Source organism: Diabrotica virgifera, chromosome 1, assembly GCF_917563875.1.
Source record: "Diabrotica virgifera virgifera chromosome 1, PGI_DIABVI_V3a".
Classification (NCBI taxonomy): domain Eukaryota; kingdom Metazoa; phylum Arthropoda; class Insecta; order Coleoptera; family Chrysomelidae; genus Diabrotica; species Diabrotica virgifera.
The window spans coordinates 293,307,943-293,452,121 of record NC_065443.1 but is presented as its reverse complement, the minus strand read 5'-3'; the positions used below and the strand labels follow the sequence as shown (position 1 = coordinate 293,452,121).

General features: G+C 32.5%; 7 protein-coding genes and 1 long non-coding RNA gene across 15 annotated transcripts; 4 read left to right on the top strand and 4 right to left on the bottom strand.

The window, feature by feature from the left end:
* The first annotated feature begins 7,009 nt into the window (after positions 1 to 7,009).
* On the top strand, positions 7,010 to 13,494 carry LOC126885309 (uncharacterized). The gene is made up of 2 exons (XM_050651828.1): positions 7,010 to 8,328; positions 13,150 to 13,494. Exons 1-2 carry the CDS (start codon positions 7,164 to 7,166, stop codon positions 13,209 to 13,211), a joined length of 1,227 nt encoding a protein of 408 aa, XP_050507785.1. The 5' UTR covers positions 7,010 to 7,163; the 3' UTR covers positions 13,212 to 13,494.
* Positions 10,166 to 35,586, bottom strand: LOC126885304 (zinc finger protein 726-like). Its single transcript, XM_050651823.1, has 3 exons — positions 35,291 to 35,586; positions 34,486 to 35,237; positions 10,166 to 12,089 (listed from the first exon to the last, which is right to left on the bottom strand). The coding sequence occupies exons 2-3, from the start codon at positions 35,018 to 35,020 to the stop codon at positions 10,783 to 10,785; spliced, it is 1,842 nt and encodes a 613-aa protein (XP_050507780.1). The 5' UTR covers positions 35,021 to 35,237; positions 35,291 to 35,586; the 3' UTR covers positions 10,166 to 10,782.
* Positions 35,587 to 65,155: 29,569 nt separating this feature from the next.
* On the top strand, positions 65,156 to 66,613 carry LOC126878489 (uncharacterized). Its single transcript, XM_050641242.1, has one exon. The coding sequence runs from the start codon at positions 65,156 to 65,158 to the stop codon at positions 66,611 to 66,613; it is 1,458 nt and encodes a 485-aa protein (XP_050497199.1).
* Positions 66,614 to 72,340: 5,727 nt separating this feature from the next.
* On the top strand, positions 72,341 to 77,109 carry LOC126885297 (uncharacterized). Its single transcript, XR_007698375.1, has 2 exons — positions 72,341 to 73,470; positions 76,511 to 77,109. It is a non-coding gene; the product is annotated as an uncharacterized LOC126885297 (long non-coding RNA).
* An 810-nt stretch (positions 77,110 to 77,919) lies between these two features.
* On the bottom strand, positions 77,920 to 122,863 carry LOC126885282 (zinc finger protein 345-like). 4 transcript variants are annotated; one of them, XM_050651790.1, is made up of 3 exons: positions 121,812 to 122,863; positions 85,410 to 86,823; positions 77,920 to 79,330 (listed from the first exon to the last, which is right to left on the bottom strand). In XM_050651790.1, exons 1-3 carry the CDS (start codon positions 122,578 to 122,580, stop codon positions 79,228 to 79,230), a joined length of 2,286 nt encoding a protein of 761 aa, XP_050507747.1. In that variant the 5' UTR covers positions 122,581 to 122,863; the 3' UTR covers positions 77,920 to 79,227. The 4 variants fall into 4 exon arrangements, with proteins under 4 accessions (XP_050507747.1, XP_050507751.1, XP_050507762.1 ...); XM_050651794.1 differs by having other exon boundaries at positions 77,921 to 79,186; XM_050651805.1 differs by having other exon boundaries at positions 79,193 to 79,384; positions 85,465 to 86,823.
* A 2,976-nt stretch (positions 122,864 to 125,839) lies between these two features.
* LOC126885259 (uncharacterized) lies at positions 125,840 to 142,653 on the top strand. Of its 5 annotated transcripts, none has more exons than XM_050651758.1 (6): positions 125,840 to 126,316; positions 126,416 to 126,586; positions 126,653 to 126,827; positions 127,280 to 127,486; positions 127,892 to 128,121; positions 140,377 to 142,653. In XM_050651758.1, exon 6 carries the CDS (start codon positions 140,858 to 140,860, stop codon positions 142,337 to 142,339), a length of 1,482 nt encoding a protein of 493 aa, XP_050507715.1. In that variant the 5' UTR covers positions 125,840 to 126,316; positions 126,416 to 126,586; positions 126,653 to 126,827; positions 127,280 to 127,486; positions 127,892 to 128,121; positions 140,377 to 140,857; the 3' UTR covers positions 142,340 to 142,653. The 5 variants fall into 5 exon arrangements, with proteins under 5 accessions (XP_050507715.1, XP_050507700.1, XP_050507703.1 ...); XM_050651743.1 differs by having other exon boundaries at positions 126,637 to 126,827; XM_050651746.1 differs by lacking the exon at positions 127,280 to 127,486 and having other exon boundaries at positions 126,637 to 126,827.
* LOC126878480 (uncharacterized) lies at positions 136,214 to 136,792 on the bottom strand. The gene has a single exon (XM_050641233.1). The coding sequence runs from the start codon at positions 136,790 to 136,792 to the stop codon at positions 136,214 to 136,216; it is 579 nt and encodes a 192-aa protein (XP_050497190.1).
* On the bottom strand, positions 137,260 to 138,520 carry LOC126885278 (uncharacterized). The gene is made up of 2 exons (XM_050651776.1): positions 138,259 to 138,520; positions 137,260 to 138,195 (listed from the first exon to the last, which is right to left on the bottom strand). Exons 1-2 carry the CDS (start codon positions 138,440 to 138,442, stop codon positions 137,921 to 137,923), a joined length of 459 nt encoding a protein of 152 aa, XP_050507733.1. The 5' UTR covers positions 138,443 to 138,520; the 3' UTR covers positions 137,260 to 137,920.
* Positions 142,654 to 144,179: the final 1,526 nt, after the last annotated feature.

The following is a 144,179-nucleotide window of genomic DNA, read 5'->3' as shown; positions in this document are numbered from 1 at the left end:
AAATAATTTAATCTGGCTGGTAAACGTCTATTTCGTTGTGGTCCTAAGTTGGGTATATTGTCAACATCTTGTAAAACTTCTATTTCATTATTAACGTTTATTTGTTCTTCTTGTCTCTCTTCAAGTTCATTTTCATGTATTTCAAAAATTGTAACATCATCTTCTGCTGCTATTTTGATCACATTGTCTTTCTTTGCACTGTACATTTTCTCATTGAAAAACACATTTCTAGATATCACTATTTTCTGTGTTGTTGGGTTGAATAATCTATAATTTGTGGAGTTTTTGTCATATCCAACAAATATAACCTTCTCACTCTTTGCATCTAGTTTCCTTCTTTTCTGGTCAGGAATATGTACATATGCATCACACCCAAACACTTTCATGTGGTCAAATACAGGTTTCTGCCCTGTCCACAAGCTGTAGAACCTGGTGTCTGTTTGCTTGTAATTCTGTTGCAAATGTAGATGGCAGTATTAACTGCCTCTGCCCATAGCCTCTTATCTACTCCAGATTGGTATAACATACATCGAACCATTTCTACAATCAATCTGTTATCTCGCTCAGATCTGCCATTTTGCTCTGGAGTGTATGGTGCTGTGGTTTCTGACTCTATACCTTCTTGTTCTAAATACTCTTTGAAAGCATTATTTGTATACTCAGTACCATTATCTGTATGCAGTTTTTCAACAGAATAGCCATACTTTGCCTTAATTTTTCTATTACAGTGGAACCCCGATAAGTCGGCCCCCGATAACCCGGAAGTCCGGCTAACCCGGACCGATTTTCATCAGATAAACATTTTGATTTTCAATATTTTGTATTTTTCAATTTAATTGTGGCTTATTTCCAATCAAAATAGTTAATTATCAGACAATCCTTTCAACAATAAAAGTGTATGTAATATAATATTTGAGAGATAATGTGTCTAGACTCTCTGTGTCGTGTACTTATGTGTGTAATTTGAACACGAGATTAAAAATTACTCATAGTACACGCCGCAGAAACAACAGCCAGCTGTCTGTAGTATCTATTCCTTTTTATTTCAAACTGTCAGCGTTGTTTAGGAAAGACTATTTAAAAAATTCTTTTATAAACAATGGTCTTTAGTATTGTGTGTCTTGTATTGTTTGGGTTTGGTGTTTTTTTTAGAATTGTAATGAGTAGGTAATATGTACTGTGCATATTTATAAAAATATTTCATGTTATTTCAATTCTAACGGAGTTTATCTGTAAGTATACCGTATTTTATTAATTTTTACCATATTCTCCGGCTATCTCGGATTTTCGATAACCCGGATCGGTCGTGGTCCCGATTAATCCGAGTTATCGAGGTTCCACTGTATATACTTTGAAACAATCTAGTACATCTGCTTTATGTCGAATAAAATATGCTACTCTATACCCGGTGTACTCATCTTTGAATGTTACAAAGTAACGTGCTCCTCGTACAGATTCAGTTTGCATAGGTCCACAGACATCACTGAATATTCTTTTTCCAGGAGGTAACTTAGTGTGTGGTCTCTCTTTAAAAGTCTTCTTATGTTGCTTTCCCATCAAACAACCTTCACACACAAAATCTTGTTTCTTTTCTGTAACACCTTTGATTAAGTTCATTTTTACCATTTCTTCTAAATATTTCTTATTAACATGTCCTAATCTTTCATGCCATATCTTTAAATCATCTACTGTAGTCACACATGCATTATATATTATTGTACGAAACATCATTTTATATGTGTTGTTTCTATCCTTTATAGCAACTGCTGCTAGGTTCTCATTTTCATATACTTTGGCTTCATTGTTAATCTTAATGACACTCATACCTTTGTTTGTCAAAACACCTTCTGAAAATAAATTCTTTCTCAACTGTGGGATATATAGCACATCATTTATAGTGGATTTAAACCATTGTCCATTGATCAACTTCTCTATTTTAATAGTTCCCTTACCTTGTACTGGTAGTGTTTGATTATTGCCAAGTGATACCTGTGATGTAAAAGTTCTGTCAATATTAAAAAAATATTCTTCCCTGTAACACATATGTGCTGATGCACCACTCTCCATAATCCAATCATCACTTGTATCCACTTTTTCTAGCTGTTTTTCTTCTATGTTGAATGCACTCTCATTATTAACATTATAATATGCGCTACTCGAAGAACCACCATGCTGATTTTCTGTAGAGTTGCCAGCTTGTGCACTGTCATTATTTTTGTAACCTTTTCTGTAGTTACTAAAGCCACCTCTGCCTCGATTATGACTTCTATATGACCTGCTACTAGGTACTGTTTTCTTGTTCGTTCTTTTTCTCTCTGCAAAATTTGACAATGTGCCCCCGCTTTCTACATCCAAAACATATTACACCCCTTTCTTGACCTTTCTGATCATATTTTCCTTTGAATGACATTGTTGCCAGTGCTTGTTCTGTCTCTTCATATGCAGTTAAGTTCATTTCTTCATCTAACAGTCTTGCGGTAAGGTTACCTATAGTTTGTTTAGTACTGTCTACGGACAACCATGCCTGTCTAACATTTCTGTACTTTTGGGGCAATGTACTCAGTATTTTTGTCATAATAGCAATATCACTCACATCATCACCTGCTTCTTTAATTTGCTTAGCAAGATTCTTCACTTTTGCTATGTGTTGAGCGATAGTATCTAGGCTACACATCTTATATTGATGAAACCGTTCATGCAACATCATTTTATTTGATTCTGATTTCTGCTCATAAATAGACTCAAGGGTCTCCATAATCTCTTTAGCAGTATTACAACTTTCAATCAAAGTAATCTGATTTAAACTCACTGCAGATGTTAAAGTGAACATAGCCTGGGCATCCTTTTTAAACCATGCCTGTAATTCGTCTCCTGCTACTTCTGGTTTGATTAACGAGCCATCAATAACTCCATATATACCGTTGGCCCTTAAGGCACATTTCAGTTGGAACTTCCACTGTTGAAAGTTAACGCCATCAAATTTACAAACTGTGGATATATCTATTTTGTCACCCATTATTTTTTTTGCCTCAAATTTCCAGCGACACACGCCACTCTAGTTCTTTCTTTCACTGGGTCTAGTTCTTTCTTTCAAACCCTTATACTTCGGACACACCGGCAAAGTCTTTAAATATACTTTCTTGCTTTTTCGGACACACCGATACTTTAAACTAAATATACGCAGTAGTTAAGTATGATCTGGGGCCACATAACCTATTAGATTTTATATATTTAATTTAAGAAAGAACTAGAGATTTGACTTTTCATGAAAACTGCTTTTTATTTATTCAACTACCTCTTTCTTTTTTATCAACAACGACCTACTTCATTTTTTATATACATTTTAAATAACAACCTAAAGGGTAGTTATATGAACATTACAAAAACATATTCCAATAAAAATGTGTAAAAAGTGTAAAAGAAATCTAGTGAATGGTATAAAGTGTAGTAATTGTGACAATACTTTCATGTAGGATGTGCGAAAAGTTCCAACTTTGTTACTTTTCTAAATGACGATGAAATTACATGTTGTGTATCCACGCAGCCAAGCACTGAATCCGACCAGGCATTTTTTGATGCGATGGAGACCACAGATAAAAAGGTAATTGACTGGCATTTATTTAGTTATATATTAAAGCAGAAAGATATTTTAATTCTTGAATTAAGAGATAAGATAAATATTTTAAATGAACACATAGCCCTATTAAAACAAGGTAATAGAAATTACAATACAAAAACAGAGGACCTCCAATCTATGCAAAAAGCTGTTGAATTTAACAGACAATCCAGTAAACAACCGGTCCAAAACGATAACAATAAACTACCTAATTTAGTTCATAATGAGCGTGTTGCCAGCTCTTCTAATGTTCCAAATATTTCAAAGAATATGATTTCGACAACAATTCTGGAGATGGAAACCAAACGAAAATGTGATGAGATTATAAATCTAAATGAAGATGCTACAAACCAAACTATAAGAATGAAGAAAAATGGAAGGAAGGAAGAAGAAAACCAAAACGACAATTACTTGTAGGGAAGAATGATGCAATTAAAGTCAATGGTAAAGATCTACTAAAGGGTATACCGAAAATAGCTGACCTGCATGTATACAGGGTGGACCCACGTATGACTGCCGATGACATGACAGAATCATTGAAAAGTTTTTTCCCGGAGGTTACATCTTTGTCTTCCAAACATCCTAATCTTTATGCTTCATTTAAGGTAAGTATATACGAGTACCACTTTAAAGATGCTATGGATTCCAATAAATGGCCGCATGGTGCTTATGTTCAACGGTTTTTTCACCTGAGAACCAACTCAGACATTCAACAGCCGAAGATGCAAACTTAACGGAAGAAGAAACGACCGTTAAACAGGATAATGGAAGGGATCAGTGGCGGCTTTTCTTTATGTGCTGCTGAGCTGCAGAACTACCAAACAACCATAGCAAATCTTAATTATTAAAGAATAATTAATATAGTTTTATTTCAAATCTGCCATATTATCATATTAAACATCAACTGTTAATAATAATTCACCAACAACGATGATTAATATTATTTTTTTTACGTATTTACTCCTCTAGTGAAACCGTATAATTTGTTTACGTATTTGGTGCTCCAGTGAAGCAATCTTTTTACGTATTTGCTGCTCCAGTGAAGCCGCGTCGATAACAACCGAAACACTGGCAGCGGTAAAATGCATTTATTAGGCAAACGGCGATCTTAGCCGATGTGCTTCGGCAATCGGCTGATTAACGGCCTCGGAAATGTGTTTGCGAGCTGCAATTCACGACAGTTATTCGTGACCGTTGCATCTGTGCCGTGTTTAGAAATTCTTAGGTTACAATTTTGTTTAATTTGTTTTGTTCGAGCGTGTTTAAAACAATGGAGTTTCAATTTAAATTAGGTGTAAATAAATTTCAAAAACTTCACTATCAACAACAGTTGATTATAAAAGAACGTGGCCGTGCTATGCCTGATCTTAATATTGAAGTGTCCGGTAAAAGCCGTGGAAAAACATATACGCGTAAATTTAATAAAGACATGTATCTACGAAATCAGTGGATTTGTGGATGTTCCGAAAAAAATGCTTTTTTCTGTTTTCCGTGTGCATTATTCGGCGCAGATAAAGAGGAAAAATTGTGGCGCGAGACAGGAGTGCGGGATCTAGTGCATTTAAGTGAAAAAATAAAGAAGCATGAAAACACGCAAACTCATATGAACAATGAAATGCGATTTGCATTATTTGGGAAACTTAATATACAGGCCCAACTTGACTCTGCTTATTGGATAAATATACAAAAACACAATGAAGAGGTGACGAAAAACAGGTATGTTTTGTCAAAAATAATTGACTGTATAAAATTCTGTGGGGCTTTTGAGCTCGCCTTACGAGGACACGATGAATCTGAAACATCAGATAACCCTGGAATTTTTCGTGGTTTAGTGAATTTTTCTGCTGAACTTGATAAAACACTTAGTGAACACCTTACAAATGCGACAATTTTCAAAGGTACCTCAAAAACAATACAAAATGATATTTTGGATTGCATGCTAGAAGTATACGCTGAGGAGATTTTAAACGAAATCAATGAAGCCCCATTTTTAGCAGTGATAGCTGATGAGACAACGGATGTTTCTATGAAATTTCAAATGGTCATTGTTTTTCGTTATGTAAAAAACGGTGCTCCAGTTGAAAGGTTTTGGACTTTTTTGCTTCCAGAAAAACATGATGCTGAAACCTTAGCTAACACAATTTTGAATGTTTTAGACCCAATATTAAAGAATAACAAAAATAAGCTCATTGCACAAAGTTATGACGGAGCAGCTGTTATGAGTGGGATACATGGCGGAGTGCAAACAATAATTAAGAGAAAATATGAAACTGCTCATTTTGTGCACTGTTACGCCCATCAATTGAATCTAATAATGTCAAGAGCATGTTCTATTAATTCCCAAGTACGCGTATTTTTTGGAGATTTACATGATATACCTGGATTTTTTAGTCATTCACCTCAAAGAATAGCTGTCTTAAATCAAATAGTTGGAAAAAATATTCCTCGTTCAATCCCTACACGCTGGAATTTCAATATTTGTACAGTAAATGTCGTTTACGAATATAGAGACTTTATTATTGAGTGTATGGAGCAACTAGAAGAAGAGTCAAATGCTATTACTTCCAAGGAAGCAAGAGGACTTAGACGTATTCTGGAAGATCAAAATTTTACTTTCTGGCTGACCGTTTTTCATTATATTATGCCACATGTTGACGTTTTGTACAATAATCTTCAAAAAAAGAACATGGACCCAACCGAAGCACAGAAAGCTATACATATTTTTGAGCAAAGTATTAACAATGTCCGAAATAAAATAGACCCTATCATACATCAAGCTTCAAATTTAAATGCGGCGCCTAGTGTCCAAAAAAGGAAACGCCCAAATAACAGCCAACAGGATCACCGTATTGCCTGTCTAGAAGTTTGTGATGTTATTATAAACAATGCAAAAGAACGGTTTGCATATACAAATCATCTAGTTGCCGCAACACTTTTATCTTCAGAACATTTCGAAAAATATAATAATAAGTTTCCTGAAAATGAATTGGATTTAACTTGTACAGCTTATAACTTCTTTGATAAAAACCGTTTGCGAACAGAACTGTCAGTTTTGTATTCCAATATCGAGTGTAGAACATTAAAAGGTGCAGTGCCTTTACTAAAATTTATAATTTCTAATAATTTAGAGGACACATTAACAGAAACCAAAAAGTTGATACAAATTCTGGTGACTACGCCAATGACCACAGCAGAAGCTGAACGTAGTTTTTCAACTTTAAAACGGATCAAAACATTTTTAAGAAATTCAATGCGCGAAGACAGATTAACAGCCCTTTCCACACTCTCGATAGAAAAAAAGTTCATCGCTTCAATACCGAACTTTAACGATAAAGTAATCGAAAAGTTTGCGACAAAAAAGGACCGGCGTATTAATTTCCAATTTAGAAAAATGCAATAAATGTAAGTTAATCAGATTTTTATAGCATGTCGTTATTAGTTACTATTAATTAGTATTAAAGCTAATTTTATTGTTTTTGTTTTCGTATGTTATTCTATTTCTATTATTTTATATTGGCCGTGGTTCATGCAGCACACCCTATAGCAGATGTCACGAGCCGCCACTGGAAGGGATGTGTATTTTAAAATCATATGTGTTAACGCTCAATCAATAACTAATAAAAGTAACAGAATTGAGCTAATTTTAAGCTCGGAGGATCCTGATGTTTTATGTGTTTCGGAAACATGGTGTAGTGATCTAAATAAAGACATATTTTGTTTTCAAAATTATAACCAAGTTGCGTCTTACACAAGAAAAGATAAATGTCATGGAGGTGTTTCGATTTACATAAAATATTGTTTATTTTGTAAACCTCAAGTTTTTTTAAATACTATGGCGGAAGAATTACATTTTGAATGTTGTGTTACTTTTAGCTTAAAAGATGGTATGTGTTGTCTTATTAATATTTACAGAGCCCCTTCTGGCGATATCGAGATATTTGTAAACAAACTTTACTCTTGTCTAAATTATTGTTTTAAACATTTTAAAACTATTATTTTGTGCGGCGATTTTAATATAGATTATCTGAAAGACTCTAGGGAAAAAGTTTTATTTACTGATCTTATACAAAGTTTTAATTTAAAATGCAAAAATAAAGAACCTACACGAATTTTTACAGACAAAAATGGAAAAACTTCTAAAAGTAAATTAGATTATTTTCTTACAAATTGGCCACATCAATATAAAGAAACTACCAAAGACTTTGTTTTAGGTGATCATCTTGGTTTGGAAGTTTTATTAATAGATGCTAAAGCTGAAACAGGACAAGATAAAACAGGTCAAAACGTAACGTTTAGAAACCTTTCTCACTCGAATGTATTAAATTTACAAAGTAGTTTTTCCACTGAATATTTTAAAGAGGTTTACGAATTTCTCGATGACGTTAATTTGACATTTGAAACATTTTTGAGGGTACTGACGTACCATATTGACATATCTTGTCCAATGACTAGTAAAATAATTCGCAATGAGCCTAAAAATAGTTGGGTAACAAATGATACAGTACAGGAGGGAAATGATTTGAGAATTCTTTTTTGGCTATCAAATAACCTAGAAAATATAGACATGCATTTGAAATATAAAGAAAAAAAGAAGCAATATGTCAAATTAATCGACGAAGCAAAAAAGAGTTTCTTTCAAAATAGTTTAGAATGTAAGAATACTATACAACAGAAGCAGAAGTTTATATGGCGCACGGTAAATAACAAAACAGGTAAGACGGTAAAACGTAATAATTGTGACAAAATCCAACTTGCTGATAAAATTATCACAAATAAATATGAGATGGCAAACGCTTTTGTAGAGCATTTTACTACTTGCCCTAAAAATAAAATCATAGATATTTTTGAAGATTCCAATTTTGATCATTAAACTACACAACATGTAGATAAATCATTTTATTTTTTTCCTGTAGATGAATGTGAGGTCAGAGAGGTTATTGGCTCCTTGAAAAATGTTACCTCAGTAGGTATTAATTGTATATCTATCGACTAAATTGGTAAAGTGTATTAGTGAATATATAGCGAAACCACTTGCACACTTGATAAATTTATCAGTGGCCCAAGGTATCTTCCCACATAGTTTGAAGGTAGGAGTTGTAATTCCAATATTCAAGAGAGGAGATAATTCTGTTTTAGATAATTATAGGCCAGTTACGCCTACTGTTTTGGGTAAAGTTTTTGAGAAATGTGTATACAAAAGAATGTATAGCTTCCTTAATAAATACAATATATTATGTTCTAACCAACACGGATTTCTGCCTGGAAGATCAACAGAGGGTGCTACTGCTGAATTACTCAGTTTCATTCACAATGCACTGGATCTGGGTGATTTTGTGGGTGCACTTTTCTTTGATCTTTCAAAGGCATTTGATACTATAAACGAAGAGTTGCTATAGAGAAGTTAAAAAATATTGGTTTTCGGGGGTCAGTTCTCATTATGGCTGTCATCATATTTACATTCTAGGAAAATTCTCGTTAAACTTAATGACTGTCGATCATATTATGGTGATGTTGATATTGGAGTTCCTCAGGGTTCAATACTGGGGCCTTTAATATTCATAAGCTATGTTAATTATATGCCCAAATATGTCAGATCAAATAACATATTTATGTATGCAGATGACACAACTATTGCTACATCTGCTTCAAGTGTTGAGGAATTACCTGTCTTACTAAATGTTATATCAGAAGACTTTACAGGATGGTGTAAAAAGAATGCTTATGTACATATACATGTATCAAATATTAAAAAGTTTTGTTTGGCTTTCGTTTGGCCCCTAAAGATGGTTAAAAATTCAAATTAAAACAGATGGCCGAAAACGCGTGTGACGTCATTCGTTTAAATTATGTTTACATTCTTCTAAAAAAGTAAACAGATGTTAAAATTAGACATTATAAACGTCAGAAGAAAATACAGTTATGTAACCTCACAAGTGTTTTTGATCGTTTGAACTATTTTAAATGTCATTTAATAGTGTCAGTGTCAAAACGAATGCCAAACCTAATAGGGAACTTGCACATTTTTTTATTCCATAATAATATTCAGTTTCCTTTAAAAATAAGATGTCCAAAATTTCACGCCTTAAAACCTCATAATAACAGAAGTACAAATTTAAAATCTATATATTTTTTTTGTTTTCTGGCCTTGGTTTAGAGAACCTTTAGTCAATTTAAAATATTTCAAACGATCAAAAACACTTGTGAGGTTACATAACTGTATTTTCTACTGACGTTTATAATGTCTAATTTTAAATTCTGTTTACTTTTTTGGAAGAATGTAAACATAATTTAAACGAATGACGTCACGACGCGTTTTGGGCCACCTGTTTTAATTTGAATTTTTAATCATCTTAGTGGATGCGTGCTTTTGCACATAATAAAGAAATATCCCAACAAATTACTGCCTGTGCGTCACCTTGAAATTCCTGATCAGACAGGATTATAAGTCGACTTCCGCCAATGGTTCGTTATCGAACCATTATTTTCAAACACGAGATTTGATGACTCAGATTTTTTTTGTTTTTCCATAACAATTGATGTACAAATAGATTTAAAAAATAATGTTTTAATTTATTTGACCACAAAAGTGTTATGCCAATAAAATTACTACAGTAAAAATAAAGTTTTGTCGATTGATTGAAAATGGACATTTAGAAAATATTTTTGTGATGAAAACATGAGTTTGGAAATTAAACAAAATTAAATTTAGTTATAATACACTTATATCTGCTGGTTGCTTAAAAAATAGAAAGATTTAAAAAAATTACAAATTGTCAAAAAAAATCTACAAAAAAATGGTGCGTTTTCGCACCGTTGGCGCTAAATGGGTTAAAGCAGACTTCACACTGCAATCTTTTATCTCCGGTATGAGTTTGCAAATGTCTCTTCATATCACGCTTTCCTATGAATTCCTTAGAACAAAATTCACACTGAATGTCAACGTATTAAGCAAAACGTGTTTTTATACTGTCTCTAACAGTACAGAAGACGAAACGGCAAGCCATTTGATTATTCTCGGTGAGTTGAACTGAGAATAGTCAACAAGGTATAATAAGTGAGCATATCCCGACCATATTCCGAAACCTTCCGAACACCGTCGTCTTGGCGAGTTGAGCGATTTCGACGGTTCACAAACCCCATCCTATTTCCATCCCCATGATAATTGTTCAAAAATACAACTCCATGAAATTTGCTGCTTTTTTCTGAACGGAAGGAATCATAATTTTATCAGTGTGTATTTTCCTGTGCGTCATCATGCTACTGTGGTTAGTAAACGGTCTGAAACAAATATTGCATTCATAAGGTTTTTCTCCTGTATGTATTCTCATATGTCCTTTTAAACCCCTTTGAGATGTCATTTTCTTTTGGCACACATCACACTTAAACCGGTCTTCGTCTTCGTGTAAAATCATATGCGTTTTGAATGTTGAAATCACAGAGAACCTCTTAAAGCAGACCTCACACTGCAATCTTTTATCTCTGGTATGAGTTTGCAAATGTCTCTTCATTTCACTCTTTCCTACGAAATTCTTGGAGCAAAATTCACACTGTAAAAGCCTATGCTCTGAATATTTTAAGAAATGCTGTTTATAATTGCCTGAAGTAGCAAACTCTTTCAAGCAGACACTGCATTTAAAACGCTTTTCTGCATGAAGAAGCCTATGTTGCCATAAACTGCCCTTAGAAGAAAATTTTTTTGGGCAGACCTCACAAGCAAAAGGTTTTTCTTCAGCGTGGACAAACATGTGCCGCTTAAGTAGTTTCTTGAAGTTGAACTCCTTTGGACAAACCTCGCATTTGAAAGGCTTTTCTTTATTGTGGCCAAATATGTGATACTCAAGATATTTTTTGGTTGTGAACTCTTTTGAACAAATGTCACATTTGTAAGTCTCTCCTGTGTGGAGGAGCATATGTTCTTTCAGTGTAGAAGGATATGCAAATTGCTTTAGGCAAACCAAACACTTATATCGTCTGATACCAAGATGGGTTACTTTTTGGTGCATTGTCATTTGATCTTCTTTCTTGAACCTACTTCCACAAATTTCACATTGAAATGGTTTCTGTTCAGAATGCACTCGCTGATGACGTGTTAAATGACTGATTCGGAGGAATGATTTAAAGCAAACATGGCATTCAAATACCTTTTTTCCATTGCTAAAATAGGAGTTTAGTTGATTTGTGTTTATAAAATTTTTCAAATTCACTTCCTCACTATTTGGCTTTTCACTCGTATCAAATATATAATTGCCTTCATATGATGATCCATTTGTTAACATTTGATCATTTTCTTTTTTCACTAAACCATGTAACATGGAAGATGATTTGTTTTGAGTTTTCTTTTGTGTTTCCTTTTTTGTACAATGATATACTTTGTAATGGAACATAAGTATTGATGGTTTTATGCATGTTTGACCGCACAGGGAGCAACTATGAATTCTGTTTCTGTTCTTTCGTAAGTTTAGCCAAGAGCACCCTAAAATAAAGATTATATTTAATTAATATTCAACACAGAATGTGGCGACAAACAGTGACAAACAAGGCTACTAAATATTTGACACCTCTTCAGGAATATTTTGAATTGTTTATTAAATAATATTGATAGTGTATTTGATAAATAATTGATTTGACATGAAATTAATAAAAAGTTATTTATTGTTTATTATTTATGGAAGATCCAAGCAGAGAATACACCAAGATATATCTATAAGTATTTTGTTGTTAAAGATGTTCTCACAATTTATCTAAGCGTTCCATAGTAACAAAATATTATTAAAAAAAGTATATTTTTATTCTCTTTTCTAGAGTATTAGTTTTTATTGTATAGTACAATAGAGAGTCGATAATCCGAACTAATTGGTACAGGGGTAGTTCGGATTATCGAACATATGTTCAAAATACAAAGCTCATAAACATAGTACATATGTACATACGTTTTAGTTACAAGGAATAAAACACCTGTATAATAAACAAACATATTGTATGTCTTTCTGCATAAACAAAAACAAAAATCCGCGGTCATATTTTGCCCATATTGTCATATTAAATCCAAAAATTCGGTCCGCGATCATATTTTTTAATTTTATAATTTTTTTTGCGTTCGGATTAGCGAACGTTCGGATTACCAGTTACCAGGGTTCGTGTTATCGACGCTCTACTGTATATAAATGATTGTAATCACTGAATACATAGTTAGTGAAAAAATAATCATATTAATTAACTGAATTAATAATTTAAGAGACTATAAATAAGTAACGGTTATCCAAAAACATTCAAAAGCCATTTCTAAGTTAATGATGACAATGGCATTGTCAACTAATCTCCATACCAGTAAGAATTTTACTACACGTAATTTGCCGTGCGTAAAGAAAGAAACGTAGGAGTAGCCTGCAGAAAAACAACTAGGTATCTTGTTGATTTGTTGTTGAGTTGTTATTTTGAAAGGATTCTTTTTTATTTGTATGACCTTTTCGTTAAAATGTACCTACTGTTTTCGAATTATTTTTTAAAAACCACCCAAAAACATGAATTTTTAGATAGGAAAACAAAAATGTTAAGCCTGAATGACTCACCGAGAAAGCCTACATCGTCGGCCTAATATGAAAGATGCGTAAGTCCAAAGTACCTGATTTTACAGGAGAGACAAAAAACTAACTGTGCATTACTCTACTTCGTCTACTTGTAACAACAAACTGATGACTTAATAAAAAATTTAATCAAACATAAAATCCTTCCTCCCTATAACATTTGCTACCTTTTGTCATTAAATAATAAAACCGTATATGACTATTTAACAGAATTTATTTCAAAAAGTAACCTTAACTTGTGAACACCGTTAAACTAGTAACCTTTGTTGTACCCCATTTGTTTAAAACCTTCTTTCCGTGACCCAGTCTAGTTTGTGTATTAATTTAATTAGTCCAGGGTAATAAGGTTTTTTCCATGACACTCAAGCAGCCAGGGTACTGAAGCGTTTTTCGACAGGTAATACCTATAAGAGCAAATTATAACTATTTCCTGCGTAGGATCTGGCGGCCATTTTTATTTATAAACAATTAAGTGTCAAAAAATGGCATTTTCCCTTTTTTTTTCAAATCAATGGAAAACAGTGACACTTATGGTTTTTTAGTACAAATATCTTTGAGATTATGGAAAAAGCTTTAAAATGACGTATTACAAAGTTTGATATGCTCATTTATTGTTAATATAATTGCGAGAAAAGGTCGGAATTGCAAAAAAAATAATTTCGCAATATCTATTGTAAAAATTAGTGTACAGCTTTGAAATTTTTGTCATATAAGGGTTCTTTGGTGCTTAATATGTGATAAAAATTTCAAAGCGATTTATTTAATTGTTTAAATTTTATTCAAATTGTTTATCCTAGAGAGCATTTTTTTGCAATAACATAAGTCAGAAAAAAATGACGTTAGAACCATTCCACAGGTGTCAAATGAAAGAGCATGAGCTATATTTTCAACTTGGTTTAAAAAAAGCGAATAAAAAATGCATTTATTAGTAATAAATAATTATGCAAAAGTATCGTAAATCTTTCCTTATAAACTTTTTATTTTGTTATATAAGAAATTATATATATTTATTACAATTTTTTATCAATTATGATATAAATAACATTACTTGGTAGTTGTGCACTTAAAACAGGGTAATCAATTTTTTTTGTAAAAGTTATTCAAAAACTTTATAAGGAAAGATTTACGATACTTTTGCATAATTATGTATTACTAATAAATGCATTTTTTATTTGCTTTCTTTAAACGAAGTTGAAAATATAGCTCCTGCTCTTTCATTTGACACCTGTGGAATGGTTCTAACGTCATTTTTTTCTGACTTATGTTATTGCAAAAAAATGCTCTCTGGAATAAACAATTTGAATAAAATTTAAACAATTGAATGAATCGCTTTGAAATTTTTATCACCTATTAAGCACCAAAGAACCCTCATTTGACAAAAATTTCAAATCTGTACACTAATTTTTACAGCAGTTATTGCGAAAATAATTTTTTTTGCAATTCAGAACTTTTTTTTGCAATTATATTAACAATAAATGAGTATATCAATCTTTGTAATATGTCATTTTAAAGCTTTTTCCATAATCTCAAAGATATTTGTACTAAAAAAATCATAAGTTCCACTGTGTTTCATTGATTTGAAAAAAAAGGGAAAAACGCCATTTTTTGGCAGTTAATTGTTTATAAATAAAAATGGCCGCCAGATCCTACGCAGGAAATAGTTACAATTTGCTCTTATAGGTATTACCTGTCGAAAAAACGCTTCAGTACCCTGGCTGATCGAGTGTCACGAACAGGGTATATTTTTGTCTTATTACCCTGGCCTAAATGTCTTGATGGGTCCCTAGACGAGAAGCGAGTAACCATGTTATTCCTTACTGATAATCAAATAGGTATTGTGATAATTACTTTCTTTTCTTTGCTTTAGGAAGAACTTAAAAAAGTTGTGACTGGCTGAATGGCAAAAGCCTGTGCCAAAAAAAAACTCTACTTGTATACAACTAAATATTATGTGAAAATGACAAAAGTCCCTAAACAATTTAAATTCACGTTTTCAGTAATCAGTTTGTTTAATTATCAAAGAATATGTGGTGTCATTTTAAGCTGTAACCTGTAGGTAGGTACTCACCCGTTTACCCGTAGGTACTCAACCTATGAAAAGACTTTTATTGTATCTATAAACATTCGAAAAGTACCGATTTCGTGGGTATTTAAAGGTTAAATACTTTCATACCTGCGAAGGGGTGGTAATCAAGCAGGGGGAAAAATACACATCGCAACCAAATAACTTTTTTTATTTTATGCGTATTTTAAATTTCAGTTCAATGGAAGCGGTTCTTTAAAATGCTCAGCAAAAACCGTGAAAGAATGGACTCCAGCCGAAAATAGTGAAATACGCGAGTTCAAGATGCGCAGTGGTATGTAAAATTCGAAAAAGTAGGTTAAGTTTACTGTTTACTGTTGTGCAGTGTGATAGCATAGTGATTGGTGATATAGCAAAAGGGCAAAAACAGCAAGTTCTAAATCATCGAGCGCAAGAATACAAGAAGAATGAAATAAGATTACGAGGATAACATGGGAAACAGCTAAAAGAGTGATAGGAATTAAAAAATATGAAAGAAAAGAGCTATGGTTTGATGAAGAATGTAAACAAGTAATAGACAAAAGAAATAAACTATGACTGTGCAGTAGGGTGCATCGAAAAAGGCGAAAAAAAATTTTTTTTTTGCGATGGAAAAGTAATACCTTACAAAAGTTGCCCAATGAAGTATTCTGGTAAAATTTTTTCGAAATTGGAAAATATCTTCTGCCCCCCCCCCCAAGACAAGTAAAAATTTTGAAAAACAGACGACAAAAATTTTTATTTCGAAACGAAAATGTAATAGCTCATAAAAGTTGCTTAACACACTATTTAGTATTTTAGTAAAATTGCGTTAAAATAAAAAAATATTTTCTGCCCCCCACGGCAACTAATAATTAGAAAAAAATACATTAATAATATATTATGCGAATAATATATTATGCATTAATAACATATTATGCGAATTTCTTTTGTAAGGGAAATGTAATACCTTATAGAACTTGAATAAATAAATTCGGTTTAAATTGGAACATATTTTCTGGTTTCACAACGCTATTAAAAATTTGACTTAAGAAAAGTATACTAAAACATTCTTTTTATAACAAAATAGCCTAACTTATTCGTCTCCCAGACGTCACCCAAGTTTTTTAATACTAAAATAAATATAAAGCAAAGTACAAAATTAGGTATATAAATATTACAAAAAAATATGGTAAAAGCATTCTATTCGAAGATGTCTTCCGATTTAGCATTAAAGTGGGGCATAGTTTTTCTGGAATTATTTCGAGCTTTTATACATCCATCCCTCGAATACGCTCCACAAACTGCTAGAGAAGCTTGTGTCACAAGTTTGGCACATCGTTCTACACACTGTTTGTGGCATTGATTTTTCTCAATCTCAATGGTAAAATGGTCTAAGTTAGGATTCTTAATAAAATCTCGCTGATTGTCACTCGAAAATCTAAAGAATATAGATAATTCTGTAAGGTGATATTCTTGTTAGTTAATTAACTCAAAGTAGTCGTTTGAATCAAAATTTTTAAGGATAAAATTTGAAGACCCTCACGTTTTTTGATTTGGTCACTGGCAAACTTCTTTTGATGTCCAAAGGGTAGATCATTTGTATGTCGCAGACATACAAACCACTGAACCGGTTTTTTAAAATGTTCTTCTAACAGCCGTAGTACATCTCCCTTAACGCCAGTATTTACGACTGTTTCGTCACATGCAATAGCTGGATTTGATACTTTCTGATATACCATATCGGATACCCATATCCGAAATATTTGCACCCTGGCTCATGCACAAATGTTATGTGTTCTTCCACGATCGATTGACCATAAAACTTGGTACTGTTTTTTACTTGAGCTAAAGTTTTGTCTTTGCGTCAGTAACTTTCTTCTTTTACCGTTGTTCTCTCATTATATTTGTTTTTGTTTTCCCTATCAATCGAGCTTATCACCATTTTTCTGGTACCTCTTTGATTTAATAGAAATTCGCGATCATCCAGAGGCACTTTTTGAGATTTGCTACAAAGAAAATTAATCAGAGTGTCACATTTGCATGCTGCAAGATCGAAACGTGTAGTTTTACTTTTGTTCTTATAGTATTGAATTTTATTTTTGTAAAATTCACTGTTTTGCCTGTTCATGGTTTCATAAGTTTCATATATTTGTCATGGTAGGCTTTTAAAAGCTGAATATTTCTTGTATGTTAAATTATTGGAATTAAAGCCTTTTTCCATATTTCCTCCAATTTAATTGCAACCTGTTCGGCAATACCAGAAAATTCTGGATCTTTCTTGCTGAGTTTTTTATCCTCTTGCAACCCCAAAACTTCATCGCTTGTTTGTATTTCGGTAAAACATTTTCTGGTATATTTGGCGGATGCCCAAAAATAAGGCGGTCCACAGCACATCTTGATTTTATTCCCCATGGTCCTGGTTTATCTATTTTAAAAATCTTTAATTTACAAACAACAATAATAACAAAGTAAGGCATCGCACCAAACATAAGTGAAAATTACACGCATGGACTCATGAAGCGGGACATTTCAAAGGGGTTGGGAGACTGAAAAACACATAAAACTTTAAATATCGTTTAAATTTGTAATTGATGATATTTTATGTTTTCTTTAATTGATCTTAGATCGACTTAGCACATATTTAATAAAATTCGAGGTCGTTGGGGGGGGGGGGGGGGCAGAAAATTCGCTTAGAAAAAAAAATTAAAAATACTAATATGCTGAAAAATAACACTAGCAACTTTTTCACGCTATTAGATATAACATTTCCAACTTTTATTTTTTCGATGCACTCTACTGTGCAGCATACTCAAAGAACATGGGAAAGGCGGGAACAATTTGAAGAAGAACTAAGAAAGGTAGACAAAATATGCAGAAGAAAGGAGATACGAAAATGATTAAGTACTAAAAGTAAAGTAAGATTTCAATCAGGGGGACATTAGAGGAGCATATAAATTCCTAAAACAACTCACGAGATTTTTAGAAATAATGAAGGAGACATCATTATCAGTGACGATGCACCAATAAGAGCAGGCTGGAAAAATATTTTATTATGAGTGTCTGCTCAGATAACAGAGGATCTGAACCAGAGTAATGAATCAACATACCCACCCACAAGACAGGAAATAATGAATACCATGAAAGCACTGAAAAATAATAAAGTGTCAGGTGTCAACAATACATCAATGTTAATTCTCAAAATTGGAGGACACACACTGATAATACATCTCATAAACCAATATGAGACATGGGACATGTGGAATGCAGAAGAAATTCCAGGAGACTGGAAAAAGCAATTGCATATATGCCCAATTTACAAGACAGGAGATAAACTCGACTATAAAAACTACAAGGCATATTATTACTCTGTGTGAGGTATAAGGTGTTTACATGGATAATAAACAGGAGATTAAGTCACTTCACAGAGCAAGTCATAGGAGGCTACCAGACCGGATATTGACCAGCTCTTCAATGTAAAACAAATATTAACTAAAGCTTGGGACCACGTCTAGTCTGGGCTGATTATCGGAGAATAGGCCATTTTTGGGAAAAGTTATTTACCAGCAATTTTATTGCTGGAATCGAATTATAAGATCCTATATATTAATAATATAGGTATGCAAAGTCCTCAGATAGTGTGCTACTTTTTTTATAAACAAAATGGCGCACGAAAATCGTGTTTTTTTCAATTATTGCTCTATAACTCCGAAGATTTTAACTTTACAACAAAAACACCCAAATAAAAATTCACCGTGATTAAATTCTGCATAGAGACGCGTTTTTCCCGATCTGCTCCGACGATAATTTTTTCTCGGAAAATGCGGGTTTTCCCAACAAAATCTTTAATTTTCAAATAAAGTTTTAGATAAGTAATTATCTACCAATAATTAAATAATTTGGTGACTTAAAAGCCTTTTTGGTTTAGATTATAGTTCCAGAAGCTGATGAAAATTAAACGAATATTTTAGCAACAATTCAATTGTTAATTAATAATTTACGGTCGCAATAATAACCAAAATAATTATGATACACTGATCAAGCTTTGAAATCTTATAAAGATGAGATGCCTATTTAACATTTTGTCGACAAAATATGATTTTTTAATTTTTTTTGCATAATCTTTAAATGTTTAAAAAAAATAGTTATAAACAAATTAACGTTTCTCAGAAAGATTTTATTATATTATAATTTTAAAAAAATAGCTAAAATGCGCATTTCAAATATCTTGAAAATGAATGCTTTAAAACTTTTTTGCAACCATTTGTAAAAAAGTTATGAAACAGCAAAGTAAACGTACGATGACTACTGTGTTTATAATTTTTTTAATTCTTTCCAAGCGTAGAAGTGAGTTTAAAGTACAAGCTAATTATTTACAAAAAAATATCGATTATCAGTTTAATGGTTATATTTTAATTAAAGATTATAAATAAATTTTTTTGTAATTTACACGAGCGAAAGTAGAGTAACACAGTACTGTAGCTAAAATTTTCACTCGGAGCGACGACCGGCCGCGTGATGTACACTTTTAATAAATAATGTATGCTGCGTGTCAAAAATTACAAAAAAAGTATTTTTAATCTTTGATTAAAATATAACCATTGCACTAATTTTTGACATTCTTTGTGAGTAATTAGGTTGTACCATAGACTCACTTTTAAGCTTTGAAACAATTAAAACAAATTATAAACAACGGAGAATTCGTATATTTACTTTGCTGTTTCATAACTTGTTTGCAAATGGTTGGAAGTTTTTTAAAGCATTCATTTTCAAGAATTATGAAATACGCATTTTATGTATTTTTTAAAATTAGAATATAATAAACAATTTCTGAGAAATGTTAATTTGTTTATAACAATTTTTTTAAACATTTAAAGATTATGCAAAAAAAATGAAAAATTTATATTTTGTCGACAAAATATTAAATAGGCATCACACCTTTATAATCTTTCTAAGTTTGATCAATGTCTCATGATTATTTTGGTTGTTATTGCGACTGTAAATTGTTAATTAACAATTGAATTGTTGCTAAAATATTCGTTTCATTTTCACCGGCTTCTGAATTTATAATCTATAACAAGAAAGCTTTTATTTCACCAAGCTATATAATTATTGATAAATAATTACTGGCCCAAAAAATTTATTTGAAAATTCGAGATTTTGTTGGGAAAACCCAGATTTTCGAGGAAAATATTCGTCGGAGCATATTGGGAAAAACATGCCTCTATGCAGAATTAAATTGGGGTGAATTTTTATTTGAGTGTTTTTGGTGTAAAGTTAAAATCTTTGGAATTATAGAGCAATAATTGAAAAAAATACGATTTGTCGGCGCCATTTTGTTTATAAAAAAAAGTAGCACACTATATGCGGACTTTGCATACCTATATTAATAATATAGGATCTTATAATTCGATTCCAGCAATAAAATTGCTGGTAAATAACCTTTCTTTGTACTTTACTAATTAGACAAGCGTGTTATAACTATTTTTTTTTCAAAATTTAAAGATTATGCAAAAAAAAAAAGAAAAATTTATATTTTGTCGATAAAATATTAAATAAGCATCTCATCTTTATAATCTTTATAAGTTTGATCAATGTATCATGATTATTTTGGTTATTATTGCGATCGTAATTTGTTAATTAACAATTGAATTGTTGCTAAAATATTCGTTTAATTTTCACCGGCTTCTGGAATTACAATCTATACCAAGAAAGCTTTGATGTCACTAAGTTATTTAATTATAAATGAGTCAAATTAAATAAATTATTAGAAGAATTTTTTTACTAAGCAACAACATTTTTGTTTATGTTAAGTAGTATTTTGTATTTTGACAACGGCACCCGATTTGGGCGTCGAAACGTTAATAAAAATCATTTTTTAATAATATTGTGGCTTATTTCCCATTATAAATAGTTAAAGTTATTTAATTATTAATTAATAATTACTTACCTAAAACTTTATTTGAAAATTAGTTTTTGTTAGGAAAACCCGCATTTTCCGAGGAAATTTTCGTCGGAGCAAATCGTGAAAAACATATCTCTATGCAGAATTTAATTGCGGTGAATTTTTATTTGGGTGTTTTTGTTGTAAAGTTAAAATCTTCGGAGTTATAGAGCAATAATTGAAAAAAATACGATTTGTCGGCGCCATTTTGTTTATAAAAAAAGTAGCACACTATCTGCGGACTTTGCATACCTATATTATTAATATACTGTACGTTAGAATTGAAAGAGCGGAAGTCACATTCAGTTTGTTTTGCAGTAGATCAAAATTAGTGCTCTTAATTTGTACACCATAATTTAAATGCCTTTAAAATTATCAAATGATGTTGCAGCTTTATGATTTAAAGGAAACTGGTAAAGCATGCTTTGTATTTTATTTTACAGTAACATAATCAGCGTTAAGTTGTTTTGTATTGAAATAATAAATAATTTAGGACTACAGCCTTTTTTGTTCTGTGGTACTATATCAATAAAAAAAACAGGACAGCCGCCCTTTTGGTATGATTTTATTAGGAAAAGAACGTTATAATCAGAACTTAACATTACAGAAATAATATAAAACTTAAATTAAAAAGCATTTAATCATCTTCGGAACATGAAGAATTGTTTTCGTTAACGACAACTTTATTTTTTGTGGTTTTTAAAGATTTATAGTAGGAATGGTAAATAGAAGGTACCCATTCTAGCAATTCCATTAGGTGGTTATATTGTGAACTATCAATTGGAATTTAATTTTCATTATTTATTTGGTCCATTGTCTTTGGTAGGAGACCATCGAGAGAACTTCTCATTTTCCTTTTAAAATTGACAGGTTTAAAATTTTCCTGGGAAAATGTTGTTTTATAAAACATAATGCCAGGGTGGTCTCTTTCGACTTTCAAGTGCACAATTTTAGAGGATAGAAAGGGTTCATTGTCTGTGTTCCGTTTCCGATTCACAAACGGGCTTGTCGATTCTTTGCAAATTTTTTCAAAGTTAAAAAAGTCACTTGTTTTCATCTCATAAACAATAAGTGGTTTTAACGAACTGCAGGTCCTTATAAACTGGGCCCATTCGTGAGGTACAGAAATATTCATAGTAGGCTGTCTTTTCTTCTTCCTCTCAATTAGTGCATGTATTGTGTCTGCTTCGTTGTGTGTATGCCCCTTGAGTAAATATTTATGATGAATTCTGACTACTGAGGTGTTATGGATATGTTACATATACATACAAAATAAAAAAAAATTCGGTTTTGGCCAGAGCAGTTGTCTGACCAAAATGTTACCTCTTTTAACCACATTATTACAGTGGAAGTTATCTCGTTGCCACCCCTTTTTGCAATAGACTCATCCCACATGAAGCATGAACCTTCGGCAGTACAGTACAACCTTGTTAATCCGGACCTCGTTCATCCGGATGTCCGGATTATCCGGATCAATCCGGAATGAAAAAATAAAAAAAATAATTTTTATAATTGTATGTATGTATGTATGTATGTATGTACATAATCGTACATAATAATATGAAACATCACCCAAAATTAAAACAAAGGAAGATCAATGACTTTTTTGTAAATAAAAACTAATGCTCGCGTAAATCATATAGGGTGTAAATATAGTAAGTTATCATTTCACATGTAGTTTTATTAACCTTATTATATTTCCGGATTATCTGGATTTTCGATTTACCGGATCGCTTCCGGTCCCAGTTAGTCCGGTTAAACGAAGTTGTACTGTACTATCATTATAGACCGTAAAATTAAATGTCCATAACTGCTTTAAATAAAACGATTTTCCATTAGTTAACATAGGTGTAGGGATGCATTTTTGAAAATCCATCATTGCTACGACTTCTTTTAAATTCTGCTTACATCTTATCTTATCCTGCCTTTTTAACTTGTATCTGTTATCTGCGTCATTCAAATGATCTGCTTTTTTCTTTAAAATATCTTTAACATTAGGATCTGCCTCTCAAAACTGTCACATGTATCAATGTTAGTGGGCTTGAAATGAAGATTGAACTCAGTAGAACCATCTTCTTTGCTCTTGATTCAGACATTTTTGGTTGTTATTTATTATCACATTAATCTCGATAAAGAAAAAGTTAGTTTTATCTATAAACCATCCAAAAACATTAGCTTATAACGTCAATTTTTACACAGCTGACATGCGGTTGTCCATAGAGATTGGACTACCGTCTTCTTAACAATCAGTGTGCCATGCAAAAAAGACCGGTGTACCACGTAGGGCTTTTTGCAACAAATTTCACAGTGGACATCCGACTTGCAATTTTAGTAATATTGCCTGTACAACCACCTATTAACCACCATTCGAAAGATAACACCTTTAAGTGTATTATTGGCTGCATATCTCCATTTACTGTAAAAATGGACTACCGCCCTTTCAATTCTAACGTACAGATATAGGATCTTATAATTCGATTCCAGCAATGAAATTGCTGGTAAATAACTTTTCCATGAATTGTGGTAATTAGCCCAGAGTAGTCATAGATATACTCGATTCGCTAATCTGAGACACAAGTATCTACACTACAATCACAATAAAGATGCAATAGAAATAAACAAGCATGAGGAGTACTCCCAAATCATGATTTGGGAGTGCTCCTCGAACATTCAACGTGTCTTGGTTTGTTATTTCTATACAGCGTGTCCAGAAACTCTACTGACAAACGAAGACAGGAGATTCCTCAGGTAAATTTAAGACATTTTAACCCAATTCTTCTAGTCCGAAAATGCTTCCTAAGGAAGCTAGAGCTCTTTGAAGATGGCGTCTTGTAATTAGTTTTTCTTAAATAACTCCAGAACGCGTTTATTTAGAAAAATGAAAATTGGTGCGCATATTTATCCTCTAGAGATAAATCGATTACATTTATTGTGAATTTCTAGTACCGGTCATAGGCAGCCGTTTTGGGTAGGACAACGGTTATTTTATGGCATAAATTTGTCTTTAACTTTTAAGCATTTTTGACACTGGATTATTAAATTAGGAGGTATGCTAGTACTAAAAGGTATTCTTGCTTTAAGTCGGTAGGATAAACCGTTTTCTAGAAAAATCGATTTGAAAATGTTTCGTTTTTTGAATTTCCAAAAAAAAAATTCAAAAAAAACACCATTTAGGAAAACGAAAACTGGTACGTTTATTTATATTTCAGAGACGAATCGATTTCATTAATTGCGAATTTCTAGTACCGGTCATATGCGTCCCTTTTGGGTAGGTCAAGGGTTATTTTATCGCATAACTTTTTTGTCTTTATTTTTAAGAATTTTTGATTTTAGATTATTAAATTGTGAGGTATTCTAGTACTAAAAGTTACTCTTGCTATAAGTTGGTAAAATACACCGTTTTTTTTGAAAAAAATTTTAAATTTTTTTTCAAATTCAAAAAACGAAAAATTTTCAAATAGATTTTTCTAGAAAACGGTGTGTCCTACCAACTTAAATCAAGAGTACCTTTTAGTGCTAGAATATCTCACAATATAATAATCCAGTATCAAAAATGCTTAAAAGTTAAAGACAAAAAAGTTATGCGATAAAATAACCGTTACCCTACCCAAAACGGACGCCTATGACCGGTACTAGAAATTCACAATGGATGAAATCGATTTATCTCTGGAAGATAAATATGTGTACCAATTTTTGTTTTTCTAATTAGAAGCGTTCTGGAATTATTTAAGAAAAACTAATTACAAGACGAACAGAAGAGATTACAGAAATGGAGGAAGAGTGAGAAAATAATGGAACGAAGGAGCCAACACTCGAAGAAGTAATCGGAATAATTAAAAATAACAAAAACGGAAGAGCACCCGGGAAAGATAACATAAACAGCGAACTCAAAACTAGGAGGGAAACCGTTGCATAGGGAAATACACAAACTGATAGTAAACATCTGGAAAGAAGAAAAAATGCCAAAATAATGGCAAACAGGCCAAATAATAACGATACATAAAAAGGGAAACCAACAAGAATGTCAAAATTACAGGGGAATAACATTACTGAGTACAGTATATAAGGTATTGTCAACCATAATACAAAGAAGATTACAGGAAGCAGCGGACAATAAGATAGGTCAATATCAATGTGGATTCAGGAAAGGAAAATCCACAATAGATGCGATATACATACTAAAACAATTAATGGAGAAGGCGAACGAAGCTAAAATAAACTTAGAAATACTTTTCGTAGATTTTAGACAAGCTTTTGATTCCATCAAACGAAACCAACTATTGGTAATATTAAAAACGCTTCAGGTACCGCTTAAATTAAGAAAACTTATAAAAATGACAATGAGCCATACCAGAGCGAGTGTAAAAACGCAAATAGGGGAAACAGAAGAGTTCGAAACAAACATAGGAGTGAGGCAGGGTGATAGTTTATCCACAACATGGCAATGGAATACATTACCAGAAAAATGAACAAAGGTACACTCAGAAATAGAGTAGTGATGCTGATTATAGTTACTTTCGAGTATTCGTTACAAATTGTTACTTTTGTATAAAGTAATCATTTACAGTATTCGTTACTTTGATTACTATGATTACTTCTGTTACTTTTGTATTTGAGTACCGCCTACCGGTAATATCGAGAATCGTATTTCTCAGTAGGTAGGTATTTTGTATAAAGTAATCATTATATAAAGTAATCATTACTATGATTACTTTTGTTACTTTTGTATTTGAGTACCGGTAATCATATCGAGAATCGTATTTCTCAATAGGTAGGTATTTTGTATAGGTATTCCTATATAACAACGACCTTCACCGATGTGTTTAAGGGTCATTAAGGGATAAAAATGATTTGATTACTATGATTACTTTTTTTAATTTTTGTATTTTGTAACGAAGTAATCAGAGTAGATACAATAGTCGTTACTCACTCTGATACGATTGGTACGAAGTAATCAGATTAATCAAAGTAGATACAATAGTCGTTATTCGCTTTGATACGAATTAAAGTAGATACAATAGTCGTTACTCGTTCTAATACCAATTAAAGTAGATAAAATAGTCGTTACTAGTTCTGATACGATTGGTACGAAGTAACGAAGTAATCAGAGTAATCAAAGTAACGATTTTGCCTCTCTGTATAGTAATCGTTACTTTCGGTATTCATAAGTAACGAGTACTTTGTAACGAATAATTACTTTTTCAACATCACTAAAATAGAGGAGGTCAAATTGTAGCATATGCCGATGACGTTATGATAATGGCAAAGAGAGGAGATATATTAAGCAAATGGTAGAGGAACTCATTCAAGAAGGAAAAACAGTGGGTCTGAGTATTAACGAAAACAAAACAAAAATGTTAAGATTAGGAAAAAATCCTACTAATAGAGAAGTCAAAGTGGGAAGATACAAATTTGAAGAAGTAAGTAAATATAAGTACCTAGGAGTCATGCTGTCAAGTGATGGAACAAGAGAAAACGAAATAAAAGAGAAAACATTGGCAATAAATAGAGCATTCCAAGCCAACAAAAAAATGATAAAAAGCAAAATATTAACAAAAACTACTAAATTAAGGCTCTATGAAACGTTAATTAGACCGACATTCATGTATGGAGCTGAAGTGATGACAATGACCAAGACAGACGAAGAAAATTTGAGAAGAACTGAGAGAAAAATAATTCGGGCAATATTAGGACCAATAAAAACAGCAGAGGGTGAATACAGGAGTCGAAGAAATAACGAAATAAATGAAGAATTGAAGGGGCAAGATATAGTCAGGAGAATAAAGAGACAAAGATTGAGATGGCTTGGGCATGTATGGAGAGCAGGAGAAGAAGCGATAATAAACATAGTGACAAAGTGGTCTCCGGCGGGAAGGAGATGAAGAGGAAGACCGAGGTCCAAATGGCTAGAAGGGGTGAAGCGAGATCTAGAGGGCATGAGAATTAGAAATGCAGAAGAAAAAACAAGAGACAGAAGGAGCTGGAACCGGATATGCAATGCAGTTTAAGAAAGAGAAGAATGGAGGACTGATCCACCTCGAAAACATGGATCTAGAAAGGGTTAAAATTGGGTTAAAATGTGTTCAAATTATATGAGGAATCTCCTGTCTTCGTTTGTCGGTAGAGTTTCTGGACACCCTGTATAGTGCATTTTTATTGTAATTTTAGTGTAGACAGTTGTGTCTCAGATTAGCAAATCGACTATATCTACCAAATTTTTGTGATTTTCAACAAGCCCCTGATAAGTTAAACAGAGATAAAATATACTTAATTAAGCGCAAGTATGAGTTCAAAATCAATTGACAGATCTCTTCCAGATAACTAAAGGGCTAAAACAGGAAGATAAGTTGGCTCTGGCTCTGTTTAATATAGGTTTGTTTCAACATGACCAAGAACCGTCATGTAACGATCACGTTACTAGATAATTAACATTCCACGGGAACGAAATAATACATTCCATGGTACTGCGCAGGACGGTGATCATTACATGGACGGTTTCTGGTCGTGTTGGAACAAACCCTATATATGTACGGGAAATGTTACAAGAAAAATGTCTGTAAACTCAAAGAAATATTCAAGCAGTCTAAGCTGATTGTGATGTATGCAGACTATGTAATGGTCGGGGGACGAACCTCAAGAGACATCACATAACTTTTGTGGAGTTTGAAGAAAATGCAAAATAAATGTCAACATAAATACAGTAAAACCTTCGTTAACCGAAATGATTGAAACCTTATCAATATGTTTGAAAGAACGATATTGGGACCCATAATTATGCAAAGATACAAAGAGGACGGACAAAGAACGAAAAAATAACAGAACACTTAGTGGAACCATGGTGGGACATCAACTAGTAGAAAGACAAGGAATGGGTGGATAGAAAAGTGAAAACCAATATTAAAGAGATATTGAGGAAAGAGATACTTGGAGGCAGATGCTGTGGGATGCCAGGGCTCAACTTAGGCTGGCGTAATAGATGACAGAGAATGTAAAAATCTGATTATTACGCCAGTCAATGGGAGCAAGAATAGGATATTACCTCCGAATTCTATCATACTGCAAGATTTTAATGAAATTTTGGGAATAGCCTCTACTTATCTCCTAATTCAAAGTCTACCCTAAACCAATGTGTGCTTTTATCTTGGGGGTGGTTCCCACCCCTTCTCGGGGTGGAAAATTGCTTGGTTAAAATAACTACTAGTGGCTAGAGAACCTAATTCTAAGCAAAAACTGTTCTATAATTTTTTCTTGAAAATTCAGTATTTTTTGAGTTATTCGTGGTTGAAAATTGACTATTTTCATTGAAACAACACCTTTTCGAACAGTTTTTTGCGAATACCTTAAAAACTGCATCTAACTAAAAAAACTGTATAAAACATTTTTGTTGCTTATAAAAAAACAAAGATATTAGTTCCTTCATCAATCTTCTAGTTATAATACAAAAAGAGATATGGTAGGTGAAAAGAGTTTGTTTTTTGGTTCTTGTTTAAATCGTTGTATTCAACTTGAAATAACAGAGAAACAGTCGATTTTAGGTGTATAATGCTACCATTACCTTTTGTAATTCTTGAAAAGACCTTTAAAATGAGTAATATTAAGGGTCTATTACATTCAAACTAAGCGAGATATGCTGCAACAAAAATTGATGACTAATGTATTTTAAGAAAAAATGGGAATTATACTTAACCCCTCATCCACCAGAATTTTAATGCATCATTTTACTTCTACAATACCTTTTATTATAGTGTTATTTCCATGTTCAAAAAGTTGGCCGGGTTTAAAATAAATGGTTTTTGAAAAAAAAATAAGATGAGCGCATTTTTAAATTTCCTTAAAAATCTTTTTTTTTTCTACATGTAACTTGAAAATGATAAGAGATACAATAATGACAAACTAAATCAAAATTTTTATCTAACAAAACCCTACAGTTTTGTGTGGTATCTTTTTTTCGTATCTCTTTTCATTTTTGAGTTACATGGAGAAAAAGGAAGATTTTTAAGAAAATTTAAAAATGCGCTCTATAATTTGTTCTTATTTTTTTCAAAAACTATTTATTTTAGACTCGTCCAATTTTTTTAACATAGAAACAACACTATAATAAAAAGTATTGTAGAAAGAAAACGATGCATTTAAATTCTGATGGATGAGGGGTTAAATATACTTCTCATTTTTTCTTAAAATACATTAGTCATTAATTTGTTTTACAGCATATCTCGCTTAGTTTGAATGTAATAGACATTTAATATTGCTCATTTTAAAGGTCTTTTCAAGCACTACAAAAAGTATTGGTAGCATTATACACCTAAGCATGGGCGTCCACAGGGAGGGGCAGAGGGGGGCAGCTGCCCCCCCCCCTAGAGAGGACGAGGCGAGTGTAAAATTGGTGAATAAGCAATATAGAAAAATACAAAGGTGTAACTTAATCTTGATTTTCAATGCAACCACTCTGTATCTACATTCTAGCTGGGATGAAAAAACCACATAAACTTGACAAAACTTTAATGCAAATTTGAAATCTGCTATTATTTTATTTACCTAATATTTTTTAAATCTGCAAGCAACAGCAACCACCCCTGAATTCGTATTTTCTTTCTATTCGAATTTTTTTTTCCACTGTGCGTCACACAGATTAAATTTAGTTGTGAACGATTTGAATAGTTTAAATGAAGTGCGAAATACTATTGCAACTATTAAAGATACAACCAATTTCTTCCGTGAATCAGTATTAAGAAGGAATATGATAGCAAATATCTCTAGCCTCTGCGAAACACGGTGGTTCGAGAAATACAAGGTAATTAGGGTTTTTCGAAAAAAATTCATTGAAATTGTACAGGCCTTGCAAACCCTATCCGTTGAAGGAAATTTGGTCACTAGAAAAACATCTTATCAGTTGCATTATGTGGCATGCAAGTCAGGATTTATCGTCGCTGTCATTGTGATTGCAAAATATTCCGAATACCTAGAGCCTATAGTCAACCGCGTACAATCTGCTCAAACTAATGTTTTAAAGGTAGCGGAACATATTCGTCAAATCATGGATATTTTAAAAACACAGATAGAACGCAGAGAATGTGACAAACACTTTATTGAATGAAGCCAATAAGGTAGCCGAAGAATGCGGTTCTGAATTATCTACCCCTAGAACTGTAGACAAGCAACAGCATAGAAGCAATCATCCAGCTGATACGCCTAGTAAATACCGAAGACGATCCATGATTCTTTCGTATTGTCTCTAGAGACACGGTTTCCGAAGAAAATACGCCAGCCTTCGCTCTGAGTCTTCTGCATTCCAAGCATTTTTCAAAAATTGATTTAAATGGCCATAAATTAGAACAACTGAGACAATCCTTAAACCACTATGAAATAAATGGAATAGATGCAGAGCTAGAAGTATGGGTAGAACATTGGAATAAAAACGCCTTAATAATGAGTTAGACATCTTCAACACCCTTGAAATTTTTGAACTGGTTCGAGCGTCCACTACTTTTTATCCGTTAACAAAAAAATTGCTGGAAATTCTCGTAACATTGCCTTGCACTACGTGTACAGTTGAGAGGTCGTTCAGCAGTCTTCAAAGAATAAAAACATGGTTGCGGAGTACAATGGTCGAAGATCGCCTTAATGGGTTAGCTCTAATGAGAATTCATCGAAAACAAATATTACCAAAAAAGAAAGAGTTTGTAGAGAAAGTTTTACAAGAATTTACAATTGATCCGCGTAAATTGTTGTTTAAATAATAGTGTTTAGGAACAGACAATTTATCTTGCTTCACACATCGAAGGCTTATCCAGGAGGAAATAAACTTGTTAAATTTGCATCACGTTTTTGTAAAAATCATTAAATTTTTTTTAAATATTTAATATATATTTAGTTTGCTTCATTTTTGTATGAAATCATTTATAATTTTGGCTCCAAAAACGTTATTTTCAAAACTTTTCGTAGGAAACCCCTTCACCCTCACCCTCTCTGAAGACTCTCAATTTACGTCTATATTTATTATTGCTTATCTAACCAATTTTTTTATTTCTCAAATCTGCCCTCCCCTAGTTTTGATCCTGCGGACGCCCATGCACCTAAGATCGACAGTTTCTCTTTTATTTCAAGTTGAATACTCCGATTTGAGCATGCACCAAAAACACAAACTCTTCTCACCTACCATATCTCTTTTTGCATTATAACTAGAAGATTTTGTGAAGGGACGAATCTATTGTTTTTTTTTATAAGCTACAAAAATAATTTATATAGTTTTTTTTCGTCAGATGCATAGATTTTGAGGTATTCAGATTCAGATTCGTTTATTCATGTCAATAACACAAGTGTTTAACACATGTCAAATAAAATTACACAAAGATTTGGACGCAATACAAATTAAAAAGATGCACAATACGACTAAGAGTATTAATAAAAATACTAACATTAAAATCACATTAAACTTGATTACATTAACAATGGACATTGCTTAAAGTCATAAAATCCTAAAATTTAAATGTAAGAAATTCCTCATTACTATAAAAAACATTTTCTAACAAAATATCTTTAATTGTACTCTTAAATTGATTTAATGGAAGACACTTTAAACTATCTGGAAGTTTGTTGAAAAATTTAATAGCCCAGTATCCTGGCCCAGTTTGACACCTCCTCAATCTCCAGTAGGCTTACACGAGATGGTGTTTATATCGGGTGTCATGTTGGTGTATGTTCTCATGGGTTTCAAAGTGCGCCCCTCCCCTCTTGATAAACATTAGGTTCTCAAGTATATATAGAGATGGAACAGTGAGAATTCTTAGGGACCTATATGCTTGCCTACAATCATCCCTATACCAAAGACCAGCAAGAACTCTAACTGCCTTACGCTGCCAACCAAAGACTGTCAACATTTCTGCTGAATGACCTCAGACTAAAATGGCACAGGCTAGATGAGACTGAAAAATTGCATGGTACGCTGTTATTAAGACTTTATGTGAAACATTAGAGCCAGATTCCTGAGTACAAACAGATTTTTTGCTAGCTTTTTACTTAGACTGTTGATATGTTCACCCCATTGAAGCTTGGGATCTAATAATACACCCAGAAATCTGACACTGCTCATACCATCATTTACATTCTGTGTGTCTCTGAGAGAAAAAACAGCAGATAGCAGTCAAGGAAAGAGATACTTGGAGGCAGATGCTGTGAGATGCCAGGGCTCAACTTAGGCTGGCGTAATAGATGACAGAGAATGTAAAAATCTGATTATTACGCCAGTCAATGGGAGCAAGAATAGGATATTACCTCCGAATTCTATCCTACTGCAAGGATTTTAATGAAATTTTGGGAATAGCCTCTACTTATCTCCTAATTCAAAGTCTACCCTAAACCAATGTGTGCTTTTATCTTGGGGGTGGTTCCCACCCCTTCTCGGGGTAGAAAATTTCTTGGTTAAAATAACAACTAGTGGCTAGAGTGGCTAGAGAACCTAATTCTAAGCAAACACTGTTCTATAATTTTTTCTTGAAAATTCAATATTTCTTGAGTTGTTCATGGTTGAAAATTGGTTATTTTCATTGAAACATAACACCTTTCGAACAGTTTTTTGCGAATACCTTAAAAATTGTGAATCTAACTAAAAAAACTGTATAAAACATTTTTGTTGCTTATAAAAAAAACAAAGATATTAGTTCCTTCATCAATCTTCTAGTTATAATACAAAAAGAGATATGGTAGGTGAAAAGAGTTTGTTTTTTTGGTTCTTGTTTAAATCGTTGTATTCAACTTGAAATAACAGAGAAACAGTCGATTTTAGGTGTATAATGCTACCATTACCTTTTGTAATTCTTGAAAGGACCTTTAAAATGAGTAATATTAAGGGTCTATTACATTCAAACTAAGCGAGATATGCTGCAACAAAAATTGATGACTAATGTATTTTATGAAAAAATGAGAATTATACTTAACCCCTCATCCACCAGAATTTTAATGCATCATTTTACTTCTACAATACCTTTTATTATAGTGTTATTTCCATGTTCAAAAAGTTGGCCGGGTTTAAAATAAATGGTTTTTGAAAAAAAATAAGATGAGCGCATTTTTAAATTTCCTTAAAAATCTTTTTTTTTCTACATGTAACTTGAAAATGATAAGAGATACAATAATGAAAAACTAAATCAAAATTTTTATCTAACAAAACCCTACACTTTTGTGTGGTATCTTTTTTCGTATCTCTTTTCATTTTTGAGTTACATGGAGAAAAAGGAAGATTTTTAAGAAAATTTAAAAATGCGCTCTATAATTTGATCTTATTTTTTTCAAAAACTATTTATTTTAAACTCGTCCAATTTTTTTAACATAGAAACAACACTATAATAAAAAGTATTGTAGAAAGAAAACGATGCATTTAAATTCTGATGGATGAGGGGTTAAATATACTTCTCATTTTTTCTTAAAATACATTAGTCATTAATTTGTTTTACAGCATATCTCGCTTAGTTTGAATGTAATAGACATTTAATATTGCTCATTTTAAAGGTCTTTTCAAGCACTACAAAAGGTATTGGTAGCATTATACACCTAAGATCGACTGTTTCTCTTTTATTTCAAGTTGAATACTCCGATTTGAGCATGCACCAAAAACACAAACTCTTCTCACCTACCATATCTCTTTTTGCATTATAACTAGAAGATTTTGTGAAGGGACGAATCTATTGTTTTTTTTATAAGCTACAAAAATAATTTATATAGTTTTTTTCGTCAGATGCATAGATTTTGAGGTATTCGCAAAAAACTGTATGAAAAGGTGTCATTTTTCAATGAAAACTGACAATTTTCGACCAGGAATAATTCAAAAAGTTTTCGAAAAAAAAATAAGAACAGTTTTTGCTTAGAATTAGGGTTTGTAGCCAGTTCCGTAGTTATTTTAACCAAAAAATATTTTCCACCCCCGAGAAGGGGTGGGAACCACCCCAAGATAAAAGCACACATCGGCATAGGGTAGACTTTGTTTCTTGAGCTATTCTTGACTTATTGTGAGAATATCAAGTAAATCGATGTAGTAGGATGGAATTCAGAGCCAAATAACCTCATTGACTGGCCTATATTTGAATGAAAGACTTCCATTTTGCAACAAAAAGTACAAAGAAAGATAGATAAATAAGAAATAGAACAATGCCCAGATAGATCTACTTGTAGAAGATTGTGATATGTCCATTTGTGGAAAGGAAATGATTCAAATATATATTTCTTAAACATAAAAAGTGTTAACCAAATAGAATAGAATTTTAATAACTAGCCAAATGAAACTAACAAGCATGAGCTATATACTTACATTTTCTTGTGAAATAAGAATAATCCTTTAATTTTTTCCTTCTATTAGTCGGTTTGATTTTTCTTTTCGGTAACTTTTCCAGTTTAACAAAGTCTTCCAGTTTTACTTCTGAATTTAGATGAGCATTATGTATGTTTAATTCTTCTGGAAAGAGATCACACTGTTCATATTCCTGTTTAATTTCAACTTTAATAGATTCTTTGGTAATTCTAAAACCATCTGACTGATTGTTACTGGGATCAACATATTTAATTTTATCCAGAGCAAAACCAGCCTCTTTGTATTCTTGCTTAATTTCTGGAGATTCAGACTTAACTTGATCACTACTCTCTGTATGGCCTATTTTGAAATCTTCAGAGTTTACTGATGTGTTAAGTTGCATTGAATAGTTGTAGGGAATTTCCATATCTTCCTCAATTTTAATTTTCACATCTGTTATCCCATCAATAAGAGAAATGTTGTCTTTACCCATTTTATTTTTAGACTCACACTGTTCCTTTGAAAAAGGCTGATTCTGTTCCTGTGGAAGTGACATTTTTAACCTAGTGACAGAAAGATATTTACTTAATGTGTAATTGTTTCAAGACGATTATTTTTCTTTAAGTATTCCAGTCAGTAAATAAGATAGTCTTCAACAACAGTAAATCCTTTAAACATAATCCGTTTTATCTCAGTTTTAGTTGTAAAAGTATTAAAACCAGTTGCAGTTGTCTCACAATACCAAAAACGTATTTGTCTAGGTGAAAGGAGACCTTAAATTTAAGATGAAATTAGAAAAATTTATTATTTATGATTTTCTACTCACTTTATAATGCTCTAAAAACTACGGATTATGTATTTCAATGCATATTTTTCTATAATTCTCATTTAAAAATCTCTGGTTTTGTATTGTTTGTATACAGGGTTGCCAGATGAAGTGAAGCAAAAATCGTGAAACTCGACTCAGTGTTCCCAAACGAAAAAAAATAAAATCGGTAAAATGCTGTCAAAAATTCGTTAGATTGCGAAGCCAAATCGTCAGATTTGATATCAGCTTTGTTCGCACAGTCCATTGACCGGTTTTTGACTCATGCGCATGCGCAGTTTCGTTTTCAAGCGCTTGAAAACGGGACTGCTCATGCGCTTCAGTCAGAAACCAATCGTGGACTGTCTCCACGAACAAAGCTAATGATGAAAATGAGAAGTTGGCATTGCTGGCTGGTTGACAACTTGACAAGTAACAGTACAAGTAACAGGAAGTGGAAAAATATAAGATTACTCTGTTGCCAGATTTTTTTTAGTGAATATTAAGGTCAGGATTCGTTTTGTCATGTTCATTTCACGCTAGTAAAAATTGTTTGTGTCTTATTTCTTCTCACATTTAAGAATAAGTAAAAATTTCTATCTGAATACAAAATTAGGTAGAATTTCAGTAAATTTCGTTAGATCGGTAGAAATGCGTTGAAATCGTTAGATCTACCTAATTTTCGGTAGGTTTGGGAACACTGAAGGCCCCGTCTCACCATCAAATAATTGACAGTTATTTGATCAAACTTGACAGTTAGTGACACAAAGTGACAGTTAGTATGTATAGTTTGTGTCACTAGTCAAGTTTGACTGTCAAGTTTGATCAAATAACTGTCAATTATTTGATGGTGAGACGGGGCCTTCACTCGACTACTGAAAATCGTGTAAAATCGTGTAAGTCGGAAAATGCTTAATAAACCGTCCTTGAACATGCCGGTCGCGGGAGGAATGATTCCTACGGTAGCGCACCAAGCGGGAATATATCAAACTCGTTCTTGTCAAGTTCGGTTACGAGATGTTAGCACCTCATTGATCGAATTTCGTAAAAATAATTATACCATCCTTTTGCTCACGGTTTGTACAGCAATGATCACTAGGTTTCAGATTTTGATCACCTGTAGTTTATTTTTTATTAAGGGTTGAAAATTCAAGGACGAAAAAAAAGATGTTGGCACCTCATTGATCGAAATCTTTAAAACAAATGACTGTATTCGATAGGAAATAAAGCGCTGAGCAATGATCACCTATTTTGAACATTGATCAGGCTTTTTTTTGCACTGAAAATAATTATTAAAGTTGCAATAACATTACCACGCACGCGCAGTCCATTAAAAATTTTATATCTAACAGGAGCCCAGTTCTTTAGCGCGGTAAAAATTTTAAACCTACTGTGAAATCAGTGCCTTCCCGAGTTTTGCTAAATTACTATGTTACGGCTAGTATTTCTGAAATATATTTATACCATCTGAAAGTTAACAAAGTGCTCACGAAAGAACACACATTTCCAGGGTTTAGTCATTAGCAGATAATTTTGTATTAATTATTTGAAAAATTTTCAAGGACAGTCACTCTTCGATCTCATCAAAATTCTTGCAAGCTTTTTACTCTTCGAACGAATCTTTTTCTTACAGTGTTGCGCGATTTTGAATAAGTAATAAATTATAAGTTCTGACCTCGAAAACTCAGAATTGATTTTTACATTATAATCACACAAAGCGGTTATAGTTAAATTTGTTGCTATCTAGAGAATGTAAAGATTATTCGTGATAATTAGAATTGCAATATATTTCTTTGTTGTGGATATTAGGACTAATATAATCCAAGGAGACTAAGTCAGATCATACTATTGGCAACTGAGCATCTTAAAACATATGTCTTATTATATGCATTGTTGTCAGGTCTAAAAGTTACTTTGTCTCTTAGAGTTTTTTATACCTACCTAATAATATTATTATAATTATTATATTATATTATATTATATTATATTATATTATATTATATTATATTATATTATATTATATTATATTATACTATCATTTTTTAAAAAGGAATTTCTTTTTTTATGCAATGATACTATTATATAAAACTGGTGATTTTTTCCTTCGCCATGCGACGGGGGATACAATCAATTGCCCTGTACAGTCGCTGCACTCAATTTTTTTCTGGCATCCTCTAATTTTATTTGACAACCAACGTTTTCTGACTCGTACTTTTTTTTTTATTTTATAACTATGAGAAAGACTGGATTGATTTGGCTAATTTTGATTTTGAAATATTTTTAAAAGTCGTGTTCTCACCATTGATATAATAACTAAAGACTGGATTATATGCAAAATGCATATGCATATATATGCTGCATATTTCTCATGTTTTTCATAAATGCATATGCCTTGCATATTTGGAGATTTAAGAGCATATAAATGCATATTTTGATGGGAATTTACTCTACCCCATTTAAAAATAAGGTATATATTAGTAACATCAACATCCATTAAAATAAAATGTGAAAGTAAATATTTTGCTGTTAAGCTCCTTTGTTGTTGTACCCATAAACATAATGGGCGTTATTTATAGCTGCAGGTATCATTATCCGGATATTTAAGATTTATAGACTTCTCAGAATTTACAAATTACCTAAGTAAATACCGATTATATTTTGAATAACATTACAAATATTACCTGTACTTTCTGCTGGTGTCGGCCAACTATGAATTATTCTGGGAAAACCAACCAAAACGAAATTTTAAGCATTTTAAGGGTAGGATAGATTATTTTATTTTATGAATGGTTAGTCTTAAATCAATCGCCGATTATTCAACTTTTGTGATTGCAAGTTATTGACTATACTGTGTAAAAAAATCATTTTATTATTATTGTGAAAATGCCTAAAGTAGCAAGGGAAAAATCAAGTCTTCTCAGAAGTTGGATTGGAAGTAACAATCATCTAAAAGTTATCGACAGTGAAAGTATGTTTTGCACCATTTGTGATAAAAAGGTAAGTTCTCCACTTCAATAGATTTTTAAACTTATCAAACTTCTTTGCACATCTATGTGTCTGTCTATTCTAAAATGACAAACCGTCCCATTTCTTCAAAAACTGTTTTTTAAAGTTCGCAACGGTTTGGCTTATACAGAGCGAGGTGTTGAGAGTGGCCCACCCTGTATACTACGGTACACTGACTGTACTTTATTGTTTGACGATTTCAATTTCACTTTGAGAAATAAAAAAAAATTGGGGGAGGTTTAAAAAGTTTGATCATTTTAATGTAGGTATCTATTTACGAAAACATCTAAAACATCATTATCATTATATTCCAGATTCCATGTCAAAAGAAATTCCAAGTAGTTCAACACATAAAAACTTCACTTCACCAAACTAAGCTATCAAAAAATGATAATAAACCTCGCCAGCAGATTCTACAGAACAGTTTGCAGATTCAGAATACGTCAGTTGGGCAAGAAACCTTTGCAAAGGATTTATGCCATTTTTTTTTGAACTGCAATATCCCTCTGCACAAGTTAGAACATAAATCGTGTCAAAACTTTTTAAAAACTTATTGCAAGATTAAAGATAAACCAGCTCAAATACCAAGTTCTTCAACTCTTCGGAAAAAATATGTCAGTGCATGTTACAAAGATGTGATGACGAGTATTAAAAATCAGTTAAAAGCCGAATATCTTTGGATTTCCGTCGACGAAACAACGGATACAAAGGGTCGACAAATTGCGAATCTAATTGTTGGAGTTCTTAACGACTCTGGCGATTTTAAAAACTCATACTTAATTAGTGTAAAATGTTTGGAAAAAACAAACTATGCTACAATAGCTAGATTTGTTAACGAATCCCTAACAAATTTTTTTTTACCTGATCAAGTACCATTTGAAAAAATATTATTAATGCTTAGTGATGCCGCCTCATATATGATGAAAGCTGCATCCAATCTTAAAATCTTTTTCCCTAATTTAATTCACTGTACATGTTTGGCGCACGGCCTAAACAGAGTTGCAGAGAAAGTTAGAATTGAATTTCCCAATGTAAACACCTTAATAAATAATGTAAAAAAAGTATTTCTGAAAGCACCACTACGTGTACAGGTATATAGGGAGATGCTTCCCGATATTCCTTTACCACCAGAACCAGTATTAACCAGATGGGGAACTTGGCTTAAAAGTGCTATATTTTTATCTGAACACTACGACGACATCAAAAGCGTTATTTCAAGTTTTGATCCGACTTGTACCGCTATTGATAACTGTCAAAATATTTTTAAAGAAAAGTCTATTAAAAATCAATTGTTGTATATAAAATCGAATTTCGATATCATTGAAAGTTCAATTACAAAATTAGAGGCTCAAAATTTATGTCTTCACAATAGTATGTCTATTGTTGATTCGGTTAAACAGAAAATAACAAATCTGAATGGGGAAATTGGAGTAAAAATTAAAGATAAACTTGATGACGTTTTAAACAAAAATGAGGGTTTCACTTTATTGCGTTCAATAAATAATATAATAAATTTTGGAAACTTCGATGAAAATATTAATATGGATCCGTCTCTAATAGCAAAGTTTAAATATGCCCCAATTACATCTTGTGACGTTGAGAGATCTTTTTCTGCCTATAAACAAATATTAACAGATAGAAGACATAATATTAGTTTAGAAAATATGAATCAATATATGATTATTTATTGTAACAATAAAAATATGTAAATTTGTTTTATTGTACTCTTTTTATAATATTAGTTTAGAAAATATGAATCAATATTGTAACAATAAAAATATGTACATTTATTTTATTGTACTCTTATTTATCTTGTGGTCAAAATAAAATATTTTGCCGTTTTATTTGTCACAAAACCTGAAGTTAAAAAAATATATTAAGAAATAATAATACAATTTGGTTTAAATTCAAACCTATTTATTTATTTTTATTATTTTTTATTTATTTATGTATTTAACGTAAACCATAAAATTATTCATATAAAAATAAGTGCATATATAAATGCATATTTGCATGTTAATTGTGCATATTCAGCTTGTTTTAAAATGCATATTGCATGCATATTTTAGACATTTTTTAGTGCATATTTTCCAGTCTCTAATAATAACACAATAGATTAGGCCAGGTCCGAAAAATAGCCTAACGCGGAGAAGTTCGGGTCGGTGGTCTATTTATCTCTCTTTACCGGCGCTTAGCTTTCTCTCTCTAGCATATGATGGCTGCCGCCTCTGTGTCACTGTCGTTCCATTAAACCCACCTCTTGGTAGATACGCTCACACTCGCACGACAGACAAATATAGCTAGACTACTGTACTTAACCCGCGAGTAGTCGCGCCGTTAGATAGAATCTCACATTATATCCTTTTTCGCGATAACTTGATGAAAAATTTTGCAATTTTGAAAAAATTTCGTAAGTGCCTCGAGGAAGGGTGTAGTAATACGTAGGACTTTTTTTTATTTTTTTTCTTCTTCTTTTTGTGGAAATTATGGCTATGGGGACAGCCAATTAGCTTTAATAATTGTTATAAATAATATTTTTATTATCTGGACTAGAATAATATTTCATTGTTTATATAATATAATAGGTACAATAAAAAGTATTTTTCAACATTTACTCTGCGATAAAGTTTAAAATTCAAAACCCTCCAGTGATTGACAGACTCCTAAGCCTAAAAAGACTTTGGCCAGAAGACCAAGCTGCTAGGTCAATTCCAGAGAGTCGTCAATCGTCAATAGGGCTTCTCATCGATTGTCATTTGTTTCGAGCTTCTGTCATGTGTCACATAATATTAATATATCTACGCCATACATCTTTGGTTTGTATCATTCGTATATATCAATAACGTATGACGTAGATATATTAATATTATGTGACACATGACAGAAGCTCGAAACAAATGACTGTGAATGAAAAGCCCTATGGACGACACCTGCCACAAGCCAAGAACTTATACCATATAATTACGGGTGATTCCATTTCAAATCACTCAATTTTGGATCAAAAAAACTTTTGGATCTCCGATTTGTCTGAAAATTTGTATATATATAGCATCTGAGAGATGTAGAAATAAAACATTTAAGGTCGAATTGTCTTCTTCTTCTTTTCTTAAATTGTTATTTTAAGCGATTTTATAGTGATTTTGTATTTATTTAAACAAATTTGCATTTTCTATCGTAAAGTATCAATGGAAAACATACTATTTTAATACAAGGGACTCAAAAATGTCATTTATATGGCATTATAGGTATAGGTAACAAGTTATTTGGATTCAAAACAGGTTTTTGATCAAATTTTATAGTGTAGAAAACGTTAAAATACCGTCATTTTCCTTCATTTCCAAAATACATACATCATAATCGATTTGGCTGAAAATTTGCCCGCAGATAGCCAAAACATAGGACTTTAAGTGGTTAGAAGGATTTGAATTATATTACAATAATAAAAAAGTTACATGCAATATCATGGTCAAAAATATAGGCGGTTACTGTAAGTATAATTAACTCAGAAAATATCGACCTCACGACAAAAATTTTTAAAAAGAAATTGTAATAATTGTAAATACGATTTATTTTTAACAATTTCAGTTTCTACCATTTTTGTGGAAAAGTTAAAAATGGCGGAGATATTGTACAAAAACGGTTCTCCTTTAAAATCAAGATAGTGGCTAACGTAACGGAGGAATTCATTCGCGATTTTAAATTTAGACTACTTTTGACCCCCCTAAAGATAAGAAAAATAAAATTTTGAGCAGCTCGGCATGCAAGGTCAAATGCTATCCCGACTGGACTAATTATACTTTTGAGTATTTTGAGTTTGTATTGTAATGTAATTCAATGCTCCTCCTAGCGGCGCCGCTTGGTACACTTCGCGTCATATAAAACTGGTACACTTTTTTTCCCAATGTAAACCTGTGTTCAGACTGACAATTATTGTTCGTGAATCACTTCGTTGTTGCCATCACAGATAACGCAATTGCACTAAATCTAAATACAAAAAAATAACGTTTAAAATGTATATTTCGAATAATTGTAATACATATATTTAAATTACACACTTGTTCACTGTAAAAGTTATTCATTTTGTATTAATTTCAAATTAAATTTTTCATTTTTCCAGTGTGTTTTATGTATTCTACACAACTTAATGCAGTTTTGTCATACAATTTACGAGAAACCAATCACACCTCTCGATTTGACATTAAACATAATAATTTAAAGTCATGCCAAGATTTATTATCTATCATTATTTTTGAATTGAAATATTTTTATAAATTATAATAAAAACCGAATCAATGTATGGATACTTAATTTAGATGACGGAAAATTACAATTGTTTTAGTTTTTAGTGTATTAAAAAATGCGGTCTGTCGCACAGCCCCGTTTTTACCTAGTTTGATATAATATTTTCGTTGAACTGGCAACTTTGCCCTAGAAATTGGAATGACACTTGTGACAAGATCAACTTACACAACTTGAAAACACGATTTTCGTTTATAAGAGTTGTACACTTCGCGTCAAAAAAAACTGGTACAACTCTTATAACCGAAAATCGTGTTTTTCAAGTTGTGTAAGTTGATCTTGTCACAAGTGTCATTCCAATTTCTAGGGCAAAGTTGCCAGTTCAACGAAAATATTATATCAAACTAGGTAAAAACGGGGCTGTGCGACAGACCGCATTTTTTAATACACTAAAAACTAAAACAATTGTAATTTTCCGTCATCTAGATTAAGTATCCATACATTGATTCGGTTTTTATTATAATTTATAAAAATATTTCAATTCAAAAATAATGATAGATAATAAATCTTGGCATGACTTTAAATTATTATGTTTAATGTCAAATCGAGAGGTGTGATTGGTTTCTCGTAAATTGTAGGACAAAACTGCATTAAGTTGTGTAGAATACATAAAACACACTGGAAAAATTAAAAATTTAATTTGAAATTAATACAAAATGAATAACTTTTACAGTGAACAAGTGTGTAATTTAAATATATGTATTACAATTATTCGAAATATACATTTCAAACGATATTTTTATGTATTTAGATTTAGTGCAATTGCGTTATCTGTGATGGCAACAACGAAGTGATTCACGAACAATAATTGTCAGTCTGAACACAGGTTTACATTGGGAAAAAAAAGTGTACCAGTTTTATATGACGCGAAGTGTACCAGTTTTTTTTGACGCGAAGTGTACTATCGTATCTCGGTTAACAGAATCCTGACTCTTGGTCGAAATTTATTTTTATTCATTTTGTCATTCCCCGTTAGAGGATAGTCTAACCACACTCTGCTGCAGATATTTTAATATATGCAGTTCTTCTTCGTTTCGAGTTGATTCAATTCAGTCTACTTGCATAGCCTCTTTGATAAGGGGTAGAGACCCCGAAACACGGTGTCAGAGGATGGCAAGAGACTCGAATTGAATCAAAACGAAAACGATTATTTTCTTTTCTAATTCAAATCATTCTAACCACTTAAAGTCTATCTGTGGGCATATTTTCAGCCAAATCGATTATAATGTATTTTGGGAATGGAGGAAAATGTAAAAATAGTTATTTATGATATAAGTGTTAAAAGTACACGTTTAAGGCACGCATGTGAAAGTTTTCAGAATGAGCGAAGCGAGTTCTGCAATTCACATGAGTGCCTTAAAAATGTACTTTTTAACACGCATATCATACAATATTTTTTCTACAAACGTAATTACAGGGCAATATCCACAAAAACTTTTACTTGAACTTGACTGACATTCCATTTTTATATTTTTTTGACATTACATCAAAATTGCCTATACGGTCAATACGAACTGCAGTGCCATACAAATTTTAAAGCACTAGTGCCTTAAAGTGGCATAACGATCGTATGGAGTGCTAAAAATTGCATTTTTAACACGGTTGTAGAAAAACGATATTTAAACGTTTTATACACTATAAAATTTGATCAAAAACTGATTTTCCATCAAAATAACTTGTTATAATGCCATATAATGATATTTTTGAGTCCCTTCTACTAAAATATATTTTTTTTCATTGATACTGTACGATGTAAAATGCAAATTTGTTTAATAAATAAACACCAAATCATGTAAAATCGCATAAAATGACATTTTGAGAAAAAAAAAAGAAGACATTTGACCTTAAATACTTATTTTGTATTTGCTGTCTTTTTCTATAACAAAAGTTTGTTATTTATAGAAAAAGACAGCAAATACAAAATAAGTGATTGATGTGATCGTTCATGGGGATTTTCATTCAGTCATTTGTTTCGAGCTTCTGTCATGTGTCACATAATATTAATTGATATGTCCTTAAGTACCTTAACCATTGTTTAATTAATAAGACCACTGTCGATGGAATAATTCATATTTATTACTAATATGTTATTCAATACATTTTACATTCAGTTTTTCTATAACTACTTTCCTTGCCCCGTTGTTCTCCCCTCTACCTGTCAGTCCGCATGGAACATCACCGCAGAACAGTAAGTGCCAGATGGCCATCTCTCTCAAAGCTACCAACTCACTTTAAGCTGTGTTTACACTTAAAACATCCCAACTTATCACCCTCACCCTTAATTTATATCTACCCAAATATGATTAATATGATTATGTAAAACCTAACTGAACAATTTTTTTTTTTTTTTTTTTTTTTTTTTTTTTTTTACTTACTCTAGAATGAAATCATTGTATTTCTTTGGCATATTTGTAACGCGTCTGCTTCTACCTGTTTGAGACATATTATCAGATGGATAATTAACAATAATGTTTTGTTCATTATCTGACCTGTAAACTGTATCAGTTGATGATCTGTTGCCAGTGTCTGAAGAAGTAGCCATGTCCAGCAAAACTGGCTCACCTTGGGTTTCCATCGTTAACTTCTCCAAATTTGATTCAGATTGTGTTATACTCTCACCTACCGGATGTACTACGTTTGGTAGTTTTATATATTGAAAGTCATTGTTACTGTCAAGTTCATTTTCCCTGTTGTTTGCAAACTCAGTGCTACCCCTGCCTACCTGATTCGTATGACGCTTCCATACCTGACCACTATCTAATCTGCAATAATAAGTTTTCTTACCTACTTTATTTATTATTTTAGCTGCCACCCACAACTTTCGGTTTGTTTCCCTATAGTCTCTTACCATAACCCTTTCTCCTATTTCAAAACATCTTTTCTCCTTTATAGAAATATTTTGCTGTTCTTTACTGGGCTTTTCGGCCATCATTGATATTCTTGTTCGCAATGATCTATTATATACAAGTTCAGCTGGTGACTTTTCTGTTACTGGGTGTTTTGTGTTGCGATATGTTAGTAAATATCTTGATATTAATGTAGACAGTGGAATACCAGAGTTTCTTGGATCATCTAGGGCTGTTTTCAGCTTCATTTTAAATGTCCTGACATACCGTTCTGCAGCTCCGTTGCTGGATGGATGGTAAGGTGCCCCTGTTAAATGCTTAATCCCATTTTTCTTAAAGAATATTTCCATGGTTTTGTCAACTAGTTGAGGTCCATTGTCACTCACACATAACCTTGGTAGTCCCATTCTGGCAAAAACTTCCCTTAGTTTTTCTTGCGTTTCTGCTGCTGTCGCCCTACTCATAGGAAATACCTCTACCCATTTGCTGTAAGCATCCACCAATATTAAGCACAACTTGCTTTTTAATTGCAAAAAATCTATATGCACTCTGTCAAATACCTTGTCCACTTCAGGCCACGGTGAAAACTCTGATGGAGGGTTGTCTCTATTCTTTAAACATGGACCACAACTTTTTACCCTATGCTCTATGTCGGAATCTATTTTAGGCCAGTAAACATATGATCTCGCTAATGACTTGCACCTGACTATTCCAAAATGTCCTGCATGGAGCTCATCGAGGATTTGTGGTCTTAGACTTGATGGTACCACAATACGATGTCCCCACATTATTATGTGCTCATCTAAATACAACTCTTGTCGTTTATGGTAAAATGGCATTATTTCATCACTTAAATGTTTGGGCCATCTTTCCGTTTTAATATACATCTTTATTGCCCTTAAAATGCCATCTTTGTCTGTTTCTTCTCTAAGTACTTTGTTGTTAATTGGCCAGTATTCTATAGACTCCGTGAAATGAATATATGTCATTCCTTCCGCTGGTTCCTCTACTGTTCCCGTAACCTGCACTGGTGACCTTGATAAATAATCAGCTACAGGATTGTTTATTCCCTTGATATGTTCAATACTGTAGTCAAACGATGACAAAAATAAAGCCCACCTTTGTATCCTGTTTGCGGACATTTTAGGGATGCTCCTGTGTTCTCCAAATAATGCAACTAGCGCTTTTTGATCTGTCCTTAATTTAAACTTATTACAGCAGAGGTACTGGTAAAATTTATTTATGGTAAAATGAACTGCTAAAGCCTCTTTTTCAACTGTAGAATATTTTTTTTCTGCTGGCATGAGAGTTCTTGACACACATGCTACTGTTCTCTCCTCTCCCTCTTTAACTTGGCTTAACATGCCTGAAATACCCTTGTCACTTGCATCTGTTGTTACTATTATTGGAAGGTCAGGGTCAAAATAAACTAAACAATTATCTGATGCTATTATATCTTTTATAATATTGAATGCCCTTTCACATTCTTTTGACCAGAAAAACTTTACATTACCTTTTAAAAGCTTGTATATTGGTTCTAAGATCTGGGCAGCCCGAGGTATAAATTTATGGTAATAATTTACTAGCCCTGTAAAAGCTCTAACTTCTGTTATATTTTCTGGTTTAGGTGCATTTATTATTGCAGCAATTTTACTATCTGTTTTCTTAAGGCCTTCTTTTGATATTTTGTACCCCAAGTATTCAACTTCCTCTTTAAAAAATACACATTTTTCTTTACAAACTGTCAGCCCAGCCTTTTCAAGTTTGCTAAGAACTTCCCTCAAGTTAGTCATATGTTCTTCTGCTGTTTCCCCCGTTACTATTATATCATCTAAAAAGTTTGTTACATTTTTCATGCCCTTAAAGAGATTTTCAATTTCTCGTTGAAATATACTACTTGCTGATTTTATTCCGAATGGTAATCTTTTAACTGCGTACAAACCCCTGTGAGTGTTCCACGCTAACAACTTACTTGATTCAATATTTAAGGAGAACTGCATATAAGCTAGTTGTAAATCAATTTTTGAAAAACGTTGACCTTTTTTTAGTTTATTCCATAATTCATCAATTTTTGGAAGTGGATATTTCACATCTTCTAAATGTTTATTTATTGTTGTTTTGTAATCCCCACATATTCGTATTTTCCCATTTGATTTTTGAACAAAGACTAAAGGTGTTCCCCAATCTGAATTGTCTATTAATTCTATTACTCCCTCTTTCTCTAACCTATCTAACTCTAACTCTACCTCTTTCGCATAGGCTAAAGGAACAGCTCTGTGCTTGCAAAAAACTGGTTTAGCATTTTCCACAACTTTAATTGAAATTTCCTTATGATTAAAGTTTCCTAACTTACTAGTAAATACGTTTGAAAAACTGTTTATTAGATCTAGAATTTTACTATTACTTACAATTTGATTCATCATTTCAAGCCTAATATTGAAGGCCTTTATCCAGTCTCTCCCTAGAATATTTGCAGAACCTTTTTGAACAACGTATAGCTTTACTGGTATTTTCTTGCTTTTATAGCCCATATCTATTATAAAATATCCCTCTGGTGAAAAGACACTACCTTCATAACTTTTTAGCAACAGATCATCACTGGTTAGCCTAAAATGAGAAAAATTATTTATATATGTTTCTTTTGTGATTGCACTTATACCAGCGCCACTATCAATGATCATCTCATATATTTTGCCTTCAATCTTTACCTGGATTTTAAAGGGATTGTCTACCTTGACTTGTACATGGCACAGATCAACAATTCTTGATTCTATGCTGTCTAATGTATAAATGTCCTCTTCCGCCTCACTATCTATAAAATTAACACTATCTTTATGTGCCAAACAGACCCTAGCCAAGTGCCCAATTTTTTTACATATATTACAAATGTAATCTTTATATTTACAACTATTTTTGTGTTTATTTCCACATATCTTACATTTTGACATCTGATTGACACTTGAATTTACATTGACGTTTGAGCTGCCATGCATTGTCCGCCTTGTCCCATGTTGCCAACCTCCATCCTGTCCCTGCCGACGAACTCGAGAACTCGACGATGACGAAGCTTGCTGATGATCTATCACATGAACATTTACAGTTGACCTCGAGCTTGTTTTTGAAGCCATAATAGCATTTTCTGTCTTCATTGCCAAACTCACCATCTGCTCCATCGTCGCCTTTTCATCCTCTTCACATAATCTGTCGAGAATTTTACTAGGACACATACCACTCACGAACTTATTTAGCAGCACTTTGGTTAGATCTGCCCCAAACTTGCACGTAACTGCAGCACTTCTTATCCTAGCATACCAGTCCGCTATTTTTTCCTCAGTTTCTTGCCGCAGGTCAAAAAATGTACATCTCTCTCTCCATGTACTCACTTGACCTCCGTAATGGGTAGCTAATAACTGTGATAATTCTGCAAATGTTTTGGTTTTGGGAGCTTCTGGAAAACATAGATCTCTCAACAAGGTGTATGTGGGTGCACTTACCGAACTGATTAGGATCGCCACTTTAATAGCTTCCTCTTCAACCCCATTTGCCACAAAATGTTGTTCCAATCTTTCTTCGTAAATATTCCACGGTTGTAAATCTGGAATAAATTCTTCGAACTTTTTGTTCGCCATCTTGATTCACTAACAAAGGTACCGGACATCGGTTTACATAAAACAATTAGTATTTACTTCGTTACCACTTTTATCCTCGTCGCCATTGATATATCCTTAAGTACCTTAACCATTGTTTAATTAATAAGACCACTGTCGATGGAATAATTCATATTTATTACTAATATGTTATTCAATACATTTTACATTCAGTTTTTCTATAACTACTTTCCTTGCCCCGTTGTTCTCCCCTCTACCTGTCAGTCCGCATGGAACATCACCGCAGAACAGTAAGTGCCAGATGGCCATCTCTCTCAAAGCTACCAACTCACTTTAAGCTGTGTTTACACTTAAAACATCCCAACTTATCATTAATATATCTACGTCATACGTTATTGGTATTGCCAATGATACAAACCAAAGACGTATGACGTAGATATATTAATATTATGTGACACATGACAGAAGCTCGAAACAAATGACAATCGATGAAAAGCCTCTTTCTACTTTTTTTACATATTACACAGCAATTTTTTTGTATGTTTGTTAAAGACAAGTTACATTTTCCTACTATTCTTTGTATGTCCTGGTGGCCGGTGGGAGGGGTTTTAACACCCAAACCACCCCCTGGGTGCGCCACTGGTGCCATTAGTATGAGATGAGTAACAGCCATAACAGGATGTTTCTGTCGCAGCTTAAGGTCTGTTAAGAAGACTTATTCTGTCTGTCGATCTCACTCTATCTATATATTTAATATCGTTCTGTATTTTCTTGTTTGATAAGATCTACGTACCCAATCGTCATTATTATCATGCACATTACCTTTTTGGAATCCCTAGTTTGTCCATAAATATCTATATAAGTAGTACACGTTGTTTTTTAATGCAACCACATTTTAAAAATTACGTTTGTTTTCTGTTATCCACCTTGTTTCAAAATATAAAAGATTGAATATAAGAAATAAAACAAAGCAGCATTCGTCCTTTAAATCGCTGATACGGTAGCGAGGTTTGATAATTGCATTGCAATTTGCAACCCAGAAAATAAGCTAGCTTCCAAAATAAGCAACTTGTTACAGAATATGTTTGTCTTCAATCAGAATTGTATTGATAATTTTCAAATAACAAGTTCAATAGTTAATTTCAAAGTAAGCTGCTTATTATTACAATGTTAATAAATGCTGAAAGTTATACCTACTAAGTGAATAAAACGTTAATGGAAGCCATCGAGATGAATTATTACATATTATTTATAAATATTTACTTAAAAACGTAACTTATTTCAAACAATTTTATACTGTATTGTTCTGAAGCTATTTTCTTATGGCAACTTAGGATAAAACGCCAAATAAATTTAATTTCACACTTAAATTGTGGCTGATAGCCAAATAAAATAGTAAATGGACAGCCTAAGTCTGACGTAACAACTGTCACAAAATTGGGAGGAGCCTATATTGGCTCCAAACAACCCTGTTTGCAAGGTTAAATTGTCATAAGGAATTTTTCATTTATGTGCTTTGTGTGGCAAAATAAGACCTCATTTAGGCATTTCGTCAAAGAAACGTGTCAACTAAGAGATTTTTATTCATTTTTGCTCAGGTGGTTTCTATTCCTTAGTGGTTGAAAATAAACATAACCTCAAAACTGTTTACGTTCTTATCATTGCATTAAATTAACTCACCTGGGCAAAAACGAATAAAAATCTCTTAACTGACACGCTTCTTTAACTAAATACCCAAGTGAAAAGTCTTATTTTGTCACACAAACCACGTAAACAATAAATGAAAAATTCCTTATGAGTGTTTAACATTACAAACAAAATTGTTTGGAGCCAAATATACGCTCCTCCCAATTTTGTGACGTCAAGACTTAGGATGTCCATTATAATTGGTTTAACGATATATACTGAAACTTAGGCAACAAGGCAACACTGTATAATCAGCTGTCTATCAAGTTAGCCAACTTGTACATTCATAATACTCCAGTAGAAGGGATAGAACTATTAACAGAGAGAGAAAAAAATTACTTCTAATGCAAATTGTTGTTACCATCAGCAGTGTTGCCTGAGTTTCAATATTTATTTAAATCAACGAACTTGGTTGAAATATTACATATAAATGTAAATATTTACAAGTTTATCTCGATGGCTTCGATTAATGTTTTTTCCATATTAGATATAAGTTCACCATTTATTAACATTTTAACAATAAGCCCCTTACTTACAAATTAACTATCGAATATATAATATATGTATTTATTAAACCGATTAAAGGCAAATATGCACATATATATAGGTATATTTTTTTATTTTTAAAAATAAAATGCAAATATTGAGCATAGTTATTTATTAATATTATCTTGCCCAAGCATACTTTCGATCTAAGTATACCTTCCCAGAATGAAGACATTTACTTAAAATTAACGATACAAATAACATACACTGGACAAAGGACAAACAGATTAAAATAGTTGAACGAGATAACATTGTTCAGAGTTTGGTGGTAAAAATATACGGTGATGAGTACATTAATAACTGGCAAAATAACGGAAAACATATTACGTTGTGAAATAAATAGATATGAAACCAGTAGAGGTGGGAAATTATATATAAAAACCTAGAAATTTACCTTATATTGATAGTTAGGCTACGTATCGGAGTCAAATTATGACAGAATTTATAAAATTTTCCTGCCACAGTTTGACTCCTATACGTCGCCAAACTCATCCGATACGTCTTAAGGTGAGAAACTATGAATATAATGTAAATTTATAGATGTCTATTGATAATTTCCCACCTCTACTAGTTTCATCTCTTTTTACCTCTCAACGTATTATGTTTTCCGTCTTTTGCGTTATTTTGCCTGTTCTTAGTGCACTCATCATACTGTATACCTATTCAGCAAGAATGTTCTTATTATAGAAACTAGCTTCAACTCAATTCAATTATCAAACCTTGCTTACGCATGATAACGCAAAAGATTGAAAACATAACACGTTGTGTAATAAAAAGAGTTGAAACTAGCAGAGGTGTTAAACTATCGATAGGAACCTATAAATTTACATTACATTACATACTTCACCATCTTTAGACAATTTTAGTATGAAAGGAGTGTGACAAGTGCTACTGTTACACAATTTTATAAAATTCTCCTGTCACAGACGTCTAAAGGTGAGAAACTATGTAATATAAATTTAAGTATAGCTTCCTATTGATAATTTTACATCTCTACTAGTGTCATCTCTTTTTATTTCACAACGTGTTATCTTTTCTCTCTTTTACGTTATTTTGCCCGTTATTAGCGCGCTCATCACTGAATATTTTATAAATTCTTGGCTTGTGGCAGGTGTCGTCCATTGACGACTCTCTGGAATTGACCTAGCAGCTTGGTCTTCTGCTTCTGGCCAAAGTCTTTTTAGGCGTCTGTCAATCATTGGAGGGTTTTAAATTTTAAACTTTATCGCAGAGTAAATGTTGAAAAACACTTTTTATTATACCTAATAAATAAACAATATTTTAAACTTATTTTTATTTATAAACATATTTTCCGTATATTAATTTTCGATATTGTCAAAAATAGAGATATTCTTGAACAAGGAGCACATTATTTAGACACTTTCTATACAACTAATAACGCATTTGATATCTGATGAGATTCAATGTATAGAGTAGGTATAGAGATCTTCCTCCTTACGTGCGGTTTCATAATCAGTTAAAGTGGACTTTAAATTTTAAGTTGGTAACCTTATCATATGGGGCTTTTCATTCACAGTCATTTGTTTCGAGCTTCTGTCTTATGTTGTATAATCCGTGTATATTAATATTGTACACAGATTATACAACATCTGACAGAAGCTCGAAACAAATGCCAATCGATGAAAAGCCCTATGGGTAAATGTCAATTTTAAAGTGTTAAACATCAACTAAAGTTCACTTTAACGTTGACATTTACCCATATGAATTATTGCATTGATAAAGGTAATATGAATAGTCTCCCGTTTTATACCGCTCACGTGGCTTTGGGAGTATAGCAGGGTAGTCTGCTATTGGCTCCTTGCGTCTCCCCTCTACTTACAGTCACGTGACACACTGTCAGATTTTGTCAGGACGTTTTAACATTGAGTCTTATGGGATTATTTTGTTAAACTTGAATATTTTATTTTGTAGTGATAATAACCGAATACAATTGTTAGAATTCATTAGTTATTAATTTATACTGTAATTTATAGTGCAACAAAAATATTTTCTTTTTCGTTAATAAAGAGTTATTGACATAAACTGCGATAGTGAGGTTATGTATACAAAATCAAACTGATAATCAATATTGGAAATAGAAGAATTTATATCAGATTAAGTGCGTTTTTATTTTCTGTTTATATTAATACATAATATCACTAGCGTGACAAGGCATTTTTTTAAATGTCTCATTTAAACATACACAAAGCGTCCTGATAAAATTTCAAAAAACCGCCACCATGAGCAGGTCGGTCGATTTTGTTTTGACACTTTGTTAACGCTCAGAGCGAATATCTAGGGCCTACGGTATACAAGGAAGGTAACACCTTCAACCACCTTCAACAGCGTGCCACGCTTCAACCGCCTATTATTACCCCTGGTTTTACCCAAGGTACTCATTTTATTCAGGCTGAGTCGACCTGGGGCCTATAAAAATTTTAAAAATGTCTAGTTGTTCTTGCCGGCGGTAAGATTTGAACTCCGGACCACCGGCACGCGAGCCAAGCACACTACCGCTTAGCTACGCCGGCCCCGGCGTAGCCTTAGCCATTTATTTATTAGCCTTAGCCTTTATTTATAGTATCATGGCCTTAACTATTGATAAAGGTACCAACTTAAAATTTAAAGTTCACTTTATCTGATTATGAAACCGAGCGTTAAGTCGTGTTCTCACTATTAAATAATTTGATTAAACAGTTTGAGCAAACTCCGGAAGTACGTCAAAGTGGCGTCACAATTGCAGTTTGTTAAAATTTTAAAATCTGTGTTCTCACTATCAAATTTTTTTTATTGAGTTGTCTAACTATTTGTACTTTACTTAAAATTAAAATTTTTCATTATTATCCTTATTATCCACAATGAAAACTCAGAATGTGACGTCACTAACTTTCAGTTTGCTCAAACCAGTTTGATCAAGTGGACCGTAAAGACCGCGTCCCACCATCAAATAATTTGATCAAACTGGTTTGAGCAAACTGAAAGTGACAGTTAGTGACGTCACATCCTGAGTGTTCATTGTGGATAATAATGAAAAATTTTAATTTTAAATAAAGTACAAACAAGTTAGACAACTCAATACAAAAAATTTGATCAAACTAGACTGATAGTGAGAGCACAGATTTTTAGAATTTCAAAAAAACTGCAATTGTGACGTCACTTTGACGTACTTCCTCAAGTACGTCAAGTTTGCTCAAACTGTTTGATCAAATTATTTGATGGTGAGTCGCGGCCTTGATAGTCGTGACGTCAAATCAATGTTGGCTACTCTGAAAAGTTTCCAAACAAAGCAAAAATTCACACGTGGTGTTTGTTTTGGTTTTTATAATTGGAATATATTGCTTATTGTAAGATGTTTAATTTTTACAAAATGGTAATGTGTTGGGTGGTGGGTACCCGTGATTGTAATCAATGCTCATAGTATATTTCCCACCATATTTCCATATAGGACTGGTTAAGAACCTGAAGAGCAGTAAGTACTATGTAGTGTGTAAATCCTTGATTTTGTGTAAGGACATTTATAAAATTAAAAGCAATATGATTGATATGACTAACAAGGATTGTGTCTTAAGAAAAAATGTGCAGATTATTGTTAAAATAAAATAAAATTAAAATGGATTACACAAATCACGTGTATAAACAATTCACAGACGTCAAACCTTTGCTTTGTTTGGAAACTTTTTGGACCTTTTGACGTCGCACTATCAAGGCCCCGTCTCACCATCAAATAATTGACAGCTATTTGATCAAACTTGACAGTTAGTGACACAAAGTGACAGTTAGTATGTATAGTTTGTGTCACTAACTGTCAAGTTTGATCAAATAACTGTCAATTATTTGATGGTGAGACGGGGCCTTCACGGTTCATTATTTGATAGTGAGAACCAGAGATATGTCAACAATAGATCTGGCTAGGGATATGCTACTCAATGCATCGGCCTCCTATACTGTGGCATCGGGGGGTAATCAAAGATATTATACACATAGATTTGGTCAACTCCGAAAAATAGCGTAACGCGGAGCAGTTCGGGTCGGTGGTCTATCTATCTCTATCTACTGGCGCTTAGCTTTCTCTCTCTAGTATATGATGGCTGCCGCCTCTGTGTAAAGGCCGCGTCTCACCATCAAATAATTTGATCAAACAGTTTGAGCAAACTCCGGAAGTACGTCAAAGTGACGTCACAATTGCAGTTTTTTTGAAATTCTAAAAATCTGTGCTCTCACTATCAGTCTAGTTTGATCAAATTTTGTGTATTGAGTTGTCTAACTTGTTTGTACTTTATTTAAAATTAAAATTTTTCATTATTATCCACAATGAACACTCAGGATGTGACGTCACTAATTGTCACTTTCAGTTTGCTCAAACCAGTTTGATCAAATTATTTGATGGTGGGACGCGGCCTTAACTGTCGTTCCATTACTCCCACCTCTTGGTAGATACGCTCACACTCGCACGACAGACAAAGATAGCTAGACCACCGTACTTGATAATAGAGAGTTATCAAGTAACTCGAGGAGAATACGGTAACGTTATTTTAGCAATGGAGCATGCGCAGTATGAATATTGAATAACGGAAATGATTTTAACGTTAACGTACTCCGTTACGGTAGGTCGGATAGCGGGCTTAAAATACGGTAACGTTAGCAGCGAATCGCACCAATTCGGCAGGACTCGGAGTGACTCGACCATTTCAGTTCTGTCATGTTCATGTAATAAATAAATATGTTGGGTTATGAAATTTTATTTTGTATGTTAACAGGTGTTTTGTCTTTGTTTTCTTGGCTTGGTTTTGGTTTGGTTGAGTTTAAAGTTTTAGTTCCTCTCAGCATTACTTACCAGTACAGGTATGGCCAGTTTCTGTTACAATTATATCTGATATCCCTAACAATTGTACATGCCTTGGAATATCCTGTTTTTCAAACCGAAAATACTGTTTGGCTTGTTCAGGTTTAAATCGAAATTAAAGACAGAGGCAAAATTACAAAATATATATCTTGGGTGAAAGAAAACAAAAACAGAAAAAAATTTAAACAAATTTAATTATTTTGCTGTCAAATACGAAATTTGGCTGACAGCTGCCAACTATGTGAAGCAGAAATTCGACCACTTGATAACTCTAAAATTACATATACGTTAAAACTTATACCGTAAAAAAATAGCGTTTACGTGTCAAAATAACGGATGGATAGAATTTTACTCTATTGACGTTACACCCCGATGCATTATTTAGCATATCCCTAGCCAGATCTATTCTTGACATATCTCTGGGTGTAACGCCAATATTAACCCGGAAGTAGTCGCGCTCACTTCTGTAACGTGAATAGTCGCGTGTTAGATTCTATCTCAAAATTGGAATTTAAATACGGATTTACAACAAATTTTTATTTTATATTATTTCTAACAATTATTAAAGCTAATCTGTCCCCATAGCCATAAATTCCACAAAAAGAAGAAGAAATAAATAAATAAAAAAATCCTACGTATTACTACACCCTTCCTCGAGGCACTTACGAAATTTTTTCAAAATTTCAAAATTTTTCATCAAGTTATCGCGAAAAAGGATAAAATGTGAGATTATATCTAACGGCGTGACTACTCGCGGGTTAAGTACAGTGGTCTAGCTATCTTTGTCTGTCGTGCCAGTGTGAGCGTATCTACCAAGAGGTGGGAGTAATGGAACGATAGTGACACACAAGGTAGATTATTGCATACTATCTATGAACCTTGAGTGACACAGAGGCGGCAGCCATCATATGCTAGAGAGAGAAAGCTAAGCGCCGGTAAAGAGAGATAGATAGACCACCGACCCGAACTGCTCCGCGTTACGCTATTTTTCGGACCTGGCCTAATCTATTGTGTTATTATACCTATGGTGAGAACACGACTTCTAAAAATATTTCAAAATCAAAATTAGCGAAATCAATCCAGTCTTTCTTATAGTTATAAAATAAAAAAAAGTACGAGTCAGAAAACGTTGGAGGTTGTCAAATAAAATTAGAGGATGCCAGAAAAAATTGAGTACAGCGACTGTACATGGCAATTGATTGTATCCCCCGTCGCATGGCGAAGGAAAAAATCACCAGTTTTATATAATATTATCATTCCTTAAAAAAGAAATTCCTTTTTAAAAAATGATAGTATAATTATTATAATATAATATAATTATATAATATAATATAATATAATATAATCTAATATAATATAATATAATATAATATAATAATTATACTAATATTATTAGGTAGGTATAAAAAACTTTAAGAGAAAAAGTAACTTTTAGACCTGACAACAATGCATATAATAAGACATATGTTTTAAGATGCTCAGTTGCCAATAGTGTGATCTGACTTAATCTCCTTGGAATAAAATAGTCCTAATATCCACAACAAAGAAATCTATTACAATTCTTATTATCACGAATAATCTTTACATTCTCTAGATAGCAACAAATTTAACTATAACCGCTTCGTTTGATTATAATGTTAAAATCAATTCTGAGTTTTCTGGGTCAGAACTTATAATTTATTACTTATTCAAAATCGCGCAACACTGTAAGAAAACGGTTCGTTCGAATAGTAAAAAGCTTGCAACAATTAGGCAATCCAAACCACGTGATTTTTAATGACAGGACGTATGGCAGGCAATTCAGCGTTGCCAGATTTGTTAAAATTGTACCAATTTGATACAATTAACAACCAAACTTTTGATACTAAAGTCTCCTAAAGTAAAAACCTAAAATTTTGTGACATAAGAAATTTTATTAAATGACGTTTTTTTAAGTTTTTGTACAAAATGTGTTGGTTTAGTACTTTGTGTCACTATTCCAGTCATTCCGGTGCATTTACAAAAATTTCTCTGGCAACACTGCACACAAGCGATTTTATTGGATACTTTATTTAATTTAAAATTTCAAATTTAAGATACAATGTGGTATTACTAAGTACCTAAAATAATAAAATATATATTACCCCGATGATTTTACCTAAAATCTATTTTAGGGATGCTCAATATTATTTTTTATTAAACTTATAAAACATAAAATTTGTTAACCTAGCTTTCTTCAATCTTCCAAATTACTTAGTTAAAACTTTTTAACTACTTATTAAAGTTTATTGACGTAAGCAATATTTGTTACTATGTCACAGAAGTATTTAACAATACTTACATGGACATAAAATACGAAAATTACTTTAAAATACTAAAATAACACTATACTATCATATGCCTTCAATGTATTGCATGCCAATCGCCAGACATATTGGAATAGTTTGACAGATCGTTGGATTCCCTAATTTTGATACTCGATTCTAGATCCTGACCCGAATATTAGCGGCGTGTAATTTGTGTTGATAACTTTGAATCGCGAAATGGCCTGTTTATTATCGGTGGCAATTATGTAGTTCACTTTTTCAGCAATAAAACTACACTAGCATTTGTTTCAAGCTCTATTTTATTCTTCCAAGAAATAAAGTCATCATGGTTGGAAAACTCTATTGTATCGCATTGCATAGGAATGCTATGAGAAGTTTCATAATGTTTAATAAAGTCCTTTTTAAAAGTTGCATGATAATTACACAGAGAACATTTATGATGAAATGTTTTAGTTTCTGCAGAAACTGATACATTTGTGTGCAATTTTTTGACATGAAAGTTTAAACTTGACATATCTAAATTGTTTATCACAATGTGTGCACTTATAGACGTTGCCTTTAAGCACTTTTAAAGGGGCAATTGCATCCAATTTGTCGGGATGCGAACTTTTTACATGTCTTTTTAAATCATGTTTATGTTTATACACTTTTTCGCATTTCACGCACTTATTAATTCTTTCCACACCTAACATTTTCGATGTCAAGAAAATGAAATACATACTCAAAAGCAAACACAAACACAGAACTGTAAACAGTAGAAATGATTGAATCGGAAAATTGATCTAACAGCTTCACTGTTCAATTGGTAATTATACAAAGAGTCTACATTCTACCACATCCAATAATATTTTAATATTAAATATCATGTAACCGCAGTAAATATCGGTTTTTATTATCACTAACTAGTCTTTTCAGCGTTTTAAATAACTCAAATTTCGTCGATGTTTATATAGGTAACCCAAATTACACGCCGCTACCCCTCGGGTCAAGATTTAGACAGAATAATTTTACTCGGACCGAAGAGTGACTGTCCTTGAAAATTTTTCAAATAAAGAACAGAGCTCCTGTTAGATATAAAATTTTTAATGGACTGCGCGTGCGTGGTAATGTTATTGCAACTTTAATAATTATTTTCAGTGCAAAAAAAAGCCTGATCAATGTTCAAAATAGGTGATCATTGCTCAGCGCTTTATTTCCTATCGAATACAGTCATTTGTTTTAAAGATTTCGATCAATGAGGTGCCAACATCTTTTTTTTCGTCCTTGAATTTTCAACCCTTAATAAAAAATAAACTACAGGTGATCAAAATCTGAAACCTAGTGATCATTGCTGTACAAACCGTGAGCAAAAGGATGGTATAATTATTTTTACGAAATTCGATCAATGAGGTGCTAACATCTCATAACCTCGGTTTTGTCGTTTTATTTATATTTGAATATTTGAATCAACTTTAGAACGTTGCGCGTTGTATGTACTTTTATTTATTAATATTTTATTTACTTTTTTCTTTTATTTATTTTTTTGTTAAATTAATCTATTTATTCCTTTATTGTTTTAAACTTGTATTGTTTTATTATCCTTCCTATTGTGAATTTTATTTTGTTGTGAACTCGCCTACATCGAGGTTTTGTTTGTTGTGTGTTGTAATATATCTAATATACATTCTATTTATAATGGAATCAAAGGCAGTGGCAAGAAAGTCTTGTAAATATTGTGATAAAACATTTAGCACAGTTTCTAATCTGAATAAACACCTTAAACTCTTACATGGAGCAGAACCAGCTACAAACCGAAAAAAATCTTTAGTGTGTAGTTCTTGCTTTCGTATTCTCTCCACATACGAGGAATACAGAAGTCACTTAATTACAGATCACAAACTTGAGCTTTTTAAGGAAGAAAAGGAATTCAAAAACTATGCAGGTTAGTTCGTTATTTATTTAATATACCTAAATTGGGTATATGAACTAACAACTAACGAAATATTTTTTTAGATTTTAGAACATGGAAAGAGACTGTCGAGAAAAAAATGAAATGCTCTTATGTAAAAACCACTGGTAAAAAAATAACTACCAAAATAGAAAAAACATACTATGTTTGTCATAGGTCATTTAAAGCAAGCAGATATATGTCTACATCTCAAAACAATAGGCAGAAGTTTTTAAAATCTCAGGGCTTTTCTAAGTTGGATGTTACTTGTCCGTCAACTTTGGATTTGATATGTGATGGAAATCAGTTAAAGGCCACTTTGTATACGCCTCATTTTGGCCATAATTGTAATTTAACCCATATAAATTTGACTAAAACTGAAAGAGAACAAATAGCAGGTATCTCATTTTTTTCTAATGTAATTAATGTTGTATTAACTTTATTTTTTTATTTTAAGGAAAAATCTCCGAAGGCGTGTCATTCCAAAAAATCCTGGATGATATTCGCAATGGGATTTACTCTGAAGATGACATATAATCCAAGATGGCCGACGGTCGGAATGTTTTGGCAAGTGCGTCTGTAAAACAACGCGAAAAACATGACGAAAAGTTGAAAATTTACTGTTTTCATTGTAAGAAAAGTTCAACTTGCACAGTGCAATGCGGGAAATGTGAAAAATCGTTCCATTCATCCTGCTTAATTCAGGCAGCCACTCAGAAGACTGCAGCTTGTCGTCACATTCCGGCTTATGGGTGTGTCGACTTTTGGGAGACAGAGAAGGGTCTGTATGAAATTATCATCAAACTTCTGGAGGAAAAAAATAAGCTATTGGTGGAAAACAACGATTTGCTGAACAAAAATCAGGTAATTCTTCTAGAAAAACTGGACATCGCAAGAAGTGAGGTTAGAAAGCCACCAAAGCCATCCCCTAAAAAGCTAACAGGAAATTTTGTTGACATTGGCAACACTGTATTACCGACAGTTTCGCAAACTGCAGTGGAAGGAGTGAAAGATGACAACGTCAAAGTCGTCAAAAATGTCACTGTCAGTCAACATCAAAAACAACAAAAATCACAATTGCATCACAATACTCAGCAAGATCAAAGCCACATTGCCAATGATTCCAATCTAAACTCACAACTCTCTTCTGAGTTACAGATCCTTCCCGTCATCCAAGAGGAAGTGACTGAAAATGATGGTTTCAAACTGGTGTCATATAAAAAAAGAAAACAAAACAGAAGACCAAGTCCCAAGAAAGGCATTAACACTGATAACCTACTAAAGGTTGTAGCACCTACTCCAATTAAATCATGGGTATTTATATCAGGTTTTACTCCTGAAACTGAAGCAACTGATGTTTTCAACTTTCTCAAAAAATATGAGCTTGACCAGGACTGTGTGTGTGAGAAGATGGTTACCAAAAAGAACCACCTATATAGCTCTTTTAAGGTAGGAGTTCCTGAGATAAACAATGATGCCATAATGTCATCTGATTTATGGCCACTGGGAACTAACATAAACCATTTTCTCCATGTTCAACGCCCTCGATCCTCAGTGAATCCGCTGAAGAAAACCGTGGTGCAGTAAATGTTCCTGTACATAATAATAATAATAAAGGTATTTTAGGAAATTTTAAGAAAGCACAAAAAACTATTTTACACTGTAATATACAATGTTTGCGTACCTCCTTCTTAGATCTGGAGGTCCTCCTCAATGAAGTATCAGCAGATTGCTTATGTATAAATGAACACTGGCTAGTATCTGAGGAACTATTTTCAATTAAAATTAAGAACTACAGAATGATTTCTGGCTTTGCAAGGACTGTGGGCTCTCATGGGGGTGTAAGTATATATATTAAAGAAACCTTTGATTCTGTTTCATTAAATCTTGAAAGTTTGTCTCTTGAAAAACATTGTGAAATAACAGGTGTACATTTGGTAAAATTTGATATTCAACTTGTCACTGTGTATCGTACCCCAGATGGTGATTTAAATCAATTCTTCAATACAATGTCAAAAGTTTTCAAAAAGTTAAATACAAATAAACCTCTTATTATAACAGGGGATTTCAATGTGCACTTCAATGAAAGGGATATTGCAGCCCTGGATCTGTGCAATTTCTTTAGATCCTATAACCTCAAAAAATCAATAAAATTTAACACCCGTTATAATAGATGTCTTGATAACATATTTACAAATATTAATAGTACCATGTTGCAATCCGAAGCTGTTGATCTTTCACACACTTCAGACCACAAAGGCATATTGTTTAAATGTGAAGTGTCCCAAACTACTTCTAAATCTAGAATAAACTACAGGCCCATTACAGAGATGGGACTGGCCTCTTTAAATAACAATCTTTGCTTACAAAATTTTGAATTTATTGATAATGAATGTATTGATGTGGACTCAAGGTTTAAAATGTTTATCGATATTTTAACGCAGGCAATAAATCTGTCTTTTCCTGAAAAATCTAGGCTTGTTGAGCAAGGTAAACAATGTAAAAAAAATTCTTGTTTTAATGATGATTTGAAACATATGAGGGAGAAACTACAATTTTTGACATCTTTAAATAAAAGTGACTCCGTTTTAGTGACAAAGAAAACACTCTCAGAATATAGGAAAAAATACAGACATGCTATACATAAGGCAAAGATTAAATCTAATGATGATTTTATATTAAACTCTAACAACCGTCAACAGGCTATGTGGTCCCTAATAAACTCAAGATGTAAGAATTTACCAATAAAAAATTCATCACTCAATGCAAATAGTTTTAATGATTTCTTCTGTGGTATTGCTGAAAATGTAATAAATACACTTAATCATACTGACCAATCATTCAATACATACCTTAGTTTTATACCACATGCTCCTTCATTCGCCTCTAATCATTGCTCCTTCAGATTTGAGCCAACAAATTTGGAGGAAGTTGTAAAAGCAATTGAAGAATTAAAAAATAGCCAGAGCAAGGACCCGGATGGAATGAACACAAAAATAATCAAGGCAATTAAACACAACATTAGCTTACCTTTAACTAAACTAATAAACTACTCAATTTCATCCTGCATTTTTCCTTCAGTGTTTAAAACTGCGAAAGTCATACCTCTCTTTAAACGTAAAGGTTCGGCTGATGATCATAATAACTTTCGTCCAATTTCTCTTTTGCCAATTCTTTCCAAAGTGTTTGAGAGAATCCTAAAGAAGCAGATCAATGACTATTTTGAATCTAATCGGCTTTTTGCAGTGCAGCAATTTGGATTTAGAAAAAACAAAACAACAACACTTGCTATCGATCATTTTACAGGCAGTATTTTGGAAGGATTTGAAAACTTTCTTGATACCCTTGCCTCGTTCCTTGATCTTACTAAAGCTTTTGATTGTGTCACTCATAGTATTCTTCTTAAAAAATTACATGCCTATAATTTTCATCCTATGTCTATTCAATTGATTGAGTCTTATCTATCAGATAGATTTCAATATGTGTTTTTTAACCAGCTTAAATCTGATAAAAAACCTTTGATGTATGGAGTGCCTCAAGGGTCAGTTCTAGGTCCAATATTATTTCTCATTTATATAAATGACTTGGGATTTTCACAAGAGGGCCCGGTAAGCACAGTCCTATTTGCTGATGATACTACATGCTATCAAAGTTACCACCCTTCCCAAATCAGTGATATTGATCTTGAGACCACAGAGAGCAATTTGTTCCAATGGTTTTTGGCAAATCGTCTCTCTCTCAATAACTCAAAATCACAAACAGTGAACTTTACCCTAAGACATAACACCATTACACATCCCATTTTAACAGATTGTTCACAGGAAGCTAAATTTCTTGGTGTTTATCTTGATCAGGGACTCACTTGGGAACGGCACATACTGAAACTTTCCCAAAAGCTCTCAAGCCAACTCTTTTTATTTAGAAACCTATCTAAGGTTACCTCCCTTCAAACCCTTCTTACATCATATCACAGCAACTTTCACTCACGACTAACTTACGCAATCCTTTCCTGGGGACACTCTTGCCATATAGATAAGGTGTTTGGTCAGCAGAGAAAGTGTATTCGCATAATCACAGGTCAGGGTTATCGGGACGATTGTAGGCAGTCTTTCAGAAACCTGAGGATTCTCACACTACCTTCTGTGTACATTATGCAGTGCCTGTTGTATGTTCATCAAAATGTAGATCTGTATAAAACACAACAGCATACTTATCAGACTAGAAATCATGATGCCCTTGTACCAGACTTCAGTCGACTTGAGAGGACCAGAAATGGAACCAGATACCTAGCATTGAAATTTTATAACTGTATACCAATATCTATTAAAAGTCTTGATTTTAACCAATTTAAGAGACAAATTAAAAATTATCTTCTGATGGGTGCTTTCTACTCATTTGAGGAGTACTTCAGATCTAAATTTTGTTTTGTCCTGTAATTTAATTAGTGTTTAGTTTTTAAATTTTAGTAATAGGTTTTTTTTACTGAAGTACTGTCAACTTTTAATGTAATTTTAGACAATTTTAATTATTGCTGACCTGTAAAAGTACATTTGTACATTATTACCAATAAATACTCTACTCTACTGAAGAATCCGTTGGACGACTTAATTTTTTAGATCGCCAAGACTTGCGAAATATAACCAGGGACTTTTCTTTAAAAGAATATGTCCAGCTACATCAGAATGATGTCATAAGTATTCGTTTATGGGTTGAACGATTAAAATTTCTAAAAGGTGAATTTTCAATTATATTTTATAAAGAGCAAGGCTCAGACGATCTGCCTAATATATTCAACACAACTGATTTTGCTTTAATATTTATGACTAAATTTCAAGAAAAACAATTGAAACTATTTGGTTCAGATAAAATATGTGTGGACTCAACGCATGGAACAACAGGCTATGATTTTCTGTTAACAACACTTATGGTTGTTGATGAATTTGGAGAAGGGGTGCCTACTGCTTTCTTGCTTTCAAACAGGGCGGACACCAATGTCTTAACATATTTTTTTAATTCTATTAAAGAACAAACTGGTGACATAAAATGTAACGTGTTTATGTCTGATGATGCTCCAGAATTTTTTAATGCATGGACAAATATTATGAGCAAACCAGAGAACCACCTCCTTTGTGCTTGGCACATTGATAGAAATTGGCGTAAGAACTTAAATAAAATTAAAGGTGATCAAGCGATGAAGGCAAAAGTATATAAGTACTTGCGTTTGTTGTTACAGTCAACTGATCCTGCCGATTTTGAAGATATGCTAAATTTTGTATTATCGGAATTACTTGCTTGTGAGGAAACTGCGGCATTTGGACAATATTTCAAAACTTACTATGCAGGTCGTTGTAATTTATGGGCATATTGTTACAGAAAAGGACTAGGAATTAACACAAACATGTACTTAGAAGCATTGCATCGAACACTGAAACATGTCTATTTTCAAGGAAAAAAAAATAAAAGGGTAGACACTTGTTTGTATGCTCTTTTAAATTTAGTACGTGATATAGTAATAAAAAAATTGAAGAAAAAGGTTAAAGGTAATAATTCATACAGAATGAACTTGATAAAGAAAGCACATGTAAGAAGTCAAGATATTAAATTTAAAGACATCTGCAAAATAGATGAAAACAACTATAAAATAAAATCAATTCAAAATAATACTGAGTATCACGTTCAAAAGGTAGATGAGTGTTTAAAAATAAATAAAAGTTGTCATATTTTTTGCAGCGAATGTAAGACTTGTATCCATGAATTTACCTGTACTTGCGTGGATTTTTTTATCAAAAGTAATTTCTGCAAACACATACATGCCGTCATTAGAAATAATTTCCAGCCATTGAAACCCATTCAAAAAACTGAGACAGAAACTGATGGTATTATCCAAACTGTGGTAAATGAAAATATCATTAAAAAAGGAGATTGTGAAAACCAAGATCTTAAAGTTAAGCTGGATATAATGTATGAATTAATTTCTTCAAAAAAATTAACTTCTGATGTTAAATTGAAAGTTGGAAAAATGATGGACAATATACTAAGTTTGATTGGAAACGAAACTAAGACATTAAAAGATGTTTACAATGAGCCTGGCAATAAGAAGTATGAAAAACAAGTGAGGTTTGTGAGTACTAAGAAAAAGCAAACTCCAAAATCAGAAGATTTACTTCAAAAGCCAAGCACCTCCGGCATGAAGTCACTTCTAGAAGATTGTGAAAATAAAATCAGAGAAAATGATCACTTGTATACAAAAGAAATAGGGATTTTTATGAATAAATAAAACAAATTCACATATTGTATACCTAATATGTTAGATTTAACTTTAATTAAATATATATCTATCTATCTATCGTGTTGATCTGCTTTATTGTGTTCTTCCGTTATTTGTGGGCAAGTAGTTATTAATAAAATTGTTATAGTAATACCTATTTGAGCATAATCATTTAATTAGGTAATTGATATTTTAAAATTCAACCAAGTAAATTAATTTACAAAGAAAATGTACAGTCCCTGCTCAATTTATTAGACTCACCCTAGAAATATCAGTTATTTTAATTTGAAACACCTTGTCAGAGTATGTTCAAAGTCATACGGAACTGCTGAATGGGTTAAATAACAATTACGTAATAATCATGCTACATAATTAAGTTAAAAATGGTGAAACTTTTTGATTGAATTGCGAAAACTTGACAGATGCAATATAATGGACTAAAAGGCTGCAATGCCTTGAGTTTTTTCAACTTAGTTTTTTGTTAAATTTGTGATTGGTGTTCAATTTTCGTAAAATTTGCAGTGGTGAGTGTTATATTGTTTATATATTAATGTTAGTTTAATTTATTTAGATATTAATATAAATATGTTAATTTCTAAAAGACGGAATATCTTCGATTGGAATTTTTTCATATGGGTGATTGTAAAGATCTTTCTGTTGAGCAAATCTCTTCTGTTACTGCTCTATTAGAAAATATCACATGTTGTCAAAGAGGAATAGCAAAAAAATGTGGTGTATCTTAATCATTAGTTTGAAAGTTGAGTCAAAAACCTAAATAGAAACATTCTGGTTCTATTAATATCTTAAAATAAATTAAACAAATTAAAAACTTACATTAATATAGACATAGAACAATATCAACACTCGCCACTCCAAATTTTACAAAAATTGAACACCAATCACTAGTTAAAACTAAAAAGCTAAAATGGAAAAGTCGAGTCACTGCACACTGTGAGCACATTCTATTGCCATCTGTTAAGTTTTCACAATTCAATAAAAACATTTCACCATTTTTAACTTAATTATGTAAATAGCACCATTATTAAGTGTTATTTCACACATTTAGCAGTTCTGTATCACGTTAAAGGTGCTTGAAATTAAAAAAAACTGATATTTCTAGGGCGAGTCTATTAAATTGAGCAGGGACTGTAAATTCAACATTAATAATACTAACCACGCAAATAATAATAGTGAAAATATTAATTTGTATTTGTATCGTATCTCATTCAAACTTATTTTATATGTTTTGTTTTAAATCCATCAGTTTTTTCAAACGTCAAAGTCAAAGGATAAACAAATGGAATGCTAATTCAGAAATGTCCGCTAGGAGCGTTGTAGTAGGATTCATTCCTCCCGTGACCGGCAAGTGTCCTTGAATGGTTACGAGTCTGCGCAGTAACGAAAACTGTGTTACTGCGCATAATTATTCGCTATCGCGCATGCGCGTAACCATTTAAGAACGGTTGGTGACTGGCTAATATTTATACCTTCCTAATATTTTCAGGGGATTCCCCTATATTTTACTTTAGTGTAAATGAGTAAATTGAGTACTTGAGACTCTTCCAATGATGTTTATGTTATCATCATGGTATGTTATGATTAGGTATGAAAGTATAGATTACAAATATCTGAGGATTTCTTTTTCTTTGCAAAGTAATTTTTAAACAATACAGGGAAGTATTAAGTGAATTTTAATAAAAATGTATTAAAAACACTACTGAAAATTTTTAATGGTAAAAATCGTAAGATTTCGTACCTGATTCGTGTAATCGTGTAAAATAGGAACAAATCGTGTAATTACACGATAATTCGTGTAATATGGCAACCCTGTTTGTATATAAATACATCCATCTTGATTGCGCTGTGCGTGCTGTCTTTAACGTCATGTGTCATGTATGTCACTTTTCTAAAGATGTTCTACCAATGTTGCCACATTTTCAAAAAACAGATATTCAAGGTAAAAAATAGTGGCTATACCCCGTTTTTAAACCAGGAGGAGTTTTAAACCAAAAGACATATTCACACCTAATAATCTCACTAGAAAATTTATATTATACTAATACGTCGCTAAAGAGTGTCTAAAAATAAATCAGTAATTTCGTAATCAATATATTCACTCCATCGTATTATGGTTTATTTTTTAACCAGGAGGAGTAAACTAAAAAGACAGATTCACACCCAAGAAAGTCACTAGAAAAATAACCAAATACATCTTCTTTTTTGGTTGATCATGTCCAGAGCCGCCGCCAACAGTTTGGCCACCCGCGTGCAATTCCAATATGCCGCCCCCTCTTCAACTATATGATTATTTAGACTGGCCTTTCAGAAAGTCCCTTAGTTTTTAGCATTACATAAGGGTGTGAAAATTTGATAATGATAATTTGCAATATACTATTTTTTGTTTTTTATCGTTTTGCTTAAAAAGATAAATAAATAAAAAAGAAATACAGCTTTAAAATTTTTATTAAAGGTTTATAGTCTAGCAAATGAACGTGAAATACGGCGATATCGTATAATTTTTAGGGTCAATTCTAATTGCATGAAAATTTGGATTTAGGTTCTACGTATCCTCAAAGTCACCTTCTCGGGGGTGAAAAAAATATGCGTTTAAAATAAGTCCGGAAATGGATAAACTGACTAATTCTAAGTAACTTCTGTTCTATAGAGTTTTTTAACTTAGGTACTAGGTTAACTCAGTTGTACTAGAGTCATTTGCGACTAAAAATATTTATTTTTTAAAGTGTTTAAAAAAAGCTTTATTTTTATGTTTTATAAAAGTTTCTAGCATCAAAACTAAGCGAGATACCTTCAAAATAAAGTTGGCTCCTTTTTTTCGTAAAAAAATCGAGAGAATCTCGCCCTATTTAGCGCCCCAAATTAAATTAATCATTACCGCTTTACAAAGTTTACTTTTTACGCCGCCGGTTCAAAGTGCTTTTGTGAAAGGGTTGTAGTTAAAAGGGTTTGAACTAAAGAGCCATATCTTAACCAATTTTTGTTTTAAGGAAAAACAAAATAAAACTAAATATTTTTTAAATCAAAAACTACATCTTTTTACTCTAAGATTTTTGGAATCACTAATATTTCTTAAGTTATTTTGCAAAAACAATATTTTTCTAAAATTTTAAAAACTTTTTTTAATATAAAACCAATTTTTTTCAAAAATATGCACTTTGAAACGGTAAAACTTACAGATCTTAATAATATAAACAATACACAAAGCGATAAAGTAAATGGTAAAGTGGTAACGATTAATTTCATTTAGGGTGTTAAAGTAAGGAGTAGTCAAAAACTACATATATGTTTACTCTGAGATTTTTCGAATCACTAATACGTTTTAAGTTATTTTGAAAAAACATTTTTCCAAAATTTTAAAAACTTTTTTTACTATAAAACCAATTTATTCAAAAATATGCACTTTGAACCAATGAAACTTACAGATCATAATAATATAAACAATACACATACTAGCCTAACTTTATTTTGAGCGTAACTGGCTTAGTTTCGATGCTAGAAACTAAAAAATAGCAAAAATAAACCTTTTTTAAACGCTTTAAAAAAGTTTTAATGAATTTTCCACGAAAAGTGCTTCATTTTTTGGTTATTTCACGTTAAAATATTCGATTTGGAATTTGAGGAATAAGAACGTCTTCTTCATGAGCTACAAAATTTGCTTTTACGCTTTTACTGGTTCTATAAACTTTACGAATATATTATTTTTTTATACTACATTTTTTCAATAAAATACTTACTAAAAATTTGATGAGCTACAACTTTGCTTTTACTGGGTCTATAGACGTATTGTATTATTTTTAAAACACTCAGCATTCACAATTCACAATCACAAAATATTTTGACTTTTTTAGAAATTTATAATTCACACTCATGCATCTCTTAATCGCACTGATTAATAAGGCGATAAAAAAGTGATCAATAGTAAATGAAATTAAGGCAAATATAATGTTCTTGAAATTTATTAACGATAAGTTAAGTGCCATTTTGCTTATATCGCAGGTTCTGAATACATAGTTTTATTTATACTCAAACGTACGTATTCAGCTGTAGTGAAATCAGATACATTGACAGACTTTTATAAATAAGCTATTACATTTCCAGTTGGTGATTCCAATGACGCTATATTTTGTGTAAAAGAAAAATAGTAATTGCTCTCTGCCGTTCGTTTGGGTTTTGATTTGCCGCCCCCTGGACATGCCGCCCTTGTGCGATGCACCCCTTGCACGCCCGCTTACGGCGGGCCTGATCATGTCGGCCCTCAACGGTAATTCATAAATTTTATATTATATTAATACCTCGCTGAAGAGTTCTAAAAACAACTGCTTTTTATATCAAATCAGACTAAAAATCTAAAAATTAAAGAAATAACACAGAAAACACAAAAAATCGCCAATATAACTGAATTAACCTATGAAATGCCAAAAGTGTCAAAACTTGATAAATGTCATTAGTGTCAAAATTTTATAACAGTGGAGTAAACTTGCCTGCGGTTAGACCAATTACAAACAAGCATTATAGCGCGGTAAATTTGAATCACTCCTCTTGGTTTAAAAACAAACTAGTTTATTTTTTAAGTTCGTGATTATCTTTCCATCGCTGTCCTTAAGTACTCCCATGCGGCTTTTCGTTTGAATCGTAATTGGGCATAATTAGGTAAGTCAAAATATTAGTTTTTAATATTTTATTTATGCATTATTAATATAAAACACTAAAATGCCTTATCGATACATTTACAAAATGTCTTGATTAATTTAGTTTATTAAAGAATCATACCTATACTAAAATCGCAATAAAGATGCACTAGAAATAAACAAACCACGACACGTTTAATTTTCCGAGGAGCACTCCCGAATCATGATGATTTACATGAACTTTGTAAATCATGAGTTTACAATGTACAATTTTATTTGGGATTTAAAATATACAATTGTATATACATTGTAAATCATGTTTTGCATCTTTATTGTGATTTTAGTACAGTTAATATTTTCTTGGAGGATGTGTTTTATGAAGGCACGTTTTATTTTTCTGTTTACAATTCAACCTCCATCCAGAAATAAAATTAATGTGCAATTTAGCTTTTTAAAATATACAACTTTCGACATGACAAGGTAAAAGGAAGAGGAGAAAGAAAATGAGTGTGTTCACAAAGAGGGGATGGCATAAGAAAGAAAATGAAGAAATAAGATTTGCTATTAAAATTTAACTACACAAAGTAAAAAATTTTTGTAGGTTTTTTAGAATACCTATATATTTTTGTTCAAAAACAAGAAAATCCAAGAGAAATGATGAGGTATAAAGGTATAAGTCGAAATTATTATTTCAAAAGATGTCCGTAAAAGAGTCAGTTTAACTTTAAAACGCAAGGACATACCTACACTACAGAAAGCAGAGTATCCTTTTCCAAAAGTTTTTGTTTCCAAAAAACCGTTTATAACTTTAAAAGTCCATAGGCTGTCCTAGTTGAGCGATTTCAATTTTTCAAAATGCGTTTGAAAGCTAAAGCCTCTCTAATGTAAAAAAAATCGACTATTTATAGTATAAAGTTTTTCTGGGCAAATATGAAGCCTTGTAAGTTATGATTAAGGAGCCGAAAAATATAAAGGAAAAACTCAATTTATTTTTTGCACTTTATTTCCGATTACTATTTTTTAAAAAATAAACATTAAATTTTCAATTTCTATCTAGTCAAATACTCAAAGCATTAACAGTGGTGGACCCACAACAGGTTGATTAAAAATAAAAAATTAATCCGCATCCGCATTCATATTTTGGTTTTACAATAATTGGTTGTGTGACTTAGCATCTTCTACAATTTTTTTTGCTTATGGTTACCCATTCTCTGACTCCCATCTTCTTAAGGTCGTCTACTATCTGCTTCTCCCATTTAGTTTTTGGTCTTCCTCGTGGTCTGCCTGATACAGGTCTCCATTTGGAAATTTTCTTGATAATGGTTTCTGGATTTCTCCTTTCTATATGTCCGATTTTTAGATATATAAATGTAAAATGATATCGGCATGGCTCGCAGTAAAATAGATGTACATAAGAATGAAAAGGCACCGATTTCTGACTATTGATCTGAATCAATACTGTCCCAGGCAACCAAGTGACGTCAATAACGTCGAGGAAACGTCAGTGTTTGGTTGAATATATACACGTGTTTGAACATTACGTCGTGAAAACATCTTTTGTAGGTGATTTTAAATACGTAAGATTGATGACGTTAAAATACCTTTAAAAACACGTTTTCATTTCAGACAGCCTAAGTCTGACGTCACGAAATTGGGAGGAGCTTACTTGTCAAAAGTTACAAAACAAAGGTTATGTTTGAGTTTGTATTTGTATCATCGTTTCATTTCATTGTCGTCGTATTTTGCGTATTTTGGATTCATTTGGATTTTGTTTGCTGTTTTTTTGTCTATTTTTTAAATCTTTTGTTTGTCATTTGTGAACTTTATAAACTTACCACAATGCAAAGTGATTATTTAATGAAATTATTATTGGAACCTCCAGATCTTGGAGAAAGGTACGCGAAACAATTTTTATTTACTGTTCATTTTTCCCTGATATTTATCAATAATGATGAATTTTGCAAGCAATAACATTATTTCTTTTATTGTTTTAGATATTCATTGAAGCTGAAAATAATTGGACATTTAGATATTCCACCAATTACTATTATAATGCTATTATAGATATTTATACATATCTGGTGGAGTCTCACAGTTACTACTTTAGACAGCAGATGAAAGCATACAAAAGCCTTCAGGCACATAAGAGCCTTTACAACTGCATTCGTTTTGAAAGTTGGAGTAAAAATTGTTAATGATTTCTATATTATTGTTGGAAAGGTATGCCTTTATTTTATTTATTCACCATTAAGAAATATATAGATAACAGTATTAGTGTCTTTTGGATAAATTGGTTTTAAATATTAGATTAATTTACGTTTATATATCTGTATGAAACCAGACATACAGTCGAAAAAATGAAAGAATAGGGCTTTTCATTCACAGTCATTTGTTTCGAGCTTCTGTCGTATGTTGTATAATCTGTATATAATATTTGTATACACAGATTATGCAACATATGACAGAAGCTCGAAACAAATGACAATCGATGAAAAGCCCTATATATAGCGCTTTTCATCGATTGTCATTTGTTTCGAGCTTCTGTCATGTGTCACATAATATTAATATATCCACGTCATATGTCTTTGGTTTGTATCATTGGCAATACCAATAACGTATGACGTAGATATATTAATATTATGTGACACATGACAGAAGCTCGAAACAAATGACTGTGAATGAAAAGCCCTATACCCATGAAACGATCACATCAATCACATATTTTGTATTTGCTGTTTTTGTTTCCATAAATAACAAACGAGAGAGATAGATTATTAATAATCTGAATAATATGTGACTGATGTGATCGTTCATGGGTATTCTTTCATTTTTCCGACTGTATTGTCGTCCTAATTTGTAAACTCCATATTTCTCTGAAAATGAGTTATTACTGCCATTTATTTGAAAAAATCCCTACTCGTTTAAAAAAGAATGCACATGCATATTTTTACCAGAAGAGTAAATAGTGACATCTTCGTATACACCGTATCTCCCTTGCGGCAAATTTAGTACGAAAATATGTATATATATATATTCGTATGAACTTTACACATTGCTAAAACATACAATAGATTGTAAGAATATAAATGAAAACATCAAAGGCGGATATTGCTACTGTGGAGCCATTCCATTGCCTCAGGAGTTAGTTCGTGGATTTCGATTAAGCTTCCTTCGAATCGTGTGGCTGGACATTCTTGTGTAATGTGGTGGACTGTTTGTTCAGCAGCATTGCATTTGTCACATAGCGGGCTGTCTGCGATACCCCATTGGTTAAGTGATTTATTGCACACTCCATGACCTGCCCTGATTCGGTTCAGATTACATTATTCTCGACGCGGAAGAGAGAAACCGTTGAGTTTGACTGTGGGATTTCCTATTAGGTGTGCATTGTTCACTTCTTCGTTCCATTCGCTTATCCAATGCTCATCGATTGTGAAATTTTTTGGAAGATTTTTTGCTGTTCTTGTTGGCGGGTTTCGAGATCTCAGCCGCAATTGGCCCTGGTTTAACTGATCTATGTCGGTATTTATTGGCAATGAGGGATTCTTTTGACATTTCTGGTATAGTGATTTAAGGGCAGCTAACCGTCGTGTTTTGGTTGGTGCAATGTTGCTTAGAACTGGAAGCCACTGAGTTGGTGTGCTTTTTATGGTCCCCGTAATATACCTCATTGTCTGATTTAGTTGTGTGTCTAGGACGTTAGTATGGTGACTGTTTAGCCAGACTGGAGCACAATATTCGGCTGTTGAATAGACTAATGCAAGAGCGCTTGTCCTGATTGTGTCTGCATTGGCTCCCCAAGAGGTGTTTGCAAGCTTGTGAATGATATTATTGCGAGTTTTTACTTTAGCTGCAGTTTTATGTAAGTGTTCCTTGAAAGTTAGAGTACGATCCAATGTTACACCGAGATATTTTGGATTTGGGTTATGTTTTAGGGTAACCCCTTCGCTTTCTATGTTTAGTCTGTAGTTCACTTCCCGGTTATTTAGATGGAAGGCAGTAACTTCTGTTTTTGTGGGATTTGGCTGAAGGCCCCATTTTTTAAAATATGTGTTAATAGTATGTAAGTCGCTTTCTAGGATAGCTTGGGCGTTCTCGATGTTTCTTTCTTGTATGCCTAAAGCCATGTCATCTGCATAAATAAACTTGCGTGAGATTGTAGTGGGAGCGTCTGAGGTGTAAATGTTAAACAGGAGCGGCGATAGAACCGATCCTTGGGGTAACCCATTCTGTAAACTTCTGTATTTACTAGTTTTCCCATTAACGCTAACTTGGAATAATCTGTCACACTGCATTTGATTTATTAGCTTATTATTAAACGAAAAAAAAACGAAAATATGTAACTCCCCAGTTACACACAACTGACCTCATTGTTTAGAAAGTGATATTTTCAAGAAAAAGTTGGTGGTAAATAATATTAAATACTCATTAAACAACATTATACAAATGTTAGTGATATGTGTATCTATAAAATATTCCATTTTAGCATCCTATCTTTTAAAATGGGAGATACGTAGTATTCACAATAGTCATATTTAGAGAAATAGTTTTTTGTGATTTTTGTAGTTTCTTGAAAATTTGTATAAATGTAGTTACGCAGTTTACAGATTAGGTCGACGACATGTAATTGCTATGATAGAAAAGAGAATAATAAACAGTCGTGATTGTTTGTTCTAAAATTATATTATTGGGACCGTGCAAGTTCGGCAAAGCGACCTCTATTTCTACGCTCTGTACTTTTATTCGCACTTTTAATTATATTGGCCAATTATATTAGTCCTGGTTGCTGGATAATTGTCAATACCATAGTCCAAAAAAATAATAAGAAGAAAAAATAAGATGCAGGTTATGTTTAGCAAACGTAAACAATTGTATGTAGTAAATAAAATCAGTTATTAAAATGCAGTACTGCAAGCAAAATACAATTAATTAAATTTACTTTTATATAATAATTGTATATCATATCAATATTGTGGAGCAATATATAATTTTTCTGCGTCAATGACAGAAGGTATGAAATATACGTCAATTTGACAATTTCAATTGACAATATGAATTATTTAAGATAGTTGCAATATTTCTACGCGACTCGCGCACGGTCGTTTCTCGTTTCCCTTTCCAAGTACTTGCACACCGCGAATATGAATGTCTGATTTTAAAATATTCTCAATCATTGTAAAGGACGCAAATACTCTAATAAAAATAAATTTTTATAGTTGCATATAGTAAGCATTCCCACAAAGATAAAATATTTTTTTAGGTGAAGCATTCTCAAAAAGCTAACGCTAAACCACTAGATGCTTGGGTGATAGCCAGTTCCAATGGCATAGCAAATGCACATTGTATGTGTATGGCCGGTAATAGTGAAGTTTGCAGCCATATTGCAGCAATCTTATTTGCAGCTGAGTATGCCCACAGCAAGACAGAAGAAGAAGAACCCAAAGTACAGATGTACAGATGTTACAGCTATGTACATGGTTTGGAGATAGCAACATATGCATTCTCTGATGAAAAACTAATAAATTTTGAAACTGTTGGGTCAGAGTGCTTGTTGCACTCTCTAAACGAACTGAAATATAAGACGGCTTTGGCTTCATGTTGCAGCGATATGAAAATGGTTATTCATTCCTAACTATAATGTACTTCATCATGAGTATCTATGTATTAGTCTTTTAAGTGTGTATTATCAGATATCACATGTAAATTGTTTTATCATTTTAATTTGGTCATTGCAGTTCCTTAATCAAAAAATATATTTTTCAGGTGTCTGTAGATCTTTTTGTATGCAAAAATATGTAATAATTATTTGGAATCAAATTGAGGATTATAAGAGTATGGAAATATATGTGAGAACACAGACTATTATAGTTTTGTCCTACTTTTTATCATTCAATCGTTTTCCTTAAAATTTATAAATATAAAGCAGATAGTTTTCATTGAAATTCAATATATTGGGTCTTATTTGTATGTATTCATTTCTGACTAAAGGTACGATTCCGACGACTGCAGGCGGCAACTGCAAACATCAGTTGCAGTTGTCAGCATTACGGACGTTACTACTTTGCACTATTTATTTGTATGAGAGTGATTCCGACATCTGACTACAACTGCTGTCCGGCAGAACGTCAGTTTCTAATAATTATGCAAATTAATAGTGCAAAATAATGACAACTGTAACTGCCGTCTGCAGTCGTTGTCACCATGACAATAATAATTATAATAATTATATATATATATATATATATATATATATATATATATATATATATATATATATATATATATATATAACTTAAATGATTTAAACTTAAATTGTGACTTAATTGTTTAATTTGTTAATAAATGATTTATTAGTTTATACATATGTTGCTTCAGTTTTGACACAGTAAATATAATATAAAAAGTGAAAATTCTATGTTATATATGTTGCATTGAGGATATTGTAATTCTATGCATTTTAACGAACCTTCCATTTGGTTTTACTTAAATGGAAAAATTGAAATACTAACAATGCCCATACAAATAATTGAATGGGTCTACCGAATAACGTTGTAAGCGCCACATGGTTTGTTTTTGAGAAGTCAAAGAAACAGTTTTAATATTGTGATAATGGTGAGTTTATACATTTTAAGGGTTAGTAATACAGATTTTAAATACAAAATACATACTGTATTACTTACCTTTAAAATGTATAAACTCACCATTATCACAATATTAAAACTTTTTCTTTGACTTCTCAAAAACAAACCATGTGGCGCTTACAACGTTATTCGGCGGACCCATTCAATTATTGTGTATTTCTAAAACCATAAAATGAAAAATAAATCTAAAAAACGACGCAAAATAGACGTAAAAACTACGTTTTGTATTATGGGACATATTTACGTGATTTTCGACGTCGAAAAAACGTGATAAACTGACGTCGTTTGGTGATAATTATGACGTTTTTTCAACGTTTTGTAAACGTTATTTGGTTGCCTGGGGTGTAGCCAAGTTTGAGAAAGCAAAATAAACTTGGGACATGATCAATAAAAAGAAATACAACAGGAAGCAACGTAACCAATTTGTAGCAACAATGCTAGAAGGCACTGATTTCCAGAGCATCAACTAATAATATACGACGGAGGAAGTTAAAGCAACCTGGGATAGCATTTTTTTTATTGATCATTTTCCAAATTCATTTTACTTTTTCAAACTTGGCAGATTTTGTTAAATGACAAACTAAGTACAAGGTTTACATACATTCTGAACTGATTCCAGCAAAAAGATAGACTTCTATGGAAAATAAAAAAAAATATTGAAAAAATCCTTTGTAAAAGGTATAAGAACTTTTATTAAAATCCCTTTAAGGGCTACATCACAACATAACGTTTTCGAATTTCTTACAAAATCATCAGCAGTGTTAAAATAAACCTAAAAGTAAGTATAACCGTGTTAATGAATACAAAGTTGAAATTTTGACTAGGGTTAAAGCAAGTTGGCTAAACTTACAGGTTGAATGCTAGCTGAGCTACCAAATGTTATTTTACAAATGAATATTTGTTTGAAATTCCATAGGATTAATATAACTAATATGGAATTATCCTTTAGGTAAGGTACGAACCATCCCATCACGTGGGATGTAAATTGAGTTGTCATCTCTACATTACGACAGTTTAATGGCAACTGAATGAAAGGTAAGTGCTGTTTCTGAAAGGTGTCAAAAACAAACTGACAATGTGACATTGAGGTTTTTTTGTAATTTATCTAGTATTACTCTAGCCAACTTCTATGGAAAATGTTCATTATGGTCTGCTTTTCGACAGATCTCGCAGTAACAATTTTTCAAGAATATTACTTAATGATATCTGTTCCTGTTTTTTGGACAGGGGAAGTAGTATTTTTATCAACGTGGATTTTCTTATGTTTGAACATGTTACTTTGGTTAGCAAAAGATCTCAAACAATATAGCATTCGTAAGGAAATTTTTCAAGAATATTACTTAATGATATCTGTTCCTGTTTTTTGGACAGGGGAAGTAGTATTTTTATCAACGTGGATTTTCTTATGTTTGAACATGTTACTTTGGTTAGCAAAAGATCTCAAACAATATAGCATTCGTAAGGTTTTTCTCCAGTGTGGATTCGCATATGACCTTTTAAGCCGTGCCTCGTTGACATCCTTTTCTCGCACACTTCACATTTAAAACAGTCTTTGTTTTCGTGTAGAAGCACATGCGTCTTTATTGCTGAATTTTCTGAATACTGTTTATAGCAAATCTCTCACTGAAACGGCTTATCTCCAGTATGAACTTGTATGTGCCTATTCAAACCACGCTTTTCTGTGAACTTCTTTTGGCAAATTTCACATTGGAAGCGCTTGTTGTCTGAATGCACAAACAAATGCTGTTTTAAATTACTTGATTTGGCAAACCATTTCGAACATATACTGCATTTAAAACGTTTTTCTCCGGAATGGAGAAGCTTATGTTGATGTAAACTACTTCTAGAACAAAGTTTCTTGAGGCAGATCTCACATTCAAAAGGTTTTTCTGCAGTGTGTACCAACATATGTCGTTTAAGACTATAATTGTGTTTGAACTCTTTTGAGCAAATATCACATTTGAAAGGCTTTTCTTTAGAGTGGACACACATATGTTCAGGGTTGTTTTGTTTTAAACATTTTGTTTTAAACAACTGTTTTAAACATGTTTAAAACACTTAAATTAAACAAGCGTTTTTTTTCATTTTTTTTTGTGAATAATATATAAATATGAAAAAAATCTTATACATATTATTATACAGACTTTGTAACAAATATATTTTTATTTATTAATAATGGGAACACAACAAAAATTGGAAAACTCAAACATTTTGCATACAGGAGTTAATAATTTTCTCAAATTGTTTTAGTCTCATAATAATCTTGTAATCTAAGTCATCAATTTTATCAGCGACGTGATCACTTATAGAATTAAGCTCTTTAAAAATTGAAACCAACTTAGCAGCTTTGACATTGCCTAGCCGGTTACATAGTTTGGAATTGACGAAAGCGTATGATGAGAAGAGTTTTTTTATGTTGTATGACCATAGAACGTCACCATGCCAATGGTTGTACATTAGATGTTTAGAAAATATATATGGATTAAAGGGTACACACTTTGCCTGGTAATTAATAATAAATGGCAATGCTTCTGGATGTGAAGTGAAGTTTCTACATATTCCGTACCAGTTTTTATTTGCTCTTGACTAAATTTATTTCCACTAAAGCGATGAGCAAGCAAACTTGTCAAGAAATGAGTCAGGATCAAAGCCATTTTCATAAGCTCCTCGATTTAATCGTATCATTTACCAAAAATTCGCCATTTGCGTGTTCAGTCTCGAATGCTTCCAGAAGTTCTAGCCATATCTCTGTAGCCTTTCCTTTAGTGCAAGTATTTGTTTGGACTTTGTCCCTGCACTGCAATATACTTTAATTTTTATAAATACCTAGTCTTTGGCATTTGCCTTCAACTTTGTATCATTTACAAGCTTTGTTACATCTTTATCAATACTTATTCTAAAAAATCCACAAGGAAAAAAATGTTTTTCGTGTAGTTTTCTGTATACCATCAATCACAAAATTAGAAAAAAATCCATTGTAAAAGGTATAAAATTTTTTTTATTAAAATCCTTAAAAGGGCTACATCACAACAAAATGTTTTCGATTTTTATAAAATATCATCATCAGTGTTAGATAAACTGGATGCTAGCTGACCCACAAAAGAAAAATATCCGGGTAAAAACCCTTTACATGTAATATAGATGCCTTAAAAGTGCATACTTCAATAAAAAGTCCTGTGATGGTCACATGGCAACCAGGATAATGCCCTGAGGTAATGTATTGAAATTTCCCAACACGTGGGATCCAAATTGAGTTGTTTACATTTCAATGACTTAATGGCAACTGAATGCGAAATGAGTGATGTTTCTGAAAAAAGGGGTTTTTTCAGAAACATCACTCATTTCGCATTCAGTTGCCATTAAGTCATTGAAATGTAAACAACTCAATTTGGATCCCACGTGTTGGGAAATTTCAATACATTACATCAGGGCATTATCCTGGTTGCCATGTGATGTAGCCCTTTTAAGGATTTTAATAAAAAAATTTTTATACCTTTTACAAAGGATTTTTTCCAATTTTTTTAATACTTATTCTATTGTTTAGAGCAAACGTGAAATAATATTGGCCAGTTTTTCAACTAACTTTCTAAGCATTCTGATAAAGTATTCCAACAAACATCCTAATGCAATACAAGAGCAGAATCACCAGCTTCTCGGAATTTTGCGCTAGCAAAATGTACATTTCTGAAATATTTGCAATTTTTTGACACTGTTCTTTATTCCTGACACTTCCATATCGTGGGCAAGTTAGTTCATAATATGGGCTGAACAGCCATAAGTTATTATATGTATCTGTGCTGCCTAATTCCTCAAACAGATCCTTCTCATTTTAAGAAATATGATTTAAACAATGTTTTTTTCTACGTTTTATTTGTTTAAAACACGTAATATAAAAACGAAAAATAAAACATGTTTAAAACAAAAAAAAACCGTTTAAAACAAAAAAAAAACGTTTGTTTTGTATAAAATAAAAAAAAAACATGTTTTTTTCAACCCTGCATATGTTGGTTAAGACGGTATACGATTTTAAACTCTTTTGAACAAACCTCGCACTTGGCAGGCTTGTCTCCCGTGTGACGAAGCATATGCATTCTCAGCCCCTATTTCCGTACAAACTCCTGCAGGCAAATCGTGCATTTGTGTGGTTTTTCCCCAGTATGCACCCTTCGATATTTCTTTAAGTCGTCAGACCGAGCACATATGTCTTAAGTCACACTTATAAGGTCTGATACGAAAGTGGACAACCATTTGGTGTTGTGTCATTTGATACTCCTTCTTGAACTTCTTTCCACAAAGTTCACATTCAAAAGGTTTCACAGAATGTTCTAGTTGATGACATCTGAAATGATTAATTTGAGTGAATTGTCTCAAGCAAACATGACATTTATAATTTTTCTGCACAGTATTTGAAAACTTATGGTATTGCAACTAGTGATTTTTAGATATATTGGCTGTGTGCAAGTACTTGGAAGGGATACGAGAAAGCATCGTGCGAAAGTAGCGGAGAAATCTTGTAACTTTAATTCATATTGTCAATGGAAATTGTCATATTGACATATTTCATACCCACTGTCATTGAAGAAAATGGGATTTCGCAAATGCTGTGTTATAAATTGTAAACATACAACAAAAAATTGTCAATTTAAGTTCTATTTGTTTCCAACTTATAAACACAAATTAATACAAAGCGAAAAGTGGATTTCCATGTAATGTTTACCTTTTAATAACATAACATCAATCTGACTTTTTCTTCTTTTCTACTTTCCATACAATGTTTACCTTTTAATAACTTAACATCAATTTTACTTTTTCTTCTTATTCTTTTTTGGGCTATGACCTTGACAATTATTCAGTAACAAGGACTAATACACTTGGCCAATATAATTAAAACTGCTACAAATGATGCTGTGCTCTGAAACCAGGTGTCGCTCTTCCGAACTTGCACGGTCCCAATAAATGTAAAATTATATCGGCATAGCTCGCAATAAAATAGTCGTACATAAGAATGAAAAGGCACCCCTAGATATGTATTTGACTATTGGTATTAATCAGTACTGAGTAGCCAAGTTTGAGAAAGTAAAATAAACTCGAAACATGATCAATAAAAAATGCAATAGGAAGTAACGCAACCAATTTGTAGCAATAATGCTAGTAGTCCATTCTTTCACGGTTTTTGCTCTATATTTTAAAGAACCGCTTGGATTGACTTGAAATTTGGCATACATATAGCTTACATGTCAAAGAAAAAAAGTGATATTGTGCCGATGTGTGCTTTTGCCCTGGGGGTGACTTTCACCCCTTGTTGGGGGTGAAAAAATATATATCCAAACTAAGTCCGGAACTGGGTAAACTGACTAATTTTAAGTAACTTTTGTTCTATAGAGCTTTTTCGCCAAGTCAACACTTTTCGAGTTATTTGCAAGTAAATATGTTCATTTTTCAACAAAATAACCACATTTTTAGACGGTTTTTCGCAAATAACTCAAAAAGTAAGTACTTTGTCGAAAAAAACGTTCTTAGCAAAAATATAGCCTATAAAAAAGTAAAAAAAATGGTGTACGCGTTAGGTCTCTGGATCTCGTAGAACCAGAGTTATAGCCAATGAAAAATAGATTAATATTCACCAAATTTCAAATGGAATATTTCGACGTGAAATATCCAAAAAATTAAGCACTTGTTGGGGAAAACCTATTATATCTTTTTTAAAGTGTTAAAAAAAGCTTTATTTGTGTCTTTACAAAAAGTTTCTAGCATTAAATTTAAGCAAGTTACGCTCAAAATAAAGTTGGTCCTTTTGTTTTTGCAAAAAAAATATGGAAGACCACCCCCTAATTAGGAACTTAAATTAAATTAATCGTTACCGCTCCACAAATTATTTTACTTATGTTGTGTTTATATGATCTGTAAGTTTGATCGATTCAAAGTGCTTATTTTTGAAAAAATTTGGTTTCAAAGTAAAATTTTTAAAATATTAAATTTTGAAAAATATGCTTTTTTTCAAAATAACTTAAAAATTGTTAGAGATACCAAAAATCTCGAAAAACAAAAAAAGTCAGATTTGCTTTTCTGAATATCATGTATTTTTTTTGTTTTTCTGTTAGACAAAAATTGATTAAGATTTGGTGTTTCTAAATTTGCATACATTCGTGATCAGTGACTCGTTCAACCCCTTTTAACTACAGCCCTTTCAATAATAAGGACTTTTAACCGATGAAACTTACAGATCATATAAACAATATATACACGAGTCAAGAAACTTGTGAAGTCGTAACGATTAAGTTCATTTAAGATACCAATTAGGGGGTGATTTTCTCGATTTTTTTACCAAAACCATAAGGGACTAACTTTATTTTGAGCGTAACTTGTTTAATTTTGATGCTAGAAATTTTTTTTATAAAACAAGAATGATTTTTAAACACTTTAAATAAGTTGTAATGAGTTTTCCCCGAAATGTGCTTCGTTTTTGGTTATTTCACGTAAAAGTATTTCATTTGGAATTTGACGAATATGTTCTCGTACAAGCGGTTCTTTAAAATTTAGAGGTTTTGCAATATTTTACCGTTAAAGAACGGACTATAGAGGGTCCTGATTTCCAGAGCATTAACTTACAATATATGTGCCACGGAGAAAATTAAAGCAGCCTGGGGTAGCATTTCTTTTTATTGATAATTCAAGTTTATTCTACTTTTTCAAACTTGGCTGATTTTGTTAAATGACAAATTAGGTACAAGGTTTGCATACATTCTAAAATGATTCCAGCAAAAAATAGACTTCTATGGAAAATAAAAAAAAATTTACTGAAAAATTTTTTGTAAAACGTATACAAACTTTTATTAAAATCCCGTTAAGGGCTACATCACTACCGATCGTTTTCGATTTTCTTACAAAATCATCATCAGTGTTAAAATAAACCTAAAATTAAGTACATATAACCGTGTTAATGAATACAAAGTTGATATTTGAAATTTTGACTAGGGTTAAAGCAAGTTGGCTATATTTACAGGTTAAATGCTAGCTGAGCCACCAAAGAAATACCAGGGCGAGAACCTTTTAAATGGTATGTACAAATGCATATATCTTTTACCTTTTACAACCTTTTACATACCTTTTACAAATGCATATTTGTTTGAAATTCCATAGAATGGATATAATGATTAATAAGGAATTATGCCCTTAGGTAAAGTATGAACCTTCCCATCACGTTGAATGTAAACTGAGTTGTTGTCTCTACATTACGACAGTTTGATGGCAACTGAATGAAAGTTAAGATCTGTTTCTGAAAGGTGTCACAAACAAACAATGTGACATTGAGGTTTTGTATAATTTATCTAGTATTACTCTAGCCAACCTCTATGGAAAATGTTCATTATGGTCTGCTTTTTGACAGATCTCGCAGTAGGTAACAATTTTTCAAGATTATTTAAAGACATCTGTTATGTTTTCTGGACGGGGAAAGTAGTACTTTTATCAACGTGGATTTTCTTATGTTTGTACATGTTACTTTGGTTAGCAAAAGACCTCAAACAAATATCGCATTCGTAAGGTTTTTCTAAAGTGTGGATTCGCATATGACCTTTTAAGCCGTGCCTCGTTGACATCCTTTTCTCGCACACGTCACATTTGAAACAGTCTTTGTTTTCGTGTAGAAGCACATGCGTCTTTAATGCTGAATTTTCTGAATAACGTTTATAGCAAATCTCGCACTGAAACGGCTTATCTCCGTTATGAACTTGCATGTGCCTAGTCAAACCACGCTTTTCTGTGAACTTCTTTTGACAAATTTCACATTTGAAGCGCTTGTTGTCTGAATGCACAAACAAATGCTGTTTTAAATTACTTGACGTGGCAAACTTTTTCGAACATATACTGCATTCGAAACGTTTTTCTTTGGAATGGAGAAGCTTATGTCGGCGTAAACTGCTTCTAGAACAAAGTTTCTTGAGGCAGATCTCACATTCAAAAGGTTTTTCTGCAGTGTGGACCAACATGTGTGGTTTAAGACTATAATTGTGTTTGAACTCTTTTGAGCAAATATTACATTTGAAAGGCTTTTCTTTAGAGTGGACATACATATGTTGGTTAAGACGGTATACGTATTTAAACTCTTTTGAACAAACCTCGCACTTGGCAGGCTTGTCTCCCGTGTGACGAAGCATATGCATTCTCAGTCCCCATTTTCGTACAAACTCCTGCGGACAAATCGTGCATTTGTGTGGTTTGTCCCCATTATGCACCCTTCGGTGTTTCTTCAAGTCGTCAGACCGAACACATATTTTAGGGCACAAGTCACACTTATAAGGTCTGATACCAAAGTGGACAACCATGTGGTGATGAGTCATTTGATACTCCTTCTTGAACTTCTTTCCACAGAGTTCGCATTCAAAAGGCTTCACAGAATGTTCTAGTTGATGACATCTGAAATGATCATTTTGGGTGAATTCTTTCGAACAAACATGACATTTATAACTTTTCTGTCCTAGTAAATAGCGATTTTTAGAAAGTTGTTCTAAACCAACTTTACATGTATATGGATTTTTCGTAGATTCCACAGGCACATGTGTGGTCAAGTTACCGGATTTATTAAGTTTTTTTTGAATCGTGGTACATTCAAATAACTTTTGGTCAGTGTGAAAGATAAAATGGGACTTTGGTTTTTTTGGACACAACGTACAGCGTACATATTCCTTTTTACTTTCATCAAATGTATAGTGGTCTTCATATGACGATCCGTTTTCATCATTTTTCTTTTTCACTAAATCATGTAATATGGAAGATGACTTGATTTTAGTTTGCTTAGTTCGTATTACCTTTTTTGCAAAATGACTTACTTTACAATGAGACATAAGTATTGAAGGTTTTATGCATGTTTTGCCACAGAAGGAACAACTATGAATTTTGTTTTTGTTCCTTGTTGAGGTTAGCCAAGAAAGCCCTAAAATAAAGATTAAAGATAATTAAATACAGTACCAGATATGACCATGTAAAATAATTATTATATAATCAGTATACCAGTTAGTGATGGTGAATGCAGTGATTTTTAAATCACTCTGTGGTCAGTGACCGTCAGTGGCGTAACAAACTTCGTCGGGGCCCCCCCGCAGAATTGGAAATGGGGCCCTCTTTAAAAAGTTACTAAATACGACTTGTTTAACAAAAACGTATACAGGGTGGGGCATTAGTGTGACAAAGTCCCATTACTCGTTTGTCGTAAGAGATACGAAAAAAAGATATTTAGGTAAAAGTTGGGGCACACATAGTACCATAATTTAAAAATATTTTCAAATATACAGGGTCGTCCGTATTGACAGAGTGACACAAACTTATGTTTTTTTTAATGGAACACCCTGTATATTTTTACATTTTTGGATTCTCCTCGATGTTTCCTTTCTTAAAATATATGGTTTTGTAATATTATACGAGGTAGTTTAAAAGTTAATTACGTTTTTTTGTTAATTTCGTAGCAAAATCTACACCCTGTAGAATTTTAGTGATTTGACATCAAATTTTTATTTTATGTTCAAACGATTTTTAATATGGCCTACTATTGTTAAACATTAACAGTATAGCGAAATGTTTAATTTTAGTATACAGGGTGGGTCGAAACTCGGAATGAGTATTTTCTGAGTTTTCTTAAATGGAACACCCTCTATTTAAGTATTGTAATGAAATGATATTTTATGGTACTTTTTTATTTCTTAAGCATTCCCTATACCTAAGTGCTTTAATTTGTAAGTTATTCGTGATTCTTTAAGCCAAACATTAATTGTAAGAAAAATTACGTGAATTTTTATTAGGTGGCTGTGAAAATATTTAATCAGAAATAATTTTTGAAAAAGAAAATACATCATAATCTAGTCTGATCCTTAATTTATTACTATTGGATGAAATATCCAAATAAATTCGTGGTTAAGTTTGTTGGTGCGCAAAATATTAATAAAAACATACAATATTCTACCTCGTCGGCTATGACACTAAATTTCCTTAAAAATTTGACATTATACTATTTTTATAGATCCAGTTGCTTTGTTGCCATTACTAATATGAATTTTTCTTATGAGAAACTGACTAATAAGATTTTGGTGCTAGTGGAATATAACAAAAATGTGCTACTAGCAATAAGAATTTTTCATTAGAAATTCCTTGATAGACGACAAATAAGAAGAGAAACGTTTAAAAATATACTAGAACGGTTTCAACGGACTGATCACTTAGATTATGATAAATCTGCTCGAATAAAACTATTGTAAGTGAAGAAAACAGCAATTATATGTAATCCTTAGTGTCACTGAGGATCTGCATATTAGTACAATCGTTCTTACAATCTAAGTATCTAGTCTGTTGAAACCGTTTTAATATACTTTCAAAAGTTTCTCTTTTTGGTTGTCGTCTATCAGGGAACTGCTGATGATAAATTTTTATTGCTAGTAGCTCATTTTTGTTATACTCTTCTAGCACAAAGCCATTTTAATCCGTTCCTAATTAGAAAAATTAATATTAGTAATGGTATCAAATCAACTGAAACTATATAAATAGTATAATGTCAAATGTTTAAGCAAATTTTGTGTCATAGCCAACTAGGCGGAATTTTGTATGTTTGATTCATATTTTAAGCACCAACAACCTTAACTACGAATGTATTTAGATATATCATCCAATATTAATAAATTAAGGATCAGGCTAGATTATTATGTATTTTTTTTTCGAAAAATTACTTTTAATTGGATATTTTCACGGCTACCTAATGAAATTTTACGTAATTTTTGTTGCAATTAATGTTTGCTTAAAGAATGACGAATAACTTTCAAATTAAAGCACCTAGGTATAGGGAATGCTTAAGAAATAAAAATGTACCATAAAATATAATTTCATTACAATACTAAAATACAGGGTGTTCCATTTAAGAAAACTCAGAAAATACTCATTCCGAGTTTCGACCCACCCTGTATACTAAAATTAAACATTTCTCTATACTGTTAATGATTAACAGTAGTAGACTATATTAAAAATCGTTTGAACATAAAATAAAAATTTGATGGCAAATCACTAAAATTCTACAGGGTGTAGATTTTGCTACGAAATTAACAAAAAAACGTAATTAACTTTTAAACTGCCACGTACAATATTACAAAACCATATATTTTAAGAAAGGAAACATCGAGGAGAATCCAAAAATGTAAAAATGTACAGGGTGTTCCATTAGAAAAAACATAAGTCTGTGTCACGCTGTCAATACGGACGACCCTGTATATTTGAAAATATTTTTAAATTATGGTACTATGTGTGCTCCAACTTTTACCTAAATAACTTTTTTTCATATCTCTTACGACAAACGAGTAATTGGACTTCGTCACACTAATGCCCCACCCTGTATGTAATAGCCTAATAAATGACAGTGAAATACGGAGATTCCGTGTAATTTTCAGTGTCATCACCGAAGTGATCAAGTCAATACTTATTAAATTATTTGCGAGTGAAAATGTTTATTGTTCAACAAGAAAACCACGTTTTCAAGCGGTTTTTCGCAAATAACTCAAAAAGAATTTGATCTAAAAAATATTTTTAGCAAAAATGTAGCTTATAAAAAAAATGATGTCTATCGACCCAGTAAAAACAAAGTTGTGACTTATGAAAAAATTCTTCTTATTCTTCAAATTCCAAATCGAATATTTCAACGTGAAATAACCAAAAAATGAAGCACTTTTCGGGAAAAACTCATTGAAAATTTTTTAAAAATTTTTATTTTTTATAAAAGTCCCCCTATTTAGCACCCAAAATTCGCTTTACAAATTACATACTTAACTTTTTTTCTATGATCTGCAAATTTCACTTTTTCAAAGACCTTATTTTTGAACGAGTCACTAATCACGAGTGTATGCAAATTTTGAACAGCCATTTATCTTAACCAATTTTTGTGTTAATAACAAAATAAAACCATAATATTTATAAAAGCAAAAGCTACATTTCTTTACTATTTGAGATTTTTTGTATCACTAATAATTTTTAAGTTATTTTGAAAAAGGGCATTTTTCCAAAATAAAAAACCTTTTCCTATTAAAAAACCAATTTTTTTCAAAAATAAAAACTTTGAACCGGTCAAACTTACAGATCATATAAACAATACATATATAAAGTGAATGGTAAAGCGCTAACTATTAATTTTATTTGAGGTGCTAAATAGGGGGACATTTACACGATTTTTTTTACCAAAAAATGTGGGCCAACTTTATTTTGAGCTTAACTCGATTAGTTTTGATCCCAGATACTTTTATAAAAATTAAAGCTCTTTTTACACATTTTAAAAAAAATTATTAAGTTTTCCCCGAAAAGTGCTTTATTTTGGTTATTTTACGCTGAAATATTCGATTTGGAATTGGACGAATAAGAACAATTTTTCTTGAGCTTTAATTTTGCTTTTACTGTGTCGACTGACTTCATGAATAGACCATTTTTTTTTGTTTTTTATAAGCTAAATTTTTGCTAAAAATATTTTTTTGATAACTTACTTTCTAACAATTTTCTTCGTGTACTACTATCAGCGAGTATATCTAAAATTTTATTAATACATATCTATCTGATGGACAACTTTATTTTCAATACAACACTGCTTAAAAAACGTTGCGTATGTACTTATGCCTATAATAATATAAAAATGACACATTTTTAGACGACCAAATGGAGCCCCTGACATATTGCCCCCCCCCGCAAGCTTCAAGACTCAAACATGTAATCCATCTTCTATATAATAGAGAAGTTTCTGTAGAATAGATGAACTACAGAATCTATAGTATAGACATAGGCAACGGAATAAGGCAAGGGAATCATTGAGTCCAATTCTCTTCAATTTAATCATGAATGAAATCGCCAACAGCATCAACAAAGAAAGAGGATACAGAGTGGGAAACAAAGAAGTAAAAATACTCGGTTATGAAGACGACGCAATATTGATATCCCATGCTACGGGGGCCGCTGTTACGCCTCTGGAAACTACTTTTTTTTTTTTAATGTTTATTAGGCAATCTGTTATAACATATAACAATAGGCACATTTTATCTGAGAAATAATGACATGAAGAGATTGTGACCAGCGCCACACATCTCTATAGAGATAATATTAAATTACTGTATTACATACAGGGTGGGGCATTAGTGTGACAAAGTCCAATTACTCGTTTGTCGTAAGAGATACGAAAAAAAGTTATTTAGGTAAAAGCTGGGGCACACATAGTATCAGATTTTTAAAATATTTTCAAATATACAGGGGCGTCCGTCTTGACAGGGTGACACAAACTTATGTTTTTTTAAATGGAACACCCTATATATTTTTACATTTTTGGATTCTCCTCGATGTTTCCTTTCTTAAAATATATAGTTGTGTGATATTATACCAGGTAGTTTAAAAGTTAATTACGTTTTTTTGTTAATTTCGTAGCAAAATCTACACCCTGTAGAATTGTAGTGATTTGACATCAAATTTTCTATTTACATTCAAACGATTTTTAGTATAGTCTACTACTGTTAATCATTAATAGTATATCGAAATGTTTAATTTTAGTATACAGGGTGGGTCGAAACTCGGAATGAGTATTTTCTGAGTTTTCTTAAATGGAACACCCTGTATTTTAGTATTGTAATGACATTATATTTTATGGTACTCTTTTATTTCTTAAGCATTTCCTATACCTAAGTGCTTTAATTTGTAAGTTATTCGTCATTATTTAAGCAAACATTAATTGCAACAAACATTACGTAAAATTTCATTAGGTAGCCGTGAAAATATCCAATAAAACGTAATTTTTCGAAAAAAAAAATACATAATAATCTAGCCTGATCCTTAATTTATTAATACTGGATGAGATATCCAAATACATTCGTAGTTAAGGTTGTCGGTGCTTAAAATATGAATCAAACATACAAAATTCTGCCTAGTTGGCTATGACACAAAATTTGCTTAAACATTTGACATTATACTATTTATATAGTTCCAGTTGATTTGATACCATTACTAATATTAATTTTTCTAATGAGGAACGGATTAAAATGGCTTTGTGCTAGGAGAGTATAACAAAAATTAGCTACTTGCAATAAAAATTTATCATCAGCAATTCCCTGATAGACGACACCCAAAAAGAGAAACTTTTGAAAGTATACTAAAACGGTTTCAACAGACTAGATACTTAGATTGTAAGAACGATTTTACCAATATGCAGATCCTCAGTGACACTAAGGATTACATTTAATTGCTGTTTTCTTCACTTACAATAGTTTTTATTCGAGCAGATTTATCATAATCTAAGTGATCAGTCCGTTGAAACCGTTCTAGTATATTTTTAAACGTTTCTCTTCTTAGTTGTCGTCTATCAGGGAATTTCTGATGAAAAATTCTTATTGCTACTAGCACATTTTTGTTATATTCCACTAGCACCAAAATCTTATTAATCAGTTTCTCATAAGAAAAATACATATTAGTAATGGTAACAAAGCAACTGGATCTATAAAAATAGTATAATGTCAAATTTTTAAGGAAATTTAGTGTCATAGCCGACTAGGTAGAATATTGTATGTTTTTATTAATATTTTGCGCACCAACAACCTTAACTACGAATTTATTTGGATATTTCATCCAATAGTAATAAATTAAGGATCAGACTAGATTATGATGTCTTTTCTTTTCCAAAAATTATTTTTGATTAAATATTTTCACAGCCACCTATTAAAATTTCACGTAATTTTTCTTACAATTAATGTTTGGCTTAAAGAATCACGAATAACCTACAAATTAAAGCACTTAGATATAGGGAATGCTTAAGAAATAAAAAAGTACCATAAAATATCATTTCATTACAATACTTAAATACAGGGTGTTCCATTTAAGAAAACTCAGAAAATACTCATTCCGAGTTTCGACCCACCCTGTATACTAAAATTAAACATATCGCTATACTGTTAATGTACAACAATAGTAGACTATATTAAAAATCCTTTGAACATAAAATAAAAATTTGATGTCAAATCACTAAAATTCTACAGGGTGTAGATTTTGCTGCGAAATTAACAAAAAAACGTAATTAACTTTTAAACTACCTCGTATAATATTATAAAACCATATATTTTAAGAAAGGAAACATCGAGGAGAATCCAAAAATGTAAAAATATACAGGGTGTTCCATTAAAAAAAACATAAGTTTGTGTCACCCTGTCAATACGGACGACTCTGTATATTTGAAAATATTTTTAAATTATGGTACTATGTGGGCCCCAACTTTTACCTAAATAACTTTTTTTTGTATCTCTTACGACAAACGAGTAATTGGACTTTGTCACACTAATGCCCCACCCTGTATATTAACTTAGCTAATGTAACAATGTTAATGTCTGTGCGGTAAATCTAATGGTGTCTGTCTCTTTAACCGTTTTGTTTCCTGACTGTTGTCTAACAAATTAATTGCAAGCACATTCGCGTGGCTTTCAAGACGTACGATGTATTTTGCACTTAACTCCACTATCACTTCACTGACGGTTTTGGTTTCCAGATCATTGTAAATATCCCAGTTAGTAACAAACCACGGAGCATCGATTATTGAACGTAGCACCTTGGACTGGAATCTCTCAATTATGGATACATTAGACTTGGATGCTGTTCCCCAGAGCTGCAGACCATATGCCCAGACTGATTTGAATATTGTGTTGTAGACTAGCAGTTTATTTCTTGTCGTGAGCTTAGACTTACGCCCTAGAAGCCAATAATGCTTACTAAATTTTATGCCCAGTTGTTTCCGTTTGTTCCATATATGGGTTCTCCAGGTTAATCCCCTGTCCAAGTGCATGCCCAGATATTTTACAGAGGTAACTGAGGGAATTACCTTATTATTTATTGTTACTGTAGGTGATTCACCGTGACATTTTGTAAAAACAATATGGTTTGATTTTTGTTCATTCAATTTAATTCTCCAATTTTGTGCCCATGTATTTATTTGATTTAATACTCTCTGGAGTTTTGCAACAGCTTCGACGGGATTTTTGTGTACTGCTAGGATTGCAGTATCGTCTGCAAAGGTGGTGGTCGTTGTATCACGATCTGTGGGTAAGTCGGCTGTGTAAATCAGATACAGTTGTGGTCCCAGAACACTTCCTTGCGGTACCCCTGATCTGATGGGATATAGTTTTGTATAGGTTGACTCAAACTTCACTCGAAAGTATCTTTCTGATAAATACGACTTAAGGAGTGTATATAGTTCCTCTGGTAAGTTCTTTTTCAGTTTATACAACAGTCCTTGATGCCAAACTTTATCAAAAGCCTGGCTAACATCGAGGAATGCTGCTGAACAGTAACTTTTTTCTTCAAAGGTTTTATTTATAACGTTGACCACTCTGTGAACTTGTTCAACGGTGCCATGCTCTTTCCTAAAGCCAAATTGGTGGTCGGGTATCATATTTCTGTCGATTAGTATTTGTAGAAGTCTCTTTTCTATTATTTTTTCCATGATCTTAGACATTACTGGCATTAAACTAATTGGCCGATATGAAGTGGGCTCATTTGGAGGTTTTCCTGATTTTTGTATAAGGATAACTTCCGCAATTTTCCATTGCATTGGGAAGTGTTTTAGCCTTAGTACCGCATTACACAATTGAGTTAGCATTTTAATTGCTTTGGTAGGTAGATTTTTAATTACCTCACCTGTGATTAAGTCATAGCCAGGTGCCTTCTTTTTTATTAGATTATTGTTGATTATGTTTTGAACTTCTTTGGGTGAAGCGTGTAGTGTGTTTTCTCTTGTCGGGGTTTGGTTCTGTAGGAAATTGTAGATTTCTTGATCGTTATTTGTTGCAGCAGCTGGTATAGGTTTGAAAACTTCTTCTAGGTATTCGCCGAAAGTTTCTGCCTTTTCATTGTTTGTTCTGGCCCATGTTCCGTTGGATTTTCTAATTGGTGGGATATGACGATGTTGCTGTTTTAATTTTTTTGTAGCCTTCCATGGCGCATAATCGCTGGCATCTGACGGCGTTAAATTTTCTAGGTATTCTTGAACGCTGTTATTTTTTAGTTGTTTTAGTAGTTCCTTCAATTGTCGTGCTGCTCTATTGAGCCTTAACTTGTCATCTGGATGTCTAGTTTGCTTCCAAGTTCTACTCAGATACCTTTTTTCAATTATTTTTTCTCTGACATTTATTGGACAATTAATTTTTTGTTTTGCTTTTGTTGGTGGAGGTGTTGATTTCCATGCAGCTTCCTGAATCGTTGTTGTGTAATTTTGGATTTCTTTTTCTAGTTCTTCTGGTGACTTCAGTGATACATTTAGTTCAATATTTGCTTCGACCCTTTCTCTGAAAGCTTGCCAGTTGGTTTTGTAATTTTGCAACTTGGGCAGAGGCTCTTTTTCTTTAATTCCTGAATGTACAGTTGCTACTACAGGAGGATGATCAGACTCTATATCAAAATTTGATTCGATACTTAGATATCCCCTTGAGAACCCTTTTGTAACAAAGAAATCTAAACAGTCGGGAACTTTCTGCGGGTCGGATGGCCAGTATGTAGGCTGATACGTAGACAAATGGTCCAAGTGTTGTTCTGATATGATTTGATGTAGTACCCTGCCTCTTCCAGGAGCGCACAGTCTTGAACCCCAACTAGTATGTTTGGCGTTATAGTCTCCACCTGCCAGGAAACGGTTACCAAGTTGGTTAAAGAGATTACTTAAAGAATTTTTGTTAGCTCTATAATTTGGTGGGCAGTATACAGCAGCTATCGAGATTGGTCCGATCCAATCTTCTATTTCAATGGAGACTGCTTGTAGATCTGGTTGTTCAATCTTGTGTAAAATATGGTGTTTTATACCATTTCTAATTATTATAGCTGCTCCAGCACTGGCTCTTCTTGCTGCGTCTGGATGGGCAGCATTGTACATTAAATAGTTGGATATTCTAAAACTATTTTCTATTGTTAAGTGAGATTCTGTAAAAATACTCGGTTATGAAGACGACGCAATATTGATATCCCATGCTACGGGGGCCTCTGTTACGCCTCTGGAAACTACTGCCGATAATTGTATCGAAATACTTAATGTAAAGAGAAAACCCATTTCTAGATTTAGAAATATTGTTCTGAAATTAGGCAAATTGCAATTCTCAAATCTTTCAATGGTCACGTACAAAGCAATATAGTATATTGCCGTTACCATAAAAATTCGTGAGACCGGAAAAGATTAATTTTACAGATACGAGAAAATTTACGTTCTTAAATTTAAACACACAACGTAAAATAATATACCAATAACAGATTTTTACATAATATCAGATGACAAGATGGGGCCCCAGGTCGCTTGGGCCGCCCCGCAAGCTTTATGCTGCGGGGGCCTCTGTTACGCCCCTGGTGACCGTGATTTTTAGATAACGGTGATTTTAAACACTCACCGCGATCGCCGTTCTTTTATGTAAAGTAACTGATAGTCACAATAGTTGTAAACTAAACACGATCGCGATTACTGTGTATTAGGTCATAATATAAAAACATATTCCTGATATTGAATATGTGTAACGCAACTAGATGGTTGACTTATTTATAATATAAATTTACAATACCAACAATAAAGTAATCCATTTAGAAACCAAAACAAAACTTTTTTGACAACGCCTCCTCTTTAAATAAAACTAAAAATAACACTAAAATATCAAGTAATTATTTATATACAGTCGGAAAAATGAAAGATTACCCATGAGCGATCACATCAATTACTTATTTTGTATTTGCTGTCTTTTTTTTATAACAAACATTTGTTATTTATAGAAAAAGACAGCAAATACAAAATAAGTGATTGATGTGATCGTTCATGCGTAATCTTTCATTTTTCCGACTGTATACTTTTAAGAATGTTTTTATGAAAGAAGAAATATTCATAGTACATTATTTCACGGTTTTTGCTGCAAATTTTAAAGAACCGGTTGGATTGTGCTTTTGCCCTGTCAGTGACTTTCACCCTCTCTGGGGGTGAAAAAATATATGTCCAAAATAAGACCGAAAATGGATAAAATAACTAATTTTAAGTAAATTTTGTTCTATAGAGCTTTTTCGCCAAGTCAACACTTTTCGAGTTATTTGCGAGTGAATATGTTCATTTTTCAATAAAATATCTACGTTTTTCGCAAATAACTCAAAAAGTAAGTGTTATGTCGAAAAAATACTCTTAGCAAAACATAGCCTGTAAAAATAAAAAAAATAGTGTACGCTTAAGGTCTCTGGATCTCGTAGAACCAGAGTTATAGCCAATGAAAAATAGGTTCATATTCCCCAAATTTCAAATGGAAAATTTCAACGTGAAATATCCAAAAAATGAAGCACTTTTTGTAGGGCAGTCAATGAGGGTATTTGGCTCCGAATTCCATCCTACTACATCGATTTACTTGATAGTTTCACAGTAAGTAGGGAATAGCTCAAGAAACACAGTCCACCCTATGCCGATGTACGCTTTTATCTCGGGGGTGGTTCCCACCCCGTCTCGGGGGGTGAAAAATGTTTTGGTTAAAATAGCCACGGAAGAGGCTAGAGAACCTAATTGTAAGTAAAAACTGTTCTATAATTATTTTTTGAAAAGTCAATACTTTTTCAGTTTTTCGTGGTTGAAAATTGGCCATTTTCATTGAAAAATGACACCTTTTCGGACGGATTTTTGCGAATACCTTAAAAACTATGCATCTAACAAAAAAACTATATAAAATATTTCTGTAGGTTATGAAAAACAAAGAGATTCGTTCCTTCGTAAAGCTTCTAATTAAAATACAAAGAGGGATATGGTAGGTAAGAAGAGTTTGTTTTTTTTGCTGCATGCTCAAATCGTTGTATTCAACTTGAAATAACAAAGAAACTGTCGATTTTAGGTGTATAATGACTAATGATACTTATAAATTTTGTAGTGCTTGAAAAGACCTTTAAAATGAGCAATACTAAATGTCGATTACATTCAAACTAAGCGAGATATTCTGCAAAAAATTTTTTTTCTCTGATTGTGGCTTTGGTTTAGAACTAGAACCTTTAGCCACGTAATTGTATAACTTATCACTAAGTCAGGGGAGTAATGTGTAGTGTGTGTGTGTGTTGAGTAAGTGTCTTGTTACTTTTCAAAGTCGACGTCATTGTCTTTGCAAAGAGACGCCAATTGTTTCCGAACGTCTGCGATCCCTCCGGTGAGTACCGATCCCACAAGGACAGAAACTATTTTTCATTTATTAATTAAAAAAAAAATTGCAAAAAATTTAATGACTAATGTATTTTAAGAAGAAATGAGAAGTATATTTAACCCCTCATCATATAGTGTTATTTCTATGTTCAAAAAGTTGGACTGGATTAAAATGAATGGTTTTTGAAAAAAATAAGATCAAATTATAGAGCGCATTTTTAAATTTTCTTAAAAATCTTCCTTTTTCTCCATGTAACTCAAAAAAGATAAGAGATACGAAAAGAAGATACCACACAAAAATATAGGGCTTTTTCAGATAAAAATTTCCTTTTCATTTTTCATTACTGTATCTCTTATAATTTTCAAGTTACATGGAGAAAAAGGAAGATTTTTAAGAAAATTTAAAAATGCTTTCTATAATTTGATCTTTTTTTTTTCAAAAACCATCCATTTTAAACCCGTCCAACTTTTTGAACATTGAAATAACACTATAATAAAAGGTACTGTGGAAGGAAAAAGATGCATTTACATTTTGGTGGATGGGGGTTAAAATTACTTCTCATTTTTTCTTAAAATACATTAGTTATCAATTTATAAAGGTCTTATTATCATTATAAAGGTCTTTTCAAGCACTACAAAAGGTATTAGTAGCATTATACACCTAACATCGACCGTTTCTCTGTTATTTCAAGTTGAATACACCAATTTGAGAATGTACCAAAAACAAACTATTTTCGCCTACCATATCTCTTTTTGTATTATAACTAGAAGATTGATGAAGGAACTAATATCTTTGTTTTTTTTTATAAGCAACAAAAATGTTTTATGTTTCTCTGTTATTTTAAGTTGAATACAACGATTTAAACAAGAACCAAAAAACAAATAGTCTAGGGCGCATCTGTTTTGAGATGGACGTTGAGGGGTGACTCAAATTTTTTGGCAGAAATTGCTTGAAAATAAATCAAATAATAATATTTGAGTTATCCTCCCTCTCAAAAAGGTCTGGAACATTGTTTAAATAATCAAAATGTCAAAAATTGAAGGAAAAATTCGATTTTTTTCTTCGTTTTTTGATTATAACTTTAAAAGTATTCATTTCCGAGAAAAGTTGTACTGACATAAAAGTTGCGTAATTCAATTTACTACAATATAAAATTGGTTAAAAATTTAAAAAATAGTCACACTGGTTGCAAAATAGCAATAATTGTAAAAAAAACCATACAAAAACAAGTATTCGCATTTTACGTTTTTCAACCATTTATGCTAAACTTAGGACCTTCATGTTTCACCCAGAAAAACTTTATAATACAGTAAAACAGTACTGTAAATTTCATTAAAATCGGTTCAACAGATTTTGCAAAATAAATTTTGCAATACAGCTTTCGCAAAAGAAATTCATTTTTTCAAAATGTCACAGGACTGAAAATAAAGCAGATAGCAAGTTGAATTTTTTTTGCTTATAGAAGTGTACTGTACCTTTCATTTGCAGTTTTCAAAATTAAAATCGATTAATTACCGCGGCGTCAGAAAATTTTTTAAATAAACAATAATTTTTGGTGCTACGCCCAGGACAGCGGTGTTCGATTCACACAGGTTGATTTCCACCAAAATTTCTTCCAATCTTTATCAAATATATTATTTTCTTACTCTATATTTTGTTGTATTTTAATATTTTAATTCCACAAAAATCAAACTAATTTTATTATTGTTTGTGAAATATTGTTTAAACAATTGCATATGTTTAAAAATAATAAACTTTTATTATTTAAGTTAAAATATATGAACAAAGAAAGTTTTTGCTAATAAAAGTGTTATTTCAAAGGATAGAGTATGTGTTTTTATTTTGCAATAAACAAATTTATTTATTTATATCGAAATGTCATAAAAATTAAAATGTATCAATCATTGTCAAAGGTCATTGGAATGCCCAATCAGAACAAACTACCGCTGTCCTGCGCGTAGCACCAATAATTAATGTTTATTTAAAAAAATTCCTGACGCCGTGATGTTAATCGATTTTAATTTTGCAAAATTGCAAATGAAAGGTACAGTACACTTCTATAAGCAAAAATATTTTCAACTTGCTATCTGCTGTATTTTCAGTCCTAGTAACATTTTGAAAAAATGAATTTTTTTTTACGGAAGCTGGATTTCAAAATTTATTTTGCAAAATCTATTAAACCGATCTTAATGAAATTTACAGTATTGTTTTACTGTATCATAAAGTGTTTCAGGGTGAAATATGAAGGTCCTAAGTGTAGCATAAATGGTTGAAAAACGTAAAATGCGGATACTTGTTTTTGTATGTTTTTTTCACAATTATAGCTATTTTGCAACAAGGGTGACTATTTTTTAAATTTTTAACCAATACTATATTGTAGGAAATTTAATTACGCAACTTTTATGTCAGTACAACTTTTCTCGGAAATGAATAATCGAATTTTTCCTTAATTTTTTGACATTTTGATTATTTAAACAATGTTCCGGACCTTTTTGAGAGGGAGGATAACTCAAATATTATTATTTGATTTATTTTCAAGCAATTTGTGCAAAAAAATTTGAGTCACCTCCCAACGTCCAAATGTACTAATATTTTTACAGATGCGCCCTGGTCTAAAACTCTTTTCACCTACCATATCTCTTTTTGTATTATAACTAGAAGATTTTTGAAGTCAAGCGTCTCTTTGTTTTTTTTATAGCCTACAAAAATGTTTAATATAGTTTTTTTGGTTAGATGCATAGTTTTTAAAATATTCGCAAAAAACCGTTCGAAAAGGTGTTGTTTCAATGAAAATGCCCAATTTTCAACCACGAATATCTCAAAAAGTATTAAGTTTTCAAAAAAAATTATAGAACAGTTTTTGCTTAGAATTAGGTTCTCTAGCGAATTCCGTCGTAATTTTAACAAAAAAAATGTTCTACCCCTAAGAAGGGGTGGGAACCACTCCCAAGATAAAAGCACACATCGGCGTAGGGTAGACTTTGAATTAGGAGATAAGTAGAGGCTAGGCCCAAAATTTCATTAAAATCCATGCAGTAGGATATAATTCGGAGGTAATATCCTATTCTTGCTCCCATTGACTGGCGTATTGGGGAAAACCCATTATAACTTTTTAAAGTGTTTAAAAAAGGCTTTATTTCTGTTTTAATAACAAGTTTCTAGCATCAAATGTAAATAAATAAATAGTTTATTTACGGTTATACCAATTACAATAATTACAATCATTAAATAATTCATATCATATTAACAGTTTTAGAACTCAATAATAATTACATACAATTTACACAAGACAAATGAATAGAATAAATACCTAAATGACAGTTTACAGTGACAGCCTACATTGTATTTTAAAAAGATTTTTTCAGCTTTTTTCGAAAACTATTCAGAGAGCTATAAAAAAAGTCTACATCTAAACCATTTCCAGATTGACACATTCGTCTTATAGATCTATTTAGATTTATACAATAGTTTGTTTGTTGGAATTCTAAGTGAAAAACGTCCTTAGATCTTGTGCACCTTTGAGGAACCCTAAGAACTATTCTCTGCAAAATTTGAGGCAAGTTAAAACTCAAAATAGAGTTGGTCCCTTTTGTTTTAGCAAAAAAAAAATCAGGAAGATCACCCCCTAATTAGCAACTTAAATGAAATTAATCGTTACTGCTTCACAAATTATTTTACTTATGTTGTGTTTATATTATGATCTGTAAGTTTCATCGATTCAAAGTGCTTATTTTTGAAAAAATTGGATTTAAAGTAAAATTTTTAATTTTGAAAAAAATGGTTTTTTTCAAAATAAGTTAAAAATTGTTAGAGATACCAAAAATTTTAAAAAACAAAAAAGGTCAGCATTGCTTTTCTGAATATTTTGTATTTTTTTGTTTTCCTGTAAGACAAAAATTGATTAAGATTTGGTGTTTCTAAATTTGCATACACTCGTGATCAGTGACTAGTTCAAGCTCTTTTAACTACAGCCCTTTCAAAAATAAGGACTTTGAACTGATGAAACTTACAGATCATATAAACAATATATACACGAGTAAACAAACTTGTGAAGTGGTAACAAATAAGTTAATTTTTCCAGATTTTCCCGATTTTTTACCAAAAAAAAAGGGACTAACTTTATTTTGAGCATAACTTGTTTACTTTTGATGCTAGAAATTTTTTCTAAAACAAAAATGATGTTTTTGAATAGTTTAAATAAGTTGTAATACATTTTCCCCAAAAAGTGCTTTATTTTGTGGTAATTTCACGTTAAAGCATTCCATTTGTAATTTGACGAATATGAATCTATTTTTCATTAGCTACAACTAGGTATAGATACCTAAAACATATACACCGTTTTTTTCAATTTTTTACAGTCTATATTTTTGCTAAGAATGTTTTTTCAACAAAATACTTACTTTTTGAGTTATTTGCGAAAAACCGTCTAAAAACGTGGTTATTTTGTTGAAAACTGAACATATTTACTCGCAAATAACTCGAAAAGTGTTGACTTAATGAAAAAACTCTATAGAACAAAAGTTACTTAAAATGAGTCAATTTATCCATTTCCGGACTGACCTTGTACATATATTTTTCACCTCCAAGATGAGTTGAAACTATAAACCCTGAAGAGGACAAAATCCTAAACGGGGACGCACATTGAACGCATTTCTTCTTAGCAATTATCTAGACAAGCAAATCAAACAATGTGGCATGGCATGGTTGAAACTCACCTCCAGAGCAAAAGCACACATCGGCAGAATATCACTTTTTTTCTTTGACTTGTTAGCTATGTGTATGCCAAATTTCATGTCAATCCAAGTCGTTCTTTAAAATTTAGAGGTTTTGCAATATTTTACTGTTAAAGAATGTACTAACAATACGTTTGCAATAGCATAAAATACATCGTACCTATTTCATAGTTCCTAAAATTCACAGTTGATCAATTTTAATTTTTATATTATTTGTTATTTCATTATTTCGAATACTTTCTCTCTCATACACCGACTATAATTCTGCTCATAGACACTATCCCCCACTGGCACCTTTAGAATATGTGCATTGTACATGCCTACTTAGACAAAAACTATTTTTTTTAACAAGTAAAGTTTCTACGCCTATTATCTCAAAACAATAACTGTGTGGGTTAGCTCCTTTTTCCTCCAAGATGACAAAATACAAAGATTGCTCTAGGCAGGTCACCTCATTATAATGGACAATGACAGAATACCTAGTAGAACTATGGTGGGACATCAGCCAGTAGGAAGACCAAGGAAGAGGTGGATAGACGAAGTGAGAACCAATGCTAAAGAGATGTTTGGGGTGGATACAGTGGCGGATACAAGGGGGGGTCACAGGGGTCATGACCCCTCCCAAACGAAAATAAATATCAATCGAATAATCCTAAAAAAATAGAAAAATCGAGAGCTGTCAAACACTGTTTTGGATTACCGCGACAACGAATATTTTAGTATGCTACATAAGAAGTACAAAAGTAAATGGCTCTAATAATAGTTATTCCAAATAAGCAACAATGTAATTTGCAATTTACTTTCGTTCTTCATATTTTTCACAGTAAAATATTCGTTGTCGACATAATCCAAAACAGTCGTATATTCGTGGAATATCTATTAAGTTTAAAATCTAATCTCCCAAAGATGGCACAGATGTTCTGCAGATATATTGAACATTCAGGTAAATTATTCCCAGTCCAGTATTTTAATAAATCATCAAATAGTTTGAAAATACCAATATTTTTATAAGCGGCCCTTAAATAAGGGTTTAGGTAAAAAAATTTATATTGACGGTCCATTTAGAAATAACTTTGGTTGTAAAATTGAATCCCTGAACACGTTTTATTTTATTTTAAATATTTACAGGGTGGTACAAATAAAAATTTTAAAAATGTAATATCTTCTAATACGTGGCAATACAAGGCTGGTTCGCAATAAATCGATGTATTTTTTTCATGCCATTTTTGTAATTTCTGATGATGAAAAAATATACTCTTAGAAATTCAATCATTCAATAGTTATTACCGAAAGGTCGCTTAAATTTTTTTTTCTCAAAGAAGATCGTCCGTTTGCCTTTATTTGTGCTTTTTTTATCGCAGTCATATCTTGATATTTTCAAGATTCCAAAGAATTGAATCATTGTAATCAAACGTTAAAGGTAATATTGGAGAGGAGATTTTACAAAAATTTAAAGCACGCATGGAAAAAACAGTGATTACTAGGTTCTTTCTGAAGTAGTTCAAGTACTAGGTAAAAAATTTTCCGAACCATTTAATTTAGACCCAAATAATATTGTAAATTTGAAAAAAAAATGTTATAAGGAAACTAATGATTATTGCTATCTGATCATTTACTAAGATCAATAAGCAAGTTTGTACAAACAATTTTTGTAAGTAGACAGAATATTTTTTGTTCACTATCAACCAGTACATCTTTCTGAAATTAATTTCTAATCCTTCCTTTTTTTCTTAATATGTATGCGCTTTCCAGCGTAGCTTTGAATTTAATGTCATACCCAAAAATTTTGCCGTATTTGCGTAAGCTACTTATTTGGTTTCTATTTATACTGAATGGAATATGTTATTCTCTTTTGTTAGTAAGATTGACATAACAGATTTTCTTTTATTCAGTTTGATATGCCATCGCCTGGTCCAGATGTTAATTAGTGTCCAAACATAATTTTGTAGCATGGTTGCTGCTTCCTCGTGGTTTTTTCTGACTGCTAAAATGCACGTGTCGTCTGCAACTGTCGCAATTGTTGAGGTCTTCCTGGTTTTAGTGTCATTATGATTTTTGTCATCTTCCATATCTTTTCGAAACCGTACGTACTTCAAGAAAGCATTTAATGTGTTCATTTTATTATAGCTTTCTTTGGAAGTTACTTTAACACTTCTCCAGTGATAAGAGCAAATCCAGGAGCTTTCTTTGGGTTTATACTTTCTTTTTTTCATGTATGATTTTAAAAATGCCTCAGTTATATCAATTGATGTCGAAAATCTTTTTCAATTTACAAAAATATTATGTACTCAGATAGAAGCCAGAAGCAGATTTGTTACAAAATTTTTAACAGCATTTAATAATTATCTATTGTTACCACGATTCGAAGTAATATCATTTATTTGTTCAAATACTTAAATATTTAATTAATAAATAAATGTTATAGTCAATTCATTGACGGTAAAAATATTGCAAAGCTTGTAAATGTTAAAGAACCGCTTGAATTGACATGAAATTTGGCATACACTACACATACGCACAGCAAACATGTCAAAGAAAAAAAGTGATATTTTGCCGATATGTGCTTTTCATTGATTTAATATATCGCTTAAAATAATAATTATTGAGAAAATGGTTCCCTTACATGGGGGATAAACTACAGTAGACTCCCTCTATAAAGAGAACTGAAATGGCGGACTAATTACCTTGTTTAGGAAGAAGTTTATTACAGGCGGTGGAATTTAACACATCACTGGTCTCGGTAAACACACAGATGTTGAGAATTCCTGCATACACGCAGTTGGGGTATTTATTTATAGCCATCACCACGCCAAAAACAGGTAAAGAAACATATTCTTCGATTTCCTTTTCCTCGTTATAACCAAATATGCCTCGTTATAGAAGTGTTATATTTCGATAGGAATTTCATGGGACATCTAGTGTACCTATTTATAAGCGAAACCTCGTAATAGTCGTGTTCGTTATAGAGAGAGTCTACTGTATATCAATCGTACAGGTGAAAAATCTAAATCCTATATTAAAATCACCATCAAGATGCATGACCCCCCCGAAAAAAATTTCTGGATCCGCCACTGGGTGGATAACTGGAGGGGAGCAGCCAGGGACTGTGATACTTGGAGTCAGATGCTGGGGGAGGCCAGGGCCCGAGTTGGGCTGTGGTGCCATAGGAGAGAGAGAACTTATAGTTTGTTAAATGAAAAGTTTGTGTACGCAGATGATGTAAACTTGATGGGAAGAACCACAAGAGGCATCAAACAACTTTATGTGGAGCTTGAAGAAAATGAGAAAGTAATAGGGATAGCCATCAACATAGATAGGGTCACCTAGGGTTAGTATGACAGCGGTGTTAGTGTGACAACATTAAATACTAATTTATATTGTGCTGTTATTTTACATATGATGTTGTATTACACTTCTATTACATTTCAATAGATTATTTAAAAAAAAATTGTTTCAGTCCCTTCTGTTTTTTAGGTTAAAATCATAGTATTTATTTATGTATGTATTTTAATTCGAATTTGAAATTCTGATATATTATTAGTCCAAATTTTGGATTTCTTCAAAATTATTTGTATTTAATTATGATTTTTTCTCTGCGTAGTATTGCATAACTTATTTTAAAAATTTAAACTTATTTTTTCTACAACCGTGTTAAAAATGCAATTTTTAGCACTCCATAGGAGCTTTAAACATGCTGCTTTAAAGCACAAGCGCTTTAAAATTTTTAAGGCACTGCAGTTAAAAGTGAATTGTCAAATTGTGAAACGTCAAAATATTTATATTTCATTTATTAACATTAATATTAATAGTACAACTTGCGCAATTTGAAAAAGGTGGTTTAAAAGGTTTTTTAAAATTTAATTTAAACTGTATTATTGCATTTTTAACACGTTTGTAGAAAAAAACTATTAAAATTTGTTAGAATATACAACAATAAAAGTAAGATGTTATTCTATAGTTGTTATGATTTACTTATTGACAGTATAGGCAGTTTTGATGTAATGTGTAATGACAAGAAAAGTATAAAAATGGAATGTCAGTAAAGTTCAAGTAAAAGTTTTTGTCGATATTGTCCTGTAATTGAGAATGAATAAATTATAATTGTTGACATATAAGACGTTTGTAGAAAAAATATTGTATGATATACGTGTTAAAAAGTACATTTTTAAGGCACTCATGTGAATTGCAGAATTTGCTTTGCTCATTCTGCAAACTTTGACAGGGGTGCCTTAAAATTGTACTTTTAACACTTATATCATACATAACTATTAAAGGCCTAATTGTCTTTATCTATTATTTTTTTAGGCATGTCACAGTAACCCCACAGATTTTCACAATGTGGGGTTTCTGTGACAGTGAAATATGGGTATAGTGTGACATGTGACACTATCACCACTTACTACCTTAGTTTGATCATCAGGGCATGGTTGACAGTAACTTGCAACCGTTCATCAGAAGAGCAAGGTATTGCTGGTTCATCATCTATCACTCTATTAAAAGAGCATCAAATCACTGGCCAATCCTCCAGTCCATTACAAAGGTGTCAAATCACCAAACTTTCTGTTGGCCAAGAAACACCAGGGAAAGTGTTTGAGCATAATATGCTTCTGAAAAAGATAGTTCAAACTAGCGTAAAAAAGAAAGTTAAACGAAGATTTGATACTGCACAAATAATAAAAGAAGGATATGTACATCCGTTCTTTAAAGACAAAAAGGCTGAGTCCATTAAAGGAAAACAGAAAACCTGTCCAAAAACAATCAAGAAAAAGTCAAAGAAAGATCAATCAGATAGTGATGAGGAGATAGAAGATATGTCTTTAGGGGAAAGTGACGAAGCAGAAGAGGAATATATTAAACAAGGCTCTTTTATAGTAGCAACTTTTATGGGTGGGAAGCGTGGTAGAACTGCTTTTATACTCCAGGGAAATAAGGCAAAAATATACCATGTTCGGGACACTTGAGCAGCCAGGTTGCAAATGGGTTTTTTGGGTACTATATACCTAATACATTATACATACAAAAATGCCCGTCACAGTTCGGACGAGAAATTTAGTTATTAACAAATAAGTGTCAAAAATGGCAGTTTTTCCGTTTAAATCGCTACGGGTAAAAATGGGGTAATTAAATATCTTATTAATACTGTTATTCTCGTAGTAGATGAGCCAAGGTTTAAAATGGCCGTTTTTAAATTTCGGTTCGATCATTTGTTGCTTTAGAAATTGCAAAATAAGACTAAAATTTCGAAAATAAAAAAATTGCTATAACTTTTGTGAAAATGACCTTAAGACTTTCATATTGCACTAAAAGTTGAGACAAACAGTCCGTATAATGCACAACAAATAAGACGATTCGTTAATTAGTTTAAATTTTATTCAATTTGTTTATCCCAATGAGCTTTTTTTTCGCAATATTATTGTTCAGAAAATAGTAATGTAATAGCAATTCTGTAAAAACCACAAGAAAGAAGAAAAGTCATGATTTCAAAGTATTTACAAAAAATCATTAAAAAGTCATTTTTATCATTCCGAAAACATTTTAATAAAGTAGGGTCATTTTTAGTTCATAAACAATTTGAATAACTGTGTTAATATTGACTGTAGATTAAAACTACTTTAGGATTTGAAAAGATATTATTTTTATACGAATTTTCAAAAAAACACTTTTTGCCTAGGTTAATTACAGTCAAAGTTAGCCACTTTTTTTATTTAATTGACAGCTACTTTGTTTATAACAATTAAGCAACCCAACTAGCGCCATTTCGAAGTTGAAGGTATATAGGTTATGTGTAAAAGTTTGAGTAAACTTAAAACTTCAACAGAGTTGTTAATAAAGCTTTAAAAACAACGTTCTAACGAAATCGATTTGTGGTCGGTGGAAATGAATTATTAAAATCCGTGCACTCAAAAAATGAAACTGATTCTTCAAACATATGCTGCGATTAATATCTCCAGAGCTTGTCGATGGATTTTGATCATAATTTTTTTAAATTGTATGTACTCGTAGTCTTGTAGAGTACGTTATGTACGTAAATCCCCACCTAACATTTCAAAATGTTAGGGGAGTTCCCCTTATCACTCAGGGATATGAGAAATAGATTACAACCGATTCTAAGACCTACCGAATATACATATATAATTTCATAAAAATCGGTCAAGCGGTCTCGGAGGAGTATGACAACTAACACTGTGACAGGAGAATTTTATAGATGTAAATACATAGATGGGTATTAACAAATAGGGGTTGGTGATGGAAAAGTGTAAATTAAGGGTTGTATGTATTTTTTAATCCTACATCATATAAAATTAAGATTTGGACAATTTTGTCCAAAAAAATAAAAAAAAATGTCAGGGGGGCAACCCCCATTATAACTTATGGGTATAAAAAATAGATTAGAACCTATTCTCAGTCCCACAGGATACACTTGTAAAATTTCATAAAAATCGGAAAAGCCGTTTCGGAGTAGTATGGTATCTAACACTGTTACAGGAGAATTTTATGTATATTGAAGTAACTGTGAATTAAATAATAAAAGTGGCTAACTTTGACCGTAATTAACATAGGCGAAAAGTTTTTTTTGAAAATTTGTGTAAAAATACCAGCTTTTGAAATTCCAAGGTAAATTTACTCTACAGTCAAAATTAATAAAGCTATTCAAATTGTTTTCAAGCCAAAAAAAGGCTCTACTTTAGTAAAATGTTTTCGTATTGACAAAAATTACTTTTTAATGATTTTCTTCAATAACTTGAAAACAAGAACATTGTTCTTTCATGTGGTTTTCACAGAATTTCTATATAATTATTATTTTCTGAACAATAACATTACAAAAAAAAGCTCTTTGGGATAAACAAATTGAATAAAATTTAAACTAATTGACGAATCGTCTTATAATTTTTTGTGCAGTATACGAACTCTTTGACTCAACTTTTTGTGAAATATAAAAGTCGTAACGTCACTTTCGCGAAAGTTATAGCAAATTATTTATTTTCGAAATTTTAGTTTTATTTTGCAATTTTCGAAGCAACAAATGATCGGACCAAAATTTAAAAAATGCCGTTTTAAACATTGGCTTATCTGCTAAAAGAAGAATACTATAAATAAGATATTTAATTATCCTATTTTTACCTGTAGCGATTTAAACGAAAAAACTGCCATTTTTAAGCCTTATTTGTTAATAACTAAAATTCTCGTTCGAACTGTGACGGGCATTTTTGTATGTATAATGTATTAGGTATATAGTACCCAAAAAACCCATTTGCAAACTGGCTGCTCAAGTGACCCGACAAAAACCTTATTTCCCTGGAGTATTAGGTATGTGTGTGTAATTGAAAACTTTCATGACACTAAAGATGAAGTAGAAGTGGTAGGATTAAGAAGTGTTGAAAAGGATAAAGTGTTTTATTGTTAATAAAAAATACAGTTCATTTATTAGAATGTCTCAGATTCTAGGAATATTGATGGATCCGATATTATCCCTTAATGGTGAAAGAATTCGGTACTTTTAATGGAAAAGTCGATGTTTTGAATGTTAGATGTTACTGAATTTGTAAAATAAGAAAAGGTGACAATAAAATACAGTAGAACGTCGATAATCCGGACGTCAAAAATCCGGACCATCAATAATCCGGATTTGATCAATGATCCGGATTTATCGATTTTTGCTCTGTCACCAAAACAGTACGTGTATTTTTGTGCTCCTCTAAATTCAAGTTTTTGTGTGGGAATACTTAATAATCAAAGTTAAGTTTGGTATCAAAGTAAAGTACAAGTGATAACCTTTCATCTGATCAGAAAAACTTCGTAAAACAGTTTTATTTTAATGGTCTACATCTACATTGCATTAAACTGGTAATTAACGAATTCTTTTTACCAATATAAAAACTAATTTCATTTTTATGGTGTGAACCAGGTCATTTCTGACTCGTTTTGTTTATGTTAATGAGTTCTGAACTCAAAAGGCAGTGGCGTATCAATTTTGAACTTGAATAAATTTTATTAAATAATTTTATTAAATAATCCAGTACCATGGGATCAACAGGAAAATGTGCTAAATGTAATTATGATTGTGTGTTTAAAGAAAGCAAAACGGAATTGTTTGGTTTTCCTTGTGACCTATGTAAAAGAATTTATTGCAAGAAGTGTTCCAACCTCTCCTCTTCTGAAATTCGTGTTATAGTGATGATATCTAGAGTTATGCCTTTTTATTGCCCCCCATGTCGAGAAAATGTAATTGGGATTCCAGATCTTATAAAACGTATCAATGTATTAGAAGAGGCTGTTCAAGATCATAACTCCAACACTCAGGGAAAATTCATTTCTATTGAACAACGTATCATAAGAATTGAGGATACAATTAATAATTTAACTACTGCCGCAAATGAGTCTTCGAGCATTAGTTCTAACAGTAAGCATGTCAAGATAGATGCTACTAACTCCATCTGCCCATTGGAAAGTAACGTTGATGCATTTATGGAAGAATTGGAAGAAAGAAAAAAGAAATCAAGTAATCTGATTATTTACAATTTGGATGAATCTACCAAGCCTACAGTCCATGAGAAAGAAGCTGATGATCATAGCAGAGTTGTAGCTGCTCTAACTACCATTTGCAGTAGTGTGAATTTAAAACATGTTTTTCGTCTTGGCAAAAAAAACTAATGTAGTCAATGCTAAGCCTAGGTTAATCAAAGTAGTATTAAACTCTGAAACAGAAGTGCTTAATATTTTGAAAAATAAAAATAAAGTTGATAAGACTGTGTTAGGTAATTTACAGATAAAATCTGACTTAACTAAACTTCAACGTGATTATCTTTTGAAAGTAAGAACTGAGTTAACTAGTAGGGTTGCGAATGGTGAGACTAACTTAACCATTAGGTATATTAAGGGGGTACCCAAAATAATGGCAGCAAAAAACTAACAACTTCCAATACAGTAAACCAACAGCTTTCTTATTGTAATAATGTAAATAGTATTTATCAAAGTATACCTGTTAATACGGATATTATATAATATGTCAATGCTCAAAGTATAATTGGTAATTATGATCAAATATGTCAAAGTTTACTTTGCTATAATCCTAAAGTGTTGCTACTTAGCGAAACTAGAACAACTTCTGATGTTGAAGAGAAGGAAATTTACATTGAAAAATACAAATGCATTCGATGTGATTCAACTAGTCGCCATACTGGCGGAGTCTTAATATATATTCAAAGTAGTTATGAGTATTCTGTTGTGAAAACTTTTGTTCTGAACAAAAATTATTGGTGCAAGGTTGTTAAAATTAACTTTTTGTCATCTATTTGGTTGGTGGGTTGTCTCTATCATTCGCCTTCAAGTTCTGATGCTAAGTTCTTGGATGATTTTGAAAATATGTGTGATTGTATTATTGCTAGGAATTACAATTTTGTGTTAATCGGTGACTTTAATTTGAATTTTTTTGCTGATACTTTTTATGTTAGGAAGGTTAAAAACCTATTATCAAACTATGGTATAAGACAGGTAATAGACAAACCAACACGCATAACAAATACAAGTAAAACGTTAGTTGATTATGTACTTACAAATGAGGATCAAATCACATCCAACGTTCATGATTCTCCTAAAATTAGTGATCACTCAGTAATATCAGTAAATCTTAATAATACGAAATCCACATCTAATATGATTATTAAACAATATAGAAATTTAAATGAAAAAAATTATTTGAAAATAAAAACTAACTTAATTTCATATAACTGGAATTTGGATTCTACTGATGTGGATGTTATCTACCAACAAATACATGAAAATTGTAAAATTGAAATTGATAATAATGCACCTATTCAGACTTGTAAACATAATCCCAAATTACCATGGTTTGATAATGAGGTTTATAAAAAAATTAAAATTCGTGATGATGCATATAAGAATTTCAAATCATGTGGTCATGAAACACAAAAACAAGTTATGTGGAATAATTTCAAAAAACATAGAAATGATGTAGTTAGTACTTTAAAGTCCAAAAAATCTGCATACTATTATAATCAAATAGATAATTATAGATCAAATCCTAAAAAAATGTGGAAGACACTAAAAAAATTGGTCAATACAAATACAAAAGATACACCTAAATGTGTTCAATTTCGATGTAACATCACTGGTGAAATAGCCGTTAAAAGAGACAGTATGGACATATCTATGGGTTTTAATGAATATTTTGTTGAGAGTATTTCTGGTATTGTGAGTCATACAGATTTTTTTAATGATTGGATAAATGTAAATTGTAATCTTTATTTGCCATTTGACAATTTTGTACAATTAACTTTGAAAGAGTTAGGTTCATTTATGAATGTGTTGGATAATAAATATTCTAACTATGAAATTTTAAATGGTAGAACGTTGAAGGAAATTTATGAGACAATTGGTCACATCATACTAAACTTAATTAATACATCACTGGATGCTGGTAAGGTGCCAAATCAGCTTAAAACTAGTACAATTATTCCTATCCAAAAGATCAGTAATACAAATAAGGCTGAGGAATTTAGACCTATTAATACATTACCGACAATTGAGAAACTCCTGGAGCTAGTTGTTCATGAGCAATTAATGGAACATGTAAAAAGGAATTCAATTTTAATAGAAAATCAATCTGGGTTTAGAAAGAACCATTCTTGTGAAACTGCATTACAACTAACAATCTGCAAGCTAAAGAATGATATAAAAGATGGTAAATATACTATTTAAATTTTTTTGGATCTGAAAAGAGCTTTTGAAACCATTGATAGAAACATTTTATTAGCTAAAATTGAACAATATGGAGTTTCCGGTAAGGTTTTAAGTTGGTTTGAAGATTATCTAAGCAATCGCAGGCAAAAAGTATGTTTTAATAATACAGTATCGACTGAGAAAGACATTTTGGTAGGGGTACCTCAAGGTAGTGTCCTTGGACCACTCCTCTTCATACTGTATATAAATGATATAGATTTGTTTTTGGATTGTGAATTTATCAATCTTTTTGCTGATGATACTTTGATAGCATGTAGTGATGTTAAGTTAGAGAATGCTGTAGAGAAGATGAACAGAACACTTGATCGAGTTAATAAATACCTCAACATGAATAAATTAAAACTAAATATTGATAAAACCAAAGCTGTTATTTTTACTACTAGATATAAGTATAGTTTAATAAATTTAAATCTGATTAATTTACACATTAACAATGAAGAGATCAAAGTTGTAAAAACGGCAAAATATTTAGGTTTTCAGCTTGATAACGTGCTGTCATTTGATGGACATTTTGAGTATATAAGTAAGAAAATTTCAAAAAAATTGTATTTTTTCACCAGAATAGCTCAAAATCTGTCGACTGAGACTAAAGTAACTGTATATAATACAATAATACAGCCACACTTTGATTACTGTGCATCGATTGTATATTTATTCAGTCTTAATAAAATTAGTCAGTTACAAAAACTTCAAAATAGAGGGATGCGCATCATATTATGAGCTAGTAGAATAACGCCAATATTGATTATGTTAAAATCACTTGAATGGTTGTCAGTTCGTCAACGTTGGCATTACCTAACCATGGTTTTTGTGTATAAAATATTGAACTCGTTGGCTCCATCTTACTTTCAAAAATATGTTTCTTTTCAGAGAGATGTACATGATTATAATACAAGGGGTACAAATAATCTACAGTCGGAAAAATGAAAGAATACCCATGAACCAGCATATAAAACACGCTGTAATTTCCTGTCACCGTGTCACAAAGAAAATTGTCCAGTGCAAGTACATGTAACAATAATTATTACATGTACTTGCGCTGGCCAATTTTTTGTGTGACACGGTGACAGGAAAATACAGCGTGTTTTATATGTTCGTTCATGGGTATTCTTTCATTTTTCCTACTGTACATATTGTTGAATTTAAAAATAGCTTTATGATGAATTCTTTAATTTGCAAAGGGTTTAAAGAATATAATGAACTACCTCTCGATTTACGAACTTGTAGAAACATTAATACATTCAAGTACAGTTTAAAAAAATATATTATGGAGAATAAGATGTGTTGAATGTATTTGTGTTGCCTTATATGTATACTTATTGTGCTTACATTAATCGCATTAATATTTTATTCAAATGTTTGTGGCTTTCGATATTGACATTTTAATTAGTTTGAGTTTTTTACTTTTTAAATTTTAAATTATCAAATGTTTGTGGCTTTAGGTATTGGCATTTTAAATTAGTTTTAGTTTTTTACTTTTTAAATTATGTTATGGACTATATCAATACTTGTATTGTTTTGACTATATGTACTTTAGCATGTTTATATTAGGTTATCCTATTTCAAATAAAGTATTATATTATTTGTATCTAGCAAAAATATCTGATTCTTTTAAAACAATTTAAGAACTTCGCTGTGAAAAACGAACCTCTACCGCAGTTCAAAAAATATTTTACACATTTTTTAAAATCCCAAATAGTGTCTGATGTTTTTACTGTACACATGGTGCTATTATAAATTAATTACAATACAGTGTTTAATCATAAAAAAATGTTTTGATTAATTTCACCTCTAGACGCTTTACTGTACAAGAGAAAACATAAAATTTTAAAAGGTTTGTTGTACTTTAATGTGTATATTGGCCTTTTTTTGAGGTAATTTCGATAATTCGGATAATTTGATAATCTGGATGGGGTCCGGTCCCAATTAATCTGGATTATTGACGTTCTACTGTACCTACGTTCAATAAAAAAATTGGTGTTTTAAATAAGAAATTTCTCATTTTTTTTCTAAAATTGTCGAATTTTTAAATGCCAAAAATTATTACATTTTTGTAATGTCTTTCTTTGTCACACCAAGGCACACTCAATCCTAGGTGCTTTTAAATGGCAAAAAAAGCTAGTTGTCACACTATCCCTAATTCTAGTCACAGTAACGCCATAATGAAGGGATAGTGTGACACCTTACCCTCTTAAATAAAACCTAATGTAGAAGGAATTTTAAAAATGCAACCTGCCTATTCACTGTGCAATGATTGTGACAATTAACCAGAAAGTCTTCATTAAAAATCTGAAACCATTCAATTAAAAGCAAATATATATATTTTTTTATTTTAAAATCAAATTTGCATATTTTTACGTCACACTAACCCTAGGTGACCCTAAAACTAAAGAGCTAATACAAGCAAGAGAACAATGAAACTTGCAGAATTTGACAATAGAAGATGTTAACATTGAAGTATGCATCTAGATAGAAAACTATTATGGAAGGACTGTATCCACCAAATTATCAAAAAGACAAGTAATTCTATAAATATTTTAAGAGCGTTTTGTAAAGCAAAGTGGGGAGCAGACCCAAATACGGCTTTACTATTCTACAAAACAATGGTACGATCAATAATGAAGAGTTTGCCTGGGATATCTAAAGTCAATGCCCATAAACATTATACAAGCTGAAGCCGTGGAACCTCCTCTTAAACTAAGAAGACAACTATTGAGCAGAAAATTCATGATAAAAACCATTTCCAAAAAAAACTTCTTACCTCAATAGTATACAGTCACTAACAGTTCAAGTTTTGACCCATAGATACTGGCACTTCAAGAAAACCCCCCTCATAGTAGAAACTTTCTCAGAAATAGCTGACATTACAGATATAGTCTATTCCAACCAACTCCCCCTGGTTTTAATTTACTCACCTACCTGAACAAATTTTTTCACGTGAAATTAGAACCTACTATTTTGAAAGTCAAGAAGTAGCATGTATCAATCAAACAAAGTTCAACGAAACAAAAAACAAATACTGGCCAAACTATGATTCTATATTCACTGATGGATCAAAGTCAAAAGAATATACCAGTTGTGCCTTTTACCATTTTGAAGAAAATACTGACAAAAAATTTATTTTACCAAAGGAAGCTTCCATATACACTGCAGAATTAACAGCAATTGTGCAAGCTATGAAATACATACTCGGCTCTAACCACGACAAATTCATAATATGTACGGACAGCAAAAGTGCAGTAGATAAACTTAAAAATGTTAAAATAAATAGATCAGTTAATCATATTGAAGCAAAAATCCTGTATTTACATAATGAGATACACATCAAGAATAAAGTCGTCATATATCTATGGGTAAAGGGACACGCAGGTATAACAGGTAATGAAATGGTGGTGCCTTAGCAAAAACAGCCTCAACATCAGGAGAAGAACTAAATCTTAAACTACCCCTGTCCGATTTATTCTTAAATCAAAGAAACAAAATAAATGAGATGTGGCATAACCTATATAGTGCATCAACAACCTGAACAAACTTTTGTAAACACCAGCAAAGAATCCCCAGAAAACCATGGTTTCACAAAATACCAAACAGAAACTTTGTTGCCACAATAAATCGAATATGTGCTAATCATGCACTAACACCTTATTATAAGCACAAAATGAAAATTACAGACGATCCACTTTGTAGTTGTGGTAAAATGGGTACATTGGTACATGTTTTACTTGAATGTCCAATAAATAATCTAAACATTAACAAACTATATAAAAACTTAATTCATTACAGTATAAACCTTCCAATAGACCTAAATTGTATTATTTCTTCAGGAAATGAACTTCATCAACACATCATAAATTGTAAACTAAAATTGTAAAATTACTAACCAATTTTGTAAGCAATTCTGCGAAAGAAACTAAATGTAAAGCATTATTACAGAAAAAAAAATGGTGATAACAAAAAAAATTAATAAATCAATTAAAAAAAACACACACACAAAGAGGGCTGAAACCTCCGGGTGTTGAACCGGGTTGACGCCCTAGCGCTGTGAAGAAAAAAAAAAGAAATTAACCCTTAAGTACTAACATCTTAAAGCAATGGCGTAAACACTAACTAACCGCCTGACAGACGGGTTTAACATTTTAGTGGTAATTTTTGTTTTTGTTAAATATTTTAAGGTGATACAGTAGCGATCAACAGGTAGCCAAAACGAGTTCCAAGATTGTGGCTGTAATTTTGAATATTTTTTCGAGATATTTGGCACACGTATTCGTAATATAATAAAGAATGGCGGTACAGAGCCCAATTTGAAAAATATATTAATATGTGAAAATTACTCTGTAATTAAATACAATATTAAAAAAACGAGCCTGTACCGCCATTAAGAAGAACAAAAAAATACACTTTCTTCAAATAAACTTTTTTATCCGATGCCTAGATTTTGTGTCATTTTGGAACTACTAATGAAATAAAAAATTTTAGTAGTTCCAAAATGACTCAAAATCTAGGCATCGGATAAAAAAGTTTATTTGAAGAAAGTGTATTTTTTTGTTCTTCTTAATGGCGGTACAGGCTCGTTTTTTTAATATTGTATTTAATTACAGAGTAATTTCCACATATTAATATATTTTTCAAATTGGGCTCTGTACCGGCAGTCTTTATTATATTACGAATACGTGTGCCAAATATCTCGAAAAAATATTCAAAATTACAGCCGCAATCTTGGAACGCGTTTTGGCTACCTGTTGATCGCTCCTGTTTCCTCTTAATGCAAAAAAATATCTCAATGACTTACTGAAAGTATTGATTATCTAAAAAACACAGTAATTAATCTAGTTTTTATGTACTTATTAAAATAAAAAACATTATAACAAGAATGGAAGGATTGTATGTGTACCTTTTTACTCCTGAAAAAAAGTGTGATAAAAATGAAACAAATTAAAGAATCTTAGTAAAAATTTATAATCGAGTTAAACAAAGAGTAAGAAAAATGAAAATAAAAAGGTTTTTAAAAAATGTTAAAACAAAAAGAAACTGACAGGTACCATAGTTAGTACAGTATAGCAATGGTAGTCAGTGACAACATTTTCATCACAAATTGATTCCACTTCGCTTAGGTCGTCTTCTACATCATCAAACCATTTCAAAAGAGTTTCCTCAGGGTCTTTATTCCCTTATTTGATGATTTTTGGCGAACTGGGGCACATTATGTGTAATGCCGAACTGGGCACAAACACTAACACCCCGTCTATTAGACAGAAATCACAATTTGAGCCTAAATATCTTTCGAATAACAACCTGCAGCAAATTGCCGAATTCAATACTACTAAAGAACAATCCAACTTGAAAAGTCATAAATGGGTGACCTTCAAAATTTTCTAGAAAGGGAAATATCCCACTTTCGACAAGTGATGCCGTCTGAGAGACCGGGTGTTAGTACTTAAGGCTATGGGTACATAATTCGCAAATATTTTAAGTGTATCCCTACTTTTTCTGTCTTTACACGGCAAATTACGTGTAGTAAAATTCACACTGGTATGGATATGTAAACATTACTAGAATGTCATTCTACTTGAAAATGTCATCATTAATTTAAAGAGATGGGTTTTGAATGTTCTTGGATAACTGTTATTTTTATAATTGCAAATTATTAATTCAGTTAATAAATGTGATAATTTTTTCACTAACTATGTATTCAGTGATTGTAATAATTGATTTGTACAACAAAGCCTGTAAAAATGAAGTATCGGATTTGCAAATCTGGTTAGACACCAAACTGTCATTCTCATGCCACATCAATCAAGTAACAAACAGGGAGATGAAAGTACTGGGATTTATCCAGCGCACATCTGTAGACCTGTCTTTGTTCACATTTAGAAAACTTTATTGTGGTCTCGTTAGGCCCATTCTAGAGTTTGGATCAGTTGTATGGTCCCCATCATACAACTGTTACATTGAACATATTGAAAGAGTCCAAAATAAATTTTTGAGGGTAGCAGCTTATAAGAGTGGATACAGGAGAGAGGAATATGACTATCAGTGGGTAAGAGATAGTCTAAATTTACCAACACTTGAGTCAAGGAGGACATTGTTAGATTTATGCTTCCTACACAAAGTTATTAATGCTTTCATAGATTGTCCTCAATTGATATCACTTTTTAGTCTTAAAGTTCCTAGTAGAAGCAACAGACAATCAGAAATCTTTTCAGTGCCATTTCACCACACTAATTTTGGTATAAATGAACCGACTACACGATTGGTTCGGAGTGCTAATAGCCTGCCAAGACAAATGGATATTTTTGACTCCAAAATTGGTTTGTTCAAAACACAACTAAGGGGTATCTTACAATAAGTTTGTTGTAGTTCTGTATTGTTCTTACAATATGTTTGTTTGTATTATTCTGATGTGTTTATTATTTTAATAATTTATTATTGTTGAGGTGTAACTTGTAAAAGTCTTGTTGTGTGTAAAACTTGTAAATGGATGCCGTAAATAAATAAATAAATAAAATAAAGACTACTACTCAATCGAGAAAAGAGGAAAAGTGTTAAAGTTATTTTTTTAATAATACAGTAGAGCGTCGATTATCTGAACTAATTGGGGGACATGGGCGTTCGGAAAACCGATTTGTTCAGATAATCGAACTACATTGAGATTGTCATACATATTTATCCACAAGTGAATAAAAACCATATTTATATAATGGTATATTTGTTTATACCTTGATAATGACAAATAGCAATTAAACAAAAAATTGCAGTCTTTGCAACAACATATTTTTGGATACACAATTGAAGCAAATTAAAGATATTTTAAGCGATAATTACTAACGCTTGCTCAGTACTCGAGTACAGGGCGCGGGAGTCGGGAGTTCGGATAATCAGTCGTTCGGTTGATTGACGTTCGGATAATCGACGCTCTACTGTATATTGTTATGGAACGCTTACAATTTTGAACATCTTTAACAACAAAATACTTGGATCACAGAATATATTATCCTGATGTATTCTCTGCTTGGATCTTCCACAAATAATACACAATAAATAACTTTTTATTAAGTTCACGTCTTAAATCAGTTATTTATCAAATACATTATATATCAATAATATTTAATCAATAACTCAACATATTCCTGATGCAATGTCAAATATTTAAAATGGCCACTGATTGTCAGTGTCTGACTGACAATGCTGACAATATTACATATATTCGGCTGAGTGCGTTGTAAGACAAAGATAGATTTGGAAAATATTACCACGGCATTGTGTTCATTTTTTTCGAATCCTGAAAAAACCAATAAATATTTTTGAAAAATTTAAACGCAGAATGAAAGACTAAATTATTAACGAGGGCTGAAAGTCCCTTAGAATAAATAAAAAGTTTATTTTGAATGATATATTTGAAATTAAAAATCACACTAAATTTTCTCTTAGTTTTTCACCCCTGTAACTTATTAAAATAAACATAGAAGTTCTCAGGCACTTTCGGCCCTCGCTAATAACGTAATCTTTCATTCTGCGTTTAAATTTTTCAAAAATACTTATTAGTTTTCTCAGGATTCGAAAAAATGAATCACCATTTGAATAGCATTGCAGCCGAAAATATGTACCGATCCTCTTAAGGGTTAAACACCTTACTAATGCTACATATTACTAACAAAACAAATGAATACATCATGCTCAAGTTTGATACGATGAAACAATTTACACAAATTAATTATTCAATCTAACATAGTCTGGCTAATTGGTTCTCACCAAAGCCATAAATTCCACGAAAAAAAAAAACAAGTAGTAAAACAGCTCACATACCTGGGTGTGCAGATAACTGAGGACAGTAGTGAGGAGGAGGAAATACTGAACATTTTAATGCTTAGTGACAAATTGACAAAGCATACTTCTAGAATACAAGGCATACTAATAGAATGCTTAGTGGAACTATGGTGGGACATAGGTCAGTGGGAAGACCAAAGAAGAGATAGATAGACAAAGTGAGAACCGATACTAAAGAGATAGTGAGGATGGATAACTGGAAGAGAGCAGCCAGGGAAAGAGATACTTGGAGGCAGATGCTGGGAGAGGCCAGGCCCGACTTAGGCTGTAGCGCCATAGGAGAGAGAGAGAGAAATGAAAAGTTTGGCAAAGAATCACTGAATGTACACAGTAGCACCAATGATACCCAAACCCATTGCACAATATTTACACAAAATAAAGTAAGGTAAGGCAGTTGGGTGAATTGTTAGATCAAATAAGTTATATTTACTTACATTTTTTGGTGAAAGTAGAATAATCCGTTAATTTCTTCCTTCTATTAACTGCTTTGATTTTTCTTTTCCTTAAATTAGAATTAATTTCCAGTTTAACAAAGTCTTCCAATTTTACTTCTGAATTTAGATGAGTATTATGTGTGTTGCTAACTGAATCCAGAACAAATTCAGACTCTTCATGTTCTTGTTTAATTTCAACTTTAATACCTTGTGGAGCAATTTGAGAAGCACCAGACTTGGGTATACCAATATTCTCGCTTAAATAATTAGTTGAATAACTATTGTTAATGTGAGTAAGTCGCATTTTATCCACAAAAAAATCACAATCTTCACGTTCTTGTTTAATTGCAACTTTAATATCTTGTGGAAGAATTTGAGGAGCATTGGACTTAGATTTATAAATACTCTCCCTAGTAGTATTGGTTGAATAACTATTAATGGGATCAGTAGCTGCAATATTATCCAGATCAGGATCAAACTCTTCATTTTCTTGCTTAATTTCAATGTTAGTATCCTCTGGGGGTATCTCAGAAGAATCAGACTTAACTTTATCAACATTCTCTGTTTCTGACAGTTCTATTTTACAATCCTCAACTTTTACGGGTGTAAGTTGGGTTAAGCGGCGATAGGAAATTTCCGCATCTTCCTCAATCTTAATTTTCACATTTTTCATAGCATAAAAGGAACATATTTTATCACTTTCATTTTTTGACTTGCACTGTTCCTCTGAAAAGTTTAGGAATTCTCCTAGTTTGTGTAGAAATGCCATCACATTTGAATTAAAAGGATTTGAGAATTAGGCTTTTAAAGAACACTATTTGTTTTTATCTAGTTCATAACAACTGTTTTCAGATATTTATTTTTCTTCACCTATTCCAATAGTTCGTATTTACTAGCGAATACCCTACAAGTTGTATATAATAAATATCATAGCACTACAAGCCGATAGAAGCTTTATAGCCTATGCCTATTGCCTATAGCACTTAGCACTGAATAATTAATTTATAATGAACATTTTATTTTTAATAATAAAAACAAATCGAATCTGAAGTGTCAACCTGTCAACACCGCAAACAGCAACTGTCAAATAAGTGTTACCAACAGGGTTGCCATGTGAAATTTTTGAAAATCCCCATGTTCCATCGGGTTGTTCAGTCAGTTGTGGTTGTGGTCAGTTGTTAAGCCGGACTCAAACGACTCGTGTACTTGGCGAATAATGATACAAACCGAAGACGTATGACGTAGATATATTAATATTATGTGACACATGACAGAAGCTCGAAACAAATGACAATCGATGAAAAGCCCTATTAATAACTACTTGTCAAAAATATCACATCATTTGAATTGGTCTATAGGGCTTTTCATTCACAGTCATTTGTTTCGAGCTTCTGTCATGTGTCACATAATATTAATATATCTACGACATACGTTATTGGTATATACAATAATAAAAACCAAATACGTATGACGTAGATAACGTGTGATCCAAAATTAATAGGGAGTTTTTGTGCACACAAATACGTAAACGTAACGCATCTTTTTGACATATACGCTTGCGCATTAATGGTTGAACTACCGTATCGAGATCCGTATTACCTAAGGTTACGGGCTGGTACGTTAGGTTCATACGCATCCGTATCGAGCCGAAAGTCACCGAATGGACACGAGGTCTTGCCCGATTACCTACCAAATGAACATTTCATCAGCGTACTACCTGTTTATAAACATTTTAAGGTTATATTGGTTATGGTTAGTCTATTTGAGTAAAATTATTCTGTGTTTGTAATCGGAAATTGGAACTTCATAATAGATTTAAAATTTTATTGTTTTTAAGTTGTCTATTAATAAAGCAAAACAAACAAATCTTGTATTAATTTAAGAAATACAGTGATCACCACAATTAATTAGATAAACAAATGACCTAGTTTCAGTAAAATTTTCAAATAAATATTACCAAACTATTTACATTATACTGGATTCTGATGTAGGTACAATAATTTACAACTAAAAAGTAGGTATAAACAAAAATAAAAAAATTTTAACCTAAGGAAAAATAATATTTTTATATTTAAATAGAAGCAATTAAAACCATACAATTTCATCATTCATTTATCTTTTTTTACATTTGTATATTAATTGTATATTGTGTGAACATTGTTTTATTTTTTTGAATGTCAACGGAATTTAAAAATGACTACGATTTGCTTTACGTTACGTTAAGGCAGTTACAAAAACTACCTATTTTAACATTCATCCTCTACGACACGTTAGTTGCTTTACGTATACGGAGATGAGTACGTTACGTAGCAACAAAAACTCCCTATTCAGCCCTGTGATGGATGAACGAAGTTAAGTTTAACGTTTGAGTTAAAGTTAAGATAACTCTCAGGAATAACGTGCCCATAACTATATACGTAAAATTTGATGTGATGTATCGCTCGCAGTTATGAGATAGTTATATCATCAACGTTATATTAGAAAGAAGTTTTGAGGAAAAAATTTTGAAGTAACAAAGAGAACCTTATGTACAAATAGTACAAGTTAGAGTGAGCGCGAGAGATTGTTCCGAACATACCCGTCGTCGGCTACCGTCGATGACCGAACGGCAAACAGCTGTTTGGGTTCCTTGGTGTTTCTAAATTGCTTTCAAACGGTAGATAGAAACAGGGTTGCCAGATTGGTGTATTTTCCCAAAATTTTGGGTTAATTTGAAAGCGTCTATTGAAATTTTTCTAAGCAGAAATTGTAGTGGGATTTTTTGGGGGCGGAAAATTATGGATGATTTTAAGGGGTCATGGTAAATTAAATTTGCGAATGTACATAGAACTGTATATTATACTCCCATATAATCGAAGACGATAGGAACTATGAATTATTTCCATGACCCTCGTTGATATTGTAGTATGAATGTTGCTTTACTGTTCTCTTCATTTGACTAATAATTTATTAAAATGCGGCAACAATTTAAATTCGGGGACTTTGGGGTATTTGAACTTCAATTTCAGGGACTTTCAGTTTCTAAGTGGGGGATTTATAAAATATCATCTGGCAACTCTGGATAGAAAGCCCAGTAGGTACTTAAAATAAAATTTCAACTTTTATCGCTCGATTTGATTTTTGTATAATTTTTTAAATTGTATTACCCTTCTATTCTTAATTATTAAATTACTAGCTTCTAAATTCACTTGATTTCTATCTAAAAACAAATCAAAACATAAACCTAACCTTACAATCCTTAACATAACTACAGAGTTATCTCATAACTTGAGGTTTAACGTCGCGTTATAAAGTGACCAGATAACTCAAGAACTGTCAAGAAATAACGCAAATAGTTAAGTTAAGTATGATACATCACACCAATTCGATGGTTATAACATAACTACAGGATAACTTTACGTTAACGATAACTTCGGTGATCCATCACAGGGCTGATTGTCACCATAGGTGGCTCTGAACGACAGAGATAGCTATACAGTGCATGTCTATTCTTAATTCAGATATATTTACCAGTTTACGTCAACTTTGCAGTGTACGTCAACTTCAAGAAAAGTTAGGTTATGTAGAGATGTTGGTTGTTTGATTTTATTTATTATTGTTACTTATAATTTTGTTAATTCTTTTTATTTTTGATTAAAGTTCAGTGTTAAAGGTTTTGACTGATTTTTTATGTTTTATAATGTTAATCAAAATTAATTGATAAACCAATGATATAAATTCAGATTAAAAGAGGACATACGTAATTTTTTGCACGGCTAGCTTTGATCCCAATAATTTTGGATCGCTCGTTATATTAATATTATGTGACACATGACAGAAGCTCGAAACAAATGACAATCGATGAAAAGCCCTATTCCTTAGAATTAGAACATTAAGCCCCGTATTCATAGTCGGTACTCAAATATGAGTCGATGCTTAAGGTCGACCTTGAAAAAATTTGTATACAAATTCCTATAAGAATTTGTTTAAGGTCGACCTTAAGCATCGACTCAGACGTGAGTACCGACTTAGAATACGGGCCTAGTCTGTAACTAGGGCTCAAGGTCAAATATTTCGGTTCCCACACAATCAATGGAAACGACAGTCAGTTTCGCTTCTGTATGGTTAGTTATTCTGTGGTTATTACAACGTAAACAATTGTATGTTCAGTGTTCCCAGACCTACTGAAAAATCAGTAGACCTACTGATCTCGATCCTCGTCTACTGATCTACTGATGGCAACCTTAAACCTACTGAAATACTAATTTTTTTACCAAGAGGAGTAAACTAAGAAGACAGATTCACACCCAAGAAAAGTCACCAAATTCATCTTCTTTTTTCGTTGATTATGTCGGCTTTACGGTAATTCAGTAATCACGATCGGAGAACCTCACACGTCGATTGTCACAAGTATGCATGCCAAGAAAGAGAGTAAATAATAAGAAGAACACGTCGATTCTAACCTCACTCTCACTATGTTTGTTGTTGGTTTGTTTGAATAATTTTTTCCAATTTACTTCCAATATGTAGGTATATATTTCTTTTGTTTTTCTAATTACAATAAAAAATGTTGGATTGGTATGAAGAAGTTGAAGAATTTTTAGAGTTTATTTCTTATATTGTAGAAGGAAATCGCCCAGAAAGTATACCAAAGCCATGTGATAAAATTATATCAAATTAAATGGAATTTTACAATATTGAATTTCATCAGCTGCAATAACTTAAACAACAAAGATTTTATGCTACTTTATAGGAATATAACCAGTTTTTATGAAGTTGTCCATTTCAAATTACAGGTACAGACTTACGTTTGTTATTCAGCCCTTATTACATAAATGAATTGTAGCTCTTTCATGTTCTAGAAGCGAGATTATGAATGTTGTTGTTGGTGAACAACAAGGTCAAGTTATGTTAGCTTAATATTTGATGTAAGTGCATTAAGAGGTATCATGAGAAAGAGTGAAATTCCAGGATTATTAATTGGCAATAGTAGATATGCATGCAGACACTATCTATTTACTTCAGTATTACAGCCAGGTATTTATTGATAATTGGCCTAAATAAATAGGTTATGTGATAGATAAATATACTAAAATCACAATAAAGATGCTTCTTCTTTTTGTAGTGCCTATCCGTTTCGGATGTTGACGACCATCATGACAATCTATACTTTGCACACTGCTGCTCTAATAAGATTTGTGGTTGTTGTGTTGAAGCACGTACATAGATTTTTCAGCCAGGAAATCCTTTGCCTTCCTGGTCCCCGTTTTCCTTCTACTTATCCTTGAAAGATTAGTTGCAGCAGTCAATATATTTTACTTTTCCTCATGATGTGACCGAGGTATTCGATTTTGGCTTTTATTGTGATTAACAGCTCTTTTTCTTTTTGCATTCTCAGCAAAACACTCTGATTAGTAATGTGGTTATTATAAGATATCTTCAGGATTCGATGATAAAGCCACATTTCAAAAGCCTCAATATACTTGCAGGTGCCATCTGTGAGAGTCCACAACTCAAGTGCGTACAACGGTACAGGAAAGATATAACATCATAGTAACCTGATTTTTATGGGTATCAACAAATCATGACATTTGAATAACTTAGCCATTGCTTGAAATGCAGATCTTGCTTTCTCTATCCTACATTAATTTGATTTCTATGGAATGATCCCAATCTTCATTGACGTTCGTGCCAAGGTAGGTGTATGTATTTACTCTTTCTATTTGTTGACCGTTCACACTGATTCGTCTAAATTGCTGTTCCTTCTTAGAGATCATCATACATTCTGTTTTCTTAGTGTTTAGTGAAAGTCTGCATCACTGACTGACTTCTGAGATTCTGTTCAATAAATATGCACCAGAAATAAACAAACCAAGACACTTAAATGTTACGAGGAGTACTCCCTAATCATGATTTATAAAAAAATATATATAAACCTTGTAAATCAGGATTTGGGATTTACAATGTACTTATATAAATTGTAAATTATTATTTAGGAGTGCTCCTCGTAACATTCAATGTTTCTTGGTTTGTTTATTTCTAATGCATCTTTATTGTGATTGTAGTAAGTATAATATATACGTATATGTATATCTTTTTAGGTAATGATCAAGAAAATAGATACAATAGTGCACATGTAAGAACAAGAAATGTTGCCGAAAAGCTATTTGGAACCTGGAAAAAACAGTTTCCATGTCTTCAAAAGGTCTACAAACCGAATTAAATACATATCTTGCAATATGTGCTACAACAGTACATTATAAGTTATAATCTGGGTGCAAGGGAAAATCATGATGGTGATGATGATTTTGTAGAAAATCTTGATTTGTCGGTAAATGGAAATGTTAATGATGTGGAACAATGTTTAAATTTTAGGAGGCATTTTATTCGACAACATTTTGCATGAGAATGAGAATACATTATTGAATACTTGTAATATATTAAATGTTTTTTTTTTAATATTTAATGGATCGTCTTTCTTTGGGATTTTTAGCCTATTATTTCTCAAATATCATCATGATCATTGTCTTCACAACTCTTTTTGTTTGAGTTTTGGTCTCTTCAGGAATACTTACTTCTCCATTCCAATCTATTTGAAGATTTTGATTTTTTGTTCTTCCAATTTTTTATTTTTAAAATTTCAATGTCTTATTCTATTTGTTCCTTGTCTATATGTAATCTTTGGTCTTCCTCCTGTTAATGTCCAGCTGATATTTCTTTGTTTATTTTGGAAAATATTTCATGTTCTTCCATCTTTCCTCTTATTATGTGCTCCTATTTTGATGAATGTTAGTATATAGATTCTGGTATGTCCTGTATAGTTCAAAATTATATCTTCTTCTCAATCTGCCTTTTTTATTTTTCTTTGTATATGTGTCAAGATTGTTCTGCCTAAGTAACCAATTGGTCGTCTTCACTTTAAGTAAGTAACCAGATTTCAGATTTATATGTAAATACTGGATGTATTAAGGTTTTGTGCAATTGACATTTAGTTTTTCTTGTAATATCTTATCTTGGTTGTTTGATCGAGCCCTGATAACTTTAATTGGTTATGAACTGTTGGTATTGCTATGTTAGATGCTATTTAGCCTGATTTCAGTGCTTTGTTATTGTTTATTTTATCTACTTGTCTATTATTGTACTTTCACTATATATGTTCTGAATTTATATAGTAATCTGTCTTTCTCTTCTATCTATATTCAACTAGAATTTGTTTATTTATTCTGAGAATACATTATTGAATCCTTGTATAATGTGAGATATATATGTAGTTTCTTTTTTAGTTTACTTCTCAACATGTATTTTTTATATTAGATGTTAAAATAAATGAGTACGAGTTTTTCTCCTTTTAAATAAGTGTTTATTTGACAAAGCAATATAAAATTAATTACACATGTAAACAGCAATACATAATATACTATTTATGCAGATGACATAGTTCTCTTAACAAATAAAAAAAGTGAAGCTGTTTAGGAATTTGAAAGGTGAAGTAATAAAATTACTTTTACATCAATTTCGAAAATTAATATTACCCCTCGTCAATTTAGATATTTGCAAGTGTTAAGTAATGGTAGCTATAAAATTTGGTCTGATACATATTAAGTATTTTAGGATATATATAAAAACAAAATAAGTAATAAAATAATTATAGTACTCATCTCAGAATAAAATTTAATCAACGCTGAGGTACCTGCATAAAAGTACACAAGAATACAACTATTACATTTTTTTTTTTTTTTTTTTTTTTTTTTCTTCCGGAAGCCGTCCGTGCATGCACCCCGGTGGCACTGCAGCTTTTCAGCTTATTGTGCTTCCTTCCATTTGTTCTCATGACACCCAATCCAATAATGCAGTGCCCTTTACTAGCCTGTAAAGGTCCATTGGGTTAGTGCCATACACTGTCGGACTTGGTTTGCAGTCTCCATATATTGCTTGTCTCTTACGATCCAGCGCCTCGCAATCGCACAATAAATGTCTGACTGTCTCGGTCTCTCTATTGCATAGTCTGCAGCTGAGATCTCCGTTATATAGTCCTATCGTGTGTAGGTGTCCTTTTACTGGAAAGTGTCCAGTTAAGAAACCTGTAATAATTTTGAGCTGATTCCTGTTCATTTTGAACAGTTCTTCAGCTCTTTTTGCGCATGTCTGAGGTATAAATCTCTTCGCATGCTTTTGCGTGGGAATTTCTTCCCAGTATTCTTTGTGCTGTCTTCGTATCCAGCCTCTTAATCGGTCTCTGATTGTGCTTTTGGGCACTCCCAGTGCCGGTTCTGGACCGAAGTATACTGTTGCTGATCCTCGTCTAGCAAGTTCGTCAGCTTTTTCATTACCAGCGATCCCTTGATGTCCAGGCACCCAAATGAGTTTTACCTCATTATGTTCCGCCAGGGTGTCAAGTTCTTCGCGGCATTCCCATACAAGCCTTGAGGTTATCCTTGGGTTCTTTAAAGCCCTCAAGGCCGCTTGGCTGTCTGAACAGATATTGATTCTCTTATTAGTATAAGTCCTCAATCTGTTTATCCGTGCACAGTGCAGGATTGCATATACCTCCGCCTGAAATACAGAGGTATATTCTCCTAGTGGGATGGAACCGTTATAGTTCCTATCCTCACTATATACTCCTGATCCCGAACCATCTTCTGTCTTGGACCCATCTGTATACCAGGTGTGGCCCTCATACTTCAGATGTCTGCCAGGATCTTCCCATACCTCTCTGGAGTGTATTTCCACCTGAAAAGGTATTTCCATTTTATATTTGGGGATACAATGGTCTGTTATCATCTCCCATATTGGATCCCCGCATATATCATTGATGCTGCAGTGTCCTTTGTCCACTGCAATTCTGCTTTGATTACCCTGCAGTCTATGTAACCCCATCCTTGCCTCGCCCTTCACTGTGATGTGTAAGGGAGGAAGGTCTAGTAAGGCTTCCATTGCTGCAGTTGGTGTGCCTCTCATTGCTCCTGTTATGCTGAGACAGACAAGCCTTTGTATCTTGCCTAACTTCTCTATAGCATTTCTCTGTTGCACCTTTGGCCACCAGACCAATGCTGCATACGTTATTGTGGGCTTTACCATCATGTTGTATATCCAATACATCATGTCCGGTTTAAGTCCCCATGTTCTGCCATGTGTGCGTCTGGTCACCATTAAAGTGGCCATCGCTCTTTTGGTTATTCGTTCCAGGTGTTGATTCCAGGTAAGCCTTGAGTCTATTATGACTCCGAGATATTTTACCTCCCTCTCCACCTTTAGGGAGATCCCCATGAGATTCACAGGTCCTATTCCCTCTAATTTTGTCCTTCTGGTGAAGGCTACTATTTTGGATTTGTGAGGGCTTACGGACAATCCTACCTCACTTGTCCATTTTGATACTACATTCAGGGCCTGTTGCATGTTATCCCTGACAGTTGTATTGAACTTGCCCTGAGCCAGAATGACAAAATCATCTGCATAGCCCAGGACATTATATTTTTTCCTGTTGAGCGTTCCAATCAGTCCGTCCATAACCAGATTCCACACTAACGGAGATAATACACCTCCCTGTGGGCATCCTCTGGCAACCCGTGCTGACATGGTCTCGCCCATCAGTGTCGAATATACCACGCGGCTTTTAAGCATGCATTCTATCCACCTGCAGCTTATTTCATCCACTCCTTTCAGACGGATAGCCTTTGTGATTGCATCGAATGAGGTGTTGTTGAAGGCTCCCTCTATGTCGAGAAAGGCTCCCAACATCACCTCTTTGTTTTCCAGAACATACTCCACCCTCCGTACTAGATGGTGCAGTGCTGTTTCTGTTGATACACCTGGCCTATATGCATATTGGTCTTGTTCTATTGGTCGTTCAACCAATATTCCATCCCTAATATGTCTATCTACCAGTTTTTCCAATGTCTTTAGTACAAAGGACATCAGACTTATTGGTCTAAGGGACTTCGCAGTCATACGTCCACCCTTACCAGGCTTAGGTATGAATGCTACCCTTGTCGACCTCCAAGCAACTGGTACATACGCCAGCGCAATACTTGCACGAAGTATTGTACACATTTGCTTGTACATTGCTTCTGTACCTTTATATATGGTGATTTATATGGTTTAAATGAACTTACTGCCCATTTTATTTTGTCTGGTGTCACCATCTCTTTTGCAGCTCTCCAGCTTCCCCTATTTCCATATTTCATGGTAACTGGTCCTTCTTGCTGTAGAACTTCTGGTGTCATCATTCTGGTGACCGACCCAGGGAAGTGAACATTGAAGAGTTCCCTCAGCGTCTCTTCACTGGTCTGTGTGTAATCGCCTGACTCCATTTGGAGCGTGGCGATATTGCTCTTAGGTTCTTTCGAGAGAACCTTTTGGAGTCTAGCCACTACTGCAGTCTGTTCTATCTCCTCGCAGTGCTTCCTCCATGATTCTCTTTTGGCTTTCCTTAGAGCCTTGTTATATTCAGTCAGAGCTTTGCGATATTCGCTCCACTCGCCTGATCTCTTGGCAGAATTGAATTCTTTTCTCGCATCTCTCCTTCTTTTAGCAAGTTCATTGTTCCACCAGGGCACTTTCCTGTTGGAGCTCCTCACTGTTACGGGACAGTTATCTTTATATGCTTCTATGACTATATCCTGAAATTGTTCAGTAGCCATATCTAGCTCTATTGTGTTCCTTATCCTCTTTATAGCCCCACGAAAACTATATGTCAGGTCTTCTTGATACGCTTCCCAATCAGTTTTCCTGGGGTTTCGATAAGTCTCTGTTTCGTGCTCATAGCCCGTTATTTCAAAGTATATGTGTCTGTGGTCTGAGAAACTCGCCTCATCAGACACATGCCAGTTCCTAACGATGCTGCTTGCAAATGCAGTCGCCACCGTTATATCGATAACCTCCTTCCTATTAGCAGTCACAAAGGTAGGTTTGTTGCCTACATTTAGTATGTCTAAATTATATTCCATAATAAATTGTAGTAAGTGCTCACCTCTTTCGTTGTTTCCGGTGCTCCCCCAGCTGATGTGATGTGAGTTGGAGTCACAACCGATGATTATCTGTGATCCTTTGCCTCTGCAGTCTCTCATCAGCTCCTCCAATTCCCTTGGTGGTGGTGGGTTAGGATCATCATAGGGCAGATAGGCTGATCCGAGTATTATCTCCTTCATCCTACCTCCCTCTGTAACTTTTAGTATTACTGCTGTTAGATCCCTAGAACAGAAATTAGTTAACGGCAGTACCTTAATGTTGCTTTTAGCTATTATGCAGGTTCTTGGTACTTCAGCGGATCTACTGTAAATCAGTTCTCCACTTATTCCTGATAGACCTTTTATTTTACCCTGGTTTACCCAGGGTTCTTGGATGAGAGCAACATCAAACCTTTCCATCGCCACAGCAAGTTCTGCCGAAGCTGCCTTACTGTGTTGAAGGTTGGCTTGGATCACTCTCACCTTTGTCATCTCCATCTGTCTCCCTCACGATCTTGAATGCTACCCTTCCCATCCTATAAAAGGCCTTGAGTTGGGTCTGCTTCAAAGCCCTAAAGGAGACCTTGTCGATCGAGTACGCAAGGATTTCTCCTTGCCCCTCGACCTTCTGGCTTTTCAGTGTCCAGTCTGTCGTATTGAGCCCTGCATTCTGCTTGCCCAAGCGACTCCTGAACACTTTTTCGCTTATGCCGGTCTCAGGCACGTGCACAAGCACAATCGGTCTTCTCAAGTCCTTGGATTCGATCAACTTCAAATCCGCCGACTCCCAGAGATCCCGAAGCTCTCGTACCGTCCCCTCCAGCCAAGATTTGGTAGGCTCATTCGCGCAGTGGATCCACAGAATCCCCGCGCTGAATGTAGTTCTTAGGAACTGCAGTGGATTCTGACTTCCGCCGGGTGCCTTATCCACTGCCTCTTCCAGTTTTGTTCGAACCAGTTCTGCTTGTTCCTGGTTCAGTTTTACCTCAGGATGACGTCTGTCTACCACCGCCATCCTCAGTTTGTCTGTCACTTCGCCGTAAGTGCCAGTCTGCGTTTTACCGCCCCTTACCTCTTTAGCGCTAGCAACTGTGCCAGTCTGCGTATTACCGCTCCTGGTCGCGTTGTTAGCTGCTTGTTTCGTAATTCCCTTCAGTCTTTTGGCCTCGGGGTTTTTTGTTGGGGTCGAGTTGTCAGACCGGGTCCTTTTCACTCCCGTGGTCTGGTCACTTTTCCCCTTTTGGCCTTTGGTCTTATGTGGGTTCTCTTTAACCCACGTCCCAGCAGCTATTTTTTCGGCTTTCTTAAGCCTCCGTTTTTGAGCCCCAGATAGCTTTTTTGTCCCGAGACTTAGTTTCTCGAGGCTTGTCTCTAGCTGGTCAGCTTCCATACCTCTCTCCTCGGCATGGTCTGCTGTTTCCACAGCTCCCTTGTCCGTGTGTTCTATATGGTCTGATGCTCCCGCAGCTTCCATTCTTGTTTCTTCGGAGAGGTCGCCCATTTCTGAGTCCCTCTCCGTTTGTTTAATGTTTCTCTTTGGTTCCACGTTATTAACTATTACATTACAATACAACTGTTTCAAAATGTTGGGCTGATAACAATATTACCAATTCGTGACAGGATTTTATGGAAGGATATTCGTTTGGTTTGAACCCACCTATTGGAAAAGGTAGACTAATAATTATTCATATTGGATCTGAAAGAGGATTTATAAATGGTGGTTTATTAAAATTTACTACAAGATCCACCGAAGATTATCATGAGGAAATAGAGCTATTTCAAGAATATTTCTTTCAGATGGTTAGTAACATACCACAAAATTCTGTCATAGTAATGGATAATGCTAGTAACCATTCTCGTTTAATTGAAAAACTACCAACTTTGGATTTATGTAGGCATTAGATACTTAATTAGTTAAAATGAAAAGAGATGACATTTGATAATACGATGGTTAAAAAAGAACTCATGAATAGCGTTCAACAACACAAACAAAAGTATAAAAATATGTAATCCATGAAAAAGCTTAAGATGGCGGAATAACTGTACTTCGTTTACCCTCGTATAATTGTCAACTTAACTACCCTAAAGAGTTAATATGGGCACAAGTTAAGGGTGACGTAGCTAGAAACAACAATGCATACAACTTAGTTGATGTGAGAAGAATTTTACAGGAAACTTTATCGAAAGCCACTGCAGAAAATTGGAAAATATGTACATTATAGAGCATGCAAAAAAAGGGGGAAGAAAAGTTATGGAACTTAGATTTAGTAGTTGACGAATGCTTATTAGAAACCAATTGTCATTGCACCAAACAACAAAACTTCAAAGGATGATCATAAACAAAGGAGAACAGAATATAGCAAATTCAAATATTTGGGAGTGACAATAATTGATAAAGGGGAAGAGGAAAAATAAATAGAAAAGATACTACTAAAAGGAAGCAGAGCAATGGGATAATGAAAGTTATTTGACCAGTGGCATTGTATGCTTGTTACACTTGGACAATGAATAAGAAAGATGAAATGAAAATGACATCTAGAAAACGAAAGTACTGCAGGGAATTTTTAGTGGAGTTAGGAGTGGAAAAAGAATAACAAATAATATGGAAAGTCAGACCAGAAATATCATGAAAGATGTGGTTCAAAGTAATAAGCAGATTTGGATGGTAGGTAGATATAAAAGTGCAGATTTGGATGGTAGGTATAGAAGTGCAGAATTGGAGGGAGAGAGTTAATGTCCAGCAGAGATAGAGTATTTTTTTATGGCATCTGATGCAATTTACTATTTTAGGTGGGAATAAAGCCACAATTTTAGTTTGCAATTAAATTTATTTTTGATTTCGATACGTTTCGATTTCCACTTCGCAAGTCGTTATCAAAATGCAAACATTTTGTTTTTGGCGCTTGGTAAAAAAAACTTCTAATTTAATTTTATCTGACTCATTTATATTAACAATTGAGGCCATGAGAGCCAGAGTGGCCTAACTGATATTTACATTCAAAGAAAATGATAAGAAACTAACAATGTTCGACTGTTTTAGTAATTGTATGTTGACCAATAATGATTCTTGGTCAACATACAATTACTAAAACAATCGAACATTGTTAGCTTCTGATCATTTTCTTTGATTATGTAAAGTAATGTTAAAATCAGTTACGTCACTCTGGCTCTCATAGCCTCAATTCAGACATTATATTATCCATTTTAAAGTAAATAACTTTAAATAAACGATGTTTCCAATACTTATCTATGAGTTGCGTTCCTGGGACGACTTTATTGAAAGATAGTTCATTTGAAAACATAAAATCAACTTAAGAATATCCATCAAAAAATCATATACCATGTGATTTGTTTTTAAAAATTTAAATCTCAAATAAATTTAACTTTAAACTTAAATTGTGGTTAAAATTCAAATAAATCAAAATTACATTGAAGCGAAGTTTCTGAGAAGATGAATAAATTGTATTGAACATACAATTATTCATCTTCTGAGGAACTGGTGTCACTGTCATCATTGCCAATTGAAATTATTAGTGGTTCTATGACACTATCCATGATACCATCTAGTTTACACATTTTTTCCTCTACTTTCAGGATGTGCTTAACACAATTTTGCCAATGTGTTGGAGTTACATTGTCCAGAGCTTGTAACAGAAGATTTTTTACTTCTTTCAGTTTATATGTTGTGTTTTTTAATGCCACTTCATTTTTCACTTGAGCCCAAATTTTCTCAATGGGATTCAACTCGCAATGATATGGAGGCAACCGCAGTACAATTTGACCATTTTTTTTAGCCATCTCATCAGTTACATACATATTATACTCATTTTTATTTAATCGTATCAGATGTAATAGTTCTGACCTAACCATCTCCAAATTGAAAGGAATATTTTTTATTTTTAACCATTCCTGCATGTCTTTCTTTTTTGATGATGTTGTCGGAATTTTTTCTAATTTTCGGCTGTGGTATGCTGCATTATCCATTACAACAACAGCGTTTTTTGGTAATTTTTGCAGGATATTACTAAACCAATTTTCGAAAACAGATGCATTCATTTCTTCATGGTAATCTTCTGTCTTTCTTCCCTCAAAAAGTAAAAGTCCTTCATTAACAAAACCTAACTCTGATCCAATATGTAAAACTATGGGCGTTTTCCTTTTCCTGATGGATTTTTCAAACCAGTAGACAACCCCTCAATAAAAGCCTGTCTACGGTTTTTTATATCGGTGTCTACCCACACTTTCTCTTTGGTGTGACCTTCATTTACCCATGTTTCGTCAAGGTAATAAATTGGTTTACCTTGACTTCTGTATTCTTTTATAGAAGTTAGGTAACGACGTCTCCATCTTATGATATCATCACGTTCGATAAGATGACTTCTTCGACTTCTCTTCAAATACCTACAAAATAATAAAATGTATATTTTGACCTTACCTTTATCTTTCTCCATACAAATTTTCATGTTTAAAACACTCATAAAATAGGTATATTATTATAATAAAAACAATTGATATTCCGCGATTATTTGGTATAAAACTACAAAAAAATCTAGGTTGAAGAAAGGTGAATTTCAAAGTTCAAAATCGGTATATATAAAAAAAATGCATTTTCTCGACTTCCAATCGAGCAATTTTCTTCATTTTTTTTTTAATTTGAGGTAACTCGAGTAGAGCCACCTAAATAGTGCATAATTAAATCCAAAATATGCTTTAGTTTTGTAATAATAAATTAATTTATTTATAACAAAATAAAACCACATTTTTTCCTATGTTGTAGAATGTTTTTTAGAAAAACTTAACACATGTGTACCTTTTTAACGTTATAAATACAAATATTCTTATTTTAATGTTGTCTAATTCTTTAGACAATCTTTGTTTAAACGAATTAAAAATTTTTGTTGATTTTTTTACCGGGCGAGGACTGATCGGTTTTAGCGGCTCTGATTTCGCTTCAGAAGAATATATGTCATCTGTGTTTATATTTCCTTGATGAAATAAAGACTATTTAATTAAATAAAGATTGTTTAAATAATTATACAGCTTTCAAATGAAACAATTTGCATTTAGATTGTCTACAAAATAGGAAAAAATATCCTCTAATTGATTGCCCAAGCCAGACATAATATGAATATTTTTTGGGTTGCACTTATTATTTACTATTAATTGTGGCTAACCCATATTTACTTACTTAAAATTTATTTGCTTCAAGAATTTATATAATGTTGAACGACACATGTTTGGAAGATCTGGGCGGTTGTTAACTTCACTTAAAATTTTATTTAAAGTGGGCATTTCGTTCTTGAAAAAGAAGCTGTGTACTATCTGTCGTACAGATGTTTTAACTTTTTCATCATATCTTGAAAGTACAGCAGGTCTACCGCCAATATTTTTAGGACATCTTACAGTTCCAGTTTGCTTATATTCCTTAATGGTTCTGTAAATCGTTGAATTCGCAACACCTAAAATTAGAACATTACTTAGCAAGTCTTTGATTTTAACAATCGGTATTCTGAAAAACTTACCTGTTGCCTGCTTTATTTTTGCTACCATGGCTGTTATTTTCATTCCAGGATCATCAATTTTTATTTGTTTGTACATATTTATAATGAATTGTTTTTCATTTGATGATAAATGTCTACCCAAATTCACTCCGCGTTTTTTAGGTGGAGAAGGGCAATTACCACTAGTACTCGGCATTGAATCCATATTTTTATCGTAATGACACTAATATGACGCTAAATAGTTCTAAAAAGAACTGTTTTTTATATAAATGCAGACGAAAAATCAAAAATTTATAGGAATAACGCAAAAATACAAAAACTCGGATATAATTTTTGAATTTTAAATAATAGTGTCAATTTCAGAAATGTCAATGTCATAATTTAGTGGAGTAAACTCGCCTGCCGTTGGACCAATTAGAAACAAGCATTACGGCGCGGTAAATTTGAATCGCTCCTCTTGGTAAAAAAACAAACAATAAAATACTCAAAATCATCGTATTTTAATAGAGGGATTCGGTAAATTTAACGAAAAATCGGTTGAATCCACCGATTTTTTTAAGCATCTGGTTGCCTTCCCCAATAATTCTACTGAATTCTACTGATTTTTTTGGGCGACATCTAGTTGTCTATGTATAAACTAAATTACTCCACCACGTCCACCAGCTGAATCCTTAAAGCATGGAAAATTTTTTAAAGCAGCTCTACATCAAGGCTATGCAAGTCTCATGCTATGCAAGTCCGTCTTGCATGGCATATCTCTTGCCTAGCCTGGCCTTTTTACATTCAGAGCTATTTCTGTGCAATTTTAGATACTACTTTCATTGTTGCCAATAGAAGAAATATATCAAAATATTAACTTTAGATATTTCACTTGGAAATTTCAGTCCATAATTAAATATATTCAAATATAAATCACAAATTATTACATCCGATAAATACCATTTAAATTTACACAATAAGGTTAAGTTTTTTTCTAAACTATAAATTTTGTCATATTGGCAACATGAATTTTGACAGGACTTGCATCAAAATAGCATGAAAAATAGAACATGTTTTAATTTTTCGTCTAGCACAGGAATTGCATGGAAATAGCGCGTAGGCATGCGCAGTAGCGTGATCTGTCTTGCATGGCTCTTGCCTAGCATGAAAATAGCATAACCGCTCCTTTACATCAAGGCTATGCAAGTCTCATGCTATGCAAGTCCGTCTTGCATGGCATATCTCTTGCCTAGCCTGGCCCTATTACATCAGAGCTATTTCTGTGCAATTTTAGATACCACTTTCATTGTTGCCAATAGAAGAAATATATCAAAATATTAACTTTAGATATTTCACTTGGAAATTTCAGTCCATAATTAAATATATTCAAATATAAATCACAAACTATTATATCCGTTAAATACCATTTAAATTTACACAACAAGGTTAAGTTCTTTTCTAAACTATAAATTTTGTCATATTGGCAACATGAATTTTGACAGGACTTGCATCAAAATAGCATGAAAAATAGAACATGTTTTAATTTTTCGTCTAGCACAGGAATTGCATGGAAATAGCTCGTGGGCATGCGCAGTGGCGTGATCTGTCTTGCATGGCTCTTGCCTAGCATGAAAATAGCATAATGTAAAACTGTTTTACATTAGACAGTTTTACATTATGCTATTTTCATGCTAGGCAAGAGCCATGCAAGACAAATCACGCTACTGCGCATGCCCACGCGCTATTTCCATGCAATTCCTGTGCTAGACGAAAAATTAAAACATGTTCTATTTTTCATGCTATTTTGATGCAAGTCCTGTCAAAATTCATGTTGCCAATATGACAAAATTTATAGTTTAGAAAAAAACTTAACCTTATTGTGTAAGTTTAAATGGTATTTACTGGATGTAGTAATTTGTGATTTATATTTGAATATATTTAATTATGTACTGAAATTTCCAAGTGAAATATCTAAAGTTAATATTTTGATATATTTCTTCTATTGGCAACAATGAAAGTGGTATCCAAAATTGCACAGAAATAGCTCTGATGTAAAAAGGTCAAGCTAGGCAAGAGATATGCCATGCAAGACGGACTTGCATAGCATGAGACTTGCATAGCCTTGATGTAAAGTCCACTTAATGTAAAACTGTCTTTTAGAGAGAAAAAATTTTCCATGCTCTAAGGCTGAATCTAACGAATTCTAGCGATTTTTGAGGCGACTTGATACTACTGAAATCTACTGATCTTTCGAAGCGACACCTACTGATCATCAAAAAAGTCATCTGGGGACTGGGAACACTGGATGACACTATGCATTTTTTTGACATATCAGAAAATATATAAGATCAATCAATTTATAAGAACATTTCAGATTGAAATATAAAATAGCTATTTGATAACCACAATGAATTTAACAAAGGGAATATGGAAAAATCCAGGATTTGAAGAGGATTCGAACTGGCGAAGTACCTAAGAGGTGGAGGCAAAGAAACAAAAAGAAGAAGATTAATTGTTTTGTCATTCTTATGTCAAGTTTTTTGTTTATGTTTATTTTATGTCGTTTATGTGAATAAAATTGTAAACCTGTAACAACCCAGAGATTTTTATTGTATTTTTGTTAGACTGAAATCTGATAGAAATGTCATTGCTGAGGGCTTTTAAAGAAGCTGCAAAGAGAAGGGAGGCTCTTAACAAGAAACTTAAAGAAACGGGCAAAGTTTATAAAGTTCCTGTTCCTGTTGGATGGAAAAGCGCTCTAGGCGGAACCGAAGATGATCGGAGGCTTGGATTACATCATATTTACCAGGGAATTCATGTAGATAAAAATGATTGCCCCGACTACCTCGCGGCCAGAGACATTGTCTTGAGTGTTTTTATATCCAGAGGATTCACTGAGTTGGAGCCGGAGCAACAGGCTGCCAGAGTCCTCGTGGAGCTTTTTTGTGATACCCTCTATTGCCGAGCGCGAGGATTAGCATGGAACGACGCATCGATACCACGTTCCATCCAAATGGGATTTGTCTCCCTCGCAAAGCATTCTAAACTAAAATCGTTAACTGAAGATGAGTGGGCTAAAATTATTGATGATGTTCCAGCCGTCCCTGCGGTCACCCCCAAGTCCCTTGTGGATGCCTTTAAGTCCTTAGGAGCTCTCGATAAGGATACTGTCAATATTCATAATCCTTCTCCAGAATCAAAGCAAGGGTCCTGGGTCCACATTTGTGTGTATGGGGCCTCTTGTTACTTAATGAAACATGCTTTCTTTAAGCTCGAGTTTGAATACGCTCTCCTGATTCTCTTCAGTGCAGTCAGCAAAACTGGAAGACCCAAGGAACAATTCATCAAGAAAAAGAATAGATTCTTCTTTGGCCTGGGATATATTCCAATCTTTCTGGAGGAAATGACAAGCATTACGGTGCAAACATTATGGGCCCATATTAAGCGAATGCTCGATTCCAATACCCTGACCACAGTTCTACTCATGAAAAGTTTGAAGGAACTATCCGAGTCCACGACGAATCAAGCCGTATTTCCATTATTTACCCAAATTACCTACAGAAACTTATCATACATAGAGAAAATCACTGAGGCAATGTCCAACCATCGGTCTTTTCCTTGGGGATACCTTATAAAGAAACAACCCATACTGTCATGGGAATACGAGAGATTCATCTCAATCCTTCCTTTAGTTAAACAGAATCCTTACAGAGTATTGCAGTTAAGCGGATTCGGGCAGAAGTTGAAAATTCTAACCTTTATATCAACTCAGCTCCTAATCAAACATGGTAATAGCACTCTGCAGAAATACAAGGGTGTAGGACCTCTGGATGTAAGAGTCATAATTGGGCCTTACCTGCTTAAATTTATCGATGCGTATAAGAGAGATACTCAAAAATCCAAGCTGTATGGGAATGAATTTGATGTCTTTGAACGGATCTCTCACTTCATTAAACGAGCCACTGAAGAGGAAGTTGATGATCAAGCACGTACCGGAAGATCCAGCTCCCTGTCACTGACCACAGGAGCAGGGACTGAGCGGTCAGTGGTTAAACGGAGAAGAGATCCATCTCCAAAAGAGTCTCACAGTAAGAGACGTCAGTTGAGACCTGCAACAAGATAACTTCGTCCATCAACCAGGGAACCATCTCCATGACTGAACCGACTGCCATGTCCGGTGACGAAATGGAGACCCCTCATGAAGCCTTATTCATTCCACCTCCCAGAGCTGCTTCTTACGTGATACCTGGACTGAATTTGTTCCTTTCTGCTGAAGCAGGTTATCTAATAAAGATCACTCTAGACTCAACACAGATCATCTACATTCCCCCAATCTCAGTTGGAGAAGTTGGTCCCACTAGTACCATCCATGAGTGTTTGATGACTACAAAATACATAATATAACAGCACGACATAGTTAATTAAATTTCTAAATAATGAATATATTCTTCCATATATAGGTACAGTCGAACCCGCTTATTGGAACAGCCGTCGTGCCAAGAAAAAGTATTCCTATAACAGAGATATTCTAATAACCGATCATATAAGTCAAATGTCTATTACTTAAACTGGGATATTCCTTTAACCGGTATTCTAATAAGCGGGTTCGACTGTATTTATTTTTCTTCATGTGTAAGCGAGTTAGTCTGTATATGAATAGGGTCATATACGATTTGGTGTGTATGCATTTTGAGTGTACCTATGGGAGTTGGGATTCGAAGAGGAGGCTTTCGATGAGTTGGATACGACCCCCTCTTGTACATAACTTATGTACTTTTCAACTTATATTTGCATGTAATCTTAAAAAAATACACAATTTCTTTTTTTTTATTTAATTTGACGGCTTTGGTAAAAAATACACAATTTCATACCTTTTCGTTGGGATATTTTTTTGGAGCTCCTTTAGTAAGTTTGTATTTTTTGTACAACACTCCAAGTTATTCTAAGCATGTCACTTTTCTGCCAAATAAACCAATGCTTTTAGGTCTTCGTTTTTTCTGATTTTCTTCAATTTTAATACACTAAGGAGCCACATCTGAACCGTTGAACTTACAACCTTTCTAAAGAAAATCGTGCCGCACATACAGCCACCATAATCTCCTTTCTTAGAACTTAGAACCTTTCTTAGGGCAACAAGCGGGGAGCACAGAACATTTCTATACGTCAATTTTGAAAAAGATGGCATTTTGGCACTTTCTAATTTCCACTCTTCAATTAAAAAACCTAATTAGGGGCATTTAAAAGATATTAGGACTGAAGTTTTAATGTACAAGGTTTGAAAAAGATTGCCTTTGAACAGAGTCATCTATAAAGCTTCAAAATGTGGAAATCGTTCAGCTTGGTGTAGTGGAGGGGATAAATTCGCGCTATAAACTGTATCTTTGGTTCTTGTTGATGGATTTTGACGTTTCATTTTTAATTTGTATGTAAAATTTACAATTAATTGTTGTGTAAATAATTGATAAAATTAAAATTTTCATATTACATGTATTAAATGGTACATTTTGGCCTTAAATTGTTAATAATTTAAAAAGTCCACCGAAACCACTGCAGGAAACATAGATTTGGTTTGGTTTCTCGACCATGATGACCAGTAATGACGTCATTATATTCCCCCATAACTCTGAATTTTAGTTTTCATACTTTTTTGTCAAGAAGTTGAAAATGGCGGAGATATTGAACAAGAGCGGTTGACGTTTAACCTTTAACTACCCGCGCATCAAGTTATATAACTACATGCGTGGCGTACTTTGTACGCCACAAGAAAATACACTTAAAAACAGCGGATTTGTTTAATTTTTTTTTTGAAAAAATACACTTAGTTGTTTGTTATAAACCTTAAATTGGATTTATAGTTTGACGTAGCGTAGACGTAGACGCAACGGAGACGTAAGAAACGGACTGGAAACGTAAGAAAATATTATGTCAATTTATAGTTCGACGTAGCGGAATTTTTGCGCATG

Excerpts from the sequence above, each read along its gene's own strand:
- LOC126885309 (XM_050651828.1), top strand. The coding sequence starts at position 7,164 with ATGTCACGAGCCGCCACTGGAAGGGATGTGTATTTTAAAATCATATGT. Across the intron at positions 8,329-13,149 it reads CACGGTAAATAACAAAACAG|ATAGGAAAACAAAAATGTTA; the intron begins GTAAGACGGTAA and ends ATGAATTTTTAG.
- LOC126885304 (XM_050651823.1), bottom strand. The coding sequence starts at position 35,020 with ATGTCACTTCCACAGGAACAGAATCAGCCTTTTTCAAAGGAACAGTGT. Across the intron at positions 12,090-34,485 it reads TTCTTATTTCACAAGAAAAT|GGTGCTCTTGGCTAAACTTA; the intron begins GTAAGTATATAG and ends TCTTTATTTTAG.
- LOC126878489 (XM_050641242.1), top strand. The coding sequence starts at position 65,156 with ATGACTAAATTTCAAGAAAAACAATTGAAACTATTTGGTTCAGATAAA.
- LOC126885282 (XM_050651790.1), bottom strand. The coding sequence starts at position 122,580 with ATGGCATTTCTACACAAACTAGGAGAATTCCTAAACTTTTCAGAGGAA. Across the intron at positions 86,824-121,811 it reads TTCTACTTTCACCAAAAAAT|GGCTTTCTTGGCTAACCTCA; the intron begins GTAAGTAAATAT and ends TCTTTATTTTAG. Across the intron at positions 79,331-85,409 it reads GAATGCGATATTTGTTTGAG|ATCTTTTGCTAACCAAAGTA; the intron begins GTCTTTTGCTAA and ends ATATTGTTTGAG.
- LOC126878480 (XM_050641233.1), bottom strand. The coding sequence starts at position 136,792 with ATGAATGCATCTGTTTTCGAAAATTGGTTTAGTAATATCCTGCAAAAA.
- LOC126885278 (XM_050651776.1), bottom strand. The coding sequence starts at position 138,442 with ATGGATTCAATGCCGAGTACTAGTGGTAATTGCCCTTCTCCACCTAAA. Across the intron at positions 138,196-138,258 it reads AAAAATAAAGCAGGCAACAG|GTGTTGCGAATTCAACGATT; the intron begins GTAAGTTTTTCA and ends TTCTAATTTTAG.
- LOC126885259 (XM_050651764.1), top strand. The coding sequence starts at position 140,858 with ATGTCATTGCTGAGGGCTTTTAAAGAAGCTGCAAAGAGAAGGGAGGCT.